The 124,102-nt window shown below is 39.0% G+C and overlaps 2 protein-coding genes, 1 long non-coding RNA gene and 2 pseudogenes across 6 annotated transcripts in view; 3 read left to right on the top strand and 2 right to left on the bottom strand.

The window, feature by feature from the left end:
* The window catches only part of LOC114263913 (protein DETOXIFICATION 40), an 18,070-nt gene extending 16,377 nt beyond the window's left edge, over nt 1-1,693 (top strand). For 2 of the 3 annotated variants that reach the window (XM_028204494.2, XM_028204495.2), the window contains 4 exons: nt 1-140; nt 639-757; nt 1,005-1,091; nt 1,320-1,693. The exon at nt 1-140 is cut by the window's left edge and continues 99 nt beyond it. In XM_028204494.2, the coding sequence (XP_028060295.2) occupies nt 1-140; nt 639-757; nt 1,005-1,091; nt 1,320-1,364 (391 nt within the window). In that variant the 3' untranslated portion in view covers nt 1,365-1,693. The remainder of the gene's footprint in view (nt 141-638; nt 758-1,004; nt 1,092-1,319) is intronic. The other variant, XM_082883901.1, reaches the window with a different exon arrangement.
* A 24,623-nt stretch (nt 1,694-26,316) lies between these two features.
* On the top strand, nt 26,317-76,564 carry LOC114263924 (protein DETOXIFICATION 40-like; annotated as a pseudogene).
* LOC145796728 (uncharacterized) lies at nt 34,301-35,801 on the bottom strand. 2 transcript variants are annotated; one of them, XR_014337224.1, is made up of 3 exons: nt 35,598-35,801; nt 35,430-35,485; nt 34,301-34,443 (listed from the first exon to the last, which is right to left on the bottom strand). It is a non-coding gene; the product is annotated as an uncharacterized LOC145796728 (long non-coding RNA). The 2 variants fall into 2 exon arrangements; XR_014337223.1 differs by having other exon boundaries at nt 34,302-34,443; nt 35,423-35,485.
* A 3,386-nt stretch (nt 76,565-79,950) lies between the features above and the next one.
* Nucleotides 79,951-81,189, bottom strand: LOC114263925 (uncharacterized; annotated as a pseudogene).
* Nucleotides 81,190-109,050: 27,861 nt separating this feature from the next.
* Nucleotides 109,051-110,764, top strand: LOC145798218 (putative disease resistance protein At5g05400). The gene is made up of 2 exons (XM_082885714.1): nt 109,051-109,792; nt 110,694-110,764. Exons 1-2 carry the CDS (start codon nt 109,051-109,053, stop codon nt 110,762-110,764), a joined length of 813 nt encoding a protein of 270 aa, XP_082741840.1.
* The last annotated feature ends 13,338 nt before the right edge of the window (nt 110,765-124,102 follow it).

Here is a 124,102-nt window from a genome sequence, read left to right as displayed (position 1 = left end):
AGCAATTGTTGTCCTTGCATTGCGCAATGTCATTAGCTATGCCTTCACGGATGGTGAAACCGTGGCCAGAGCTGTATCAGAACTTTGTCCACTTCTTGCCTTCTCCCTCATCCTCAATGGAATCCAACCCGTCTTGTCCGGTAAGCTTTGCTTCAAAACTTAAATCAAAGCATTTTCCATTTCTGCAGTTGAATTTGAGAGAATTTTATGTCTTTATAAAAGCATCATGAAAGGGTTATGTTTTGGTTTATGGTGTTTGTTTTGCAAATTGGTTCATTGGCATCTTTTTTTCCCTATTTCTCAGCTTTTTCTCTGTTTCCTCCCCCATCCTCTGTAATATTTTATCCCGAAGAGAGTATTTTAGTCATTTTGTAACAAAAGTCTTATATCGGGATAAGTTATCCCACCTGTTTCGGGACAAAATAATTCTACATAAGCAGGATAAAAGAGCTCTCAGAATAAGTTATAAAGGGTCATAAAATCTGAATCCAACACTTCATAATTTATTTCTAGATAAAAGAGTCTTCTCTTGCTTTCTATTTGTGAATCAAACATGACCATAATCATTCAGATTCACATATAAACGGCTTCACTTTTATTTCATCTTATAACTTGAATGTGACATGAGAGGAATGTAGGAGTTGCTGTGGGGTGTGGATGGCAAGCTTTCGTTGCATACGTGAATGTCAGCTGTTATTATGTAGTTGGGATCCCGCTGGGTTTGCTACTCGGTTTTCACTTCAAATTGGGTGCTAAGGTTGGCTACTCATAACTCATCTGTTTTCTTCTATTCTTGTAGTTGCATATATGCTCGATTTTTTGTCAGTACAATAAGTCTCGGGACACAGAACTAAACACAAAAAATAAATATAATCTTACATATTTGATGGAAAGGTTCATGAGCAGAAAGCAATTTTTTTTTATTACACTTCTATGTCCCTAGACTTATTGTTTACATAAAGAGTGACAGTACATTTTCAAATAACTACGTGTGGTGTTTGTAGGGAATATGGTCAGGGATGATAGGGGGCACACTGATGCAAACCATGATTTTGGTATGGGTGACTTGTCGAACAGATTGGAAGAAAGAGGTACTCTTCATATTTCTCTTGACCTTTTTACAAATTTCTTACACCATGCACATAATATATAAAGCCAATTATTCGACACATGTACTTTGATCATCTCCATTACATGTTTGTGAATATTTTCATTATAAATCTGATGGCTATAAAATAGGAAAGCAAAATTATAATTATTTTAAATTAAAAAAATTATTACACCCACTTTTGTTAAAAATTAGTTTGAATGTATTGCAGGTGGAAAAAGCTAGGAAGAGGTTGGAAAAGTGGAATGACAAGTAAAATTCATTTTCAAAGGTTCTTCAAATTTTTGCTTTTAAGGTTGTTTGGATGATCAATTTGAGTAAGAATTTGTAAAGAGGAAGGAAATGAAAAGAAAAGGTGATAAAAATATAAACTAGATTTTTTTTTTAATCACTTTTGGTTCCCCACCCTCACCATTTCAAGTGAGTGTACACGTGTGTGGATTTGTCCTTCAAAGAATAAAGAGTGATTGGATAAAAGTCCTTGTTGCCAATAGATGTGAAATAGCTATTTTGTATGTTTGAATGTATGTAGTAACTATGACATTGGACAATGAATTGGTATAAGAGTTGAGGTACATTTATCAACTATTATTATTCTTAGACTTTTTCTCACGAATCCCTGACTCAACCAAACCGCGTACACCACTAAAACGCATAACCTCAAGATAGAAGCATCAAAGTATCAAGGCATGTGCCAAATCACTAACCTCGATAGGAACCAAGATAGAAGCATAAAAAAAGAAAAAAAAAAGAAAAAAGAAAAAAGAGAGGTATGTTCCAACTAATTAGGTTAGAGCACGTGAGTTGTGTTGTTATTTTGTTCTGTTGGTCACTCTGTTTTTTTGGTCACACGGTTGGTTCCTCCCCAATAAGCTGTTGATTTAGTCAAGATTAGAGTCGCTTTTTGGGTTAAATTAAATTTCGGGGAAACCAAACAATGTTGAGTCTCATATTTTTGATGTTGATCATGATCTTGTCTTTTTTTCATTAATCGACAAATTTTGTGCCATTTCTATAATGTTGATGATCTTGGTCTTTTATTAATTGCTAATTGTTGCTTATTTACTTTACTGAAGTGCCTTTGATAAAGTGCTATATGTAGATTCCCCTGGGTGGCATGGCTTTTGGCTATGCTTGTATTGTTTTTTCTGTTCAGGGAAGTATGGAGATATTATTTCTTTGTTTTTTTTTTGGTTGTCACGTCAGATTTCCTCTTTTGCTTTCTATTTTTGGTTGGTTTTGGCGTTCCATATGCCAATGTGGTTGAGATTTGTTTTCCAACTCATGATGCATTTTCACCTCGGCCACTTTTTTTTTTTTTTTTTTTCATTAATGTAATCTAATTGTAATCATTGTAAGTTTGATTTGCATTGCATCAATGTTATTGCTGATTTAAAAAAAAAAAATGCCAATCTGCAAAAAACCAAAAAAGAAAAAGAAGTGGAGTCTTTGAATCACACCCTTCTTTTCTGTCCTGCTGTGTGGAAAATCTGGTCAAATATACTGCAGTGGTGGGGGTTGCCATGGGTAGTTCCAGGGTCATTGGAAGGGCTACTACAATGGTGGATGAGTTGGAAATTTAAGAAAAAGGAAAGTCAAGTTTGGAGAGTTATCCCAGCAGCTATGATCTGGTCAATTTGGAAATGTAGGAATGATTGCTTATTCTCTGGTATACAACCTAACCTAGTCGAATTATGTGAACACATTAAAGTCAGGGTAGCTCTTTGGTGGAAATCTTTTGATCCAAACTGCTCATTTTCTATTACGGATGTTGCCTTTAATATGCAGTAGGTGAGAAGTTGCCTCTAAGAACAAGGTGAAAATGAGTACCTGTGAGGAGTATCTGTTTGCTGTTTAAGCTGTTTGGGCAGTGATCCAGTTGAGACTGCTGCTTCTGCTTTTGTTGATGGTCTTTTTGATGCTGTTTGCTGGTCTTGTTGACTGTTGCTGCAGAGATGCATTTTACCAACCATTGTTGCTACTGATTTTGATTTTGTATTTGTTGATTTTGGTTTGTATAGCTTTTATTGGGTGTGGTTGGGTTTGGTGTTTGTGCTTGGTTACTTACTAATTTTGGATGGTGTGCTAGCATATGATTGGGCGGTCTTATCAGTGGCAACCTAATTGGGACTGATTTGTTTCGTTATAATATTTTTTGCACTCATTCTCCCTTTTCCCTATAATTCTATCTTCGTTCATCAATAAAGTATCTCTTTTTTTACTGATCAAAAATAATGTCTAAGCCCCTGCCTCCTTATGTCCAAATCACTAATGTGTTGAAGGGTGGTTTTAGTTAATTTAACTTTTTGCCAACCATTCCCATCGTCTAGGAGCAACGAAATGCTTTTTTATTTTTATTTTTGATAGAAAGACAAAATAAAATATAAGAACTCTCTCAAAAGTCATAAAAACACAAAAATAAAAATAAAAAATAAAAAATAATTTTGGTAATTCAAATCAAACATAAGTGATTACTTTGGCTCTCTCACCATTGGTTCAGTGCATGATTACCGAGAAGCATATATAGTTTCTCAACTTCAATTTTGAAAAATAATCACCTGTAGGAATATGACAACACGGTTGGGATGCATTTTTTTTTTTCGAATAAAGACTGGTAGCTCGAAAATCGTGAGTCGAAATCGGCTCGAATTGCAAAACGACGTCGTTTTGCAATTCGATTTTTTTTTTTCTTTTTCTTTCTTCCTTTTCTTCTTCTTCATTGAAACCAGAAGAAGAACAGAGAGGAAAAGGAGAGAGGGAGCCTCCGCCGCCTCCGCCTGCCGTCCTCGTCGCAAGGAGCTCGTCGTCTCCGCCGCCTTCGCCCGTCGCAGAAGCTCCGATCGTCGCAGCCCCGCCGCAGCTCATCGCAGCCCTGCGCAGCCCCGACTCCGGCCCCGACTCCTCCTCCAGCCATTTTTATGGCCCCCTCCCCTCCCTCCTCCTTCTTCCTCCTACTGAAAACAAAAATCGAGCCACTCTCGAACCACAAGATTCGGGCTACGAATCACTGCCGTTTTTTTTCAGCGTGATAAAACATTTGCTTGAACATGTACTTTCTTTTTCTTTAATTTTTAATTTTTTTAATTTTTTATTTGTTAACGTACTATTATTTAGATCTATGAAAAAAGAGAAATGGAATTACCACCTAGGGTTTGGTTATGGTGTGCAACTTACACCTTACACCTTATACCTTACACTTACACCTTACACTTACACCTTTTATAAAAAATTAAACCTTACACTTACACCTTTTTTGAGGTTGCACACCATGTGCAACCCACTTACACCTTACACCTTACACTTACACCTTATACTTATACTTACACCTTATACTTACACTTTTTGTGTAAGTGGCACATGGTGTGCACTTGCACACTTAAGAAAACTCCTACCACCTATGGCAAATAGAGGAACCTATAACTTGTACTATAGGGGTTGAAGATAGATTAATTGGGTATCCACCTTTCAGAATTGATCACTATTTGTTCTCAGAATGTTACTTATGCCTTGTTTGGAACAGACTAATTTAGTAATTTTTTGATTATTTAATTAAAATATGAACTAAAAAAATTAATATGTTTGGAATAAATTTTTAAATTTTTTACGAAAAAATATGTAAAGAAATAATATAAAAAAAAGAAAAGTCAGGAACTTTACAATTTTGCCCTTCACGAAACTCGAAATGTGTGAAAGTCAATGTTGCAGAGCAGACGTGCAGAGTAACGTGGGAGGGGCGTTCAGAATTTTGGAATTTTGTTTTTTGTGTTTTTTTTTTTTTAAAGGAATTTAGAACTACTGTGGAGTTGTTGACTAATGTCAAATGGCATGTATACTACAACACATGGCAATATTCAACAATCACTATTCCGGATCGCTTTTGTGTTTTTTTTTTTTTTTTTTTTTTTTTTTTTTTTTTTTTTTTTTTTACTTTCTGGATTTTCACTCCAAAACATATGCAACAATATGCCGGCCTTGTTTGGTTTCATTTGGAAAAATAAATTTTAGAGAAAATTTTTACAAATTTTATTTCGATTAGTGATTTTGAAAAAAAAAAATTCAAAATCATTTTTCATCTTCTACACATCAAGGAGGGGCACTTTTTCTTTCTCCTCTCTCTTTTTGAATCACTTTTGTCTCTCACACACATCTACTTAATTATAATAAAATATCAAATCTGTTTAAATTCTCACACTTCAAAACTATTTTCAAAATATACAACCAAACAAACCAAAAAAATTTCTAAACGGTTTCCCGAAAAAAAAATTAAAATTTATCTCTCAAAACCAAACCAAACACACCCATACTCTTTCGTCCCCAAAAAAATCTTGAGTTATGGCATGGATTTCAAATAAATTATCAATTTGTTTGTGAAAACTTTCACATAGGTGTAAGATCCACACACATGGTAATTTATTTGGTGTCCATAATATTTTTTAAAAAAAAGTATGTAATGAATAAAATTCACCTTTTTGTGTAATATTTGTGGTATTATGAATGAAACTTGTATAAGAAAATTGAAATTATATTCAATTGGGCAATATTGCAAGTTGTTTTGTTTACATTTTCAAATACATCTAGCTTATTTATTTTATTTGTGCAATACTGATTTGTTTGTTTTAATTGGTTCAAAAAAATGTTGGTCCATGTTCTTTACGTGATCCAGTTGGACACTACTACGAACTATACATAAATGGCCAAAAAAACAAAAAAAAAGTACACGAGTATTATCTAATTGTAGTTGGAGAGTATTACCCAATTGATAACAAAAACAAACAAAACGAAAAAACAAAACAAAAAGAAAAGAAAAGCCTCCCTGAACTGAGCCAAGTTGGTGAAAAAATTAGGTGCATTTGAATTCCTGTTTTATATTTGAGTCACCTACCTGGACAATAGTAAAATTGTTAGCCAAGCTGTAATTGTTAATTACATCTGAATACAGTTAATGCATGTAATATGTATGAAGAAATCCTTTACGACAATCCGTAAAATATAAAATTTGAATTAACCATACATGAATGCAAAATACGACAATTGCATAGCACGTTTGTGAATGTCGTAAGTCAGCTTAAAATATGTAAACAGTTTAGTAGGGTATGCATAAATCCTTACAAACCAAGAACTTACAACTACATTTCCCAAAACACATATTACGAAAAACATTTATAAGCAGTCATACTAAACAACCTTGTCCGACTGCCTACCATTTCGTCGAATTTGGTATAACTCTGCCCTTATCCGATGACGCACTTGCGCCATTTTAACGTCCTCATCCGTAGGCATGACGTCATCGTCTAGGGCAGGCAAATCTGCGTGATCGGGAATATCGTCATATGTGTACTTCGCCGCATTTCTGGCAGCAACAACTAACGCATCATCCTCGCAGTTTCGGCATATGAAATTGTGTAATGCCATAGATGCAGCCACCAACAGCACCTGCACTCTACGAAAATCAAACCGCGACATGTTGTGCAAGAATCTCCACTGCGACTTCCAAGTGCCAAATTTTCGCTCAATCACACTCCGCAAGGAATAATGGGCATGGTTGAACAACTCATCACGATTCCTCGGCTTGTGACATTGAAAGTGTGGTTGGTGGTAGTGGCTGCCCTTATATGATGCAAGAAATCCCTTCTTATTACTGTATCCACTATCCACTAGATAATAGCGACCTATCAATGTGTACATGTTAATACATATTGCTTTCACGTGTGGGCAAAGAAATTGAACATATTATGGCATTGAAAAAATTAACAACTATGTATAAAAGTCATAAGCAAGGTCTTTATATTGTTGCAATTGTTACATGTTTTTTTTTCTTTTTTGCTAGTTTACTGAGGTACACAGGACATTCGTTATGCATATGGAAATGCGCATATGTTATGCCACGATATTAATTTTTGGACAATTCAAATGTACATTACAGAGGCAGAAGGGTGTACCAATGTGTGCACATAAAATGTTCTGTGCGTACGTACCATCCACTGCAGTTGGAAAATTATATTGTGGATCCTCGGTGACAATGTTTAAAATCTGACTGTCATGCATGCTACCTTCCCAACCGCATGACACAAAGACGAAACACATATTGAAATCACACACTGTTAGAATATTTTGAGTGTGGCAACCGTTTCGGCTAAAATACGGGGCTGCTTCCGACTCCCTTATGCACGCTAGCACGTGTGTCCCATCCAAGGCACCTAAACAATCCTACACAATTCGAACAAGTAGGCAACCGAATAGTAGCATCAACTTATTGCATTTTTTAACTCACATCTTTGTAGAATTTGACCATGCAAATTGATTTGAAAAAAAAAACTGCGCACCTTAAACGGAAAATACTGTGGTTGGGTCTGCAGGCGGGGATCTCTCCTATTTTGGAAATCTGCAGGCGGTTGACAATGCGCGACGGTGAACTTTTTCATTGCTTTCAAAACATTATGAAAATGCCGTGATATTGTTTCACCGAAGTGTTGGAATCTTTCTTGGAGCTCTCGGTTAGGCAAGTTTTTGAGAACATGAATGAAGATTGCAACACTCTCCTCAACGTGCAAGCCGTGGTCCTGCTCAGGTACATGCAACAAGAAGTCGTTCACTAGTGTGGCACATAAACATGTAAAAACATGTTTCGGCATGCACAATTCATAGCGAAATTTGCCACTGTGCCCATTATACATTTCTGCTATCCATGCCCTCCCCGTCAAGATGGACGTGCGACATGGGATTTTAAGCACGTGTGCCTTGTAGTAGTCGGAGGCTATTCTATACACTTCAACATAATTATTATTCACTTTAGTCTGCACTCGATTGCGAGCGCAGCGACATCATGACACATTTCCTCTATCCGTGCATCGCTGTCATCGTCGCTTTCCCTGCCTAAATCACATAACTTCAAATTAAATGGGAAAATCACTAAATAACATGGTAGACTACTACTCTGCAAAATTAAACATGGCAACATTAAACATCAGTCACAACTAAAGGTTGTCAATAAATGAAATATTATGTATAAAGAATCAATTACAGTTCGTTTGACACCAAATGAGAGCTTCTATTGTATAACTTATGTTCTATTAGCAGTGGTGAAATCGTAAATATTTAAATTGCACTTTCCTTGATACGTTAACACATCATATATATATATATATATATATATATTTTCTACCTTACAAAGGGTCGAACTTGTAGTATCTTTTTTTTTCTGAATAATAAAATATACAAATACCAATGAAATATACAAACAACAATGTTCAAATAAAATATACAGAAATAAGAACTTCAAATCTTTTTTTTGTTTTTCTTACCTTACAAAGGGTCTAACTTACACTTTTCACCTGAAGCCTTCAGTGAACTTCAATGTTCTCTCTACAAATAGAAACTCTTTTGTTCAAATCGTCGGGTATAGCAGATTTAGAACCACTATTTACATAATTATGAAGCTGCTAATTGGAAGAGTTTGATCAGATTCATGGTTTATTCAAATTTAAAATTTTCAAATCCAAGCATAGCCAAACTCAAGCAATGCACATCCATAAATTTAAAACCAGGCAAACCTTGCACATGCATAACCATCTCCCTAGCGATTCTCCTTACAACATGGTCCAAACAAAGCATAGTTAAAAAAGCAGGTCCTTACCAAATAGAAAACCAACATATTCACAAACAACAAGTCCAACCAAAAGCATAGTTAAAAAAGCAGGTCTTCAAGAAATACAAAAACAACATATTTAGAAACGAAGTCCTTCATTGCGCAATATGCTTGCAAGAGTTAGAACACTTGTCGTCCTCTCTTTGTCATGTTGCTTCACCTGGAGCCAGCCAATAATGCCTTCATCCGAAGGAATACTCATCACCATCTCCCTATTATTGGGCACCTCCATAAGCGAAATTCTAAAATGGAGCAGTGGATTAGTTTGCTCAAGTCCCTGAATTTCATAAAGACGTCCAACTACTTCGGCCATAGTTACACTATGGCCACTGACAACATGGTTTACAGTGAGTTCCTTGCTTTGGGTCTTCACCGAATTGACCAAATCATCCATGCTTGTTGCCAATGCTTCTGCCCCGGTGATTTGTTTTTTTTGCACGGTTGTGACAGATGAGTGCCTCTTTTTGCTGCCACTACCTGATGCGTTAATGGTTGCGGATTTAATCAAGTTAGCCATTTTAGCTGCTCCCAATTCGTTGCTGTCCGTAGAAAAGTCAACACCGTCGGACTCCCCTTCCACCTCCAACTGGTTCCACGTCTCGCCAGGCGTCCAAGCATTTTTACCCGTTGCCGCAACCCCAGTGAATACGCGACGCATCAACTTCTCATGATCCAACCGCTTTGTTCTGAACTTGCAACTTTCTTTATCAACCTGTAATACGATAGAATGCGAGTACACAATTAGCGAAATGAATAACTTATGTACATGGAGTATGCACAAGAGTAATGAACAGTATAAGCATGAACAGTCTATGTGCTGATAGAAAAAAAAAAAAGTAAACCAAAATATGTTAGAATTATCATGGCATGTTTCCTGTTTATTTCAATGTTGTAGGCATGAAAAGTATACATAAATGCTGTGACATGTTTATGGAGCTTAACATCTGTTTATGGCATAGTTGGCTCGTTCGACGCCTGAGAGGGTAATTTTTGGGAAAGAATTGGGCCGAGCTGTGAGTTGGGCCCTGCGGCCCAAAGTGTGAAGGAATCGATAAAAAGCCGTAGTGTAACTTCGGCCCATAGAGGTGAGATTACTCCGGCTCAGAGAAGAAATAGTTACTTCGGCCTAAGGAAGAATAAAGCTACTCCGGTCGGAGGCAACTTGGAGTTAGGCCGGTCTCAGAATTAGTCCGGTCGCGATATGTACAGGGAAGGCTGGTTTCGGGATTAGTCCGGTCGTCACATACTATGGTTAGGTCGGTCAGAACTTGTTACTGGGAAGGTTGACCTAAGCACACCAAGGTTGAACAAGGGCAGCCGAAGTAATGAGTTAGAGGAGAAGACCGAGCTAAGGATAGTTCGGCCTTGTATGTGGCTCAGCAGAGCCAGTGTTATTTCGGTCGTGTTATAGTTCGGCCATGAAGAAAACCATCCCACTTGGTTTAAGCAGTGGGGAGGGTGTAAAAGGATAAGCATTATCCTTAGGAGAATGAATCCTAGGAGGACTCTGCATGGAGAAGTGCAAGTCCTACTAGGATTGTGCCACGGGAAACTTATAAAAGCTCACAAGCATCACCTTGGAGGAGGTAATTGAACACAATCTTTCTGAGAACTTAGAGCTTTGTCTATTTGTCAAGTTTTCTGACTTAGGCATCGGAGAGGTTTCCGGCACACACCCGCCGGCTAGCTCACGTTTGTGTTTTCAGGTGACAAAGCGACGTCGTACGGAGGAGCGTGGACTTGGTCAACAGGATTATACGAGGAGAATTATTTCCTCCCCGTACAATTGGCGCCGTCTGTGGGAACAACAGACAAGAACAAAAACCTCTTGACTAAGCTTCTCATTTTCTCATTCAATGGCACACATTGAAGACTTGCCGCAGTCCGCCGTCGACGGACAAACTCCAGAAGGGGGCGCAAGGCGTGAAGGATTACCTATCGTCCCTCCCATGGCGGACTTGGAGCCCCAACAACATAATTCCAGGAGGAGTGCCAGGGGAAGGCGGAATGGCAGCCCTCGTCACTCTCAAAGTCCCGACAGGCAAAGGAGGAAGATTGATCCTCAAGCCCTGGAAGATCGCGTAAAGGAACAGGATGAACTAATTCGAAGGATGGCGGCGGACATGGAGACTTTAAAACGCCAGATGAAGACTAAAGATGTGGCGACAGGAGAGGGGCGCAAGCATAAGACGCCCCCTCGCCACTCAGAGAATCGTAGTAGGAATTCTACGCCCTCCCAAGGAGAGAGCAGAAGCCTCAGGACAGGCGACACTCACTCCTTATCTTCAAGAACTCGTCACTCCAGGTCTGAAAGGACGAGATCCGAAAGATCATACACTGAAGGAAGCACGTATTGGCCTTCACATTCACACCATACCAGATCCAGACAAACCGAGCTACCCAGGTCATCCGACTTACGAACCGTGCTAGAAGAAAAAGCACGATGCAAGGAGGATGCCAGGGCAAGGGATCCACACCGAGTTTCGGCCTTACAACGGTTGGCTCCTCGGACGCACGGAAGCGTCGAGGTTGGAATGCCAATACCACGACCGGCCTACGAACCAACGGACAAGGCATTGGCAAGACTACAGACTTCGCCGTTTGTCCCAACGATCGAAAACGCTCCCCTACCATCAGGCTTCCTTCAGCCGAAGTTCAATACATATGAAGGGAAGACGGATCCGTATTCTCACCTGAGCCACTTTCGCCAAGTCATGGCTGTGTACAGGCGAAACGAGGCCCTAATGTGCATACTCTTCCCATCAAGCCTGGGCGACTTAGGCCTGACTTGGTTCGAAAAGCTCCCAGAGGGTAGCATAGCCTCCTGGGCCCAATTGGCAGAAGCGTTCGTAACAAGGTTTCGGACAAATACTAAGACACCGGTGGAGATAGACCAGTTACTCTCCATCGACATGGGTGAAAAAGAGACCCTCAGATCTTACAACAGTCGCTACTGGGAGACATTCAACCAGATTGGAGACTGCCCCACCAATCTAGCCATTGCACAATATAAAAGAGGCCTACCAGTAGGAAACCGATTAAGGGACTCGATCACCATGACGCCACCCCTCACCATGGAGGCCCTGATGGAAAGAGTGCATCAGCACATCAGGGTAGAAGAGGATGGCGCGCGTGCTAAAGCAAGATCAAGCACAACCGCAGCACCGGAAAAGAAAACCCCTGCCAAAGTCAACACGGTTGACCGAAGTAACAAGAACGGACGTGGCAGACGAGATAACGGAGAAGACCCAGACAAAAGATGGTTGAGAATCCGCACTGCCATAACAACGGTGTTCAAAAAACCAATATATCGGATTCTGAGCGAAATCAAAGACAAGCCTTTTGTCAAGTGGCCAGCCAAGCTTGGGGAAGCTCAGAAGAATTACGACGACAGATCACGGTGCACCTTCCACAAAGAAAAGGGGCACCGAACTGAGAATTGCACGCCACTAAGACAGCATTTAGAAGAATTGGTGGCAGCAGGCCACTTGGACGAATACATTGAAGGAGGAGCACAACCGGCCCCCCAAGATCATAATGACCAACCCAACAGAATGCCAAACGATGCACCACCACAAGGCATTATCAATGTAATTCATGGAGTTTTTGAACCTGAGCGCGTATGCGAGCTTAGAGGTTCGATCAAGAAGGCTGAGCACTTTAGGGAAGTATTAAGTGCCCAACCCGCCATCAAGAAGGGGAGGACAGAGGCAACAAACGTCATGTCCTTTTCGGATAAGGACTTGGAACGAATTTACTGCCCCCATAATGATGCCCTGGTTGTCACTCTCCGAGTCAAGGATTTTGACGTCAAGCGGATTCTGATTGACCAGGGTAGTTCATGTGAGATCATGTATTACGACACATTCAAACAACTAAAGCTGCAAGACAAAGACTTGGCACCTGCAGTTTCTCCCCTGATCGGATTCAACTCCATGCCAGAGTGGCCTGTCGGCAAAATAATCCTTCCAGTCAGAGCGGGAAGTGTATCAAAACAGGTGGAGTTCTGGGTATTGAAGGTCCCCTCCACCTACAACATCATCCTGGGCAGAACATGGCTGCATGCCATGCGTTCGGTAGCGTCATCATACCATCAGGTAATGCGGTTCCCTAATGACGCCGGTATAATTGAAGAAGTCTATGGCGATCAGATCATGTCAAAACAGTGCTTCGCCACAGCAAATGGAAGCCAAGCTGCCAAAGGATACGTTCATTCGGTGGAAGAACCAGAGAGCAATGAACTATTCGCGGACGTCGGCAAAGAGGCTGATCAGAAAGCGGTGGAAGACTTGGTGGAGGTAAAAATAGATGAGAAGAACCTGGATAAGTTCTTCTTGCTTGGCTCATCTTTGTCCAGCGCTGAGAGATTAGAGGTCTTGGAATTCTTGACCTCTAATATCGAAGTGTTTGCCTGGACACCTTACGACATGCCAGGCATTGATCCAAACTTCATTAGTCACCAACTCAATGTCCACCCATCCGCCAGACCAGTCATTCAACGCACACGCAGATCGACACTCCACCACGCCGAAATAGTGGCAGAAGAGGTAGGCAACCTACTGGAGGCAGGAGCAATAAGGGAAGTGCACTACCCAAGATGGATCTCCAACACCGTCGTAGTGCCAAAAAAGAATGGTAAATGGCGTGTCTGCGTCGACTAAAAAACAGTCAACAAGGCGTGCCCAAAAGATAGCTTCCCTCTACCAAGGATAGATCAACTGGTGGACCTAACGGCAGGACATAACCGACTTAGCTTTTTGGATGCATACAGAGGCTACCACCAGATCGCCATGCATGAACCAGACCAGGAGGTCACTTCCTTCACAACACCAAGGGGGTTATATTGCTACAAGGTCATGCCCTTTGGCCTAAAGAACGCAGGGGCGACATTCCAAAGGATGGTCACCAAGATGTTTGAACCATTGTTAGGCAGAACAATGGAGGCGTACATCGACGACATGGTGGTCAAAAGCAAGGATGAGAATGACCATCTGAAAGACTTAGGCGAGATGTTCCAGATCCTGAAGAAACACAAGCTACGCCTCAATGCGTCCAAATGCGCATTCGGAGTTGGATCTGGCAAATTCTTGGGCTTCCTGGTGACCAACCGAGGTATAGAAGCCGACCCCTCTCAGATCAAAGCGATCCAGGAGTTGGAGAGACCAAACTCAGTCAAAGAAGTGCAGCATCTTATTGGTATGGCGGCTGCACTCAATCGGTTCATAAGCAGATCGTCGGACAGACTACGACCGTTCTTCCAAGCTTTAAAGGCCAAGTTTGAGTGGGATGAAGAATGCGACCGAGCTCTGGAAAGCTTGAAGGGATACATGTCTTCCCCACCACTACTTGTTACTCCAGTACCTGGTGAAGAACTCTTTTTGTACCTAGCAGTCTCTCAACACGCAGTCAGCGTAGTGTTGGTTCGTGCAGAAGGAATACAACACTTGCCCATCTTTTATGTCAGCAAGACATTGTTGGGAGCCGAAACAAGGTACTTACCATTAGAGAAACTAGCATTAGCATTAATGATGGCATCCAGGAAATTGGCGCACTACTTTCATGCCCACACCATAGTCGTCCTCACGGCCTTTCCATTAAAAGCTCTGTTTGAAAGGGCGAACTTCAGTGGGCGAATTTTGAAATGGGCAGTAGAGTTGGGACAATTCGATATCAAGTTCCAACCAAAGACCGCAATAAAAGCTCAATCTTTGGCAGACTTCGTCGCAGAGTTTACTCCTGGAAGTCATCATATCTGCCCAGTCGACCTGACTGACTCAACCGAACTAGGGACGGAAGTTGACGCCGGAATAGCGCAACCCCTAGTGAAAGGTAGTCCGTCGACCGAACTAGGGACGGAAGTTGACGCTGGAATAGCGCAACCCCTAGTGGAAAGTAGTCCATCAAGCACAAAGGCAGACCACATTAAGGACGACAAGGAGGAGCCAAACAAAGGCTCACCAGCAGTTCAAACAGAGGACGAAGGGCAGACAGCCAATATGGACTTTGAAGAAAACACCATCCTTGACCCCACGGCATCATCTGACCCTTCCACCTGCTGGAAACTATTCGTTGGAGAGATGTGGAAGCTCTTTGTGGATGGAGCATCCAACCGACATGGTGCAGGGCTTGGCATAGTCCTCATCTCTCCAGACGGCCTGGTAATAGAGCAAGCAATCAACCTTGGCTTCCCAGCATCCAACAATGAAGCGGAGTATGAGGCGCTTCTCGCAGGACTCAAGTCAGCACACTTCATGAAAGCAACCGAACTATTGGTGTACAGTGACTCACTACTGGTGGTAAACCAAATTTCTGGCGAATACGAAGCAAAGGATGACAGAATGGCCAAGTACCAAGAGCTAGTCAGAACGGAGATGAAGAAGTTTGATGTGGTAAGGATAGAACAAATTGGCAGGGAGGAAAACAGCCGAGCGGACGAGCTAGCAGGCCTTGCCTCAATGGCAGATACATCAATCCCTCATCCATTACTCGTCGACTTCTTACCAAGACCAAGCATAGAAGACCCCGAAGCAGAAGAAGTATGTTGCGCAGAATTAGGCCCTTCTTGGATGGATCCCATCATCCTGTTCTTGAAAGACGGCATCCTACCAGAAGAGAAAAAAGAAGCCAACAGAATAAGGGCAAAGTCACAACGATTTTGGCTATCTCCATCTTTGGCATTATATAAGAAGTCGTTCTCTGGGCCTTACCTCAAGTGCGTTCATCCCAGCAAAGTAGAAGCATTCCTGTTCGAAATACATGAAGGGGTATGTGGAAGTTATCAAGGGGGAAGGTCGCTCGCCTACAAGGCTATTTCACAAGGATATTGGTGGCCATATATGCAAGCAGACTCAGAGAAATACGTGAAGAAGTGTGAAAAATGCCAGAAATTCGCACACCAAATACATCAACCAGCAAGAGAACTCCTACCTTTAACTAGCCCATGGCCTTTCGCAATGTGGGGCTTAGACATAGTAGGACCACTTCCAACAGCACCCGGAGGCAGAAAATTCTTTCTCGCAGCAACAGACTACTTCACAAAGTGGGTAGAAGCAGAAGCATTGGCGTCAATCAAAGAAAAAGATGTGAAGAAGTTTGTTTGGCAAAATATTATCACTCGGTTTGGCATACCAAAAGCACTGATCTCAGACAATGGAACTCAGTTCGACGGCAGAATCTTCAGAAGCTTTTGTGAAGAATACAAGATAGAGTTCTACAATTCCACACCGGCGTATCCTCAAGCAAATGGGCAGGCTGAAGCATCAAATAAAGTCGTCTTGGATGGACTAAAGAAAAGGCTAGAGAAAGCAAAAGGCAAGTGGGCGGATGAACTTCCTCATGTTTTATGGGCTTACCGCACCACACCTCGGCGATCAACTGGAGAAACACCATTTTCCTTAGCCTATGGCATGGAAGCAGTGATCCCACTAGAAGTTGGCCTTCCCACAATTTGAAGCGAAAATTTTGATCCAGACTTAAATGGAGAAGCCATAGCCTTAGAACTCAACCTTGTAGAAGAAAGAAGAGAAAGAGCGTTGGTCCACATCGCCGCATACCAACGAGAATTAATCAAAAAATACAGCAAAAAGGTTCATCCAAGACAATTCAAAATTGGCGATTGGGTATTGCGCAAAGTAATGGGAAACACCTTGGTCCCAGGAGACGGCAAGTTAGGCCCAAATTGGGAAGGTCCTTATAAGGTGGTTGGGTTAGCCGGCAAAGGAGCATACCACCTAGAAGACAAGGATGGCAAGGCAATCCCTAGGCCATGGAATACGGCCAATCTCAAGATATTTTACTTTTAGCTTTTCTCTTTCGAACATTATGTAATTTTCTCTTCCTTCAATAAAATGAGATTCTTTTTAGCACAGATTACTCTTTGTAAAAGTTAGCTTTCAAGACTAAGTATATTACAAGCATTCCATCCTAAGTTAGCCGGAAAAACAAACTTAGAGGTTGGCTGGATTAAACCAACACCCTTCCTAAGCCCAGAATAAGGATCCAGGCTGCAGGACATTTGGTCGGAATAACCAAATACTAGAAGTTAGCTGGAAAAACTAACTTCAATAGTTGGCTGGAATAAACCAACTCTTGTTACTCTTCAGCTGAAGTAAGTGTAAAGCTGAAGAGTGGTTGGCTGGAATAAACCAACACTTTGTACTCCTTAGCCAAAGTAAGTGCATGACTAAGGAGTGGTTGGCTGGAATAAACCAACTCTTGTTACTCTTCAGCCGAAGTAAGTGTGAGGCTGAAGAGTGGTTGGCTGGAATAAACCAACTCTTGTTACTCTTCAGCCGAAGTAAGTGTGAGGCTGAAGAATGGTTGGCTGGAATAAACCAACTCTTGTTACTCTTCAGCCGAAGTAAGTGTGAGGCTGAAGAGTGGTTGGCTGGAATAAACCAACTCTTGTTACTCTTCAGCTGAAGTAAGTGTGAGGCTGAAGAGTGGTTGGCTGGAATAAACCAACTCTTGTTACTCTTCAGCCGAAGTAAGTGTGAGGCTGAAGAGTGGTTGGCTGGAATAAACCAACTCTTGTTACTCTTCAGCCGAAGTAAGTGCAAGGCTGAAGAGTGGTTGGCTGGATTAAACCAACACTTAGTACTCCTCAGCCGAAGTAATTATATCGGCTAAAGAGTGGTTGGCTGGTAAGTATAGTTTAACCAACCAAAAACCGAAATAACACTTGGAGTAATAGAAGACATTACAAATGCAAGCATACACACAATAACTGGAATAAGAGAAGTAAAATTTTCATTGCAAGAGAAGTCATTACAAGGGGGCTTAGTTCGGTTACAAAGAAAAGAGTACAAATTTAAGAGAAAAGTTCATCTATCTCGGCATCAAAGGCAGCATCAGTGTCAGCTGGAAGACCGGTTTCTGGCGGCAGGACTCCTTCAGTCACAACAGTGGTATCGACCGGAGCCACAGTTTCATTTGGCCGTTCAATAGTCACATCTTCCACTCTGGACTCGGGCCGATCTATCTGATCCACATTCACAACCGAAGTATCCCCAGGGGCAGAGTCTTCATCAGAATCTTCATCGTCTGAGCCCTCAAGGAACTGCTGTTGCATGGCCGTGGCATATTCCATCAAGGAGCTAGGTATGAAGTAGGCTGGAGGGTTGAAAACCTCGGTCTGAGGATCATGACCGAGCTTCTCAACGGCTCCCCTCCAGCCGCACTTAAAGAAAAGATCCTTGGCAGCATTACATTGTTGGGCGTAAGCGTCCTCTGCTCTCTTGAAGCCCTGCTGGTCAGCCTGTTTTACCTTCTCCTTTATTTCGGCATCCTTCTTTCTTTCAAGTTTTAGCAACTCGCGCAAGTACTTGTCCTTCAGCACAATGGCAGTCTTTTGCTTTTCGGCCTCGGCCGAACTAACCATTCCGGTCAAGCGACCGACCTCACCTCGGAGTTCGGCCATTTCCTTTCTGGCCGACTCTAGTTCGGCCGATTTCGCCTCTGCCTCGGCCGCCGCTTGCCTTGTCACTTTCCTCAGCTCCAGTACTCTCCTGTGGGTGATTTGGTTCTTTTGAATGGCCTGACAAAGCAAACAACTTCCCTTTAACCGAAGAAAGAGTTAAAAAGAAAAAGAAACATAAACAGAAAAGCAACCGAAGTCACTAACCAGAATCATGGATTTAGTAGCAGACCGGATGGACTTCAGCTCGGTGGTTAACTGTTTTTGGTGATGTTCCATGTCTTTGGGCAGACACACGCTCTTGGCCAGGTTGATGGCCAACAGGTGGTCTTTCTCAGCAACGACCGAGTCTGTGTCTAGAATGACTCGGTCGTTGAAGGTTAGTTTCGGTGCCCAGCAGCCGATAGTTCGGTCGGAAGACTCCGGTTGGGGGCTCGGTGGTAAGCTCGGCTGAATAGGAGTTTCTTCATCAATCAGAACTCGTTCGGGTTCGGAAGTTCGGGCACGTTTGGTTCGGCGGGAAGAGGATGGCTGTTGGGAAGGAAGGGCGACAACAGCAGGTTGCGGTTGGCTGGGAGGCGCCACTTCGGGCCTAGCTGTTTCGGTAAGAAGGGCCCTGACCCTGCTCCTTTTCGCCATCTCTTCTTCTGCGGTTAGAGGGACAAGTCTTATCTCGGGCAAAGTTGGGTCCGGTTCCGGTGCCTCTTCAAGAAGGAAGTCAGTCACCTTTGCTTTCCGTCGACCGCTGTAACGGTAGGTCGGTTCGAAATTTAGAAGCTTGGCCCAATCCCTTTCTTTAACCCGAAAAGCGGCTCGCAAGACTCCAAGGTTAGGATAGCTATACAGGGAATGGAGATGGGCAAAATCTGCAAAAAAGAGAGAAGTGTTAGTTCGGCTGACAGACTAAACAACCGAGATAACTTACAAAGCAGAAGACCGAAGTAAAATTACCAGGCTCTCCCATTTTCCAATTTATAGGTCGGCCAGGAATTTGAGCTTGAAAATCCTCAAAGTTCCCAGAGACCCAAAAGAAATCGTCATCGTTAAGATCTTTGTCCGGAGTGTGCTTGATTATCTTCTCTCGGCGGCGGCGAATTCTAAGGTAGTAGACCCACCCAGCATTCTTTGAGCCGATAGAGTATTGATGAAAGATCCCGGCTAGACCAAGATTCAGTCCGGTTTGGTGGTTTAATGCGGCTATCCCCATGATAATACGGTATGTATTGGTGGATAGTTGGGTGGGACATAACCTAGTCTGTCTAAGAAATTCGCAGATTAGCGGTTGGACAGGAAACCGTAGTCCGGTCTCTATTATGGATTGAAGGGTAAAAGGCACAAAGCCTTCATTGTTCCAGGGGGTAGCATCTTTTTTGGCCAACGCCAGATGGACATCATCAGGAATCTGGTAATCTTGCCTAAATTCGGCCAGGCCACCAGGGGTTTCGACTAAATATCTATACTTACCCATTTATTGTATAATTTATGAATAAATTATTTCGGTACCAAAACTAGGCTCAGTAGCTCGGTTGAGCACACGCGGGAGTGCCTGGGCAACCTAAGTCTGCAAAGTAGAAAACAAAGGGGTTAAGCACAGATCGTTGGACCGCGCTACAAATTATAAGCAAGATATACAAATCCTACTTCGGTTTAGCGGGCTGATTCTACCTCGGCTCATCAGAAGGTTTCTTAGCTCGGTGTCGAGCAGTTTAGACCGGTTTAACGTCTAGGGGCAGCTTTCTGAGTTCGGTCTAAAAATCTAAGAAAGCTGGTTTAGTCCCAAGGCCTAAATCGGTTGCGATGTGAGGAAAGTTACTCCGGCTGAGCCCCTAGGGGCGGCTTTCTGAGTTCGGTTTAAGAACTAAGAAAGCCGGCTTGGCCCCAAAATCTTAGCTCGGTTATAGACCGAAGTACCTAGTTCGGTATGAGCAAGCTTGTTCGGTGATCCTATCTTGGCTAGAGTGGGTCAGAAGAAACTACTGATATTCCTACAAGTTCTAGTCCGGTTATGTTCTGAATCTATTCACATACATGACACAAACAGTATCCAAGTTCGGTCGGGACGTGATTCTGGATCAAAATCGAAATTTTTTCTCTAGGGTATATGACATATACATAGAGTTCTAATAGTTTCTCCGTAAAAGTACAAAAGCGAATCAGAAATGGACAAACTGTTTTCAAAAAACATACAGAGCATGGAAAGCAAAGTACGAAGACAAAGAAAGCAAGAAGGATAGGCTTGCTTACCTGTATAAGAGAGAAGCTAGAGATGGAGGCGGTGGCAGCAATGGAGGCACGTACACAGCAAACTCAAAGACTCAGGAAGCAAGGGAGAAGAGAAAGTGAAGAATAGAAGGTGAAGTGATTCAAGAAAGAGAAAGGCTGTTTTGTGAAAAGGGAGAGAGAAAAAAGGCGGCAAAAAGAGGCGGGAATTGTACGAAATTTCTGCAGGACGGCGTAACAGTTGGCCACGGCTTATCAGAACCTGCCACGTGTCACTGGAATGGGAAGCGTTACAGACGCTATGATTGAAGAGACGTTTTTGACCGGACAAGACGGGGCCCGGAGTAAAATTAGCTCGGCTTGAAAGTTCAAGAGTTTTTAGTCCGGCCGGAAAAGCTTCGAAACGACGCCAGCTCGGCTGTTGGACAGGTAATCCCAATCATGCTATGCAGATGGAATTAAGGGGCAATTGAGAGGGTAATTTTTGGGAAAGAATTGGGCCGAGCTGTGAGTTGGGCCCTGCGGCCCAAAGTGTGAAGGAATCGATAAAAAGCCGTAGTGTAACTTCGGCCCATAGAGGTGAGATTACTCCGGCTCAGAGAAGAAATAGTTACTTCGGCCTAAGGAAGAATAAAGCTACTCCGGTCGGAGGCAACTTGGAGTTAGGCCGGTCTCAGAATTAGTCCGGTCGCGGTATGTACAGGGAAGGCTGGTTTCGGGATTAGTCCGGTCGTCACATACTATGGTTAGGTCGGTCAGAACTTGTTACTGGGAAGGTTGACCTAAGCACACCAAGGTTGAACAAGGGCAGCCGAAGTAATGAGTTAGAGGAGAAGACCGAGCTAAGGATAGTTCGGCCTTGTATGTGGCTCAGCAGAGCCAGTGTTATTTCGGTCGTGTTATAGTTCGGCCATGAAGAAAACCATCCCACTTGGTTTAAGCAGTGGGGAGGGTGTAAAAGGATAAGCATTATCCTTAGGAGAATGAATCCTAGGAGGACTCTGCATGGAGAAGTGCAAGTCCTACTAGGATTGTGCCACGGGAAACTTATAAAAGCTCACAAGCATCACCTTGGAGGAGGTAATTGAACACAATCTTTCTGAGAACTTAGAGCTTTGTCTATTTGTCAAGTTTTCTGACTTAGGCATCGGAGAGGTTTCCGGCACACACCCGCCGGCTAGCTCACGTTTGTGTTTTCAGGTGACAAAGCGACGTCGTACGGAGGAGCGTGGACTTGGTCAACAGGATTATACGAGGAGAATTATTTCCTCCCCGTACAACGCCTAACAAAATTACGTAAACATAAGTTAAAATCGTTACCTTCTCCATTCTAGCCCACCATTCATCTGACGCATTGATCAACCCTGTCTCTTGGTCGAACCCAATTCCAGTGGGGCCTTTGCAGCTATCCATTAGCTTCGACCATGCACGCCACTCCACCTTAAGTTAATTGTACCTATTTTTAAGTTGTCTCATGGTATGCGTCAATCCAGTTGCTGCCTCATAAGTCTTAGACAAAGACCAGTACCCATTCTGAGTGATTGACATGTGCGGCCTGTTACCTGCGTCTATTTCCTTAACAACAAGTTCCAAAAAGATACGTGTGTTCTCCTAGTCGCAATTTGCTTTGTGATGAGGTTTTGGGCCCTTCCCTTTGGCGGAAAGGGTAAGAGAACCGGATCGAGTTGAGGCCATGCGACTATAAGTACATTATAATTTGCGTAAATTGCAGTGCATTAGTTGTTGCAAAGATGTGAACCATATATTATTATGTTTGTATATTACGTATCGCATTATTAAAATCACAAAAGAAACGCAACATGTTGATGCTCGCAAGTTGTACAAATGTTTTGTTTTGGAACGGGATTGTCGTGCACACATTTATGAACATAGAATTCAGAAACTACAACTTCGCAAACAACACTGAACACAGGGAACACAGATGATAAGTAATATATTACATATGGAAAGCATAGTACGGTAACCATATAAACACGGATACATATATTACATACGGACAGCATAGTACGGTAACCATCTAAACACGGATACATATATTACATACGGACAACATAGTACGGTAACCATCTAAACACGGATACATATATTACATACTGACAGCATAGTGCGGTAACCATCTAAACACGGATACATATATTACATACGAACAGCATAGTACTGTAACCATCTAAACACGGATACATATATTACATACAGAACAATAAAATAATGACGATGATGGACAGAAAACATGTCACAACTTTAAGTACACGCAGAGTCTGTTCTATGTCAATCAAACGCGCCTCAAAACAACGAACATTGTCTCTGTCATTCTCAAAAGGCATTTGTCGGCCATATTCGTCACACCACCCAATCCAATTGACACATGGCTGAGGTTAAAAAAATTATTAATTATTAGTGACGATTTGACAAGGTAATAATCCCAAACAAGGTAGGTGCTTGTACTCACTACTCCACGAAGGCATTGGTAGCACACACGTCCTGGATTTTCGGCAGACCGAGAAATCTTGACCGCACAATGCCCGTACCCACAAGCACACATAGGGCCTGGTTGTGTTGATGTCGCAGTCAACATAAATGAGGCCATATAGTCTGTGATGACTTGTTTGATGACATGACAAGCACAACAAAACAAGTAAACGAGTGTGACACTTATGGTGTGGGATAAGTTTATTATGTAAACAAGTTTCTTTTGTTAACAACTTTGTCAGTGCACGTCATTTGTTATGTCTATTAGAAATTATGAAATGATTAATTGAAAAAAGAAGTGTATTGAAAAAATGAACCAAAATTAATTAACGAAAAAAAAAGGAAAACAAATTTAATTGGGAACAAAACTATTTCAAAAAAAGATTAATTAAAAAACAATTATTTGAAAAATAATTAATTGAAACAAAAATTAATTGAAAAACATTTATTTGGGAAAAAGGTAATTGGAAAAAAATTATTGAAAAAAAATTATTTGGAAGAAAAGTAATTGCAAAAAAAAGTAATTGAGAAAAAATTATTTGAAAAAATAATAATTGGAAAAAAAAATAATTGAAACAAATTTATTTGGAAAAATAATAATTGAAAAAAAAATTATCTCCCAAAACAAATAATTGAAAAAACATTAATTGAAACAAAATTATTTGAAAAAAATGAAAAAATTTAATTGGGAAAAAAAATTATTTGAAAAAAAATTAATTGAAAAAAGACCAAATACACACCAAATGTGCAAATACACAGCAATTGTCCATGTGGATATACACACCAAATGGTCCTTCTTCTTTTTTTTGTTTCTGTTTTCTTTTTTTTTTTTTTTTTTTGATTTACTTGGTGCACAATTTCATAATCCCTATTCGTACAATTATATTTCTAACTGGGAAAGAGTAAAAACCAATTGTTATATCTACAAGAATTAACACAAACACACCAACATACAACAAAATGTTTTATCAGACTCTAATAAATTATGTTTTTCCTAGCTATTCATGTCAGGTTTACTTGTTTTCTGTTAACTTTCTAACTTGAGTAAATTTGTACAAGAATTAACACAACTAACCAACATAGAAGAAAAGATTTCACCAATCTGTAAATTATGTTTTTCCTGGATATTCATGTCAGGTATACTTCTCTCAATGACAAGCTTTTTATATATGCAACTGTTTAACTTGTAAGAAGCTAAAACCCATTAGTAAATTTCTAGATTGTACACTATCCCTCCATTGGTAACCCATGGGACTAATTTTTTTTGTTATCAAAAATTCCATTTCCAGCACAACTTTTAATTCAAACAGACAAATTTTAGACAAACTCAACCCATGCGGTAAAGGATCCCATACCAATCTATAAAATGATAGCAAATAAATAACTACTTTCAAAAAAACTAGAAACAAGATTCTTCAAAGAACATGAGCATAGAAATTTTTTATCCTTGCCTATTAACAAAGAGAATAGAGAGTGGTTTGGTGACTGAAAATGATTCAGGTCTTGGTGACTGCTCGTATACTTTTTGCTGATCGCACCAACTTAGTTGGTTCTCTCTACGGATGCAGCTAGGGCTTCTTCTATTTGAGTCTCGGATTTACGATTTTATAGGTGAAAAATATAGATTGTCGCATTTTAGGATTTTAATATTGAAAAATATTGAAGGTAAAAATAAACAAAAGTAAAAAAAAAAATCTGTATCCAGAAGCCTTGATGAATGATAAATACACATGTTTAAGGAAAAATGATATCCATTACTTGCACTACATATACATCACTTGAAAATGCAGACACTATTGGAAAATAAATAAATTAAAAAAATAATTCAGGAATTGTTAACAAGGAGCAACATATATAGTTTTTGATCTGCTACAAGGAGCAACATATTAGCACATAAGTGTTCAAAAATAAGAAAACATCAAGCAAAAAAATCAAGACCTTTAAGTAGCTAATTTCACCAAATTTACAAGATTAGTATAACTGATAATTTCATGTCAACGTATTCAAAAATTATAACCACAGAGAGAGAGAGAGAGAGAGAGAGAGAGAGAGAGAGTAATTGGAAAGATTATACTGACAAATAGCCAAAGTTCTCTCCCTTTGTCTTCTTAGATTTTCAATTATCTTACACCGGAGAAAAGCTATCATCAGAATACTTCCAACTTGTTGAATTCAACAACTATAAGAACTGAGGACCATAAGGGGATGCTATTTTAAACATATCCACATAGTTTCTCATGGGTGACAACCTTACCAATAGCATAAACAATGAGGCTTATATGAAAATGAGGAATTCTATTTTGGCTGAAACAGATAAGAACGAGGAGCTAAAGATAATGCACATCCATAATGTCTTTGGTCTGTCTGTGTTGTATGTGAAGGATTTGTATTGAAACATATGTGAGGATCAACCATTCATGAATGGTATAACTGAATAACTTCACTTCTGGTGCAAAATGTGGGATCCTATTTAGGGGACTTTCTTGTTAATTACCCAAATGCGTTGTAATTTTTTTTTTTACAACACATAATGTGTTCAAATTGGCAAGTGGTGATACACACACACACACACAGAGACAAAGACAAAGAGAGAGCAAAAGCGAGAGACAGAAGAGTTCATACATATACAAAAAACAGAGCATACAAGTCATGGTTATGAGATCCACACTCCCCCACCAACAAACAACTCGCATATTGCTAAACTGCTCTCGGTAGGTGAAAGGAAGCCCTAAAACCCCCAATATGGCAGTATATAGGCGACTTTCTGCAAAAATTCACCCAACTTTGAATTTTGAAGACAAATTCAAATACGAAAATGGTCAGACAGAGCGACAGGCACACACACACAAAGACAGAGAGATCACGAGAGAGAGAGAGAGAGAGAGAGAGAGAGAGAGAGAGAGAGAGAGAGAGAAAGAGTTCATACATACATACAAACCAAACAGAGCATACAGCTCATGGTTACATAGCGAAATAGAAAGAAGAGAGGCTGAAAAGAGAGAGAGAGCGAGAGCATACCTGCAGTTTGGGGAATCGTCGGAGGAGGGACTGCTTTTTCGTTCGCCTTGGTGGACTATCGTCGTCGCTTGGTTCGTCTTTCTCTTCAGATTTGAGCTTCTACAATGATCTGGCCTTGAACGAAGGGCCCTCTTCATCTTCACTCTTTGATGTAGCTGAATAGCTCTAGCTACTACACCCTGTGTGATAATAGCTCTGCAGATATTCCCATCAATGTTTGACATAAAGCGAGGGATGAAAACGATATAAACAAAATCAAGGAGGGGCAAAATGGTCATTTTACACTACAGCTGGCAGACTTCACGTGCAGCTACTGTACATAGATTTTTAGGGTGGCTTTTTGGCTTTTTTAATAACTTTTTGGCTTTTTGGCTAAACTGGAGGGTTCCCAAACGAGGCCTTAATTGGGTGTCCTCCAAATTTTTAAGTACCCTTAACTTCATATTCACCACCACCATTACTCAACTCATTACACTTCCAAAATCTGCTACCGCAACCACACCATACCTACGACTGGACAATGACATCCAAGATGGGATTACACAGAATGATCATCTGGACCCACATTCGCTGCACTCTCAATCACCACCACCACCTTTATCAGTTCAATCATCATTAGAGAAACACATGGAGTTGAGCAGCCAACTCGAGACTATATTGTTCGACAAAGAGGTACCGCTGTTTCACCGCCTTCAAAGTACTACTTGGATAGAATTGAAGCTACTATTTAAACTCGCTGCTCCGGCAATTTTTGTAAGTATGGTGAGCTTTGGCATGTCAACACTACAAGAATTTACACAATTTGCGACCACTTTTGCCGACCAAAAAAATTTTGGTCGCAAAAAAATTCCATTTGCCGACCAAAACTAAATTTGGTAGCTAAAAATTCAGATTATTACCGACTAAAATTTTTGGTCGCAAATAGGTAATTTTTGGCGACCAAATTACACTAGTTGTCGCCAAAAATATGGGCGGAGAATGACATTTAAAAGGGAGCTGTGTATGCTACTTTAGCGACTAAACAATTTTGGTCGCTGATACCAAAACGACGTCGTTTTGGTATCGAAATTCATTACCCGACCATCAGTTTGGTAGGGGATAAATTTACTAATTCAAACACACAATGAAAAAATGGTATTTACGCGCCTCTTTCACACCTCAGGCGAATTCGATCAAACCTCATTCGCGCCAATCACCTCACTTTACCCTCAACCTTGCCGTCCTCAGTCAGCGCCTCCCCACCATCTGCGCCTCCGTCCCTCTTCGCCATTTCTGTTTCGTCTTGGGGATTTCTGATTCATCTAGGTATTTTTTTCAACTTATAATAGTTTCTGTCTGTTTATATATCTGTGTCTCATTTTTTCTCTTTGATTCCTCATACGCGTCTTGTTCTACAATCACTCACCCACCAGGGCCCTCACCATCGCGATTTGTCGGAGGATCTTCTACTCGCCCTAAAAATCAATTTCAGGTATAAATCCTCTGTATCACTCTCATGAACTCAGTCTCTGCCTGTGTCTCCCTCTCACTGTCAATGTTTGTGTTGATGTTTGGTACTGGGATATGTCGATTATAAGATTTCATGTTGTTGTTTGTGAACTCCCCCAATCTGTGATGTTGTAGTGTTTTTTTGCTGCTATTTCTTTAAGTATCCCTGTTTAAAATATACCTAATGAGAATATAATTTTTTGGGTGCTTTTGTAAGTTATTTGTAATTTGATTTCAGAACAAATTAGTTGGTTAATAGGATTTATTCCTGAGATTTTTTAAGTACCCTTAAATGAGGCACAGGCTGTACAAGGACTTACCGTATATACCATCCTTTAGAAGTTGGAGTTGAATTTTTAAGAAGAGACAGGGTAGCACATCTTATTTTAGCTTATTAATTTCCATCTGATACAACCCCAATTCAACCCTTTCGCAGTAGTTGTGGTGGTGGCAGAAGAAGCAGAAGCAGTGCAAAATGATCCATTAATTGGTAGAGATATATTCCTGTAAATACAATGTAAAAGATAATAATTAATAGTTCATTTTTCATGTTAATCAAATCACACCAAAGAAAAAGCATTTTACGTATAAAACTCGAATATATAGAAAACACAAACCTTGCAACATTTGGAGGTTGAGTGACACTCAAGCTCTTGCTACAGTAAGGATTACCACTAGCAAACCAATTCCCATTTTTGTGGTTTGATTTAGATTGAGCCAATGATATGACAATGTCTTGCTTATTCAACTGGTGTTCCCTTTATTTGATCAGTAATTCCTTGAAATATGCTTTCACGAACCGCGGCACTGTTAAGACTATGATAGTTACTCTCCTTGAAATTTACTTGGCTTTTCCTTTACTTTTCAGTCATATAGAAAAGGAAAACTGACTAAAAGTTTGAAACAAGGCTTTGAATAAAGGCATGATTGGTAGACGAATCAATATTGAGAGTCGCAATGAAAATATGAGGAGTATCAAGTATTATGTATCTTAATCGGGTGATGCAATGATGAATTTTAAAAAATTCATCAGCCATGAAGAAAGTGTTTTATAGCAGCCAAATTAGCTATGATTGAGTTGCTAATAAGTTATGAACATGAATTGGCTGATATGAAAATAATTTAAATCCCATATCAGTATCAAGAGACCAAAAAAAATAAACTAATAATATCAACCTACATGTCTATCGCTACTCTAAATTTGATCTTATAAAACAATAATTAATGTAGGGGTTGATTCTTGTTTTTCTTAAAGATCAGTGAATGGTTTAGGGTTTAATAGATTGTTAAAACAAGACTTCTTTACTAGCTAAAATTGTTGCCTCATGAGCAACCACTTCCCTAAATTATCAAACTTCTAGTGATCGAAAAATTGTGATGACATTTAAGGGGGGAAAAGGACTAGGACACAAAAGGTGTTAAGTAAATAGTGAAAATCAATAGCTATTAAGTTGTTGATAACATGTAAACCTGTAAGGACTAATCCAAGGATCAAGTTGCATTAAAAGCTGCCTAGAAGGAGGGCTTTTTGGAACCCAACTCAGATCCCTTCCATCAATGTAGCATGAAAGTGGCATACCGCCTTGGTTCTCCATCTCCACCTAATCAAGATTGATGTTAGATGTAGTATAATAAATTATAGTACAACAAAATTTACGCACCCAAGTAGAAACCATAATTAAAAGATGATGGTGCAGTGCTCAAATTTATAATTTGCACCTGAGTGTTGGGTTGGCTTTGTAAGGAAGAATAGCTACCACTCAATGCATTCTGGCGAAAAAAGTAGACAAAGAATCAATTGCAACATTCTGAACAAAATTTGACTAAGTGGTATCATATGAACAAATATTAGATGTAATGCTGACACCATCCTACTTGGTATCATAGGAGATTAATGTGCACGAGCAATGGAAACTCACTTTTCTTGCTACCACTTTTTCCAAAGACTGTTTCAAGTTTCTCTCGCACCACATGAGTTGATGTAGATAGGGTTCTTGCTCTGGGAGCAGTTCATAATCCCTACAGAACATCGAAAAAAAGAAGGGATCAATATCACAATATTAAAAGAAATGGAAAAAACAATTGTTAGAATATCTACACAGAGAGGAACCTAGTTCTGATGAACCTCACCTGATATTAGCCTCCAAAATCTGTAATTCTAATGTCCTTTTTTTATTTGTAGCTCAAGGTTCTAAAGTAGAAACACAATCAGAGTTAGTATTGAACAAGTTTATCCTAAATTAAAGATATTGTGTGTATATGTGTGTGTTGTAATGTTGTATGTATATATGTTCTGGTGAAGATTTACTTACTTCAACTCTACATTCAGTAGATTGGAGAATCCATTTGGTACAAGAAAGCAACAATGCAACATAAGCCCATAAAATTTAATTAGAAAATATTCATTTAACAAAAACAAAACAACACAAAAGTGATTTACAAATATGAATCATAAGCAACATATTAAACATCAACAAGATTTGAACTGACCCTTGGACATCATAACTACCGAATATTATAAAACAAAATCCAATTTCCAACCCTAACATAAAAATTGGAACACAAAACAAAACTAACATAAAAATCCTAGCTACCTTTGCCAATTTTTTTCAAAAGTATTATTATTATGTAGCTCTCTTTTGGATCCCAGAAAATGGTTGGGTTATGTGTCTCATTAAGAGCTTTGGGAAGACAATTGTAGCAAGATTTAATATATATATTATGAGCCATTACTTTACATCTCATTTGGGACATCTAGACAAGATATATAGTTATTATTTATTTTGCCTCATAAGTAAGAGTTCAACTTAGACCATTTTGTCGTGCTTTGAACCGGATTTGACATATTTATATATTTGTATTTTTCATAGCCATTCATAATCTCGTGCTCTTGATTGGTTGTTTTTTATTTTTATTTAATGTGTCGCTCTTCATTTCTAAGTTCAAATAAAATGATACGAAACATGATACCAGCAAATTAAGTGTTATGAAGATAATTTTTTATATGCATATTACCTATTTACCTCTTGTAAACTCTCTCTATTGTGAGTGGGAGTTTTGTACACTTATAAAGTAATTAGCATCTATGTTTTTTTTTGCCTATTATGCAAATCGGCACAACAAACACCATGTACACACCATATTTACAAAAATTTATGCTAATGATCACCCAATGATTAGTATTAGTCTTGATATACGTGCTAAATATGTATCAAAATATGTAAAAAGTGCTTAGTATTCTAACTATTTTGGTATTACCTCCCCCTAAAGACAGACCATAAGTTGTCGTTAGCATGATCCGTTGAAAAATAAGAGTGGATCTTATTATTTTATATATATGATAGGTCCTATATTTATACATATGGTTCGTACGTAGGAGGTAAAAAGAAAGGGGGGTAAATATTCATGTATCATTGTCTTAGTCATCAAACCAAGACATACTCTATGAGGATGAACTGTCTAGTACAAAATCTGACTCCATTTTCATTTGGCAGACTTAGCTCTAACAGCATTACACTCTGGTATGTTGATCTTCCACTATTCTGTTCTGCTGATCTGTTGTGGCAGTCCAATCTTCCACTATTGTGGCAGTCTAAATATTCTGTTCCACTATTCTGCTCTAACAGCATTAACTCTTCCACTATTGTGGCAGTCCAATCTTCCACTATTCTGTTCTGCTGATCTGTTTCCCCTGCTGTTGGGTTCCTCTGCTATGTTGATCCATAAAAGAAAATAAAAAAAAAAACTCAGATTATTGCTGCTACCTTTGCTAGTCTGTTAAAAAGAGGGTCTGAGGGTTGAAGCTGTTAGTCCTGGTAATTGTCTGCTAGTCTGCTAATAGTGTTGTTGATCTGTTAGTTTGCCAATATTCTTGGAATTACTCTTCCATTGAGTGTAGCTGGCTGCTTTTGTTGGGCTACTTGAACTAAATTCTCGACATACATTAAATGTGTTTAGTCTAATTATATGAAATTGCTGAGATATGTTGTATGTTTTCCAAATTAATAGTGTAATTTATTTATTTACAACTCAAATGTTGTTCATGTATGTAGAATAAGCTCTTTTACTCTGCTGATTTTCAACTATTCGCTGTCCCTTGTTGGTCCGAATCTGTCCTTCCTGTTACTGTTAGCATATTTCATTTTGTAGTTTCTAACACTTTCTGTAATATTATGTACTTATTGTAATGGTTGTCTTTAACCTTTCAGATGGCCCAAATAGACAAGGGTTGGATGACAATAAAAAATAGATTAAGTAGTAAGGAGTATCAAGAAGGGGTGAATTCATTTATTGAATTTGCGATGAGAAATGTAGGCTTGGAGGATAAGTTTCGGTGTCCATGTATTGATTGCTTGAATGACAAAGAACATACGATCCACGTTATTAGGATTCATTTGATTCGAAGAGGGATATCTCTTTCTTACAAGACCTGGGTGCACCATGGGGAACTTGTTCCCGTGGTTGAACCTCTCATACCGAATGAAGGTCTCCATGACATATATAGTGAAATTGTAGGCGAAGATCAGGATGATGGGGATGATTTGGCTACTATGTTGGAAGAGGTTTGTAGGGGTTTTGCATTGGATGATGAACGGGATGAATTACCTGCTACTTTTGAGAGTGTGGATGGGCGAAACTTTGATAAGTTATTTGAAGATGCTCAACGTAAACTATACCCGGAATGCACAAGGTTCACTGTGTTGTCATTTATTATTAAGATGCTTCACATTAAGATGTACAACAAGTGGAGCAATAAGTCATTTGATATGGTTATGAAAGTTTTCAAGGACACACTACCTGAGTGTGATGAGATTGTTCCATGGACCATATATGCTGCGAAAAGATTCTTACGTGACTTGGGTTTGGGCTACGTTCCCATTCATGCTTGTAGGTATGATTGTGCACTATTTTGGAAGGAGCATGCAAATCTTGAAAATTGCCCCAAGTGTGAAGAGCCTAGATACAAGTTGGACAACGGAAAGGGTAAGAAGATCCCTCACAAGATATTGAGGTACTTTCCATTGACACCAAGATTGAAGAGATTGTATATGTCCAAGAAGACCGCTACAGATATGAGATGGCACAAGGAGAAACGTGTGGATGATGGAATCTTGAGGCATCCAGCTGATGCTGAGGCATGGAAAGACTTTGATCGACAACATCCTATGTTCGCCATGGATCCACGAAATGTAAGGCTAGGGCTCGCCACCGATGGTTTCAATCCATTCGGAAATATGAGCACATCATACAGTATGTGGCCCGTTATCCTAATGCCTTACAACCTCCCACCATGGAAGTGTATGAAAGAGCCTTTCTCCATGATGTCATTGCTTATTCCTGGACGATCGGCTCCTGGAAGAGATATCGATGTTTACTTACGGCCATTGATTGAGGAGTTGAAGGAGTTATGGGGGGATGGGGTGCGAACTTATGATGCGAAAAACGAAGAGTCATTTAGAATGCATGCTGCACTGATGTGGACCATCAACGACTTCCCTGCCTATGGGAACATGTCCGGGTGGACTACTAAAGGTTATTTGGCTTGTCCCACTTGTAATGAGGACGCATCATCACAAAGGTTAACAAGTAAGATAGGGTACATAGGTGCTCGTCGTTACTTGCCCGAGAACCATAGATGGCGAAGGAGCAAGTTGTTTAACGGACAAAGTGAGGTTAGGTGCAGACCGTTGGAGTTATCAGGGGAGCAAATATTAGAGCAAATTCAGACTGGGACATACAAGCCGTTTGGAAAACATCCAAATAACAGGAAAAGACAAAGGGACGAAAATCCAGTGCTGAATTGGGCAAAGAGAAGCATTCTGTTTGAATTGCCTTACTGGAAGACGCTTAAGCTTCGACACAACCTTGATGTCATGCACATAGAGAAGAACATTTGTGACAATTTGATAGGGACACTATTAAATGTGGATGGGAAGAACAAGGACACAGAAAAAGCACGGATTGATTTAGCAAATTTAAAAATTCGGAAGGAGTTACACCTACAGAGTCGTGGTGATGGGTCATTTGTGAAGCCTCCAGCTGTGTACACATTATCCACGAAAGAAAGACAAGGCTTTGGTGCTTTTTTGAAATCAATCAAGTATCCTGATGGTTATGCAGCAAACATCTCCAATTGCGTGAATATTGACAGTGGCAAAATCTCAGGCCTCAAAAGTCATGATTGTCATGTGCTTGTACACCGACTACTTCCGGTTGGGATGCGCGGGTATCTTAACAATGAAATTGGTACGACTTTGTTTGAGTTAGGAAATTTCTTCCAACAATTGTGTTCAAAGACGTTGAAGGTGACCGATTTACAGAAGCTAGAGGATCAAATCATACTTGTACTTTGCAAGCTTGAGAAGATTTTCCCTCCAGCTTTCTTTGATGTCATGGTTCACTTGGTTGTTCATTTGCCGCGCGAGGCAATACTGGGAGGGCCAGTGCAATATCGATGGATGTACCCAATTGAACGGTAATTATTTATGCTCTTACCATATCACTGTCTTCAACCTTTAATGGTAGTCTATATTTTGGCAATGTAGTATGGACATAGTAAGAATGAATCACCATATACTAACAATGAATCGTGTTACACATTAGTTGACAGGTTCATATGAATATGTCTATCAGTGTAGCTGGGCCTAACTTATGAATATGAATATCTCCTGATTTAGACATAATTGGTCTAATGATTATATTAAAGAAAATAAATCCAAAAAAGGAGAAAATGGCATATGAATATAATGTCCAAACAATTTAGCGCTTGTACACGTATACAAAACTCAACTTCTTGTGACTGATTAGAAGGTCTGTGTTATCTGTGCTCTTTAATCGATTTAGCGTTCAAGCAAATAACTTTTCTGGACTGCTCTACCCTTAGTATATAAAGTATGAGATTTAGACTAGGATACACTGTGGTTGAATACACTGTGGTTGACATAATTTTGCATCCATTCTTCCGTGTTTGATTGATTTTGGTAAATACCCTCTTTAGAGCTTTCGAAATTCCATGTTCCAGAAGCTAAAGCATACAGTTCAGGATTCACACGTCCAATGCTGTAAATAAATTAATTATTTTAGAAAGATAAATTTCATAATGTCAAAGAAAAGTGCAGTAATGCAGTGGCATGGTAGCAAGATATAGTTTATACGACATTCTCAAATGTAACTACAAATTTAAATATCAAATAGCAAAGCAAGCTCTTAAGAAAATGAAATCAAAGACATAACTTTTAGATGTTCAAATACAATACCAGTGAAAGCAAAATGAAAAAGTTAAATCATACCGGAAAAGGATTTTATTTCCAGAGTGACGGTGTTTGCTATACCAACAATGCAAAACAGTTCTACAAAAACTGGCAATAGAATGGAAACAAAATTCTCATGGTCGACAACTTCAATTTCTGAAAAGTCTGATTTTTCATTTATTTTTTGGCATGACAAAAACATAACCATCCAGATGTTTAAAACAAATCCAACGAAATTGCAACACTGGTCATGTAGTGATATCAATAAACTTCATGCCACTGTGCTTCATTTCATTTGATTGCCAGTAACTACTTAAATTATATTATGTCCACTGAATATTAGCACCCAAAAAAAAAAAAAAACCCTTCATGTGTAGAAAATAATGATACACTAGAAAAGGAAAAGAGGCATATGGATAAAGATGTGGAGTGCACATGAAGAAACTAGCTCCGTATCTTCTAAATTCACCAAGGAAAATCATATGAAGCTATAAAATTTCAACTTTACCATCCTCAACTCTAATAAATGATTGAGCACATGGAGACCCTTTTAGAAATTTCACATCTCTGGATAGAAATGTTTCTACTAATTCAATGGTCCACCATCACTAGTGAAGCATATTATCTAAAAAAAAAATTTAATATAGCTAATATAGGAATGCTTTATATGCCAGAAACAAACACTACTGACTTGTCTACAACATATCAAGAAATTCATCTAACAATTAATTTGAAAAATCATGCAATGAAAATGATGATTCAAAAGTTAAAATTCACAGAATGCGTACACTGCACCTTCCAAAAGGAAAGGGAACACCAAGCAATGCTGACACTGTCACCGCAAAGTCAATCTGCAAAGATTGGCTTGAGTAAGTGCAAATCATAAAAGAAGCATATAATTCATTTGTTTTGAGCATAAAAACTCAACAAATCTACTATCCAAAAAGGAATGACAGTCCTAACCTGTTGAATGGAACTAATGCACACTAGTCTTCCATCCTGAAATTCAGAACACGAAAGAAAATACAACAATAGTGATAACTGTTAAAATAAAACCAACTCATACTAGGCTGATAAAAAATCAATTATCATTTAGTCTGCCAATTCATCAAGGTGTTTCTTCTATTGACAATCATCAAGGGATATTAGGAAGCACAAAGTCCACAACTACAATCAAAATATTTGTATAAGAGTTGAGACATGTCTTATTAGGTTCAATGTCATTGAGAAACAAATCAGGCATATGACTGGAAACGTTCTATGGTCATTGGAGGTGAGTCAAATGGCTGCAGAAGCCTTCTAGGAAGTAGGGTACATATGTAAGGGGTGACAAACCATTATAGGTAGGCAAGGTGCCAACTGAGGCAGCCTTAAGAATATAGAGAACAACAATATTGGAGAACTAAAGTCTAAAATTGGATGACCAAAGCCTCCAACTAGTTTTAGAGAGATGGATAAGATTTACTTGGAGATGGAGGTGGCCTTCACATAGAGGCACTTGCTGAGGCACTTGCTTAGGCACTTCACATAAATTAGGATTTCTTAGTCTTGATCTTAATTAGTTAAGTTAAAGCAAGGAAATTAACCAACTAATGAACTTTCCAACTCTTGCCCTATTTTACCAAATAAAAACTTAGGACCAAAGCCAAACAAATAGAAGAAAATCTGCAGCAAACGTTAGAAGAAGCTAGAAAAGAGGAGAAGAAAGGAGAAGAAAAGAGAAAGAAGAGAGAAAAGAGGGAGGACTCAAGAACTTCAACAAATCTAACCTAAAAAGTGTTCTAAGGTATGATTTCTATCCTAAATCCTATAGCAGACCTTCCTAACATCTAAGATTGAAAAGAAACTAGGATCAATTTGGTTTAAGAATGAAGAAATTAAAATGAAGGACTAGGCATGAAGCTTAGGAATTTCAATCTTGATATACGTAATTTTTGATGATCTTGATACATTTGGATCCTTACTTCCATATCTTCTTTTGATTTCAAGATATTTACATGTTTGAAATCATGTTTTAAAGACAGAGCAGATTTTTGAAGATGAGTTTAAAGGAAACTATATTCAAGAATTTCATAACTTGAACCATGGATTTGATCTTTGAATCTTAGAATTTTATTGTGTTTTGATGTTTTGATTTGGAAAACAATCATATTTTCATATTCATCATTGATTTTACATGTTTTAGGTCAAGTTCCATAAGTCCCAACTCAAGAAAAATGGAAGAAAACAGCCTAGGAACTTGCTGAATTTTGAACAGATAATTTGTGCCCAGAACCGCACGTGCGGCGATTTCCCTAGTTCACAGTTTTGATTCTGAAAAAAAGGCAGGTGCAGGTTGCACCTGCCGTAACCATCCCACACGTGCGGATTGGCTCCTGCACATGCAAAAAACCCCGATTTTGTCTATGCTTTTGTTTTGTAACCTTCTTTCACATAGGACTCTTCTTGTATGCATTTGACATTTAGTTAAGGTTTGAATTAGACCTAGAACAATGCTAGAACACTTGAGAGAATTTAAGGAAAACATTTAACGAAGCTTAGACAACTGATTTGTTATGTGTATACATGTAAGTTAGGGATTTCAATGCTTTGCTCTTGTTTGTTATGTGTAACCATCCCATAATGGGAACAAGCTCCACATTCCAATCAAACTCAGGGCTGCTGCTATGAATTAGCTCACTCAAACAGTGGTTCTTCATGAGGATCCCAGTTCTGATGTTGTGGCCTGCTGCTGTATAGAGTTAGAAATGTTGCCTATTGCTGTTCTGTTGCCTACTGCTGTGTGTCACAGGGGAGTTTTGAAATGCCTGCTGCTGGATTGTTTTGGGGGACTGCAGCAGAGGGGTTTCTTGCTGAATTGTGTTGGTTCAGTATTGTTTTCCTGTTGTGGATATTTTAATAGTGCAAGGGGTGATTGTTGCCATTGCTTGATCCTTAGGAATGTGTTTTGTTGTGGATTTGGGTTTTTGCAGTCCTTGGGAGGACTTGTTTAGAGATTGGTTTTTTTCTTTAAATATCATAGATAAATTTTGCACCTAAGGTTTATGAAGTGATGTTCTTTCTTTTTCATTAAATTTTGCACCTAAGGTTTATGAAGCGATTTTCATTATTTAAATGTGTTCTTTCGTTTATGAAGTGATGTTCTGTTTCATTAAATTTTGCACCTCGCTGTAATTAAATATCACTGTAACTACATATTTTTAGCCTTCACATTACATAATTGCAAGTTTCTTATTTGGTTTGCATTGATTATAGGATACATTTGAAATAGGGGATAATTATGAGGACAATGCACTATCCCAGCAAGTTGTGGAAAAGAAGTGTAACGTGTTACATAAAGATTGGAAGTGCAGAATGAAGAAGAAATGGGAGAAGCTTGTGGATGCGGGAACTAATCCCTATGCTCATCCATACAAAGGAATCAAATTAGATGATTGGAAGTATTTGATTGACGAAGTATGGTTAGATCCTGCAAACAAGGTATGTTATGATTTAGTTATATAATAATAATGTATTAATAACAAGCTCTGTGAAATCATATAGAATGAAGGATCAAATTATCTACCTATAAAAAATAAGTATTTGACCACCTTCACAAGGCTTCTTAGTACTGTTATCATTGTTTAACTATATATGTCACAAACACCAACAATGTGGATTTTTGTATGTAACCATGACCCAAAAAAAATGACTTAGTAATTTAACTATATATGTAATAACCCGTACAATGTGGATTTTTGTAGCGTCGCTACGACGCCGGCAAACAAAATAGGAGCAAGCTACCCTACAATCACACAAGTGGGTCGCGATCTTTTCCGGCAGCAATGAGTATTGCGGTGAGATGTATTTCATTGATTTTATTACCTTTATCCACACTTGTTTCACGAATTAACCATATTACTGAAGGAGTGTTCTATGTGGTGTTTGGCAAATAACAGGTGAAGGAAAATGGTGGAGTGTTGCCAGATCTTTGTAATTTCTACAAGCACACTCATCAACACAAGAGGACAAAACAGTGGATTGATCCTATATGCGGTGATTTACATGCAAGTATTCCAATCATTTGGACACTTATACATGCAACTTTTGTGTTTGTCTTATACTAACAATATTTATATTTTACAATTATAGGAGCAAATGACAAGGGTGCGGGATGAGTCTATCGAGGCTGGAACGCCGATGAGGCAAGAGGATATATCAAGAGTGGTTCTTGGTAAGAAGAAGGGATACTTAAGAGGATTTGGGGTTGGACCAAAGCCTTCTTCTTGTGATTCTGGGTTCTCGGCTGCATCACAAGCACGTGACGAGCAATTGAAAAGGCTTACATCCGAGTTGGAGATACTGCGTGCGGAGCAGTAGAGCAACCGTGAGGAGCAACAAAAAAAAGAAGAGGAGCAACAAATGAAAGAGGCAGAGAATACAAGACAACGTGAGGACATGCAGCAGCAGCTTTTTAGACTTCAGAGCATGTTGGCACAAGTTTTGGAAAATCGCAATCCACCAAATTCTCGACAATAGATGGCTCAGTGGTAATTGGTAAGTGTGTTAAACCATATTTGATTATATTTATGTTCAAATTAAAGGCAAATAAACGTTTGATGAGAATATCATATAGAAATAGTTGTCTTTAAACTAATTTTAGTTCTAAATTTGAAAGATGGAATTTACAGAATAGTTTATGTTGACTAGAAAAGAAACTTTAATGCATTGTAATGTTCCACTGATCGAAGGATGAATAGTTAAACCAAAATTTGTGAATGTTCCACGGAAACCAAAATGTGAGAAAAAAGGAAAAAACGAGCCGGTTGGGGCAATATTGTTGGAAACAGCCTGGAAACAACCAGAGATCGTAGCGGTCACCTCGGCCTAGATCAAACAAACTTGTGAAAGCAAGCAACTATTCGATAGGACGCATGATTGGTTATGTAGGACATAAACGTGTGACAAAGTAGGCAAAATTGGGGCGTTTGGGGTCCAAAACTGCTCTGAATTGGCTCTTCTCTATTTATTCTTTTTCCTTCTTTTCTCTTCCTTTGATGGTCATCATGGTGAAGTATTGCATCAATAAAATCTGTCAGTTGGCTGCTGTCTTCATCAGCAGCAGATTGGTGCATTGTGCTGTGTTGCTGTGTAACACTGTGGCAGCAGTGTGGGTCTGCTCCTCTCTATTTCTTCTTTTTTATTCTTTCTTTTCCTCAAGTGGTTTGCATGATCTGTCTGGCTTCATAAAGATCATCCTGATCTGTCTGGATGGGCAGCAGATGGATCTGTCTGGCTTCAGTGTGTGCTCCAGCTCTGTCTGGCTTTTTCCTGAGCTGTCAATCATCCTGATCTGTCTGGATGCTTGTTTTTGGAGCAAACTGGTGGTCTATATTCTGAAATTATATATTTTTACAATTTTTGTTCGAAGAAATGTCGAATTGCACATGCTTTGAAATTACAATGTTTAAGAAACTGCAAAAGTGCACACTTCCTGTAGTGAAATTGAGAAACTTCTTGATTTTTAAATATTGCCTAATTTCTAAATTTCTAATGCTACACATTAGCAACTCTCCCAAAAATACATTACAAATCATATATCATGGATTGTGGGCCTTTTTCAAGATAATATATGACTGAGAACACCATGCATTATGTTGTATGCAAATTGTAGTGTTTGTATTTATTTTGATGGAATATGATCTTCAGGTAGTGATGTTAAATGGCATCGTTACAGAAGAAAGAATACAAATTAAACGTGAACTATATATGGTGGTGACTATCAACACCAATTAATAGTTTGTATATAGATTAATCATCGATGCATCAAATTTATTAGAGAGCTGCTATAAATTATTTTTTGTTTGCTTGCAAGTTTTTCTATCACTGATCAATACATGCATGATAAATATAATATAATATATTAGTGGTTGGTTTAGGATTGAAATCCAATTGTCACATGAAAGGTTCATTGAGGATTTCTCGGAGTTATTGATAATATGGATCAATTCCAGTTGCCATGTTGGTTTCTGTTGTGTGGCATTATTTTGGATCTGGAATGGTGGCTGATCCAATTTATTCTATACACATAAGAATGGTATTGTTTTATTTACAATTTGATAATGATAGTCATTGAATTTGCTAATGTGACCTTTGCTTTCATGGACATAATTTGTTATTTGTCCAATTTTACCTGACATTATTTCTCTTATTTTATGGTACAGATGGATGAACTCGTGCACAAAGCTGAATTGTACAGGACAAATTGGCACTTTTTGGATTTTTAGAAGGATTATATATTTTTGTATAGATGTATATAGAAAATATATTTTTGGATACACTACTACTTATATTTTTGGATGGGTGTCTATAGAAAATATTTGGTAGACAACTAGTTATATTTTTGGGTTGATGTACATGGATAAAAATTTAAAACGTGTTTAATTTTTATGCTAGATGAAATATGTAGTTTCGAATTATTTGCGGATGTAAACTTATAATAGTTGCTGACTTTAATTAAACAGGTTCAGAAATGGTTGATGTATGTATTTTGTTGAATGTTGATGATTCAATTTATTTGTTGGTTTGAATGATTTCTTTTTTTTACAGATTATATTGAATAAATTGGATGAATTATTATAAATTACAGGTTTATTTTGTTGGGTATTGGCGACCAACATTTGGTTTTGTTTTTATAGTTTTGGCGACCAATTTTTTGGTCGCAGAATGTCACAATTGGCAACCAAAAAAATATTGGTCGCAGAATGTCACAATTGGCGACCATAATTTTTGGTCGTGAAATGTCCCAATTGGCGACCAAACAAATTTTGGTCGCAGAATGTCACAATTGGCGACCAATTGATTAGTCGCGAAATGTCTCAATTGGCGACCAAAAAAATATTGGTCGCAGAATGTCACGGAGGGCGACCAAATTTTTTGGTCGCGGAATGTCACAATTGGCGACCAAAAAAATATTGGTCGTAGAATGTCACAATTGGCGACCAAAATTTTTGGTCGCGAAATGTCACAATTGGCGACCAAACAAATTTTGGTCGCGGAATGTGACAATGGGCGACCAAATTTTTTTGTCGCGGAATGTGACGATTGGCGACCAAAAATTTTTTGTCGCGGAATGTCATGATTGGCGACAAAAATTTGTGGTCGTGGAATGTCACAATTGGCGACCAAACTTTTTGGTCAGGAAAATTTCACTTTTGGCGACCAAAGTGTTTTGGTGACAAAATAAATTAGTCGCGGTAATTAAACATTTAGCGACTAAAAATTTAGTCGCGAAATCCAACTTTTGCCGACCAACCACAATTTTGGTCGCGAATTACTTTTGCCGACCCTCAATTGGCGACCAAAGTAGCGACCAAAAAAATTGGTCGCGGATAACTTTTAGCGACCAAAAATTGACTTTTAGCGACCAATTTTTTTGTTGCCAAAAGTGTTAATTCTTGTAGTGCAACCTCCACCCAGATCTTCTTCGGCCACCTCGGCGACCTTGAGCTCGCTGCTACATCCCTCCGCAACAATGGCATCCAAATGTTTGCTTACAGTCTCTTGGTACACTACCAAAAAAAAAAAGCACTTTTAGATACCTTTTTTTTAAGTCACCAAAAGTGTAATTTTGGTTGCTGAAAGCATCTGCGACACCAACAAAATTGGTCGCTAAAACCCTGTCACTAAATGATTTGGTGACCAAATAAATTATTGTCGCCTTTATAAATAAATTGGCGACCAAATATTTTAGTCACCAAAAGACTAAAATTTTGTCGCCATAAATTAACATTTAGTCACTAAAAGTAACCTTAAGCGAATGACATGTTAGGTTTTAGTGACATATAAATGCGTCGCTAAAAATATCTTTCAGCGACTAAATGATTTGGTTGTTAAATGTTGAAACTTTGGCGACCAATCAAGTTTTTGGTCGCTAAAAAAATTATTCACAAAGACTTTCAACAACAGAAACAAAGTGTCACCAAAAGTAAATTTACAACTGAAAAACCTGTCACCAAAAATTTATTATTTTTATATATATATATATATATATTTTTACAATTTCCCTCTTCAATACATAATTCATGAACTTATAAACATAAGCAAAATATAATTCAAATTAACACATTTGTGCAAAGCATCCAAAATATAAACTTAATTCAAAAGTAGTAGCATATTAAACATAAGCAAAATATCAAATCCAAAACATCCAACATAAGTTCAAATCCCTTACAATCCCAAACTTCAAACATGTAATTTCAAAAAAACTTCAAAGCTTGCAAATTCATAACAAAAACATATTACAAAATATATTCAAAAATTCAAAATGTAATCATTTGATACTCCCCGAACTATGTTCCATCCATTGCCAATCTGTCAAACATATGAAAAATATTTCAATATTAAAATGTTAATAATAAAATTCTTGGTCTCAAAACATTGGTTTCACATTATAGATGAACAAATTAGGAGCAAATTTTCCTTCGATGAATTACAAGTTTTCATTATACCAAAACCAAAAAGTAACACGTGATTCACCAGTTAAAGCTTGGCATTTATGAACTAATTACAAGCAATATTTCTACAAGTTTGTAAATCAGTCTCATATTGTCCAACCAAAATCTAGCTCAAATTTTGTCATAATGGAATATTGATAAAATCCAATTTCAAGGTTCCAAAACAAGAGCAAATATCAACAAAGTAGGAGCTACCAATGGAATGAGATTTCATCCAAAGTGCTACCCTTACTTTCATGACTAAATTGAAATCACAAGGACCTAAATCTTAAACTTGAGATTTCTTTCACTTACATTAAAGTCAAAAAATTGCTCAAATAAAAACTAGAATGAATATGAATAGTTTGATAGCATTGTGCCCACAAATGATGATATGACAGCAGGATGCTATGACAGCACCCACCCCAATCCCTACTAATATATACCTTTAACTCAATTACACATATGTAATTTATTGACAAGTTGTATTAATAATAATAACTGATAAATAAGAATTACTATTCAAGTAAAGCATGCAATGTAGAGTAAAGGGTGAAAAAGAATCCTACAGTAAGTGATGACATTGATATATAAATTAGAATTGCTATATAAATTATGGTCTTCAAATTGTTACATATTAGTTTAGTTATTTTTGTAAAAGCATATTCGTCTATTTTGGCAATTTGACTTGTTTATTTGTTGAGTTAGACATGGAATTGGGATTTTTGAAGCAAAACACAACAGCCACCCCCTGATTAGCATATTTGGTCTTATTTTATTTACATATCAAATAGTTCCTTGGGTCATCTAATTGTTTGTCATATCATGAATGCTCAAAACATTAGGATTCCATATTTTTATGTATGTATGTGTTGTGCTACATTCGCAGTAGTAAAAACAAATTAAGAATGCAATAAGTGAATCCTCTAATAGTCACAAATTTAATAAAAAAAAGTGCCAAAATTCTCTAAATAAATTAAAAATGCCTTAACAAATAGTCAAAGATTACCTGATGTAGTAATTGCCCCCAACGAACGAGTGCAACTTTTTTATCTTTCTGCATTAACTAATAACCTATAACCGTGGCAATTGTAAACCAAAGTTTAAATTAAAATCGCACTATACATGAAATTAATAGAGTTATGGTAATGAAATGAATGTCAAATAACATATAAGGATACTCATGTCATGTCTTCAATTTTTTTAATTGTCTACCGTATTTGTCATACTTACTCGCCATGGATATGTGCAAAATAAACAATTTGATTATGTTACTATATATCGAACCAAAATGTGATCTATACATCTAAATAAATTATTGTACTTCTAATCTAGACAACAATTGAATCAAGTATTCCCAACCAAAGCGCCAAAAGCATGTTTCTAATTTCGTCAGTTTAGTGTCATGTACATAGATTGGAAACTTGGATTGAAGCAAAAATAAATATTAATTAAAGCAATGTCATGGCATGGCATCATACAAGTCAAAACGTACACACGAAAATTATAAGTAAAAATCACAAGCAAAAAAAACAAAACTCTGTTTGTATATAAAAAGCACAACTTCTATGAATTTAAATATTAATTTTAAACTCTCATATGACCAATTTCAAATTGTTTACGAATTCCTCATAGGGAATAATAGTACACATCATTATTTTTTAAAAACCAATTAAATAATAGTACACATCATTATTCGTCATTAATCCTAATATTAAAATAATTGCATATGCTGATATTCCAAGAATAACCAATACAAAACCTACATATCAGAAGATACTATATGAAAATGTTCTAGCTATAGTGAAAATTTTAATTTGAAATCCTAATTGTCAACTATAGTAACAAAGTGGGAAAAAATAGTGCTTAGACATTTCCAAGGAGGTCACAAAAAATTTAAAATAAATTCAATAAAACAGTCACTTTGTTGACCATCTGTCAATAAAACATTCACTTTATCACGATTCACTCACAAGAAGAAGAACAAAAAGGAGAATATCAACAAATATACTTTTAACATCCAAATGGCAAGAATGAGTCATGACAACCAATACAATGATGTCCCAATAGTTCCTACAAAACTACCAATACAAATGCATATCAAACATAAAAACAAGATGTTGCCAAACAGAGAGTAAGCTACATATATAACACTTAGAAAATCCTGTTATCGACATAAAACTAAGAGCATAGATACTATCATATGGGATTGGATTAATTATCTCAAGTCCAAAACCCCCTCCCCTTACCTAAAAAAACAAATAGAAAATGAAAAAATATATATATTTATAAATCACAGTCATTCTAGATAAGATTCACATCATACTAATTTTAAATGTATATCATATAATTCATTTTCAGATAAAATTTCAGATACCTTTTTTTGTGTATATCATATATCATATATCGGCAATACTAATTTTACAGCAATACTAATTTTATTCACAGATTCTTTCACAAAATAATTCTTTCGCACAATTTTATTCACATATTCATAAATCACCAACCATATAATTCTTTCACAAAATTTTTAGATAATGTCTCCAACAATTCTACTCAAAAGTTAAACAGGAAAAACAAACAAAGAATCAGATCCTAGTTTCTGTTAGGTATGGAAAATGTAATTGGTGCATTTATGTCAATCTGTTAATAAGCAAAGCAATCTTTTCTCCAAAAGAATAGAGAGGGAAAAAAAAAAATCAGATTTGAAGGGAAAAAAAATGCAGTAAGAGAAGAAATGAAGAAATTTGCATTACAAGATTGAAAACTCATATTTGAATATATCTCTTAAAAACCCATTACAAAACTCAGATATGAACAAGATTGAAAACCCATTACAAAACATCTGTCCAATACAAGGGAATATATATATCTTCTCTTTCCAGCCCTAGAAAACACAGAAACACCAAATCAAGAAGCAAAAGGTCCCAATCTAGAGACCCATTTCGTAAAAAAACACTGCAAAAAAACCCAAAACAGAAAATAAGAGAAAGAGAAAGCAGAAAAAGAGCAAAGAAAAATCAAGTACCAAATCGGCGAGCGGAGAAGATGCGGCGGTGACCGACAACGCTACTAGTGGAGGCAGCGACCGGCAAGGCTAATAGAGGTGACGGCGATGGTGATCGGCGTGATGGAGGAGCAAGAGGTGAGACAAATGTCGTTTACTAATCTGTGAATACGATGAGATGTTAGAGGAGTCAGGGTTTAATTTGAGAATTGATTATGTGTGTGTGAGAGTGAATGGAAGCTGTGATGTGTAATGTGTTACTGTCACACACACAATCAATTCACAAAGAAGATATCAGAGACAGAAAAGAGAAGAGGGTAGCGACCCAAAGAGAGGGTCGCGATTAGCGCCGCCCAATGCTGCTGCCACCCAGCGCTGCTGTGCCTTTCACATTCGGCGACGCGAGAGAGCAAGAGAAAGAGGGAGAGGGAGAGAGAAAAAGAAGAAGAGAAGAAAAGCATGCCTATGCTGTGTCGTTTCTGGTGGAGTGAGAAAATGGCATCCGAATCCTCTAGAGTTATCCTCTGAAGTGATCTCCTAGAGTGGTCCCTTAGGGTGCAACACGTGTCTCATTAATGCATCTAACGGCTGAGATGATCCCTCACCAAAACGGCGTCGTTTTGGTGAGCCAGACCCAAAAAAAATAAAAAATAAAAAATTGCAGAGCTGCAGATCTAGTCAAGAGGGAGGAGGAAGAAGAAGAAAATGGATTTGAAAGGAGGAGGAAGAAGAAAATGTAAGAAAACTGGAAGAAGAAAATGGATTTGAGGAAGAAAGAACAGTTTTTTTGCTGTGTTGGGTTAATGGGTTTGGTTTGGTCGCTCAAGAAGTTCATCACCATGGATGAACTTCCATTTTCTTCTGTGAGCCAGACCAAAAAAAAAAAAAAAATGCAGAGCTGCAGATCGAGTCGAGAGGGAGGAGGAAGAAGAAGAAAATCTATTTTTATTTCTTCCTCAAATCTATTTTCTTCCAATTTCTCTCAATTCCATTTTCTTCCAATTTCTCTTAAATAAACAAAACCCAAAAAATAAAAATAAAAATAAAAATGAAACCCTAATTGGCAAAATAAGTGTTGCAAATTTGTAATTTGTATACATTCTTTGCAACAGCACTGAAGGCGTCTCTGTGGCTAATATCTGGATTTCTTGCTTTAATGCGTTGAATTTCATCCCTGTAGATTGATACAACTTTGATTCAGCAGATAGAGAGAGAGAGAGAGAGAGAGATTGTGTGTGTGTGTTATTGAAAGTAGTGCTTGATGATTACTCACTTGATGAAGCGATTGTACGCAGAGGGAACTCTCTGCCTCTTCTCCGAAATAGATTTAGACTATTTGCGTCTTCCTCAAATCTATTTTCTTCCAATTTCTCTCAAATCCATTTTCTTCTTCCAGTTTTCTTACATTTTATTCTTCCTCCCCCTTTCAAATCCATTTTCTTCTTCTTCCTCCTCCCTCTCGACTCGATCTGCAGCTCTGCAAATTTTTTTTTTTTTTTTTTTTTTTCGGTCTGGCTCACCAAAACGACGCTGTTTTGGTGAGGGATCATCTCATCCGTTGGATACATTAATGGGACACGTGTTGCACCCTAAGGGACCACTCTAGAGGATCACTTCAGAGGATCACTCTAGAGGATCCGGACGCGAGAAAATGTGACTGAAGTGATGATCAATTGTTTCTTTATTCACCCAAAATGTTCAGTCAATTATTTTTTGTAATAAAAAATTAGGACAAAGATAAATAATTTATTTTGGTAAGGAGGTTTGGGGCTATTTTAGTCGCAAAAGATAAAATAAGTTATTTTAGCCACAACAAACAAAACATCACATCCAACCCATAATCATTACACTCTTCTCTCACGAAAAAAGTCAAAAAAGTCAAAAAGTTCTTCCCAAACCAAGCTTTTTAGTCCAGGTTAAAATAGCCAAAAAATTAAAAAGTCAACCCACTTTCCAAACGGAGGCTTAATTTGATTGTCATAAATATCATTTAGATTTTCGGCAACTAAATAATGTTTGTCGCCAAACAAATATAATTGGCGACTAAAATTTTCGTCGCCATAAATTAGTTTGGTCGCCGAAAATTTTTTAGTGCTCCCTCGTAGAATTTTCACTTAGCACCAAACTCAACAGCGACCAAAATTTTAAATTCGCCACCAAAAGTTTAGTTTTTAGAGACCATAAATATTTTGTCGCCAATTATGTATCTTTGGCAACTAAATTTTTGTTTGGTTGTTAAAAAATATTGCCAAAAATACTTTTTGTTATAGTGGTATCAAATCACTCTCTCTATATCAAATCAACATGTGTTTGTGGTTATATATATATATATATATATCAAGGAATAGAATCTTGGAGGTCTATTAAGGCTCCAAATTTAACTTGTAACTGTCATTTCGGAGCAGGAAGTAATGTGTTCCAAATCCTTGTTATAAATTCGGATGTCCACTCTTCAAAGTCGGCCTTGAGATTTGTGAGGTCTAAGGTGAACTATGAAAATGGGACCCCTTTAATATATATATATTTTAATAAAAAATTTATGCATAAAATTATAAATATATATCAATAAATTTTTTATTTAAGTTTACTTGCACATATAATCATTAAAATTATAAACTAAAATTTACTTTCATATATTTCGATAGGAAGAAATTAGTACAATGATTCTAAAACATTAAAAACTGGTTTTGTTGCTCTATAGTTTAGCAATATCCAGTTTACAATTGACCCAACGATCATTTAAATACTACTCTTCTTGCATTTTTAGCTATAAAATCGCTAATTAAGTTTGTATAACCTAATTTATCTACCAAATCCCTTTTCAATAGACAATATAGCTAATCCATTCAATCTTTCTTGTAACATTGTTGATCAAAGGTAGGATTTGATTAATTTTAACTTTGAAAAACTTCTTTCTCTAGAGGTAACGGTAACTAGAATAGTCAACAATATTTTATACACAATCTAGGCATTCAGAAAACAACCATCCCTCAATTTCAAATAATTCATCACTTCAATTGGCCTATTGATTTCTTTATTATTCCACTAACTGATAAAGAAAGAATGTAGAAAAAATTAGGATAACTTTATTTGATAAAATCTAATAGTGAGAGAGAGGAGTTACTATGAGAGAGAGAGAGTGTGTGTGTGTGTGTGTGTGTGAGAGAGAGAAAGAGAAAGAGAGACTCGTCGGAGGAATGCGTGAGAGAGAGAGAGAGTGTGTGCGTGTGTGTGAGTCATCGTCGTCGATTCGCTCAGTGCTCTCTGCGTGTGTCTGCCCTGCTTTATGCTTGCTTGGTATATGCTTCCTTCTTCATCACTTCGTGAGAGCAAGAGAGAGAGAAAGAGAGAGAGAGAGAGAGCACTAAGCAATGTATTGTATCATTGTATATATTGTTCTTCTTGGGTCCAAATATATATATATATATTTTTTTTTGTATATATTTTCATTTTAATAAATATGGATCAAACCACACTTATAAATAAATATGGGCTAAACCATACTTATAAATAAATATAGGCTCAATAAAATATTTTGAGGCCCTTTAAATTGGTCCTATAACACTTTATTAAATTTGGGGTCCAATTTTAAGCAAAATTTTGGGGCCTAAGGCACAAGCCTTACTGGCCTTAGGCTAGGGCCGATCCTGACACTCTTTCTTGCAACTATTCTAGGACTTTGGCCAAGTATTTATCTTAAATATGTAAGATAGCAAATTATATGAACTGAAAGAATTAGTGGGGCGAAGTTTGGACACCCTCATAATAAAATGAAATAAAAATCAAATTATGAAAAGAATTCACATGTAGGTAACATCAAGAACATTATGAAAGTATAAAAGAAATGATGCGACGGTGTACCAAATTAAATGTTGAAACAATTTTGAGAAAAACACATACATTATACCTCCTTAATTACATTTAGCAGCAATACTACGAGTTATGAAAAAAGTTTCATGAATTTCATCTATAAGTCTTGATGGTCAGCCGACTGCATATTTTAAGATGATTTTTGTAAAATATTTTTTGTGATCCTCAACATTTTGGTTACATTTAGTGGTACAATACGAATTTTCGTAGTGAAAAGTATAACTTAAATTTTAAGTGTCCCACTTCATCTAAAAATCAAACAAAATAATATATAAAGGTTTTAAATTCTAAAATTGAAAATCTTATTGAAAAAAATATTAAGAAACCAGTTCTAATCATTGTGTGAGTTGTCACTAAAACATCGTTTCGAAAAGTTAAAAAATGCACCTTTAGTGACAAAATTTTAAAATGACACCAATAAATGTATTTTTAGAGACAATAATAAAATTATAGTTCCAAAAGGAGTAATTTGTTACTAAATGTCTAATTTTATCTCTAAAAATATAATAACAATATTTTTAACAATTAAGATATTTAGTGTCTAAAAAGTAATTGGGTGAATTACACTAATAGTCCTTATAGTTTGATACTTGTGTCACTTTGTTCCTAACTTTTCAATTATGATACATTTGACCCTGAATTTTGAGTCTTGTTCCAAATAAGGACTGTTAGACTTATTTATTTTGATAATTTATTTAATTATATTTTAATTTATTTGAAAAAGAAAAATAGAATCCAAAATTTATTTTGATGATTTATTAAATTATGTTTTAATAGAATCCAAAATTTATTTTAATGATTTATTTAATTATGTTTTAATAGAATCCAAAATTTATTTTGATGATTTATTTAATTATGTTTTATTTTATTTGAAAAAGAAAAATAGAATCAAAATTTATTTTGTCCCATTATTTCTCACCTAAACTTTTATCCTTAATATTGTTTACTTAAATTAGGAATTTATTTCAACCCAAAAATAATACCCAAACCAGAGGTTCAAATAGCCCAGCACAGTAGCAGGCGAAAAGGTTCAAACAGCCCAGCACAGTAGCAGACCAAAAGGTTTAAACAGCCCAACACAGCAGCAGGCCAAAAGGTTCAAGTGGAAGATATTCAAATTAATAATAATGGAGTGGAAGATATTCAAATGAATACAACGGCTATAAACGACTATAAGTTTCATTATATATACCAAAGCTTCTAATGTAAACAAGTTGCAAAAAAAAAAAAAACATAAAATATTCTTTGATCTATAATCACTCACATCTATTCTCTGAAAAATTCTCTGAGAAGTGTTCTTCAATTTTTGTTTACATCTTCTTTTAGAAATTATACACTGAGACGTATAGCTTTAAGCCCATCTTTTCTGTGTGAGGTTTACATAAAAACCAGAGCTTCATTTTTATATTTATCTTTGAGAGATAATTCTTGCAGTTTTCTGTAAAAGCAAAAACACATTCTTTTCAACCTTGTAAGAGTGCAGTACACTTAGTGTTCTTGACTTAGAAAGTCTGTGTAAAATCCGTGGAGGATTGCTCCATTTGTAAAGATGTTGCTATGGCACCCCTGTGAAGCTAGAGCATAACAGAAAATCTCAAGTGAAGCTTGAGGAGTGGATGTAGGCCGAGTTGAAGCCGAACCATTATAAATTTGTTTGCCTCTCTCTCCCTTATCTCTTTATTTTATTTAAATTGCTGTAGTTATATTTCACATTTTCACTGTGCTAAAATCATTAACTAACATAGTTGTTAGAACACTTGTTTTAATTATTTTTATTTCATTAACTATATTTATTTATTGTGCTAGTCATAATTTTTATTAGGGTATTATTAATTTTTAATTGTAAAAACATAATTCACTCTCCCTCTTAGGTTGTCTTTTGGGTAACAATTGGTATCAGAGTCTAAACTCTTGTTTGAGATTTAACCATCTGAGAGTTTTAATCTATGGCAACCTTAGCTAGCACTGCTGAAGGACAAGCCACCCATAGGCCACTACTATTTGATGGAAACAACTATAGTCATTGGAAAGATAAAATGACTCTATACCTTCAAGCCACTGATTATGCCATGTGGATTATTGTCACCAAAGGTCCAAAAATTCCTACTAAATTAGTAGACAATATTAGTGTACCTAAAACAGAAGATGAATGTGATAAGAGGGATCACAAATTATTGCAAGCCAATGCTAAAGCCAAACTCACTCTTGTTTGTGGATTAGACTCTAAGGAGTATAGTAGAATTTCAAGTTGTGATTCGACAAAAGAAATTTGGGACAAACTAGAGGTAACGTATGAAGGTACAAACCAAGTGAAGGAATCTCGCATTGATATACTTGTTCATAGTTATGAATTGTTTAAAATGAACTCTGATGAATATATTTCAAGTATGTTTACTAGATTTATTGAAATTGTAAGTTCTTTGAAATCTCTTGGCAAAATTTATACTAACAGTAAGTTGGTGAAAAAAATTCTTAGGTGTTTACTAAAGAATTGGGAAGCAAAGGTCACTACCATTATAGAAGCCAAAGATCTCTCCACACTTGGATTGGATGAGCTTATGGGTTCCCTTATGACTCATGAGATCACCATGAAAGGACATGAAGATGTTGAAAACAAAAAGAAAAGTGGAATTGCATTCAAAGCCTCGTCAAATGAGGAAGAACATGAAAACTCCAGTGAGGATGAAAGCTATGCCATGTTTAGTAGAAATCTCAAAAAGCACTTCAAGAAAAACAATTATGGAGGAAGAAGAACTTTCAAGCAAGAGTACAACAAAGATAACAAGAAAGAACCTATTATTTGCTATGGGTGCAAAAATCCTGGACATATGAAGATGGATTGTCCAAAATTGAAAAACCATGGAAAAGACTACAAAAGAAATAAGAAGGCCATGGTGACAGCTTGGGGAGAAAGTGAAGATGAAAGCTCAAGTGATGAAATTGAAAATGAAGTAGCCAACTTGTGTCTCATGGCTCTTGAACATGAAAGCTCTACTCAAGATGAGGTAACTACTCTTTATGAAGAACTTGAAAGTGCATTTCATGAACTACAAGATGAATTTTGGAAAAGTTTGTGCCAAAAATAATGTGCTAAAAAAATCTGTTGCATCTTTATCTAGTAATGTAGAATAATTAAAGAAAGAAAAAATTGTTTTGAAAAATGATTTTGACACCATCTCTAATAAGAAAACTGCTTTAAAAAACAATGTTGATGATTTAACAAAAACACTTGAAAATTTTGTAAAAGGTAGAAATAATCTCAACATGCTTCTTGGAAATCAAAAATGTGTTTTCGATAAAGCGGACATTGGATATGACCCTATTAAGAAACAAAAGAATCTCAATACAATTTTTGAAAAGGCACCTCTCATGACACATCCTCATATTACTTGTCATTATTGTAGAAGAAAGGCCATTATATATCTTATTGTCCATTCAAAAAGAATATGAACATGGGAATTAAAAAGATTTGGATTCTTAAGGGATCTAACAAAACTAACCAAGAATGACCCAATAAATTATGGGTACCAAAAACCAACATTTGATTGTCATCTTATAGGTTTGTTTTAAGTCCAAAGCTAAAGAAGGGAAGTGATACCTTGATAGTGGATGTTCCAGACACATGACCGGAGATAAACCCTTTTTTACTAAACTATCATTGAAAGATGGAGGATTTGTTACTTTTGGAGACAACAAAAAAAGAAAAATCATCGGTATTGGTAGCATCGGTATTTCTCCTAACCCTTCTATTGAAAATGTTTTACTTGTTGATGGACTTAAGCATAACCTACTTAATATTTGTCAATTATGTGATAAAGATAATCGAGTTATTTTTGATAAATCACATTGCACAATTGAAAGCACAAATGATCATAAAGCTTTATTCATTGGTAATCGTCATGATAATGTTTATATTTTTCATCTTAACGATCTCTATGCTAGTGATATTAAATGTTTATATGTTAATAATGAAAATAGTTAGTTATGGCATAGAAGACTTGGTCATGCTCATATGGATTTAATTACTAAACTTTTGAGAAATGATTTGGTCATTAGACTTCCAAAAATTAAATTTGAAAAAGATCATCTTTGTAGTGCTTGTCAACAAGGAAAACAAACTAAAACATCATTTAAATCAAAATCTCATATTTCTACAACTAGACCTTTACAACTATTGCATATGGATTCATTTAGTCCCTCAAGGACATCTAGTCTAGGCGGTAAACATTATTGTCTTGTTATAGTTGATAATTATTCAAGATTTACATGGGTTATGTTTTTAGCACACAAAGATGAAACATTTTCTTCTTTCACAAAACTCTATCGTGGAATTCAAAATGAAAAAAAGCTTTCTTATTACTAATATTCGAACCGACAATGGTAGAGAACTTGAAAATGAGAAATTTGAATTGTTTTGTGATGAGCATGGTATTGGACATAATTTTTCAGCACCTAGAACCCCTCAACAAAATGGTATAGTAGAAAGAAAGAATAGAACTTTAGAAGAGATGAGTAGAACAATGCTTTGCGAAAATAATCTTCCTAAATATTTTTGGGCCGAAGCCGTTCACACCGCATGCTATATTTTAAATTGTGCATTGATTAGACCAATTCTTAAAAAGACTCCTTATGAACTTTGGCATGATAGAAAGCCCAACATTAGTCACTTGCATGTTTTTTGTTGTAAATGTTTTGTGCATAATAATTGTAAGGATAACTTAGGTAAATTTGATTCAAAATATGATGAAGCAATTTTTCTTGGCTATTCCTTAACTAGCAAAGCTTATCATGTTTTTAATAAAAGAACTCTTGTTGTGGAAGAATCTATACATGTGGCATTTGATAAAACTAACATCTCTGCTCAAAAGCAAATTGTTAGTGATAATATAGATTTGGAACCAAATGTGGAAGATTCAAGTATCTAACAAAGAAGAGAACCAACCATGTAAGTTGAACAAAGAGATTGAACAACCTATTCTCCCACCTCAAGAAGAAGGAGGAAACAATGATGATTTGTCAAGAAAATGGAAGTTTATTCATAATCACCTTAAGGACTTAATCGTAGGTGACCCTACCAAAGGTATCGAAACTCGCTCTTCACTTAGAAACATTTGCAATAACCTAGCTTTTCTCTCACAGATTGAGCCTAAAAACTTTCAAGAAGTCAAATTCGATGAAGATTGGATGATAGCTATGCATGAAGAGCTTAACCAATTTGAGAGAAACAAAGTGTGAGAACTTGTGCCAAAACCTAAAGATCATACCATTATCGGTACCAAATGGATCTTTCGAAACAAGCTTGATGAATCCGGCACAATTTTAAGAAACGAGGCTAGACTTGTTGCACAAGAATACAATCAAGAAGAAAGTGTTTATTTTGATGAAACCTTTGCTCTGGTTGCTAGATTAGAAGTGATTCGCATGTTACTTGCATTTACATGTTTTAGAGATTTCAAACTTTATCAAATGGATGTAAAAAGTGCCTTTCTAAATGATTTTATAAATGAGGAAGTTTATGTTAAACAACCCCCAGGTTTTGAAGATCATGCTTTTCCAAATCATGTTTTTAAACTATCAAAAGCTTTATATGGTTTGAAACAAGCACCTCGTGCATGGTATGAACGATTGAGTAAATTTTTGATTGAAAATAATTTTTTAGAGGAACGATTGACACAACACTTTTTGTTAAAACTAAAAATGATGATTTACTTATTGTGCAAATATATGTGGATGAGATTATATTTGGTGCTACTAATGAAACCTTGTGTAAGGAATTTGCTAAGTGTATGCAAGGTGAGTTTGAGATGAGCATGATGGGGGAGCTAAATTATTTCCTTGGACTTCAAATCAAACAATGTAAGGAAGAAATTTTTATCAACCAAGCTAAGTACACAAAAGAACGACTCAAAAAGTTTGGTATCTATGACTCAAAAATAGCTGGAACACCTATGAGCACATCCATTAAGCTAGACAAGGATGAAAAAGGTAAGTCCATTGATCAAACAAAATATCGAGGTATGATCGGCTCACTTCTTTATTTAACCGCAAGTAGACCCGATATTATGTTTAGTGTTTGTATGTGTGCTGGATATCAATCAAATCCTAAGGAATCACATCTTAGTTCTGTTAAAAGAATTTTTAGATATCTTATTAGCACTTAAAACTTGGGACTATTTTATCCTAAAGGTGTTGCATTTGATTTAATTAGTTACTCGGATGCCGACTTTGCCAGATGCAAACTTGATAGAAAAAGCACTAGTGGCACTTGTTACTTCCTTGGTAACTCATTAGTATTTTGGTTTAGCAAAAAGCAAAATTATGTTGCTTTATCAACGGCCGAAGCTGAATCTATAGCTTCCGAAAGTTGTTGTGCTCAAATACTTTGGATGAAACAACAATTGAAGGACTTTGATTTGCATTATGATCATATCCCTATTAAATGTGATAATACTAGCGCTATCAATTTAAGCAAAAATCCGGTTCAACACTCACGAACAAAACATATTGAAATTCGACATCATTTTTTAAGAGATTATGTTCAAAAAGGGGATATTGTACTTAAATTTGTAAACACCGACAAGCAATTGGCAGATATTTTCATAAAACCCCTAAGCGAGGATCACTTTAATTTTATTCGTAGCGAGCTTGGAATGTCGATTTCTACTTAAAAAGTTTTGTTATGACTGTGAAACTTGAATTTTTTGTTAAAATGATATATGTGTATTGCTATATTGATATGGAAACATTTATATCAGTTGAATGCTCTCAAGTCCTTCATACATTTATTCTCCTTAACAGTTTGCTATTCACAACTGTGTAATTTTTTTTGGATTTTGCATCTTGAGGTAAAATTAACTTTGCATACATTGATTGTCTTTAAAACCCTCATGGTATTTTTTTTGCATTACCCTTCCAGCAACACCAACGTCCCATTAAGTATAATTTTATTTTAATTTATTTTTTATTGCTATTAGGCTTAATATCTTTTACTTTTTTATTTTTTTGTTGTTTTACTAATAGGCTTCATTTCCTTTATTATTTTCTTCTTCTTTTTTTTCATTATTTTTTATTTTATTTGTTTTTGTTGTTTTGCCGTGAGGCTTAATTTTGATTTTTTTTTTCTGCACTTTACTTTCATCTTCAAGTGATTATATTAAACATAAAAACAAACACAAATCAAAATACAAATATTTACATAAAAAATTAAAAAAAAAAAAAGACCCTTCATTTTTTTACGATCATACACCGATCAAAATAAACATATTTACATTAAAAAAAAAAAAACACTCTTCATTTTTTTATGGCCATATGCCTTTCAAAATAAACATATTTACATATAAAAAAATAAAAAACCTTCATTTTTTTACGGCTATACGCCGATCTTACTTACTCGCATGTTCCATCGATTTCTTCCTCTTTTTATCACCTTGGGAGGCCCTTGAAGGTCCTACCCCCATGCTTTCGTCCAGAGCGACGACTCCCTGCTGACTATCAAAGGCCAAGAACGACGTTGCTCTAAATCGGGCCATGGAGGTGGTCTAACGTTTAAGCTCTTTATTTTTGGCCTTCAGTGCGCAAATCTTTGCTCACGCATCCTTGTACATGCGCTGGAGCAGCGAGAGTTGGGCGTTGACCTGGTGGAGCTCACTCGTCTTGTTCTCTAGTCGGTGAGTCAATTTTATGACTGCAGTCACCGTTTTCATACAGGACGTCAGTGTGAAATGATTGGCTTCAATGTCTGATTGAGCTGCCATTATTTGCACAACTGACATCATAGGAAGGTTGGAAAGAGTAGGAGCCAGGGCACTCGGCCCAACAGCGTTTATGGGATCATTCAGGTCTGGAAAGAGAGTAAGGGGACGAAACGAGGCCATGACGTAGAAGAGAGAGATGTAATCGACATGAGGGTCATTTTGACAGCCCTTCTGCTCTACTCTGCTCAGTCTCTCTGTTCTATCTCTCTCATGTAGAAGAAGAAAGAGATGGAAGCGAATGAGAAGAAGAAGAAGAAGAAGAAGAAGAAGAAGAAGAGAGTGATTAAGAAGAAGACGGAGGAGAAGAAGACAAGAGGGAGAGAGAGCCGAGGTCATTAATTGACCCATCTCACTTTTGTCGGTCAGCTGATGCAAAAAGCAAAAATGAGGACGCGTGTCCGACGCGCTTTTCGACGGAAAAGAAAGAGGCACGCGATTCATATATATATGTGTATATATGTTTTGATAATCTATTTTTTATGCCATTTATCACTATCATTTTCCTCCTCTTCCTCCAGATTCTGAGCCATGATTTCCTTTTGATAATGTCATAGGGGGAGAAATTATATGATGTTATGTATTATGGTATTATTTTGTTATGATGTTATGTATTATGGTATTATTTTCAAATTATGGTATTATTTGAAAACTAATCTGATGATTATGTATTTATAGTTTGATATCTTAGTCTCATATCATGTCTCTAATTAAAATTTATTTATTACACATGTGTTAACCTATGCATTTAGAAATGAATTCAGGGAGCATGACTTGAGAGGGAGTTTTTCTTACTCCCAAATCAAATCAAAACATCATTGTGTGCCATCATCAAAAAAGGAGAGATTGTTAGACTTATTTATTTTGATGATTTATTTAATTATATTTTAATTTATTTGAAAAAAAATAGAATTCAAAATTTATTTTGATAATTTATTTAATTATGTTTTAATAGAATCCAAAATTTATTTTGATGATTTATTTACTTATGTTTTAATTTATTTGAAAGAGAAAAATAAAATCAAAATTTATTTTGTCCCATTATTTCTCGCATAAACTTTTATCCTAAATATTGTTTGAATGTATTTAACATTTGCTTAAATTAAGAATTCATTTCAACCCAAAAATAATGCTCAAGCCAGAGGTTCAAATAGCCCAAAACAAAGCTTCAAATAGCCCAGCACAACAGCAGGCCAAAAGGTTCAAACAGCCCAGCACAGCAGCAGACCAAAAGGTTCAAACAGCCCAGCACAGTACCGGGCCAAAAAGTTCAAGTGGCAGCTATTCAAATTAGTAATGATGGAGTGGAAGATATTCAAATTAGTAATGATGAAATGGAAGATATTTAAATAAATACAACAGTTATAAACGGCCATAAATTCTGATGAATACAACGACTATAAGTTTCATTATATATACCAAAGTCTCTAATGTAAACAAGTTACAAAAATATATATATATATATATATATTATTTGATCTATAATCACTCACATCTATTCTCTGAAAAATTCTCTGAGAAGTGTTCTTCAATTTTTGTTTACATCCTCTTTCAGAAATTATACATTGAGACGTATAACTTTAAGCCCATCTTTCCTGTGTGATGTTTACATAAAAACCAGAGCTTCATTTTTATATCTATTTTTGAGAGATAATTCTTGTAACTTTCTGTGAAAGCAAAAACACATTCTTTTCAACCTTGTAAGAGTGTAATACACTCAGTGTTCTTGACTTAGAAAATCTGTGTAAAATCTGTGGAGGATTGCTCCATTTGTAAAGAGGTTACTAGCACCCCCGTGAAGCTAGACCATAGTGAAAAATCTCAAGTGAAGCTTAAGGAGTGGACGCAGGCTGAGTTGAAGCCGAACCACTATAAATTTGTTTGCCTTTCTCTCCCTTATCTCTTTATTTTATTTAAATTGCTGTAACTATATTCACATTTTCACTGTGCTAAAATCATTAACTAACATAGTTGTTAGAACACTTGTTTTAATTATTTTTATTTCATTAACTATATTTATCTATTGTGCTAGTCATAATTTTTATTAGGGTATTATAAATTTGTAATTGTAAAAACCTAATTCTTTTGGGTAATAAGGACAATTGAAGATACCATTAGATTTTTCAAGGGTAAAATCATCAATTTTATAAAATATAAACTAATTTGACAAAAATAAATGTCAAAAAAATACTTTTGAATTTTTTAAAATTAAAACTATCCACTAAAAATAAAATTATGTAAAATTGATGAATCTTTTAGACATTTATTTTTTTTTATCAAATTAATTTTATTATGTGTTTGGATGATGATTATGTAATCTGTGATTATTTTTATTTTCATTAAATTAGTTTCTATTTTTTCAATAGTCAAATATGGTAACAACCTTGATATCATTATTAAACTAATCTATTAAATCAAAAAATCCAAAACTAAAAACTTTTCATATATTAAATATATCGATTACACATTAAAAACCTAACAACCATCTATTACATGATCATCATCCATACACATAATAAAAATTAATTTTGTAAAATAAATAAATAAATGTCAAAAAAATTTATCAATTTTACATAATTTTATCTTTGGTGGGTAGAAATAATTTTTCAAAATTCAAAAAAAAAAAATTTACATTATTTTTGTCAAATTAGTTTATATTTTATTAAATTGACAATTTTGCCTTTGAAATTAAACAATATTATGTTCAATTGTCCTTATTTGGAACAAGATTGAAAATTCAGGGTCAAATGTGTCACAATTGAAAAGTGAGGAACCACAGTGACATGACCCCCAAACTATAGAGACTGTTAGTGTAATTTGCCCAAAGTAATTTTATCTATAAATTTTTGTCTTTAAAATTGTAATTTATTATACTGTTAGAGAAATAATATCTTTTAAATTTTTGTAATAATTTCTTTATATCTTGATTTATATAGTCATTATATTTGAGTAAATTTATTTTTATTTTTGTGATTATGTATAAAGAGTGCTATTTCAAGAATCCGTCCAATCCCTAGTAGCTCTGGGCCTTTACAATAAACAAGTCAAAAAAATTTCAAGTGTTGATTGTTCTTGGAAAATTTTTTTCAATCGATTGGTAAATAATTATAAATATGGAAGGTATTTTATGAGATTGGCTACTAATCTAATAATAATTAAAAAGTCAATAATTATAAAGCCGAACTTAATAATTGAGGAAACATAAACATTGCAAGTATCAAAGTTCTATAAATAAAAGTTGAACTTGCATTTCACATTATAAAATAATGCAACACAATTAAATACTTTGATTTGAATAAGTGATGTTAAATCCATACATATTCATTTGGTGAAACACTTAAAATTTAAATGTAACAATTATTATGTTGAATATCCTGATTTCGATAAGTGAATAAGCTTATTTAAATGTGATTAACTTTTTTATTTAATTTATATACCATATTACAATGAAATTGATAAAATACAATCATAATAATGAAAATTAAACAAAACATATAATTAATATAAAAAAAACTCACAAAATAGAAGAAAGCCTAACATAACCCAATAAATATATGGGAGAGGATCCACAAGTAGATGAGTGATTTAAAAGCAAAACTCCGTGAGATGGATGAGTTTTAAGCAACCAATTGGAGAATTTTTTAAAAAATATAATTAATTTAGATGAGAAAATTCGATACTTTTTCATATTAATATTTTATTTAACAAATTAAAAATAATAATAGTTATTTAGAATATCTCCAAACGATTATTTAAACGAGGGTTGTTAGTTATTTTAGTTACCATCAATATATTTTAATCATTTCAATGGCTTAGTTATTATAATAGTTACATTGGAAGAGTCTTGGGAGTTGCTTTAAACAATTTATGTATATAAATAGATAAAATAAAAGAATAGTATTGAAATACATAGATAAAAAAAGAATTAGACAAAATAAAAAAAAATACTATTTTTATATTTTAATTAATAAAAAATAAAAAGTTGTATAGTTATCGTAACCTAAAAGATTGTTTTTATTGACACATTCCCGATTTTTATTAGTGGTGTTATTACATCTCCTAATCTATGATTTTTATTTCCACTTCCAATGATATATGAGAAAGAGAATAGATTTTTATTAGTGGTGTTATTACATCTCCGAATATATTATTTTTATTTCCACTTCCAATGATATATGAGAAAGAGAATAGAGAGAAAGGATGAGAAGTTAATAGTGAAATCCATTCTACATTATTAAAAATGAATTAGGATGAATTAAGAGTGCTCAATTAAAATTCTCAAATATTTTTTTGATTATTATTTTTAAAAAATATTAACACCGATCAAGAGGATCAGATCCTTAATTGCAAGACAGATCTTACTTGCATGATTTAATACACCACCACACCACCAGCAACAGTTGTATCTGCTCTGTCTCTCGATTGTATTCTTCCTATTCACCAACCAAAGCAAGCACCATCAACCCAACCCAACCCAACCCAACCCAACCTAACCCAACGCCACGATCACAGCTCTTCTCTCGATCTCCACCGTCATGACCAGCGATCAACACCAATAGCCGATTAGCGATCACCGCATGACCTCAGCCCTTCACTGTCACGACCAACGATCAACAACGATCTGTGATCAAATATTAGCACTTGGGTTTGGCACTGTCTTTCATGTACTAGGGTTTGGCTTCCATAACCACTGGTGGATGGCTCCCACTAGTAAGTTGATGATTTGGACTTTTATACTAGGCCTTTTCTCAAATTAAGGCAAAATAGCAACTTATTTCCCAAATTAGGCCTAGTTTGAACGGAATTTCCAAACTAGGCTAAAACGGAGTTGTTATTTGACCCTCTTGTCAAAAATTTCTAAAATCATAAAAGCGTGGTTACAAATCACGCTTTTAAGTTTTTTTTTTTTATAAAACGTGGTTTCAAACCATACTTTTAAGTAAAAAAATTTTTTTGAGAAAATGTGCACGCTTTTGAGTGTTTTTTTTTTTTTCATAAAACGTGGTTGAAACCACGCTTTTAAGTAATTTTTTTTTTGAAAAAACGTGGTTTCGAACCACGCTTTTACTGTTGAGGGAAGAAAGCGTTGATCATAACCACGCTTTTAACCAAAATTTTTTTTTTGAGAAAGCGTTGATCAGAAAACACGTTTTCAATAATACATTACCAACACTCACTCTTCTTTCTCACACACACTCACTCTCTCTCTCTCTCTCTCTCTCTCTCTCTCACACACACTCACATATATAATTTTTAATATATATGAATTTTATTTTATAAAATTGAGACCAATATTAAATATATATAATAATAATTTATAATAGCAAATAATAATTTTTATATAATTTTTATAATTTTTATCTTTCGAGTGGTTAGAAATATTTTTTTATAAATTAAATTGAAACAACCATACGTATCTATATAACCTGCCCAAAAGTTAGAATAATAATTATTTTTTACCCTTAAATGATAATTATTTTTTATTTTTTATTTCTTAAATAAATTAATTTTTAATTTTTTTAAAAAAAAATTTAAAAATCAAACCATACATAGCCTTAAAATCTTTTGATAAGTCATTTCTTACGTTGGTAACTTATTTAATTATTTGTTAATTTTACCACATTTTTACCATCTGAGGCATGTTTGGTAACTATTTCATTTTCAATTTTTAATTTATATTTACAAAAATTTAAAAACTATTATAAAAACTTGTTTGATAATTTTTTTGGTTTATAAATGGTTGTCTCAATTTGTAAATTTGAGAAAAAAAACGTAAATTCAAAAAATGAGTTTACGTTGGTTTTTAAACAAAAATTTAAAAATTTTACAAACAAATTTTTTTTTCAATTAATTTTTTTTTGGAATAACTTTTTTTTTCAATTAATTTTTTTTTAAAGGTAAGGGAGGAACTGTCATAAATATAAATCTCAGGGGATGTCAGAATAATTTACCTAAATAAAAAATAAATAAATTTTAAGAGTTAAAGTAAAAAAGTAATCATTTTATATAGTTGATTATTATTTGCTATTATAAATTATTATTATATATATTTAATATTGATCTCAATTTTATAAAATAAAATTTATATATATTAAAAATTAGGGGTTTTTTTTTAAGATCTCTGGTATTATGATTTTATAGCATAAAGGACACTCAATATTTTTATAATGTCTAAGGTCTCTCAACATCAATCCAGAGAAAATTCAATCCAGTGAAATTCTTTGGTCCAAACCCAGAGAAAATTCAATTTAATCCAGAGCAATTCTCTAGTCCAAACCAGAGAAAATTCAATTCAGTGAAATTCTTTGGTCCAAAACTAGAGAAAATTCAATTTAATCCAGAGAAATTCTCTGGTCCAAACCAGAGAAAATTCAATTCAGAGAAATTCATGCAATTCACTTGGCATTCAAATTTGTGGTGTTTATACAGGCTGACTGTCTCTCGGCTATTGCGCTACAGCTACTTCTGAAACTAAAGAGGCATCTAAAAATTGTGTATGGTCTAAATGATACATGATGTCAGGTAAATCTTCTTTGGAGTGGTTTTTGTTGTCTTGTATCTTAGATTTGTTGCTTTACAGTGGCATATATGATCCTAATTTTTGTGTAATATCTTACTGTCTTTAACCAAGAATTCGCTCCAAATGAACCCCTAAAACTGGGGGTGGCTCTCTCAAAGCAGAACATTCCCTTCAACACCAATGAAACACTCATTGATCTGCCTATCAATCATCAAGAAGTGTTGCAAAGATATCAGATATAGTGTTTAGCTCTCTCACAGTTATAAAACTGAAGTTGATGACCACCGGTTAACCAAACCAGAGACCGGAACTAAAAGCCTTCCCGAGAACTCCATCTCCGACGTCTCCGATCATCTCCGACGATCTCTTCCGCGACAATGGTCACCAGAAGTTTGATTCCGTCGCTGGAGATAGACTAGGGTTCTGAGCTCCTTCGTTCTCGTCGGAGAATGCACCGGCACCTTCGTGATCGACGGCAGATTTTACGGAGAGGAGAGAGAGGCCGTCGGAGGAGAGAGAGTGTGTGAAGTTGAGATTTTGGATGTAAATGAAAAAACATAATAGGAGCAGAGAGAGTTGAGACATTTTGAGAAAACAGAGCTGAGCTGAGCTGATATATGTTTAGAGAGACAAAGAGTCAAATTTATTTGATATATGTTTAGGGATCTTAGATATCAAAAAATAATTTTGTGGATCTCTTCCATTACAAAAAGTGGGAGAGGGACCCTAGACTAATTTTTCCTAAAAATTATATATGTGAGTGTGTGAGTGTGTATGTCACACGGAGAGAGAGAGAGAGAGAGAGAGAGAGAGAGAGTGAGTGAGTGTGTGTGTGTGTGAGAAAGGAGAGTGAGTGTTGGTAATGTTGTTAGGTTTTTATTCTTGGCAATCCCGTTTGACAAAACTCCTTTTAGTTGTACTTATTTTCGCATTTTTTATTTCAGTGAGGTTATGAGTTTTTAGATGCGAATCCAACCTGAATTATGCCTTGCAGAGAAGTTTGTGATTTTAATACTTTCAAGATTGCCACTTCGCTGATTATGACGAGGATCGAGCTGCCCAGTCAGCTCGCGGGGGTCCAGGAGGCAGCGCCTCTTGGTGGGTCCGGGGCAACGGCCAGGCGGGGTCGAGGGGCAGCTCCCCCAAAGCAAAATGCAAAATTGCATTCAAAGTTGCCTGTCCGCCGTTGCTCGCTTGAGCGAAGGAGTTCTCGCTCTAGCGAAGGCTGCGTCTAGCAAAAAATCTGAGAAGGATGAATGTACACTCGAGCAAAGGTTGTGTGGCTCGAGCGAAGCCACTTATGGAAAACACGCGTTTTTGGTTCCTCGCTTGAGCGAAAGAGTCTTCCCTCGAGCGAGCCTTGCAGTTCCAGATTTCTATAAGCACGGGTTTCTGTCAGATTTTAGGATTATTGCTCCAGATCTTCTTCTTGGGTTATAGGGTTTATATTTGGGGATATTTTGCTAGTTTTCTTTGATGTTTTGATTGAGTATTCAACTCATGGTTTAAAGAGTATACATCAAAGGATTATTTGTTTGTTCTACACAAAAAAGAGAGTTGTTCTTCGGTGGATTCTGAAGAATTTGAGTCTGAAGCTTTGGTGGATTTTGGAGTGGCTCATCGTCAAGACAATTCCGAGATGAAGACGGGGTTGGAAGAGACACATAGGGGTTGGTTCAATTCGGGCGTAGATTCGCTAGGTAATTGAGAGTATACCTATGTAATTCCTTTTATATCTTCTTAGTGGATTGTATTGTAGCTGTTGCCCGTGGTTTTTTATCACAATTGGAGGTGCTGCAATTATGATTTTTCCACGTTAAAATCGTTGTGTCAATTTGTCTTGATTGTTTGATTCAGATTGTTTTATTGCTTTAAATTGATACATAATCACAAATCAATATCTAGTGGGTTTCTAGATTTTTCAAATGTATTATTGAAAACATGTTTATGATCAATGCTTTCTAAAAAAAAAAATTGGTTAAAAACGTGGTTATGATCAACGCTTCTTGTAAAAGCGTGGTTCGAAACCACATTTTTTCAAAAAAAAAAAATTTACTTAAAAGCATGGTTTCAAACCACGTCTTATGAAAGAAAAAAAAAAAAAAAAAAAAACCTTAAAAGTGTGCACGTTTTCTCAAAAAAAAAATTTTTTACTTAAAAGCGTGGTTTGAATCCACATTTTATGAAAAAAATAACTTAAAAGCGTGGTTTGTAACCATACTTTCTTAATTAAAAGCGAGGTTTGTAACCACGCTTTTACGATTTTAGAAATTTTTGGTGAGAGGGTCAGATAAACGGTGAAGGCGTGGTTCACAACCACGTTTTAGCCTAGTCTGGGAATTTCATCCAAACTAGGCCTAGTTTGGAAAATAAATTGCTATTTTGCCTTAATTTGGGAAAGGGCTCATTATATTATGGGTTTTTATTTGCGTGCTTTGATTTATGTGTTTTTTTTTTATTAGTTTAAATTGGTCTTTGATTTGTGTATATTTTGTGTGGCAATTGAGCAATGCTGATGGGTCGTGGTGATTTTTGTGAAAAGAGGGGACACTGTGTAAGGGATTGCATTGAGGAGTGAAGTAAAATAGTCTTTTAGGCTCCGTTTGGGAAGTAAGTTTGGGTTAAATAGTCATATAGGACAAAATTGGCTATTTTATCTAAATAGAACAAAATATCACATCCAACTCATAATCATTTCATTATTTCTCTCACAAAAAAAAAAAAAAAAAAACACTATCCCAAACAAGGGTTTTTAGCCCCAAGCTAAAATAGTCAAAAATTAAAAAAATCAATCCATATCCCAAACGAACTCAAGGTGTCGAACAATAATTTTGGGGTGCATTTAGCAGCTCCCATTTGAAATTAATTTTTATCCAATGTTTAATAGACGTTATCACGATTAAATTGATATAATGTTTAAAATTAAATGACACAATTAAAATTACATCGACCAAATTGACTCAAGATAGTACAACGATCACAAGTATAATTTTCCCCATTTTTCATAAAATTTTCTTACTAATGACATATTGACATGTATTATATTATTGCAATTGGTTCTATTTCAGATATCAAAATTTCATTACTGCATACAACATCAATGAATAAAAAATATCATAAAAGTTGCTACTTTATATACCCTTTTTCCTATCAAAAATTTTATTCCACGAACAGATGGGCATGGCAAGTGCAGTTGAAACCCTATGTGGACAAACATATGGAGCCCAGAAATATGAAATGATAGGCATATATCTCCAGAGATCAACCATCCTACTTGTTGCCACTGGCATCTTCATTAGACTCATCTACATTTTTACCAAGCCAATTCTTAAGTTGATCGGCCAATCAAATGAGATTGCGTCGGTAGCAGCATTGTTCATCTACGTCTCATTCCTCAAATCTTTGCATACGTTGTGAACTTCCCAATACAAAAGTTCATTCAAGCTCAGAGCATAGTGTTACCAAGTGCACTTTTCAGGAGCCACATTTGTGCTACACATCTTATTAACCTGGGTTTTCGTGTACAAGGCTGGGCTTGGTTTATTGGGTGTTGGTTGGTATTGAGCTTGTCTTGGTGGATTATTGTGGTGGGCCAGTTTGTTTGCATAGTGACAAGCTCAAGGTGTAAGAACACTTGGTCTAGGTTTAGTTTGTTGGACAATCTTCACTGTATTTAAAAAGATTAATTTTGTTTGTGTACTTAACAACAAACAGAATACAAAAGAAATAAAGGAAAGAAGAGAAAAATGTTTGATTACAAAAATCAAACTAGAAATAGAATTAAATAAATAAAAACAGATTTTATTTTGTTACCAAAACAAAATTAAAATCGGATTTAAATAAATAATAATAAGGCCTCGTTTGGTAAGAGGCTATTTTAGCCAATTAGCCAAAAAGCCAACAACCCATACCAAAAAGTCAAAGATTCTCTTTTCTCTCTACTTTTTGCACATCTTTTCGTAATTAGCCAAAAAGTCATCCCAAACATACAAGTTTTTTTTATTTATCTTTTTAGCCAAATAACCAAAAAGTTACTAAATTAGCCTGTTCCCAAACGAGGCCTAAAACAAAAAATAAATAAATAACTTACTTGATTAATATCTTGAATATTATTCTGATCAAGTCCAGTGTTTGACACTGTGTCCTTAAGACAGATTCGTCCTCTCCACGGTGCTTTCAGAATATGGACGTCTATCTCCCAAGATGAAATGATCAACTACAAATAAATGCAGCACTACAATATACTTATTCAACGAACACACTAAGTGTTTACACTCTTTCTCATAAAAATTAAATGCAGCAAAATGAAGAATAAATTTGCAGAGGGGAAGTACGAAATTTCTGAATAAAACATCAAATGAGGGCTATCCTATTTATAGATGTATTGGTCTCTGTAGGTTTTGAATTAAACAGGTGCAAACCTGTTTGAACAGGTATAGTACTTGTTGGGTTTTGAATTAGAACTGATTAGGTTCAAATTTGAGCAGATAAAAAACTGAATAACCCAGATTTGAATCTGTCCGGATTATTTGAATTTTAAACAGTCAATTCTGTTAGGGTGGGAGAAAATCGGACCAGATTTTGAATTTAAATTCCGAAAATCAAATTGGAAAAATTAGAATTTAATTTTAGAAAATAAAATTCAAATGTTTTTGGCCCAAAAAGATAGGTATTGGGCCGAACAAACCCAACCGACCGGACGGACGGATGGTGGCAGCGCGCGCGCGTGTGGTGATTTTTGGATCCAATGGGTCAAGCCCATTTTGCCCATAACCTCCCTCTCTACAAAACTTGGGTATCCCTTAGGGCACACCCCAAGTTCCAATCCCATGCCTTATAAACCCGAGCAATGCTAGGTATCATGAAAAAATTTTCATGAAAATGATCATAAAAGATTTATAACCTTTGGATTACACTTAAAATAAAACACCACACACTAATCAAGGTAACCCAAGGATCATAAATTTTTCATGATCAGTTTCATGAAAATTTTTTCATGATTCCTATCTTTTCTCTATAAACCCATTCAAAACTTCCCATCAAATCAATGTGAGACAAGCCATTTTCAAACCTTAAGGAATTTCCACCAAAACTCCATTTCCATGGAGCTCACTTTGGCTTCAATTTCTCATTCACTCAATAATGGTTTTGAGCAACCAAATATACCACGTGAATCACAACACGGCATAGAACGTGTTACCACTTTGACCCGCCAAATTTGACACTTGGGTCCCACCAAAATAATAGACCAAAGTTAGGAAAAAATTCTGGTTTTACCCAGAATTTTCCAACCATTTCCAACATAGTTTACAGGCCATTTCTGGGCTTATGCAGTTCTTCAAATTGTCGGCTGCGTAGGCAGTGATGATATGCTTAGAGTCATGGTATTATCAGATTGTTCTTCTACTGGCTGGGTTGCTTCCTAACCCTAAGTTGGCTTTGGATTCTTTTTCTATCTGGTGAGAAAAGTTTTCATCATTGTTTATATATATCAACAATGTCATGATGATAGCTAGCACAATAACAATACCTCTCAAGTACACAATAACTGTTTGAAATGAATGCTCCTCCATGATTGTTTACTTGGTTTTAACTGCAACTTGCTAATTGCGGGATCCATAATGATGATCTCAATTGGATTCAATGCAGCAGTAAGGTCAGTCGTGTTCAATTCATTCATTAATCTATTGTTAAAATATTATTTCTCTATATTAATTCTCTTTTATTCGTCATATTTCTAGATATATACTAGAAAATCAAATCCACCAAATATTTGGGAGTTATTTTTTCCACAATTATTTCATTCTCTTTCACATGTAGTTTCTCACATGATAGGGCTCTTGTTTTATAAAGAGGAGGGTTGTGAAATATTTGAAATGGGCCATGGAAATGATAATTTCTTATATTTTTAACATTGATCCAATCATTGTATCTAATCTAAACAATTATCTTAGTAAGGGTGTTTAATTTGAATGAGAGAGAGGATAGTGAACAACAATGCAATTAGAAGTTACATGTAGCACAAATATTAATGTTGTTGATATATATATATATACGCTGAGCAGTGTGAGGGTAAGCAACGAGCTTGGAGCCGGACATGACAAGTTAGCAGCATTTTTAGTAGCAGTGGTGAACTTAGTCTCTTTCATACTCTGTTTGATTGCAGCAATTGTTGTCCTTGCACTACGCAATGTCATTAGCTATGCCTTCACGGATGGTGAAACTGTGGCCAGAGCTGTATCAGAACTTTGTCCAGTTCTTGCCTTCTCCCTCATCCTCAATGGAATCCAACCCGTCTTGTCTGGTAAGGTTTGCTTCAAAAAATAATGAAAGCATTTTCCATTTCTTCTATTGCAATTGAGAGAATTTTAAATGTCATTACGAAAGCATCATGAAAGGGCTTTTGTTTTGCTTTATGGTGTTTGTTTTGCAAGTTGATTCATTGACATTTAGTTATTTCATTTCGTTTTTTCCTATTCTCAGTTTTTTCACTATTTCAGCCCCCGTCTTTTGCAATGTTTTATTTCCATTAACAAAATATTACTTCTTTTTTCCCCCTTATCCCTCGGTGATATAATGTTTAAAAAAAAAAAAAAATTCTAATTCTATGACTAAGCCCTTATCCCTCATATGGGCAATTAAATAGAGCGATAAGTACTCTCACCTCCATGGATTAGTTATCCCCTATGTCTTAATTATCTTTCTTCTTCGATTCAACAGTTAGAAATAATTCTCTGTATTGACTGTGGGTGTGTCTACCTAGTTGGAATGTGTCTCTGAGTCTTGAAGCTCTTTCCTCATGCCTAATTTTCTTGATGTAATGTTTAGTTTTGAGATAATAAAATTTTCTCATTTGTAGATCAAAAAGAAAAAAACAAAGCTATATATTGGAAAACTAATCTCATGACTTAATTGCATCCACTGGCCCATGAAATCATTCATCCCATGGCAGTACTTATCCTCTTAATTAATCTATTCATTTTTTATTTGCTGATATGATTTTGTGGGATAACTTGTACTAGGATAAGTTATCCAGATAGGAGTATTTTAGTCATTTTGTGACAAAAGTTCTATCTTGGGATTAGTTATCTCTTGTATTCCTGGACAAAATAATGTTGGATCATCCCATGTGAGCTCCCATTGGAGAACCCACTTTCTCCACCCAATGGAAGTGGCTCTCCCACTCTACCAACCCCACTAGAGAGTGGAAGAGGGTAGGTGGTGACCAATGAGGCTCTCCCTCTTTGGTGTATAAATAGAGGTTGAGGGGAGAGTTGAAATCATCAGAAATTGAGTGTGAGAGCTGTGAGTTGAGTGAGTTTTATCTCCTCCTCTGTATTTGTATTTTTGCTCCATTTTAGTGATAATTCTCATTTCTGTCCGTGGATGTAGGCATTGGGCCGAACCACGTAAATATTGTGTTCTCTGTGTGTGTGAGATAATTCTCTGGGTGTGTTTGATCCTAACAAAGTGGTATCAGAGCCAGGTTGTACGTTTTTCGGAAAAACAGAGCGTTGTTTCGAAACTGCCCAGAAATCGTATTGCTCGAAATCAGATTTTGAGCATACTAGGAGCAAGGGCTCGACGAGAGGAGTCCAGAAACATAAAGCACACACCCAACGGAGGCCGGACGCGCCCTCACGCGCCCCTGGAAGTTGGCGCGTGAGTCCCAGTCTCGCCACGCGCCACCACGCGCCGATCAGGCAGACGGCGCGTGATCCCACTCTCACCCACGCGCTCCACGCGCGGACGAGGGAAGAAGACGCGTGAGTTCACGCGCGACACGCGCCGCACGCGCGCGCACCGAGCCGCTCGAGCCGGAGCTGCGTTGACCGAGTTTGAGCCGCTAACCGAGCCGCTGACTGAGCCGATGACGTCAGCCTGACGTCAGCATAACCGGAGGAGTAATCTGGTGCTTCGCAGGCGCACCAGATTCTGCCGATCTGAACCGTTAAAATTGTTTTGGCTACATCTAAGCCATTTGAGGTCCGATTTGGGTGATCCAATAGTACTTTCCAACTATTTGGAATATTTCGGACACATCCGTACGGTCAGATTTTGCAAATAAACTTTCAAAAATTTGCAGTTTTTATTTTGGCAATCCGAAGTGCTTTTCCGGCTAATTTGAGTAGTCCGGACTTCACAGCAAAGCCTGTTTTTCAAACAGAGATTATTTTCTGGATGATGGGGGAATCCACATCAGTTTCAGGGCCGATGATTCGGTTGAACGCTTCTAATTATGCGATATGGAAGCCGCGGATGGAGGACATCCTGTATTGTAGAGATTTGTTTGATCCTATAGCGCTAAAGGGGGTCAAACCAAATGGAGACAAGGATGTGGACTGGATAAAAAATAACCGGAAGACTGTCGGTCAAATCAGATAGTGGATTGACCACAGTGTGTTCCACCATGTTGCCCAAGAGACAGACGCCTATGCCCTATGGATGAAATTGGAGGGCATGTACCAGTCCAAGACCGCACGGAACAAATCCTTGATAATGAGAAGGCTTATAAACCTGAAGCTGAAGAATGGTGTGTCTGTTGCTGAACACACCAGTGAATTCCACAGCCTTGTGAACCAGCTTGCATCTATCAAAATGGAGTTGGAGGATGAGATGCAAGCATTATTATTACTCAGTTCCTTACCAGACAGCTGGGAGACGTTGGTGGTTTCTCTCAGTAATTCTGCACCCGAAGGGAAGCTGACCATGGGGATGGTCACAGACGCCTTATTCAACGAGGAGGCAAGGAAGAAAGAGATGGACGGAGAGCAGTCTCATGCCCTTGTCACAGAAAGTAGAGGCAGAGATAGAGAAAGGGGCAGAGGTAGAGGAAGAAGTAAAAGCAGAGGGCGTTCACAGTCCAGACAGGACAACACGAGGAGGTGTTTTTACTGTGATCAAGAGGATCACGTAATAAGAGATTGCCCGGAGAAGAAGGCGGACATACAAGCCAAAGAGAAGGCTAAGGGACACGGAGGTCCCTCAACTACAGCAGTTGCAGTGCATTCCTCTGACGATGAAGAGGTGATGCTTACAGTCTCGTCAGAGTTGAAAACACCCGGCTGGATTTTGGATTCAGGGTGTACGTTCCACATATGTGCGGATAGGAAGCTTTTCTCCACTTACCGAAGAGTCAGCGGTAGCATTATCCGGATGGCCAACAACACAGTGAACAGAGTTGTCGGCATAGGGACAGTGCGATTCCTTACTAAGGATGGAAGAAAAGTAATTTTATCTGAGGTCCGACATGTGCCAGGAGTACGGAGGAATCTAATCTCCCTGAGTATGCTAGATCTAAAAGGAAATTGTTTCTCATCTAGTGGCGGGGTTCTTCATGTACGCAGAGGTGATAGAGAAATGTTGCAAGGCAAATTGTGCAACAAACTGTACAGACTGGAAGGAGAAGTTTTGACAAAGATGAGTGTTGTCAAATGCCAGTCGAAGGGTACAAAGAGAGAACATACGCAACCAAAGCGTATGATTGAGCAAGGCTTTCATCAGGAATGGCGAAAACGGTGCACGGGAACGCAAAGAGGCAGTTCAAAGGTGCACAGATCTGAGCCAGTGAAGCCAATCTTGAAGAAAGTTCAGAGCAAAGAAACCAAGTCTGTAGAGACTATGCCAGTGAAGAAGAGAGTTTCTTTTGCTTCCGTGTTAGAGACATTTTGCAACCTCTCAAAAGATGCATGGAAAGGAGGGATGCAATCTCGAGTCGCAAAGTGAGCGTTGCAATGCACTCCAATAAGGGGGTGCGAGCACTATGCACGGAGTTGCATAGTGATACCTTGTACAGACCGATGGAAGTTGTCTTGGCAGAAGGGCTAACTGTCAAACATCAGTACGGACGTACAAGTGAGACTAAACCGAACATCAGGGATTGCAGCACAGACAACGGGCATATGAGATCGCTGGGAAGTTGTTCTAAAGTGCAGAAAGCAAAGGCTGGTTGTTCAGAAATAAGCTCCGAGCAAGGAAAATTGAGGATATTGATGTGTCACACTCTGAAGTTTTCTAGTTGCTCCCGTGTTCATCATGCAAGGAGTTGCACGGTAATGCAAGGGTATCCCGAGCAGGGGGTGCAGGACATCCAATCAGGGGGTGTCAAGATATTTTGGTTGCGCAAGTTCAAGCATAGCAAGTGAAGATATCCGAGACAGGAAGCGTGGAAGAGATTTGTGGGAGATAGGAGCAGAGGCTCTCTCCAAATCAGAGAGTGGTGTGAGTTGAGTTGAGGATGTAGGATTCCCTCCTCCTCTTGTATCTCTGGTGTATTATCTCTAGCTTTCAGGGGATGCAATGTCTCAGTGAGGAGATGAAGATTCTGTTGGTCTTTTGGGCGTGACAAGATTAGCAGCAGTGTGTGGACTGGATCACCTCACATGAGTTGAGGGGGTGATTTGTTGGATCATCCCATGTGAGCTCCCATTGGAGAACCCACTTTCTCCACCCAATGGAAGTGGCTCTCCCACTCTACCAACCCCACTAGAGAGTGGAAGAGGGTAGGTGGTGACCAATGAGGCTCTCCCTCTTTGGTGTATAAATAGAGGTTGAGGGGAGAGTTGAAATCATCAGAAATTGAGTGTGAGAGCTGTGAGTTGAGTGAGTTTTATCTCCTCCTCTGTATTTGTATTTTTGCTCCATTTTAGTGATAATTCTCATTTCTGTCCGTGGATGTAGGCATTGGGCCGAACCACGTAAATATTGTGTTCTCTGTGTGTGTGAGATAATTCTCTGGGTGTGTTTGATCCTAACAAATAATTCCACATATGCGGGATAAAAGAGCTCTCGGGATAAGTTATTACGGGTCATAAAATCTGATTCAAATGTTGAATAATTTTACATAAAATAATCATCTCCTGCTTCTTATCTGTGAATGAAGCATGACCATATTGATTCAGATTCACTCTTAGATGGCTTCACTTTTCTTTCATCTTCTAACTTAAATGTGAGATGAGAGGAATGAAGGAGTTGCTGTGGGGTGTGGATGGCAAGCTCTCGTTGCATATGTGAATGTTGGCTGTTATTATATGGTTGGGATCCCATTGGGCTCACTACTCGGTTTTCACTTCAAATTCGGTGCTAAGGTTGGCTACTTGATAACTCATGTGCTTTCTTCTATTCTTCTAGTTGCATATACACTCGATTATCTTTTGATACAATAAAACTAAACACAAAAAATAATTATAGTATTAGATATCTGATGGAAGGGTCCATGAGCGAAGAACAATTCTTTCCGATTAAACTTTTATGTCCCTAGATTTATTGTTTGTATAAAGAGTGACAATTCATTTACATACATATCAGATGGCATGGGTCCATCATTAAAGGGACTGTTTCTTTCATATCATTCTCCTATTGTTTGCATAAAAAGTGATAATACATTTTCAAAAAACTGTTTGTGGTGTTATTTATCAAAAAAAATCGTTTGTGGGGTTTGTCGGGAATATGGTCAGGGTTGATAGCGGGCACACTGATGCAAACCATTATTTACCAAAAAAACTGTTTGTGGTGTTTCTCTTGACCTTTATACCAATTTCTTACACCATGTCTATAATATATAATGCCAAATATTCAATACACCCACGTACCATAACCCAAACATAATTATTTTATTTTATTTTATTTTTTATAAGTAGAATTAAAGTTTTTGAATTGAGTAGGACGAGCTCATATATGTTGTCATTAAATATCACCAAGGTTGTGTTTGTGAGGGATTTGTGAAAAAGAAAATTGAGAATTTTTTTTTTAGTTGTACTTTACAAATTCAAAATCCAAACATGACTGCCAAACTTTAGCTTCAGCTTCTTTAAATTGGTATAATTATATAACAGCAGCTTTGGTCCCCATTAAGTAGCCACCATTGATAAATTGTGGATAAAAGACATTTTTACTACTAATAATAATTTGTTAATTATGTAGAAAGAGAGTCAGCATGCTGTAAATATTGCAACTAATGCTCTGTTTATTTTAACGTAAAATATCTTTTCTGAAAATATTTTACGTAATTACATTAATTGGTTGAATAAAAACTATGAAAAATATTTTTGTAAAAAAGTCATTTTTACAAAAAGTTCGTAAAATGACTTGTTTTCATGGTCGGTAAGCTAATTTTGGGTCAGTGAAGACTCTTTACTGAAGAAGAGCTTCAGCTGCTGAAATGCCACTGGGCACACCAGATTTGATTTTGGGATGTTATTTTTTGAATACCAATCAAATATCAGAAAATATAATTGTTGAAAATTAATTTGAATGTATTGCAGGTGGAAAAAGCTACAAAGAGGTTGGAAAAGTGGGATGACAAGTAAAATTTATTTTTAAAGGGGGTCTTCAAAAGTTCTTTAAGTTGAGTTTAGATCATGAATTTTAAGAATTTGTGAAGAGAAAAGAAAATATAACAAAAATATAATTTAAATTTTTATGTCTTTCTTTCCTATTTTCTTTTTCTTCTACAAATCTTTGTTCAAATTAAAAACCCAGTTGTGAAAGCATTGGCTTTCCCCAGAAGAGTCAGGTTCGACTCTTGCGGGTGCAAAAATGTTGGATAAAATTTCAGTAGTTCTCTGCGGAGATCTCGTGCTATATTTCGATTGAAACTTGACCCTACTAAGGGTGGTTAATGAACTCCACTGGTACCTTAGTAGTGGGTCATTTCCTATGGGTTGAGTTAAATCACACGGACAACCGGTTATCCGGAGCTTAGGCTCCCAGATGCCATAATGACACTTCATAACATTCTTTTTTTTCACAATTCAAAAAAAAAAAAAAAAAATGAAATTAAAAATTAAAAATCCAAATACAGCCTTAGTGAGTTTAGACATTTATAATCTTATTATTTTATCTTCTGTGATTTTTCTTGAAAGAGCTATTCTGTATTTCTAAGTGTATTGGACTATGAATTGGTATAAGAGATGAGGTAAATTTATCTACTGTTATTATTATTATTATTATTATTATTATTATTATTATTATTATTATTATTATTATTATTATTATTATTATTATTATTATTGTGGGGACATAATTTTTGAATGACAACACGTGGCCGAGGTGTCACCGAAGTGCCAGCCGAGGTGCCACGTGTCCTGATCATGATGTCGATGTGATCTCGGCTAGGCCGAGGTTATCTGCGAGAATACCGGAATTCAGGATAAGCGGATAAGGGACAAGAGTCCTAGAATGGAAGAAGACTTCAGTTTGAGTAAAGATAAGACTCTTAGAGAGTTTATCCAAATCCTACTGGGAGTCCAAGATTAGCAGTAATCCTAAGTCCATTGGAGTTAGGCTTCTATTGAGACTAGGATTGTGTTGGCTATAAAAGTGAGGCACCCCCATGGGTCTAAGGTATGCTTTTTATGCTCTGTCTAGTGAGTTAAGCACTATTGGTTATCTTTGAGAGATATTTTACTGACTTGATCGTCGTAGTGTCCCCAAGTGGACGAACTACCGCCGGAATCTCTTCTTTCTATTGCAGGTCGTTCGTACTTAATCTATTCTGCCGGCGTTCTGCAACTGAGTACTTAGTTGGCAGTGTGGTCGGAAATTCACTCACACAATTATTATTATTATTATTTCTCTCACGAGATTCCAAGAAAGATACTCGTCTAAATTAATTTATTTCTGGATGTGAATGTTTTTTTTTTAATTTTATTATATAAATCTTTTTAGGCACTCTGATTATAAATTTAAATTTGAATTTTGTTTGGTTAAAGATTTAGGCGTTGAAATACTTTGTTCAGGACAAGTTTAGATAAAATAATCAAAATACTCATGTATATATATATATATATATACACTAGTTTAAGAAGGCCCGTGTAAGGCACGGATTATTATTACAGTATATTTAAATTTTGTATTTTGATAATTTTTTAAAAATTAAAACATTGTTCTGTAAAATTGAATGGAAAAAAAATTATTAGATATGTAATAGAATTATGTGGTATGGTATGTATCATTTTTTGATTTGTTATACAACTAATGATGTAGACTCAAATTTTATTACCATATCATTTTGAGCGAATTTATGAGTTTCTAACATTTTTTTCAAATTTATAAAAATAAATAAATTATGGTGTGTAACTTTTCTCAACAATAAATATAAAAAAAATACTAAAATAATTCTTCTATCCAGAAAAAATTACTAAGATAATTCACTGAACTAATAAAGAAGCAAAAGAAAATACATATATATACATATAACTAATTTTATTAATACATAAATCATATTCGCATAATGAATGACTAATTTTGTTAATAAGTAAACCATTAAGTAAATTAACAATTTGTAATGATATGAAAAATATTTTTCAGTTAACCATTTGTTAAAAATAAATCATTATGTCAATTAATAGTTTTTAAGGATATGAGAAATAATTTTGATAATTTATTATTACATAGGAGAATTGGGCTCTTTTTTTTTTTTTTTTTTTATCTGAGTACTGTGTTAAATAAAAATTTAAAACAAATGGTAATTGTAATTTTTATTTTAGGGTATTTTTTTAAGGTCCCTGGTATTAAGATTTTATAGTATAAAGGACACTCAATATTTTCATAATGTGTAAGGTCTCTCAACATCAATCCAGAGAAAATTTGATCCAGAGAAAATTCGATCCAGAGAATTTCTCTGGACACATCACAAAGAAAAATCCAAATTTCTCTGGACACTACTCTGCTTCTTAATATTAGTCCTCCGAAGGTGGTGATATAATCCAAAGATCTAGTACTTATTAATTCAGTACCTATTAATTCAATCTACACTCTGTAATTCATGGACTAAAACATGGATTCCAAATTTCAATCCAGAGAAAATTGAATGAACACCCAGAGAAAATTTCAATCCAGAAAAAATTGAACATTTCAATCTAGAGATCAGTACCTATTAATTTCAATCTACACTCTGTAATTCATGAGGGTAGTGATATAATCCAGAGATCCAGTACCTATTAATTTAATCTACACTTTGTAATTCATGGACTAAAATATGGACTAAAACATGGATTCCAAATTTCAATCTAGAAAAAATTGAATGATTACCTAGAGAAAATTTCAATCCAGAGAAATTTGAACACCTAGAGAAAATTTCAATCCAAAAAAAATTGAACATTTCAATCTAGAGATCAATACCTATTAATTTCAATCTACACTCTGTAATTCATGGACTAAAATATGGATTCTAATGACACAACCTTGAGATCCACAGCTTGATGACTGCCCAGGTTGCAACTTCCTACAAATCACAAAGAAAGATTCTATGTATCCGAGGAGCAAAATAATTTTCCCATTAAAGAGAGAGAGACACACACAAAGATAGTGCACTATTTATATACAGAGAAATAGAGGAGCAAAATGGTTCAAATAATTTCACCAGAATCTCACATTTCAACTTCTGAATTGGTTTAATCATCTATTCATTGTTAATTGTTAAACCAGTAAAAATTGTGAACAAAGCACCAAAGAGCCACACACACAAAAAAAAAAAAAAAAGAAGAAGAAGAAGAAGAAGAAGAAGAAGAAGGTGGTTGTTAACAAAGACTACAAAATTCCAAGAAAAGAAAAGAAAAGAAAAAAAAACTTGCAGAAATTAGTAAAATTTGCCTCCAAAAAACAAAAAATTACAACAAAGTGGAAAAACAAAAACCCATTATCAATCATATATACCTGTCTATCTTAAATTCATTTTTGTTGAAAGCATTAATTAGTTTTTGAGAAGAGCTCGATAATTAGGCATGAGCTGACTAACTTTACCTTCTTCAACAATCATATTCTGCTCAGAAACTCTCAACCATATACACACAGCACTAAAACTGAGCACCAAGCTTAACAACCCACTTCCCAATCCAATCCCCTCAAATCGTTGTAATCGAAAGGCCTTTACTCTTCAATGGCGGCAATGGGTATCCATAGAGATCCTTATTCCCCATATACGAGTTGGTATTGAACCTCACCAAATTCCCAGTCCAGTTCCCCAGTGCCACCGGAATCGGACTCGCCAACCGGTTATTCGACACATCGAAAACCGATAACAGCACCAGAAGCCCCAGTTGCTGCGAAATTAGACCCGTGAGAAGATTATTGCTGAGATCGATGACGTTGAGGTAGGCGCAGAAGGCGATTTGGGGTGGGATTTGGGTGGAGAGGAGGTTGGAGGAGAGGTTTAGGACAGTGAGGTTGACCAGGAATTGGAGAATAAGAGGTTACAGGAGAATCAGATTGTGTGAGATTGGAGAATTTGCTTGGGGGTAAAGAAATGGAGGAAGAAGACAACAGACAGGTTGAATGATGTGTGTGTGTGTGAGAGAGAGAGAGAGAGAGAGAGGGAGATATGAAATAGAGAAGGTAGAGAGAGAAATGAGGTTTGATAAAATGAAGATCAGAAATAAAGAGAGTTAAATTTCTCTGATATGATATATGGGTGTGGGTTTAGGGACCTTAGACATTAAAAAATAATATTATGGATGTTTTTCCATTACTAAAAATGGAAGAGGAACCTTAGACTAATTTTCCCTTTATTTTAAACAAACTTTATAAGTGTATTTGTAATTTGTTAAAAAATAAAATATTTATGTTCCATAGTCGATCAAGAATATTTATGTAATTACGAAAAAACTTGTTTCATGATTAATTAAGAATGTTCGCATAATTATGAAAAATCTTGTTATATAATTGACTATGAATATTTGCGTAAGTACGAAAAAAAATCTTTACTCAATATATACATCACCATTAATAAATTATTCAAAATAAAAAAAAAATCGAAAAAAAAGCACAAGTAACTAGGCGGTTCTTTCACAGACCAAAGCCCCCCTTCCTGCTCCTCTTCCCCTTCATCTTCTTCAGAGTCCCTCTCCTCTGTCTGCCGCCTCTCCTCTACCGACATCATTCCTCTGTCCACTGCCTCCTCCTCACCTACTTCATGATCCACCACCAGAACCATTGCCCCCCCCTCTCTCTCTCTCACAGATCATGAAACCCTAGGCAGTGATCCATCCATTGCACCATTAGCTCCTCCTCCGTAACCGCCGCAGACGACGGAGACTGCGCCGCCTCTTCTGTTAGAAACCTCAAACCCGTCTTCTTCGTAAAATATTGCCGACTTTACCTCATCAGTGTAGCTTGATCGACGTCCACTGCGATCGCTACAGAAAAGGAAACGACCGGTTTCACTTCCATTGCCTCTCTCCACCTGTGGCTATCAGAGAAAATTTTGCACGCGCGCATGCGCACACAGTTGCCAAAGTTATGTCACATATATATATGTTTGTTCATATGAGTTTGTTATTATACTTAATTTAACTACTCCAATAGATAAACTCAGATTCAAACATAAATTTGAGTAAGACTGTTGGCTTTTTGGCTTTCGAAGGTTATTTTTGTAATTATGAGCATGCCATCAAGGATCAATCAGTCCTTATAGAAAATTAATTGCCAACCAATTATCAGACGATTATGTTTTAGTTCTTTCAGCCTCAATGAAGAGGACTTTTACTGGTGGCTTGATTTAGGAGAATTAAACAAATAACAATTAAATGAAGAATAATTGAAGCATTTCATTAAAATGAAAAAACTTACAATAATCCAAACTTAGCCTCGTAGAGGTTTACAGCAACAATCTACTTGAGACTACTCCTATGAACGAAGTGCAGTGCAGGAATTTCAAAGTACAGAATTGTAAAGAACAGGAAATGTAAAACTGGAAAGGAAATAAAGTAGAATAAGACTGGTTTTTTGGATTTGAGTCTGGGGGCTTTTTCTGGGGCCTTCTCTGTTATTTATACTTCTCAAGGATGACCATCGAACTGCATTTCTAACTGTCGAACTGCTCCTCCATGATCGCTGATCATGTTGCCTTATAATTAGCTCCGCTATTCCATTACTTGCAGTTAGGCTTCCCTCCTAATTTTGAATCTGAATGTGAGTAACCGTTGAAACCACGTCACTTTGCATCTTCTTTGCTGATCCAATGCTACTCAGATCTCGTAATAACCAATACTAACTGTCACGTGTACGATTATGATTGAAGACTTGAATAGTCTTCCTGTATTACCCCTATTCTGCCACACGTCGAATTATAATTGGCTTATACAAAACATGTAGCCAACATTACCCCCCGCACTAATATACCCAATACTTTGTGATATTAGTGGATCAAGGTCTTTTATCCACGTCTTAGAACGTGCACGGGCTTTGCATTCTTCCAGAAATGCAACTGTCATTTATCACTTGCATTAAACTCTCCTTCAATCTTTTGAACACCCCCACCACCTTAGTATTCGGACAGACTGATATATTGTTATGGCCGAATCGATTTTCTCCTCCATTGATCGAGCATACGAAGAGTCATCTGATGATGTTGTTCCTCCTCGAAAGAACCTCCATGCATTAATTAGTCACCTTTACCCACCTTTCTATATTCAAGTCATAGAAGCCTTTGCAAACTATCAACCCTTGGACTACGAACACATTGCCCTTAATCCTTTGATTCAGAAAATTACAAACATGGACATGGGAAGTTCTTCTTCTGATTCATCCTCGGACTACGAACAAACTACCCTAAATCCTTTGATTCAGAAAGTTACAAATATGGACATGAGAAGTTCTTCTTCACAATCCTCTGTATGGGATAAGGCTGTGGCTTCTTCTTCCTCTGGGGCTTCTGATTGGGCAAGCTGGTCGAAACCTAAGGCCTGTGATTTAAGGGAGCAAATTAACCATCATTTTGTCAAGTTCACTGACCCTTTAGAGTTCCCTTCCTATGCGCAAAGCTCGGTGGCTTACCCTTACGTGCCCATCGACCGACGACGTAGTTTGGAGGACAATTTGCTTGTAGCATGGTACACATCCTCCATGCCTACGAAGATAGTGCATGCTACTCGACGCCCAGAAGAGACACAAGGATACAATCCATCATTCTTAGCCCAGAAGGTGAAGCTTTGCTCTTCTGATTGGCTCGATTATATTAATGCCCTTGTTCCTTCTACCCTTGCTCCTTATCCTTAAGTGGAAGCTTCCATATCTCCTCCTCCACCAAATCCTTGCTGGACAGAGAGACTGAGGCTTGCCCTCTTTGCGGATAAGGTCTTTCCTTCTTACAAGCCTCCACCTTCTCCTACTCCAGCTGAGCGGAGGCAAGCCCAACTTCTGCTTGCAGCCTTTTCTCACTTGCCTTTCAATATTCTTCAGGATGACATCCCTCTCAAGAACCTTCGATGGGCTTGTGGCATTTTGACTCGGGATCATGTCCTCAACCCCCTCGCCTAAGCAGAGCTTCACATGTTTTTGGACCAACTCCCATTGCTTCATCACTGGCATCGAACTTCTGTGGTCACCATTCAATCTTTGGACCAACTCTCATCCCTTCGAGTTCATGCCCAATACGAAGCGGAGAACCTTGTTGAAGAATTTGATAGCTTCAAGAATAAAGACTCTTTGTATTGGGATGACTTGGATATGGACGAGTTGGAACAAGGATTGAGAGAAACAGCGTTCGAAATAAAGGTTGAAGAGCTCTTCTACGAAGTGAGAGCACATCAACTTCAGCAGCCAATCCTAGAAGAAATAGAAGATAGAATAAAGAAAGAACAGAAATTCATTGATTATAGTTGGACCAAATTTCATGATCTTGTTATTTATTCTATTCCTTATTTTTATAAACTTGAATTTGTGCCCAAAGAGGGCCATTCGATGTAATTGCTATTGCATTAATACAACTAAGACTTTTCTCTTTATTTGGCATTGTTTGATCTTGTCCCTGTTTGTCTTTAAAAGCAAATTTAGGACTTCGAACTGAATAATCTTATCCTTCGAATCCAAATTCAATCGTTTTAAATGAAACGCTAAAAAAAACCAACATGAACTTTTTCAATTTATGGATTACAGTTGACAGTTTTTGCTGATTTTCATTTAGAATCAGTGCTTCGAATTTAACAATCTTGTCTCTTAAAGCTTGTTTTAATCATAACCAAAATATGGTCATGGTTAGTACAATCAGTCAGTTTTAAATTGACCATTTTTGCTTCGAACAACAGTCCATACTTTCAAAAATATGGAAACCCCATTTGAGGGCAACACTGTTTTAGTCCGAAAAGACAGTCCTTTCTGTATATATAAACCAACTATTGGTTTTGATGTTTTGAACATCAATTCCCACCCTTAAAGGGTATCAAATTTTGCTTCGAAGGACATTACTCTCATTGAGAAACCTAAAACAGGTCTTTAATTCCTTTGAAGTAAACAAATATTTGTGCATTCATACATCCTTAGCAATGGAATGTGCTTCGAAGCCGGCTTCTCCATTTCAAAGCCACTGTTATTTGACTTTTGGTGCCAAAATCTGGTTTCGAAGCCAAATATTTTATTTCGAAGCTGGCATCAACATCTGGGATGTGTTTTTTGCCTCCAAAAGTATCAATATTGAAGGAAACTCTTCGTATCTGTACCTTTAGTACTTTACGAATTACATGATATATTTCTTAGACACAAAGGTTTTTTAAAACCCTTTTATTTCGTGTTCTGAAATCACTCGCTCATTTAACACACAAACCCTTTATCTCTATTGACCTTCCACTTCTCTTTACTCTCTTTTCCAACTTTGTCCTCTGAGAAAGCTTTCTATCAATGGCTTCTTCTTCATTGAAAGTACCAGTTATAGACTGCGTGAGCTCGTTTGTAACCCTGAAAAGGATCATTGAGGCAGAATGTGAAAAGTACAAGGCCGGTGAGAAAAGCGCCATCGACAGACGCATCTTCATCTCTCGACGTCATAAGCAACAGGACTATGTGCTTGGGCCCATCTTCAAGGAGATTCTTACTGAGCTTCCAGCGTTATACCCACGTCTAGAAGACCATTGTCTCCTTTACGAAGGTGGTCTTGACTGGGGAACCTGGAGGATGAACCGTCCCCACCAATGCTGGCCCACTGTGAGACCGGAGTGGCAAGAATGGTATGATCGGGTTGTTCCTGATAAGACTTTTGACCTTTAAGAGCTCTGTCTTCTCGATGCCCTCCAACTATCCAGGTTTACTATCTCAGAGGACCCTTTCTTAATTCCAGAACCTGCTGCCATTTGCTTCTGGAATTCTACCTTTAATTTCTTCCAATTCAGATGTGGGATGATGGCCCCTACTGTTCTTGATATTTGCCATCTGTTAGGATTGTCCCCTATTGGTACCCCCATTGGACCAGATTATCCTGACTTACCAATCCCCTTTTCCCTCCCCTCCCTTAACTCATCCTACAATGACTTTGTCAAGGCTGAGAATAGAAGGGATGGCCCTGCAACTGATAGAGAATTCTTTTCTTTCATACTATATTGGCTTTGCAAATTCCTTTTCTGTACTTCTTCTCAAAGAATCATATCTGAATTTGCCCCCCTTGCCAAAGCCCTTGTCCTATAGAAAAAGGTGGCCTTAGCTCCATACGTTCTAGGCCATGTATACAGAGCTTGTTCTCTTTTTTGTGAGAAACCCTTGGATGCCAATCAAGGGGGTCCATTTTGGATACTTCAGCTCTAGCTTTTTGCTTATTTTGCTGAGCTACAATCTAAGTGCCTTAAATTTTTTGAGCCAAACCCTCTTACTCATGGCATGAGGCTAGTCAATGCTTCAGTTTATCCTTCTACCTTTGCTTTTTACTTCTCTTTCTTCCACCAGCTTCCAACTTCCCTTCATTCTTACAACTTTCGTCCCTTCAAACCCATTACTATTGGCCCATCTTGGTTGAAGAATTTTCTAAGTGATAGGTTCTGTGCTTCACCTCCTCACAGGGATATATGGGCTTCTATTCTGATCCCTAGAGAGTTATTTATTGGGACTATGAACCCCAGAGCCTACAAATGCATTGCTGAGCCTTATTGTCCTGCTCAATTTGCTGGACAATTTGGCTTCTCACAAGGGGTCCCAATACCTCTCTGCAGTAACACCAACCTAAGTCTGACTAGCAGGGATTTAAAGGTTCGAAGGTCCAGACTAGAAGAGGCACCTTCTAAGTTTATACAGGACTTGATCGATTGTGAATATATCCCTTTCATTCCTCAAGGTAACCTATTGAAGAGGTACCAAAACTAGTGGGTGAACAATATGGAAGTATACTTGGTCATTGCTCCTCGAGACTTATTAATGGTGTTGGATGTGCCCCAATCCAAGCCTCAAAGAGCTGGAGGTATCACTTTTTTCACTACTCTTACCACTTCAGCTTCTGTGCCTGCCACCACGCAATTTACTCCTGCTGCTTCCACTCCTCCTAGAGTTACTCGGGCTGCCTCGAAGAAAGGTATATACCCTTGTTTCTTCTCCTTTTGCCTTTTTTTTTATAATGCTTTTTAGCCTTATCTTTAGTTTTTCTTTTGTGAAGGTGGTGTGGGTGCTTCTCAGGAAGATTCTCCTCAGAAGACCCAAGTTTTAAATCTTCTTAGGAGCAAACAGCAAAAGAAGAAAAGGAAACTTTTGCTTGATCTTGACAAGGAAGCACCTAAAGTTCAGGCAACAGAAGAAGAAGAAGTAAAGCAAGAGCAAGAGATACCCTTAGAAAGAAGAAAGAGAGTGACTATCTCTTCTTCTGATTTGGTTCAAGATCCCACTCATGAGACAACTGCCAGAGTAGTAGAAGAAGAACTTACTTCTGAAGAATCTGAATCCCAGATTGAAGAGAGAGAAATTGAGAAGGAACAGAAAATACCAATATAGAGAAAAAAGAGAAGGAAGATGACTGTCTCCCCTTCTAATTTGGTCGAAGACCCTATTCATGAGGCAGCTGCGAAAGCAATAGAGCAGGAACATTTTAAAGCCATAATTGTTTTTCAAAGAGCTGAAAAAAGACGGCAACAACAACTGTTAAGGGATGAAGCTTCTCCTGCTGCTGCAATCCAAAGAGAAACTGCAAGGATGCAGCATCTTGCTGAGCACTATTCTCTTCGCAGTCCTCCCAATGTTGCTACCACCTCTGAAACAAGTAACTTCTTTCAAGTCTCTATTCTTTTCCCTTGTCAATTCCTTGATATTGAGACTTGATATTACTTTGTACTTCTTCTTTTGCAGCAACAACTACTGAGTCTATTCTTCCAATAAGGACTTCCTCAGTTTCAGTTGAAGTGGAACAAACTCGAGATGTGGAGACCATTCAAATAATTCTGCCACTTCCAGGCCCTATGTTTTCTATACCCTTCCTAAGACCAAGTATTCCTGCTCCTTTTCCTTTTAGCTTAACCCCATATCTCCCTTATTTGTCTTTTGATTTTTCTCAATTTAGTTCTCTTTTTAGCCTTGTTTTTCCTTCCCCTCCTAAGGAAACTCCAGCTACTACTTCCTCTTTGATGGTAGCCGATTCTTCTATAGAGGGTACTAGTAGCTCTCCAACTCATGGTTTATCACCTTTACCTAGTTCCAGCCCCTCTTCCCTCGACTTGCTGGTAGCTAGAACTATAGAGACTGCTGAAGATGCCCCACCCATTTCTCTTATTCCTATGTAGTCCATCGTGCCCTCCACCAAAGCTCTTTCTGCACCTTTCATGTCCATGGACGAGGTAGACATCTTCGAAGCAAGACTAGCCAGTCTCTTTGACATGCCTTCCACCTCTCCAATGGCTAGTGATGAGACTGAGCCATTAGTTTTGGCTGATTCCCTACTAGAAATTTTTAAGAGCTCTTCCTTCAGTAGTAAGCCTTCTTCACCTCTCTAAGGCCTCGAAAGGAATCCTCGAAATGGCTTTTTCGAGGATTCCTTTCGAGGCCTTAGAGAGACCTATAATGAGAAATGGCTTTCTTCAATGCTGCAAAATTGTTGAGCAATCCGGCATGAATGTCTCAACTCATTTATCTCAGACAACAGTCACTATTAACTTTTATATCAACATTTGCCATGCTACCAAGGCTGCAGAGGAAAAATTGGTTGGAGACCAGAGCTTTGTTTCCAAAGCACATACTGAAGTATCAGAGCTAAAGGAACAACATTCCTCTGTCTCCCAGTTTCGAACTCAACTACTGGAGAAGAAAGCTCAACTTGAGGAGGAACTATCTGTAGTCAATTAGGCCTTAGTTCGGACTGACACCAAGTTACTGATTACCAATCAAGGACTGGCCGATCGAAAGCAAGAAATGACCACAGCCATCCAGTTGTTTTCATCATTTAAGAATAGAACATCTGTTGTAAAAGAACAACTGAGGCATTGTACTAATTTCTGGACCAATTTATGGCAAAATGTATTCAACTCTCTATGAAAACAAATTCTTATTTATCATTTGACTATTCTTATATTCTTTTATTTAGCATTTATTTTATTCCTTGTATTTCCTAAATGGTTAGAAAATAAGGCTTCAAATATCTGTCATTAATCTTTTTGGGATGTACATACCCATTTAAATTTCTCAAATGGTATGCTCCAAAAGGCAGGACTCTATAAACTTGATATGGTCCTTCCCAGTTAGGTGACCATTTACCAAATTTATGGCTATTGATCCCTATTGGGAGTATTGTCTTCCATACCAAATCACCTTCATCAAAGCCAATGTGTTTGACTTTATTATTATAGTTTTTGGCTGCTTTCTTCTTTTGAAAAAGAATGCTATTTAATGCCAGAATTCTAGCTTCATCTATATTTTCTAACTCCAAGCACATACTCTGATGATATTGCCCAAGATCTAACTGGTCTTGGCATCTTACCCTCAAGGACTTAACATTAATTTCCACAAGTAACACTGCATCATGCCCATATACTAAGGCATAAGGAGTGACTCCTGTGCTTGACCTTGAGGAAGTTCTATAAGCCCACAATACATCCAACAATAAGTTATGCCAATCCCTAGGATTGTCTTCCACAACCTTTTGTATTCCCTTTTTCAAGGATTTATTGGATGATTCAGCTTGACCATTGGCTTGTGCATAATAGGGGGTGGAATTAACAAGGCTAATTCTAAACTCTGCCACAAAAGACTTTACCATTTTCCCATCGAATACAGTCCCATTATCAACGGTTATAGTCTGTGGGATATCAAATCTATGGATTAAATCCTTAATGAATCCAATGACCTTAGTTTGGTCTACAGCTTTGTATGGCTTAGCTTCAACCCACTTAGTGAAGTAATCAGTGGCCACCAAAATGAAACAATGATGCTTCGAAGAAGGTGGGTGTATTTTCCCCATCATATCCATGGCCCATCCTCTAAATGGTCAAGGCTTCACTACTGCATGTACGTCAGTTATGGACACATGCCTTATTGTGCCATGCTTTTGACATGCCTGGCAACCTCTTGCATATTCTATGCAATCTTTAAGGATAGTTGGCAAATAGTAGGAATGCCTTCGAAGCAACCATCTCATCTTCACACCAGGCTAATAAGCACCGCAGATACCTTCATGAACCTCAGCCATAGCTATCAATGCTTCTTTTGGGCCTAAACATTTCAGCAATAGACCATCTCCCCCCCCCCCCTTTTGTAGAGAGCATTACCATATATCATGTATTGCATAGATTACAATTTAATTTTTCTACTGGCCTTTGAAGATGGGCCAGCCAAATACTACATTATTGGATGCCTCCAATCTTATTCTTGTAAGTCATTATGATTGACTTGCAGGACTACATTCCTTTTATTTAAGGGTGGTATTAATTTCTGAAATGTTGTTTGGCTTATGTCCCTTTGAACATTATCCCTTCTCTTGAAATTCGAAACTTTCTGAGCCACATCATTAGCTCTATTATTCAAGAATCTTAGGATATGAGTTACATTTGGTATTTGAAATTGAGAAAGCAGATGTAATGCAACAACATAATATGGCAACATGCTTATACTTTGACATTTGAAAATCTCTTTCATTTGATTAACCACCAATTGAGAATCTCTAACTATGTCAACTGCATGAACTTGTAACCCAATAAGAATTTCCAGTCCCACTATTAAGGCTTCATATTCAGCTTGATTATTAGAACAGGTAATTTCATCCACTCTGAAACTATGTGTGGTTTCTACTCCTTGTGGTGACTTAATCACTATACCAATTCCAATTAGGCCATTGGCTTTTAATCCATCGAACCACATTTGCCATGGCTCAACACTAGCCATACCAAGTTCCATTATTTCTTGGCTTTCTGTTTGAGATGGATGGTCTGCCAAGAAATTAGCTAAAACTTGTCCTTTTACTGCCTTTTGGGGAACATATTCTAAATGAAATTCTGATAAGGCTAGTATCCATTTGCCAATTCTTCTCATCAACATGGGTCTAGATATCATATACTTAACCAAATCTGTGGTTGCAATTACCAAGACAGTTGTAGGCAAAAGATAGTATCTTAATTTCATTGCAACAAAATACAATGCAAGGCACAGCTTTTCTACAGCTGAGTATTTACATTCACAAGAATTTAAAAACCTACTAAGGTAATAAACAGCTTGCTCCTTGCCTTCTTCATTGTCTTGGGTGAAGAAAGCTCCCAATGAATCCTCTGCTGCAGCTATGTATAACTTCAAGGGCTTCTCACCCTTTGGTGGTATCAGCACTGGAGGGTTGGCCAAGTAGGCTTTGATTCCTTCGAAAGCAATTTGATGCTCTGTTGTCCACACAAATTCCTCTTCATCTTTTAGCCTTAACAAGGAAGAAAATACTTTAGTTTTCCCTACAGTGTTAGAAATGAATCTTCGAAGAAAATTAACCTATTCAAGGAACTTTTGTAATTCTTTCTTACTTGATGGAGGTCTGGCTTCAATGATGGCTTAGGCTTTATTCTGGTCAATCTGTATTCCTTTCTTGTGTACTACATAGCCCAAGAAGTTTCTAGATGATACGCCAAAAGCACACTTAAGAGGATTGAGTTTCAACTTGAACTTTCTCATTCTTTCAAAAGCTGCTTCTAAGTGAAACAGATGCTCCTCCATGGATTGAGATTTAACTACAATGTCATCGATATAACACTCTAAATACCCTCCAATGAGGTCATCAAAGATAGTGTTCATAGCCCTCTGATATGTAGCCACAGCATTCTTCAGACCAAATGGCATTTTAACCCATTCGAAGGTGCCAATATTTCTAGGACATCTGAATGCCCTCTTGTGGACATCCTCCTCTGCAATGCAGATTTGGTTATAACCAGAGTGCCCATCTATCATTGATAAAATTTGATGCCCTGCTAAACTGTCTACCAACAAATCTACTATAGGCATAGGATACTCATCTTTTGGAGTTGCTAGATTTAAGTTTATGAAATCAATGCAAACCCTCATTTTATCATTCTTCTTAACTACAGGTACAATATTGGATAGCCACTCAACATACCTGGCTGTCCTAATAAAGCCTGCCTTGAGTAGTCTAAGAATTTCCTCCTTACCTTTCTGAATCACTTCTGGACTCATTCTTCTTGGTTTTTGCTTGTATGGCTTGAAATTAGGTCTCATAGGGAGCCTATGTTCTACTAATGACCTATCCAATCCTGGTAGTTCATTATAAGACCATGCAAAACAATCTTTATATTTCTTAAGAACAACCAACAACTGGTTCCTGTCAAGAGCATTCAACCAGGCACTTATATAGATGGGTTGTTGTATAGAACCTTCCCCTAAATTTATTTCTTCTAAGGGGTCTTGTATCTGAGAACTTACTGAAGCTCCTTCTTTGATTCCTTCTAACTTCGAAGCAATCTCCTTGCTTTGTTCTGCTCCCAGGTTCTTTGATTTAACATCTTTACCCTTCTCCTTATAGACAAAGTCTGTCCATAAGGCTTCTTCTTCCTGTATCTCCTAGACTTTTGTTTCAATGTCCAATGCACAGAATTTATCAAGGGCCAAAACTCTGGCCTGTTGCTGCTCCTGCTCGCAGCCAATTATCATGGCTTCTTTCTCTTGCTCTTGCACTTTCTGGACTATTGATTTTACATCCAATACTGAGAACTTAATTAGAGCCAAAGACTTGGCTTCTTGGGCTTCATTTCTTTGCCTACAACCAAGCATCATTGTCATCCTTAACGACAACCTCTTCATCAGCACTCTCCTGAACCGAGTGCTTCAGGTGTGTCACTTCCTCATCAGATGTCACTTCGGCTGAGCCATTAGGTTTTCTCAGTATACCGAATGGTGTCACTCCCTCAATATACAATTTAGCCTCCGCAAAGTCTGCACAGGCTATGAAAGGTTGAGGATCTGCATCAATTTCCTCTGTCTCTCCATTGCCCAAGGCCATCATTATTTTCTGATGCAAAGAGGAAGGCACACACTTGTTAGTGTGAATCCAATCTCTACCAAGTAAAGCATTGCTGTCGATAACGAAGAATGCCGTCATGCAGTCCCTGGTTCCCACACTCAGGTTGATGGGCAGAATTCCCTGAGCCATTTGTTTGTCTCCAGCGAAGCCAGCAATGGTTGCGCTGGTTGGGATTAACCTGAGGTTCCTTTTCCCTAGTTTCTTCAAGAAAGATTTCGGTAGTAAGTTCACTGCTGCCCCTTTATCCACCAAGACTCGGTTCAATTATATCCCATCGAAGAAGGCCTTGATATACAAAGGCTTGACATGCTGTGTCATAGAGTTTGAGGGATACTCAAATGGATGTGAGAGGTTGATACTCACCTCTTCTTCACTCTCGTATTCAGTTTCCATTGGGGTAGCCATTCCGGATTCATCTTGCACCATACTCACTTGTGAGTCTTCATTAGAGACTGGAATTGGGTCCATTTCTTGACCCTCTTGGTTCTCATCTCCAGCTTGGAATTCATGCGGTAGTATATGTACCATATTTACTGATACTGGGGGAAACGAACCAAATTGGATGGCTGGCTGTGCCTGTTTCTCCTCTTGGCCACCTTATTCAGTTACTTTAGAAGCATCTTCCATGCTGCATTCTGGCACTTCATCCTTCGATGGTATTTTTTTACTGGTTTTTCAACCAAAAACGTCTGTTTAGTCATGAAGGCTTCGAACATTTCTTCCTCAACCACTTCTTTCTTTTGGCCTAGGCTATTCTCCATCAAAGCCTTCTCCAATCTTGCTAGACTGGACTTCTCTTTGGCTTTTAGTTCAGAGTGAACTTTGGCCAATTGTTCTCTGCTACAACCCATTTTGTCTTGTAGAGTTATTTTTGGAGTATGGTCTGACTTTGGATTCTTCTTTCCTTCTGTCTGGATCAATGATGAGCTTTCTCCACTTTCTTTCAGGTCTTTCTAGCACTGAGTGTACCTACGCTCAATCTTCCTCATTTGTGATCTAGAAATTACGGGGACCATATCTGGTTCCTTCGTTTTTGGGTGTTTAAGTAATACCCAATTGTTTGGAGCCACCAAAGGAGGCTTGACCATCCTACCTTGGTTTCCAACAACATCTCTTTGGGTAGACACTTCTCTAGGTTTGTTCTGCATCACAAACCAATCTGGAACTCCAGGTACCCACGAACTTACTGACTCAGCTGTTGAACTGTTTCTTTCCTCCTTCGAAGCCATCTTTGAAGTTGGCTGTGAAGGCCACTGCTTAGCCCTGACTTCATGTTTTGGGCCTAACTCAGGCCTTTGATGAAGGTAGCCACTTTCTGTCCTGCGTGAGGCTGGTCTAGGGAGCCAATTTCTGGCTTTGATCCCATAACCTGAGCTTATTTCAGTCCTTCTTTTAGGATGATTGCCTTCCACTTTGTAATAGTTGGTAGGTCTGGACTCATGTATAGGCCTCTTACCCTTGAATTGCACTCTAGTAGCTGCTGATTCAGCCATGAATGGCTGCTGCCTGGGAGCAGTCGGATATGGCCTTTTGTTATAAGCACTGATTGGTTTAGGACATCTCTACACATCCCTGTAGTATTGCTTCCCATCAATCGGAAGCCCCTTCAGCCACTTATAGCTCAACCTACACCTGGGACACATTCTTTGGATAACTACTGCCTTTAAGGAATCATCATCTAGTGCTTCTTCATCAGAGTCTTTTCCCTAGCTTGTAGAGCCTTGTCTAACAATTGGCAAACTTCTAGTGTCTTTCTTAACAGTAGCCTGGCTAGCAACATGCATTTGCACATTGACCTCTTCCAATTCCTGCGGAGACAAATTCTGGAAGTCTGGTGCAACAACATTAAATGCACTTTCTCCAACTTTTGGGAATGGATTACTGTCGATCCCCATGGCCTTTTCTACTTTAGCTGGGAATTTTAGACTTCCTTTTCGAATTTGTTCTTGGATCCGGTCTCGAAAAACAATACAGTTTTTAGTCGAGTGAGACCAACAATTATGCCATTTACAATACACTTTTTCTTTAAGTTCATTTGGAGATGGAATTTTGACTCTTTTTGGTAACTTAAGGAAGCTGGCTGCAAGCAAATGATCAAAAATGTCATCTGCCTTAGTTAAATCGAAAGAGTATTTCCTATGAAGGTCTTTCTTTTTAAACTGCTGGTCAATTGTTGTATCCTTATGAATTAATGCCTCACAGATCACAGGTTCTTTCCCCACAATCTCTGCTACATCAATCTCATAATTAGGATCTCTATAATATGTCTTGTACGATGCATTATTTCAATCTTGTTCTTTCTCTAATAATGCTTCATACCTAGACACCTTATACGTTAGTTCCACTAAGTCTCTGAACTCAGTCGAGTCAAACTTCTTTCGAAGCCTAAACTCTAAGCCATTTTGACCCAATCTTACGAATTCTGGCTCTGGCAGGATAACCCTACATTTTTTTCGTGCTCTTTTAAATCTGGCAATAAACTGAGTAGCCTTTTCATCAGGCCTTTGACTCAATCTTGCCAAGTCTGCCATGGAAACCTCTGGCTTCGATTGGAAGAATTGGGCATGAAATGCCTCTTCTATTTGTTGCCACGTTTGGATAGAGCCAGGTGTAAGGTTAATATACCATACAAATGCTCCCCCAGTTAGAGAATTTGGGAATAATCTTAATTTCATATAGTCATTATTAGTAAATTCACCGCATTGAGCAGCAAACTTAGCAATATGCTCCACTGTTGACTGGTTTCCATTCCCATAAAAAAGGGCAAAATCTGGTATCCTGAAACTTCTTGGGTATTCATGTACCCTGTCTACCCATTCTGGGTACGGTTTCCTGTACACAGGAGTCTGGACCCCCCGAGCCATCAGTCCACACATCTCTCTAACAATATCAGCAATTTGGTCCCTAGGGACCATATTTTGTGCCTGCTGAACCATTACTGGAGGAACAAACACAAGGTTTGGTGGACAACCTTGTGTCTGGGGTCCTCTTGGTCCATAGGGTGGTATATTTGGGACTGGTTGTCCCTGTGGTGCCGGTTGCTGTTGGGGGTGTGGGTAACCCCTTTGAGCCTGTCTTGCGAAAGGACCTGCGAAAGGTGCTGGAACAGGTGTTGTGTCTCTTCCATTTGTAGGAAAACCTTCCAACCCCCCGGGCATAAATTCGAATAAAGGATTAGTAAATCCCCTTGTGCCAGGTATGGCTTCGAACATGGGGTTTGGGATCATTCTTATACCATTTTCTTGTACTAAGCCCGATCCACCAACTTGTATGGCTTCACTGTTAAGTACTGATGCATTTTGACCTGCCATAGGCCTCGAAATGGGTTCATACCAAGACTGGGGTGATGGTCTTTCATAGTTTTGATTACTAGTTTGACCATTAAAATGTCCAGTAATTTGCATAGGCTGTTTATCTTTAGCCAATCTTTGCTGAGGGACATTTGAAATTTCCTCCATGTCTCGTGTTTGTTGGTTGGTGGGTATTCATTTGATCCAAAAAGGATGTTGTCCATCTTTCCATTGTGTTTATTAACTGCTGTCCCATAGCATCTACTAGGCCACTCCATGGATTCATTGGCTGAGTAGATGGAATAATGGATGGTCCAATTCCTTGGCCTCGTCCAATATTCTGAACATGTGGTAGTTGTTCCAAAGTGCTGGTCTATTCGACCATAGGTTCTGATGAACTGGATGCTTCCACAGGATGTGTTATCACATTATCCTCTGGATTAGGCATTTCTACCTCTCATTCCACGCCTTCTTCCAAGCGTTCATTTGCTCCTTATCTCCTACGTCTAGCCATTTCAATTAGTCCCACTGGGCATGCCAAAAATATATGTTGACTTTTGGCTTTCGAAGGTTATTTTTGTAATTATGAGCGTGCCAGTAAGGATCAATCAGTCCTTATAGAAAATTAATTGCCAACCAATTATCAGACGATTATGTTTTAGTTCTTTCAGCCTCAATGAAGAGGACTTTTACTGGTGGCTTGATTCAGGAGAATTAAGCAAATAATAATTAAATGAAGAACAATTGAAACATTTCATTAAAATGAAAAAACTTACAATAATCCAAACTCAGCCTCGTAGAGGTTTACAGCAACAATCTACTTGAAATTACTCCTATGAACGAAGTGCAATGCAAGAATTTCAAAGTACAGAAATGTAAAGAACAGGAAATGTAAAACTGAAATTACTCCCATCGCTTGGGACCAATGGCATAACCCGGTTGGCAAAGCCCAGGACGGCTGGAGGCCATCTAGACATGAAGGGCCAATGGCATTTGGGCACATGGCAGGTGGGACACGAGCCACATCAGCAGACAAAGATCTGCAGAGTTATTATCACAACACATCACCATTAATGCATCCCATCACAGCATTTATTACGACAGCACACCCCGCCGGAACAGAGCCTCCATCACCCTGAACAAGGTAAGCTACGGCACAGGCTTTCGGCAAAGAAAGCACGTCACAAAAGACAGGAAAAATGATAACAAAAGAATATAAGCAAGGATAGGAGGACAAGAATAAGGTTAAGCTATCTCTCTCTCTCGATCCCTCTCTACACAGTTTTTCTCACACTCTACTCTACTAATTCTCACACCGGAGGGTTCACTGGGGGACTACCCCGTTCCCCTCTGGGCTTGCATGCAGGTCACCTGACAGAGTCATCACCCTGAGCCGGAGTCTGAAGAGCCTGGACCAGTCCGACCCATCCACCCGGGGAGCAGAACTTATCAGTTGGCGCCGTCTGTGGGAACTCACTGGTTTATTCGCGCGCTAGTTGTGTTCACTACCGCCGGAGCCCTCCCTTCTCACCATCACATTTTCCTTTTTGCCTGTCTAGGTGTATGGTCACGACTAGGTCCATGGCTTCTCACCACAACGCCGCCGATCACCAAACAAATCCCTCCCACCCAACCAACCCACCACAGTACATCATCGAGCTCACCAACAGCATTAACCGCATGGCCGAGCAAAACCAGGCCCTGATCAATGCGTTACTCCAAAGAAGCCCCCCCGTTCCACCTCCAAACATTCCACCCAACCAAGGGACAACCCCAGGCCATACTGCTCCACAGCCCCCTCCGCCTAACCCAGAAGGTTCGCAGCTCCTTCCTCCCCAACATGAAAACCTACCACCTCCACCTCCACGCCCGCCAGTCGCAGCACTGACCCCTGAGGGGGATGCTAGCAGTGTCCAGCCTCCATTGGCCGACCATGGTGACAACACTCCCCTCTGGGACACTGAAATCCGAGCTATGAAACTCCAACTACAAGGGGTCATGCAGAACATTCAGCACAAGCCCTCAACCACCACCAACTCACCTTTTGTTGCCTCCATCCGCGACAAACCATTGCCTGCCAAGTTCAAGATGCCTACCATTGACTCCTTCGATGGCACGACGGACCCAGTCGACCATCTGGAAACCTACCGCACCCTCATGGTCCTCCATGCCTTCCCTGACGAGATCATGTGCCGAGCTTTTCCAGTAACACTAAAGGGATCAGCTCGGCTGTGGTTTAGCCAGCTACCGGCGGACTCCGTCTCCACCTTTCAACACCTCAGTGACTCCTTCCTGAGCCATTTTATTGGAGCCCAGCGTCAGAGGCGCCCAGCCACCCAGCTCCTTAACATTCGTCAGACCGAGGGGGAGTCGCTCCGCAGCTTTGTCACCCGCTTCAACACCGAAGCCCTTCAAGTAGCGGAGAATGACGACAAGGTCATCCTCACCGCCTTTATGGCCGGCCTGCGGTCGTCTGATTTCCTTTTCTCCCTCTCCAAAAACCCTCCAACCACCATGGCAGCTCTACTGTCCAAAGCCCAGAAATACATGAATGCTGAAGATTCCCTGGCCGCTCGGCGAGAGCCGACTCCTAAAAATCCGACTCCCAGAGAAAAGAGGAAAGACTCCGAGCCCAGAACCGCCCAGTATAATAGCCAAACACCCCACTATAATGACCGCCCCCCCCCCGAACTGACCGGTCGACTCCGACCCGACCGCCCGGTCGGTTCGAGCGATACACCCCTCTCAACTCCCCCATGGAGCACGTCCTCAATCAGATCCAGCGGGACTATCCCCTCAAATGGCCCCTACCGTCCCGAAACCCTTCCACCCGGAAAGATCAGTCCAAATACTGCCGCTTCCACCAAGACCATGGCCATACCACCGACGAGTGCGTTAACCTCAAAGACCAGATCGAGACCTTCATCCGCCAGGGCCGCCTCAGCCGATTCACAGACCCCCGTCCCCCACAGAGACAAAGAACTGACCATCCCAGGAACAATCGCCGACGCACACCGCCCCGCAATCAAGCCCCACCAAACGAAGGCCACGATCGCCCCCCACCACAGCCTCGGCCTCCGGGCAATCCCCCTCCACCAGTCGGAGAAATCAGAGTCATTTCGGGGGGCCTTGCTTGCGGGGGGCCATCCCGCTCGGCTCAGAAGGCAGAACTCAGAAAAATCAGGCAAGGCTCAGACAAAGCAGTGGCGACGGTGGACCGACCTCCCAAACAGTCAAAACAATGGATCGAACCCATCACCTTCACCGATACCGACTGTGCAGGAGTCCGTTACCCACATGATGACCCCCTTGTCATTTCCGCCATCCTCTCCAACTACAAAGTCAGACGAGTCCTCATAGACAACGGCAGCTCCTCAGACATCATCTTCCCCAATTGCTTCCGCCAACTCAAGATTGGGGAAGAGAGCTTGTCCCCTCTCCAAACCCCTCTGGTCGGCTTCACCGGCGACCGAGTGACCTCCATCGGCTCCATCGATCTGCCTATCACCATCGGCGAACACCCGCGGCAGACCACTAAGCTGTTCACCTTCCTTGTGGTCGATTGCCCCTCCGCTTACAACATTATCCTTGGCCGCACAGCCCTAAATGCCTTCCAAGCCATCACTTCCACATACCATCTGGCCATGAAATTTTCCACCGATCTCGGCGTCGGAACTGTCAAAGGCGAACAAACCGTAGCCAGGGAGTGTTATGTCGCCTCGCTCAAAGAAGTCAAGCTAAAAGAGGCCATGATCATCGAAGGACTTGACGTCCGAGACGAGGACGAGCTGGTCAGAGGTGAACCTGTAGAGGAACTTGTTGAAGTCAACATCGATCCCACCAACCCAATCAGAACCGCCAAGATCGGCAGTCAATTACCCGCTTAAGCCAAGGCCGACCTTACTGCTCTCTTAACCGAATACAGAGATGTATTCGCCTGGACTCATTCTGACATGCCAGGCATCGACCCCTCCTTCATAACCCATTGCCTCAGCATCGAACCCCATTTTCGACCCCACCGCCAGAAGGAACGCATTTTCCATCCGGAGCGCAACACCCTTATAGCCGCCGAAGTTAACAAACTCCTCGAAGCCCAATTCATCAAAAATGTGGACTATCCTAGGTGGTTGTCCAATGTGGTCCTCGTCCGAAAACACAATGGCAAATGGCGGCTCTGTGTCGACTACTCTGACTTGAACCGTGCTTGTCCCAAAGACAGCTACCCCCTTCCTCGCATAGATCTGCTGGTCGACGCCACCGCCGGTCACCAAATGCTCAGCTTCATGGATGCCTTCTCTGGGTACAACCAAATCCTAATGCACACATCTGACCAGGAGGACACATAATTTATTATTGACCGAGGTACCTACCACTACCGTGTAATGCCGTTCGGATTGAAGAATGCTGGGGCCACTTATCAGCGGCTGGTTAACACCGTTTTCCATCACCAAAAAGGCCGGAATATGGAAGTCTACGTCGACGACATGCTAGTCAAAAGCAAATACTCCTCCGATCACCTTACTGATTTACGAGAAACCTTCGCCACCTTGCGCAAGTACCAGATGAAGCTCAACCCAGAGAAGTGCGCCTTCGGCGTAGGATCTGGCAAATTTTCGGGCTTTATGGTCAGCCAACGCGGCATCGAAGCTAACCCTGAGAAGATCAAAGCCTTGGTTGAGATGCAGTCACCTCGGACGGTCAAAGAAGTTCAGAGGCTCACCGGCCGAGTGGCGGCCCTTAACCGCTTCATCTCCCGCGCGACAGATAAGTGCTTGCCCTTCTTCAAAGTTCTTTGGCAGACGTTTGAATGGACAGCTGAATCCGAAGAGGCTTTCCAACAGTTAAAACAATGCATGGCCAACCCCCCCTTCTCTCCCAAGCAATCACGGGCGAGCCCCTCTTTCTCTACCTAGCAGTATCAGGAACCGCAGTCAGTGCAGCTCTCCTCCGAGAAGACGGCTCAGTCCAACGACCGGTCTATTACATTAGCCGAGCTCTCAGGGGCGCGGAGCAGAACTACCCCTTGCTGGAAAAACTATCCCTGGCCTTGGTCATTGCCTCTAGATGACTCCGCCCATACTTCCAAGCCCACTCCATAGTGGTCCTCACCGACCAGCCCCTGAAGAAGGTCATGCAGCAACCAGAACTCTCAGGTAGACTGATGCAGTGGTCAGTAGAACTCAGCCAGTTTGACATCTCTTACCGCCCTCGGACAGCAATCAAAGGGCAAGCTATAGCCGATTTCATCATGGAGTTCACTAAGCCGACCCCGACCACCAAACCCCCGCCCTTACCAACACCAACAGAGCCAGAAGATCCTCATTCTTGGACTCTCAATGTTGATGGGTCGTCCCGAAGAGAAGGAAGCGGTGCCGGCCTCATCCTCACCTCTCCTGAGGGCGGCCACTTCAAATGTGCCCTCCGTTTCCTGTTCGAAGCAAGCAACAATGAAGCCGAGTACGAGGCATTAATAGCAGGACTCCACCTCGCCAAGGACATAGGGGTTAGCCACCTCCGAGTTTTCAACGACTCCCAACTCGTCGTCGGTCAAATGACGGGGGACTTTGACGCCAAGGACGATACGATGCGAGCTTACAGAGACCTGGCACTCCCCCTTGCTCGCCTCTTCAATACCTTCCACATCAGGCATATTCCTCGTGCAGACAACTCCAAAGCAGACGAGATGGCTCAGTTGGCTTCCGCTGACCATCCTACTCTCAGTCATGATGTCCGCGTAGAATATCTACACCACCCGGCCGTTTCACCTAATCTACAAGCTATACAATACATTCACAATGAACCTATCCCATGGGCATCCGACATCCTCCTATTCTTGACCACAGGAGCACTCCCAGATGATTAGCAGCAGACTGCCAAAGTCCGATCCCGAGCGTCCAATTACGTCATTGTCGACAATATATTGTACAAACGCGGTTTCTCCCGGCTATATCTACGGTGCCTCAATCCAGTGCAAGCAACTTACGTAATGCAGGAGATCCATGAGGGGATTTGTGGCAACCACTCAGGAGGCAGGTCCCTTGCCCAGAAGGTACTCCGTACTGGGTATTTTTGGCCAACACTCAATCAGGATGCGACTGACTTCGTGCTCAAATGCGACAAATGTCAACGCTTCGCCAATATCCCTCATGCTCCTCCTACAGAGTTAATCACACTCTGCAGTCCTTATCCGTTTGCCAAATGGGGGATTGACCTGGTCGGTCTGCTTCCCACCGGTCGAGGTCAGACCAAATTCGCGATCGTTGCCATTGATTACTTCACCAAGTGGGTCGAGGCTGAACCCCTTGCCACAATCACCGAGCGGAACACTACCAGGTTTATCTGGCAATCGATCATTTGCCGATTTGGCATCCCTCAAGCCATCATCTCTGACAATGGCAAACAATTCGATAACGCGAAGTACAGAAAATTTTGTGCAGATCTCCAGATCCAACCGTGCTTCTCCTCCCCCGGTCACCCCCAAGCAAACGGCCAAGTTGAGGTCACCAACCGTTCCCTTCTAAAAATCATCAAAACCAAGCTCCAAGCCGCTAAAGGCCTTTGGGCTGAGGAACTGCCAAATGTACTCTGGGCTTACCGAACCACTGCTCGCACTCCCACCGGCGAAACCCCTTTTCGCTTAACATATGGCGCTGAGGCAGTTATCCCGGTAGAGGTCGGCCTGCCCACTCCTAGGGTTTTACATCCGGATCTGGCCTCAGCCGAAGAGCTCCATCGAACAGACCTCGATCTAGTCGAAGAGCTCAGAGAAACCGCTGCTGTCAGATTGGCTTCTTACCAGCAGAAAATGAGAACACACTACAACCGCCGAGTCCGACCTCGAGAGTTCTCTGTGGGGGATCTTGTCTTACGAGAAGTGACTCTCGCCACAAAGAATCCAGCCGAGGGCAAACTGGCAGCCAAATGGGAGGGTCCCTACGTTGTCAAAGCCCGACCACGACCAGGCACTTACCGACACCAAGACATGGAAGGCCGAGACCTGCCCCATCCCTGGAATGCAGAACATTTGAAGCGTTACTATCAATAAGTTCATACTTTTGTATTACCAATATTGTTGTATTCCCCTTTTTTAATATATATAACGCAAATTCCGATTGCAGATCTACGCTTTCATAATTCAAATGTTTGTATGATGACCCCATAACATTGTCACCGACAGCAATTCAAAACTTCAAAGCCTCAGCCAGACTGAGCACTTCAAGGCCTCGGCCAGACCAAGCACTTCAAAGCCTCAGCCAGACTGAGCACTTCAAAGCCTCGGCCAAACCGAGCACCTCAAAGCCTCAGCCAGACCGAGCACTTCAAAGCCTCGGCCAGACCGAGCACTTCAAAGCCTCAGCCAGACTGAGCACTTCAAGGCCTCGGCCAGACTGAGCACTTCAAAGCCTCAGCCAGACTGAGCACTTCAAAGCCTCGGCCAGACCGAGCACTTCAAAGCCTCAGCCAGACTGAGCACTTCAAAGCCTCGGCCAGACCGAGCACTTCAAAGCCTCAGTCAGACTGAGCACTTCAAAGCCTCGGCCAGACCGAGCACTTCAAAGCCTCAGTCAGACCAAGCACTTCAAAGCCTATTGCCACATCATCCTCGCCTATTGCCACACTACTCAGGTCCAAGTTTGGGAACAGCTCCTCAGCTCTACACCTGAACATTTTCCAACCGCTGTCCCAGAACTCGGCCATTTCGTGCTTATAGAAGTCGGACTGCTGGAAGCTTTCAATCACCTCTGATTCCGTCCTACCTCCAGCAGTCTTCCTCGATGGGCCCACCCCCCCAGGCTCTTGACCAGCCAGACTCCTGACGACGGCAGCATCCACCACCATCTGGAATTCGGGGGACCCTTTATACTGCTCCACTGCTGCGACGCATAGATCAGGGTAGGCCGCCTTTTCAGACGCCGCCTTCGCCCTCTCCTCGTCCAGCTCCCTTTGCAGGGCCACCCTTTCAGCAGCTGCCGTCGCCCTCTCCTCTTCCATCCCCTTCCTCAGACTCTCCAGCTCCGCCGCCACCTTCGCCTTCTCCATCTCCCATTCCCTCAGAAGCCTCCCCTTGTCCTCCTCTGCTCTGGCGCGCTCCTCCCCCAGCTCCTTCAACAGGTCTCCATTTCTGGAGTCCGCTTCATCCTTCTGCCTGACCAGCTCTTCATTGCTGGTCATAGCCTCTTCGTGCCGGTCGACTGCCACGGCGCAGGCCCTCTCAGACTCTTCCAACTTTTTCTGTTCACCAGCCAGTTGGAACTCCATCGACACAACCTTACGGCGTGTGTCCTCCAGTTCCAACTTGACTGCTGGCAGATCGGTATAGGCAGTCTCCCAGTCGGCACTGTCCTTCCTTAATTTGGCCAACTGGGCCCTGGCCTTCTCAGCCTTCAACTTCGCGGCCCCAGCTTTCCTGAGAAGAGCCCCCGCCAGGGTGGTTACCTCCATTTGGGCGGAGCATAACCCCCTCAGCAGGTCGGCCTCACTATACCCAGATGCCGCGCGCAAAGCTCCCTCATCCACAATCTTCACCAGGCGGTCGGCTCCCGCCCTGGCTATGGCCACACGAACCCCTCCTTCTTGGGGGTCGGGCCTCCTCTGGACCTGTTCCCTCCCGCTCGGCGCCGCCTCACCCACCCCAGCCTCCACTTGTACTGGTGGAGCCATCTCCACAACCTCCATCGTTGGGATGATCTCCACCACCTCTGGGACGTCCTTTGCCGCAGGGACCTCCGCATCCGTTGGGGCCACCTTCGCCCTTTTGGCCCCAGACTCCTCTGCAGCCTCCTCTGGGGCTCCCCTCTTCTTCTTCTCCTTCTTTTTCTTCATAGCCGCCACCGCCTCTCTGGCCTTTTCTTTTACAAGGTCTACAGGCGGCGGCCGCGGCTCAAAGCTGCCTAAGTCTTTTTCCCCCAACGGCCTGGGGCGCGGTCGGATCCTCTCCCGCGAGATCGGTTCAAGCGGTCGGTCCCTCTGCGCCTCTATCAACTTCGCAGCCTTGGCTATAATGGCTCGATCCTCTACCTCCTGTGCTCTTCTCCTCTCCTCCAACTCCGCCCAGCCGAGGTCTCCACCTTTCGGCTGCGGTCCCAGCCCCGCCTCAAACAGTGCAGACGGCTGGACAAGATCGTCCCATCTGGCTTTCTCTCTCTCTTTCCACTCCCTCACTCTCTTCACCCTCTCTTCCGCCACCGCCCCCAGCCTAGACTCCATCGACCGAGTTGGCACCTTCCAGATGGTGCGCACACCCATCCCCTTATTAACTGACACGAAGAACCACCGTGGCCGCCACCCCTTGATCGACGTAGGTAGCCCTGCCACCAACCCCCTGCCCATCACCGCCTGTAGGGTGACCCAAGTTTCTTGCTGCCCCGACGCTTTGTAACATGAGAAGAACTCGTCGATCGTCATGGCCTCCCCTCCATTCGCCTTAGGCCACGCACTCGCACAGGCCATCAGAATCTTCCACGCATTGGGCATCAACTGCCCCGGCGCTACCTCCAGGCGGTTTAGCACATCAACCACCACCTGAGGCAATGGCAGCCTCAGCCCCCCTTTCAGCGCCTCCTCGTACAGGGAAAACTCCCCTGGCTTCACCATAGACGGCCTTTCCTCTGGTGTTGGCAACCGTAAATCTACCTCCGCCGGAATCTGGTACCGCTCCCTAATCGCCTCCAAATCCGCCACCGTGAGTGTGGATTTGTCCGCCTTAGTGTGCCACTGCTCCGACTCCACCTGGTTTAATGGCTTTGGGGCCAATATCAAGGCCGACGCCTCCGTCCTGTACTGCGCTGCTAACTCCTCCCCATCATCATCGCCTAACGGGTACACCCTCACATTAACTACTTCTTCTTGTGCCATTTCTAGGGCTTGCTCACAAAATACTTCTGACGCAGACGCAAGGAAGTTGAGAGAATGCTACACAGATATGTCGCACGCCGTGAAGGAGTTGACACTTGGATATTTTGAGTTTTTGTACCAAGGTAGGTGAAACGCATTATACCCAAAACCTACGGTTTTACCCGTATTCCATGGATCCACATTAATTTTTGCCCGTTTCAAAACCTTTCAAATCAACCGCCAAAACCGCCTTTTCAAAACCCCCCGTGACCTATCGTTTCATTTTCTGCTCCAACGCTTCATTTCCCCCCACAATACTGCCACGTGTGTGGCCACGATGCACTGACCCCTCCCCTTACCCTGTCCTTTCCATTTTCACATCAGCACATTTTTGAGCCCCACATCGTCCTGGTCGGCACGCCTCACGGTCGACCCCTCCCGCTCGGCCACCCTCGCGGTCGGCACGCCTCACGGACGACCCCTCCCGCTCGGCCACCCTCGCGGTCGGTGCGCCTCACGGACGACCCCTCCCGCACAGCCACCCAAGCGGTCAGTTCCTCCCGCCCAGTCACCATTGCGGTCGGCACACCTTCCAGTCGGCCTCTCCACTCGTTTCATACTTCTCTTCCTTCTTACTATTCCCTTCGTTGGTCTAAAGCTGCACTCGAAAATGGGGGACTACTGACATGGATAGGCCCACAAGGCATACGGCCCACAGTAAACCACCCCAAACCCATCGCTTGGGACCAATGGCATAACCCGGTTGGCAAAGCCCAGGACAGCTGGAGGCCATCTAGACATGAAGGGCCAATGGCATTTGGGCACATGGCAGGTGGGACACGAGCCACATCAGCAGACAAAGATCTACAGAGTTATTATCACAACACATCACCATTAATGCATCCCATCACAACATTTATTACGACAGCACACCCCGCCGGAACAGAGCCTCCATCACCCTGAACAAGGTAAGCTACGGCACAGGCTTTCGGCGAAGAAAAGCACGTCACAAGAGACAGGAAAAATGATAACAAAAGAATATAAGCAAGGATAGGAGGACAAGAATAAGGTTAAGCTATCTCTCTCTCTCGATCCCTCTCTACACAGTTTTTCTCATACTCTACTCTACTAATTCTCACACCGGAGGGTTCACTGGGGGACTACCCCGTTCCCCTCTGGGCTTGCATGCAGGTCACCTGACAGAGTCATCACCCTGAGCCGGAGTCTGAAGAGCCTGGACCGGTCCGACCCATCCACCCGGGGAGCAAAACTTATCACTTTTTACTATGGATGTTTCTGTTATCATTTTTGCTTTTCTTTTTAGATTTGGAGTTTAGATGTAAACTTTAGCTACTAATTTTTAAAATTCACAATCAATTTACTCATTCGTTAATGATCTGTTTCTTCTTCCTCTGTTATTGTTCTTGTTTTGTGTGTGTGTATTTTTTTTTTTTTTTTGTATATTGGGAGAATTAAATAAAGAGCTGCTTGCCTCCGGTTTGAGATCGGACTGGATAGTACTGTTCGGCCTGTGGGGCCACCACATGTCCTGTTTTGATAATCGAAATCGTTGATGTGTAAAACTCGTCGAGTACTATACGCTTGTAAAAAATCACATTAGTCGGATATCGATAACTATGTGATCAAACAAGTTTTGTATAAAAAAAATGGACGGTGAACAAATTAATGGTTGACAAAAAACTAATCCGATGAGATAACTATCAATATCCGATCAACGTGATTTTTTACAAGCATATAGTACTCGACGAGTTATACACATTGAATGATTCGAATTATTAAAACTGAACCAGTGGTGGGCCCTCACGGGCCGAACAGTACTGTCCAATCCGATCTCAGACCAGAGGCAAGCTACTTCCAATTAAATAAAAGTAACTGGGAGCACGAGAAAGTGGCTTTGAAATGAAGAGGTGTGTTTGGTTTGTGTTTGTAGAGTAATTTTTGAGATAAAAAGTACGAAAACTTGTTTTGGTTTACTTTTTTTCAAAAATGGTTTTGGAAAATTGTTTTGGGGAGAGAGTTTTAAAAAAAGTGATTGATTTGATGTGTATGAGAGAGAGTGTGATTTTGGAAAGTATCACCAAACAAAATTTTGAGATTTTTTTTTGAAAAAATTTGCTTGGTTTGGTTACTCTTGAAAATTTATTTGTAAAGAATTTTTCCCAAAATTTTTTCGGAAAAACAAACCAAACAGGTATGTTTTCCGAAATTGGTATGTATGTGCAGTGTATTTTAGGGAAAGTGGGATTACATTAATAAAACCTTATTGAAAATTGAGATTTAGGCTCCCTTTGGATGAGTGAATTTCAAATTAATGGATTTGGGATTGAATTTTATAAAATTATAAGAAGATATCTTATTGAAGATAGATTGATGACTTTAAAGTAGAGGATTTAATAAAAGTATGAGACTTGTAATTGTTGTACGAGTAGAATTTTTGTGGTAGGATTTCACATCACTATTTTACAAGTTATTTGAAATCCATCATTATAAAGTTCAAATTCTTGACATCTAAATCTAAAAAAATTTAGAGCATTTCTAACCCTTTACTATTTTTTCTCATATAATTTGATTTCAAATTTGAGTAAAAAAACTTGATTTGATATGAAGCACTCTAACCCTTTCATTAAATTTGATGAAAAATTATCTCTAATGTTTTATTTTTTTAAATTTTCATCAAATTCAAATTTGATAAAAAAATGTTTCTCTCATGAAAGAATTGGAGATGCTTTTACATTGGATTAAATGCTATACTCCTCAAATTCTTAATGTCAAATCTATTCATTTAACTGTGATTGATTCATTTTCTAGAGTACGAGTAAATCTTAATTCTATTTTCGAGGCTTTTTCCTTTTAAAACTTCAATTCTTGATTTAATATTCTATTTAAAAATATTTGGGCTAATTACACGGTTCCTTGAAGTATTTAACAATTACAAGAATTTCTCACGTTGTTTCTATTTAAAAATATTTAGCCTATTCTCATTTTTCAACAAAAGGAAAATATAATTTTCCAGATATTTTTTCACAGAATCATACTGTATACATTTTGTATTTCTATATTATTATTATTATCCAATAATATCAAACTAAGGCAGTCCCTTCTGTTTCATCAACCAAATGTGAACTAATACATGTACTTCTTCCTATATAATTTACATTTTAATCTTTGTTAAATTAATTAGCTTGTACTAGTTTTTTCATTTGTTTCACACAACGGAGTCAAGGCTATTGCCTTGTAATTGAAAAGAAAATATAAATAAAATCTGAAACTTTTGAAGCCAAAGTTTTGTATTTTTATTTATTTATTTACAACAGTTAGTTGTGGTTATTAATGTTGTACCCTTTTGTTTTCCTCAGCAATTGAAGAGGGAGAGATAGACATAGAGAAAAGGAAAAAGGGGAAGAGAAGGAAAAACAAAAATGATTTGTTTGCCCCAAATCCTTAATAAATGCTCGGACGCAATCGAAAAATGTTGCATAACAGCTTGGCATCACATGGGCTATGTGATTCACCACAAGAAGAAAGGGTTAAGAGAGCCAAAAACAACGGTGAAATCCCTAAGGCTGATGTTCTGGAATGGATAGAGTCAGCAAATGAGATGAAAATAGATGTGGACGCATTTCTAGAAGAGGGAGAAAACAAATTGTGCTTCAATTGGTGTCCGAATATTTATTGGCGTTACCGGCTAGGCAAGGATTCCAAAGAGAAGACAGATCGTGTTATTAGTCTCAAAGACGAGGGTGACAAGTTTATGGCATTAGAAGCGTCACACCACGTACCTCATATGAAATTTGGGTATGATTTCTCTCAAGGTTACGAGGATTTTGATTCGAGAGCAGAGATCTTTAAAGAGATCATGAAAGCTTTGGAAGATCTGCGCATTAAAATGATTGGTGTATATGGAGCAGGCGGTGTTGGCAAGACCACTATGGTGGTAGAGGTAGGCAATCTAGCAAAGCGAAATGGGCTTTTCGATGATGTTGCCATGGCAACTGTTTCACAAACTCTCGATGAGAAAATTGTTAAAGAAAAGCTTGCATCACTAACACTGAATGGAATTGCAGGTCAACTATATCGTAGATTGAACAATGGGAAAAAGAACCTTGTAATATTGGACGATGTTTGGGAGAAATTTAATTTTGCAGACATTGAAATTCCAATTACAAATGGCAACAACAGCTGCAAAGTTGTCATAACGTCACGGAAAAAAGGTTTGTGCCAAATGATACTGTTGGCTTTTTGGCTTTTCGAAGGGTATTTTTGTAAATGTGAGCGTGCCAGCAAGGATCAATCAGTCCTTACAGAAATTGTGATTGCCAACCAATTATCAGACGATTGTGTTTTAGTTCTTTTCAGCCTCAATGAAGAGGACTTTTACTGGTGGCTTAACTTAGAAGAAATTAAGAGAAATAACAGTAATATGAAGAACAATTGAAGTATTTCATAAAAATGAACACTTACAATGGTCCAAACTCAGCCTCGGAGAGGTTTACAACAGCAATCTACTTGAATCTACTTGAAGCTACTCCTATGAATCGAAGTGCAGTGCGGGTATTTAAAGTGCAGGTATTTAAAGAACAGGTATTTAAAGACTGGAAATGTAAAAGACTGGAAAAGAAAATATATGAAGTAAATGACTGATTTGTATGATCTGAGTCCTCTCTTTCCTGGGGGTCTCTCTGCTATTTATACTTGTCAAAGATGACCTTCGAACTGCTCTTCGAACCGTCGAACTGCTCCTCCATGATCGCTGATCATGTTGCCTTAGAAGTAGCTCCATTATGCCACTATTTGCAGTTAGGCTTCTCTCCTGTATTTGAATTTGAATATGAGTAACCGTTGAAGCCACGTCACCTTGCATTTCTTTACTGATCCAATGTTGCTCAGACCATGTGAGAACCAATTTATCATCTCTACGTGTACGATCAGGATTGAAGACTTGAATTATTTTCCGATAATACCCTTATTCTGCTACGTGTCGGATTGTAACTGGCTTTTACAAAATATATAGCTAACATTACCCCCCGCACTAATATACCCAATACTTGGTGATATTAGTGAACCAAAAAGCTTTTCCTGCGCTTTTGGATCGTGTATGGAATTCATCTCCAGGAAACATAACCGTCACCTATTTGATGATTATTTGCATTAACTCCATTCTGTTGGATATCCCAACACCTTAGTATTCGAACAGACCATGGCTAAACCAACTCCCCTTTCTACTGATCAAGCATACGAAGAGTCATTGAGTAATGCTGATCTCCCTCGAAAGAACCTCCACGCATTCATTAGCCACCTCTATCCACCTTTCTATATTCAGGTTATGGATGCCTTTGCGAATTATCATCTTTTGGACCACGAATATATTGCCCTTAAGACTTCGATTCGACAAACTACAGCCATAGATACAGGAAGTTCTTCCTCTGATTCTTCCTTGTACTTCGAACAAACTGCTTTCGATTCCTCGATTCAGCAATTTGCAGCCATGGATTTAGGAAAAAATTCTGCATGGGATGAGGCTACGACTTCTTCATCTCCTGGGGCCTCTGGCTGGACCAACTGGTTAACACCTGAGACTTATGATTTGAGGGAGCGAATCAATCATCATTTCGTTGAATTCACTGACCCTTTGGAATTTCCTTCCTACGCTCGAAGTTCAGTAGTCTATCCATATGTGCCCATTGACCAACGACGTAGCTTGGAGGAGAACTTGCTTGTGGCTTGGTATACATCTTCTATGCCTACGAAGATAGTGCCTGCTATCCGGCGCTCAGAAGAAGCACAAGGGTACAGCCCGTCATTCTTAGCCAAGAAGGCGAAGATCTGCTCTCCTGACTGGCTTGCTTATATTAATGCCTTTGTTCCTTCCGCTTCCGCGCCATCTCCTATAATGGAAGCATCCACACCTTCTTCTCCATCTTTTGAAGCTGAAGCATCTACATCTTCTTCTTCACTGTTTGAAGCAGAACCGTCCACTCCGTCTCCTCCTCCTACTTTGTCCTGGACGGAGAAACTAAGGCTTGCCCTTCCAATGGACAAAGTTTTTCCACCTTACCAACCTCCGTCACCCCCTTCTCCAGCCGAGCGAAAGCAAGCTCAACTTTTGCTCGCGGCTTTCTCCCACCTGCCCTTCAATGTTCTTGAGGATGACATTCCTCTTAAGAACTTTCGATGGGCTTGTGATATCCTGACTAGGGGTTATGTCCTCAACCCTCTTGCCCAAGCAGAGCTTCATTTGTTTTTGGACCAACTTCCAGTGCTCCTTTATTGGCATCGGAATTCCATGGTCACTATGCAATCTTTAGACCAACTTTCGTCTTTGCGAATTCAGGCCCAGTATGAAGCAGAAAACTTCACTGAAGAATTCGATGACTTCAAGAATAAAGATTCTGCATATTGGGATGATTTGATTGTAGATGAATTGGAACAAAGATTGAGGGACGAGGCTTTTGAAATAAAGGCTGAAGAGCTCTATTATGAAGTGAGAGCACATCAGCTTATGCAGCCAACTCTTGAAAAAATAGAAGATATAATAAAGAAAGAACAGAAATTTATTGACCATTGCTGGACAAAATTTCATGACCTTGTTATTTATTCTATTCCTTATTTTTATGAACTTGAATTTATACCCAGATAGGGTTACTTAATGTAATCGTCTTGGCTTTAATATAAACAAAGTCTTTCGGTATTTAACACTGTTTGACTCTGTTTCCTTTTATCTTTAAAAGCTAACTCATAACTTCGAATTGAACAATCTCATCCTTCGAGTCAATTGTTTAATGAAGTACTAAAAGAACCAACATGTCTTATTCCAATTTATGGAGTAAAATTGACAATTCTGGCCGATATCGTCTGGAATTAATGCTTTAAATTTTAACAACATTACCCCTCAAAATCAATTACAACCAACATATGGTCATGGTTAATATAATCAATCAATTTCAAATTTACCATTTTTTCTTTCGAAGAGTAATATGTATAAAAAACCAACAATTGGTTTTGATGCTTCGAACAGTGTTTCTCATACTCAGAGAATACTAGGGTTTGCTCCGAAGGTCGTTACTTTGATTCATAATCCCTAAACAGGTCTTTAAACCCTTTGAAATAGACCAATAATCAAGCAATTTAGCACCTTTAAGCATATAATAGGCTTTGAAGCCGGCTTATGTATTTCGAAGCCGTTGTTATTTGATTTTTTGGCGCCAACATCTTGTCTTCGAAGCCAAATATTTCATTTCGAAGCTGGCCCCAATTCCGGAATAAGCTCTTCCCTCCAAAACTATCAATATTGGAAGAGATTCCTCGCATTCGTACTTTTAGTACTTGACGACTTACGGGGTATAATTTCGGACACCAAGATTTTAAAACCCTCTCGTTTCGTGTTCCGAAATCTCTTGCCTTTTACAAACCCTTCTCTCTACTGGTTCCTCTTTGCTTCGGTCTTCATCTTCTGAAGAGTGTATCATCAATGGCTTCTTCTTCACCAAAAGTGCCAGCCCCAGAGCGCGTAGGCTCATCTTTAGCTTTGAAGAGGCTTATTGATGCAGAATGTGAGAAGTACAAGGCTGGAGAGAAAAGCGCTATCGATGGGCGTATCTTCGTCCCTCATCATCATGAGCAGCAGAACTACGTGCTCGGACCAATTTTCAAGGAAGTCCTTACTGGGCTCCCAACCTTTTATCCGCGTCTGGTGGACCAACGTCTCCTTTATGAAGGTGGCCTTGACTGGAAGAACTGGAGAAGCAATCGTCCTCATCGATGCTGGCCCACGATAAGACCGGAATGGCAAGAATGGTATGATCGGATCATTCCTGCTAAGACACTGGACCTCCAAGAGCTCTGCCTCCTCGATGCCCTTCGACTATCTAGGGTAACTATCTCGGAGGACCCTTTCCTAGTTCCTACTGCTTTGTGCTTTTGGAACCCCGTCTTCAATTTCTTTCAATTTAGATGTGGGATGATGGCCCCCACTGTTCTTGATATTTGCCATCTATTAGGAGTATCCCCCATTGGTACCCCCATCACACCAGATTTTCCTGACTTAGCAGTCCCTTTCTCCCTCCCCTCTCTTAATTCATCTTACAGTGATTTTGTTAGAGCCGAGAACAAAAGAATGGGTCCAGTAACTGATAGGGAATTCTTCTCCTTTTTATTATATTGGCTTTGCAAATTTCTTTTCTGCACCTCCTCCCAAAGAATCATGCCTGAATTTGCTCCTCTTGCCAAAGCCTTGGTTTTGCAGAAAAGAGTAGCCTTAGCCCCATACATTCTGGGTCATGTATATAGAGTTTGTTCCCTCTTTTGTGAGAAACCCTTAGATGCTAATCAAGGGGGACCATTTTGGATCCTTCAACTTTGGCTCTTTGCCTATTTTACTGAACTACAATCCAAATGCCTTAAATTTTCTGGGCTACACTCTCTCACTCATGGCATAAAACTAGCCAATGCTTCACTTTATCCAGCTACTTTTGCCTTTTATTTCTCCTTCTTTCATCAACTACCAGCTGCTCTTCCTGATCACCGTTTCCGTCCCTTCGAAGCTAGCATAGGTCCAGCCTGGTTGAATCACTTCCTCAGTGACAGGCTCTGTGCCTTGCCTATTCATAAAGATATGTGGGCTTCCTTACTGATCCCTAGAGAATTGTTTATTGGGACCACCAACCCCAGAGCCTATAAATGCATAGCTGAGCCTTATTGTTCTGCTCAATTTGCTAGACAATTTGGCCTCACACAAGGAGTTCCGATACCTCTCTGCAGCAACACCAACCTAACTCTGACCAAGAGAGATTTGAAGGTTCGAAAGTCAAGGCTAGAAGAGGCAACCTTCAAGTTTATGGATGATCTGGCCACTTTTGAGTACATCCCTTTCATTCCTCAAGGCACCTTTTTGAAGAGATATCAGAGTTGGTGGGTGAGTAATATGGAAGTTTATTTAGTTGAAGGTGATCAGAAACAAAAGAAGCAGAGACTGCTTGAGCCTGAGAAGAAAACAATTGAGGTGCAAGAAGAAGAAAAAGAAGATGCAAAAGATCAAGAGCATGAGTCACCCTTGATGAGGAGGAAAAGGGCGATTGATTTGTCCCAAAAAGAGACAACCACTAGGGAAGTAGAGGAGGAGGTTATTTTTAAGGAATCCGAACCTCAAGCTGAAGGAGCTGAGAAAACAATTGAGGAGCAGACAATGCCAATTCAAAGAAAAAAGAAAAGAAAGATTACTGTCTCTTCTTCTGAGTTTGATATCTCCCCTTCCAACTTTGATGAGGATTCTGATTCTGAGACAATTGCCCAAGCAATAGGAAAGAGAAGGAAAATGACTGCTTCAACTACTGCCTTGATTGAAGATCCCCTTCATGAGGCAGCCGCCAAGGCCGTGGAATAAGAACATTCCAAAGCCATAGTCGTCTTTGAAAGGGCTGAGAAAAGACGGTAGCAACAAATTTTAAGAGAGAGAGCTGCTGCTGCTGATGCATTGCAAAGGGAACTAGCCAGAAAACAACGGACTGCTGGACACTATTTTCTCCGCAGTTCTCCCATCAGTACCAGTGCCTCTGGAACAAGTAATTTCTTTCATACCTCTGCTGTTTTTTTTTTTTTTTTTTTTACTTTGTCAGCTTGTGGTGTTGAAGTTTAACATTGTTCTGCATTTCTTCCTTTTGCAGCGATAACTACTGCACTCACCTTTCCAATGAGGCCTTCCTCAATTTCGGTTGAGGTTGATCAAATGCAGAATGTCAAGGTTGTTCGAATCGTACTTCCACTTCCAAAGCCTATATTTGACATACCTTCCTTAAGTCCCAGTATTCCTGCATCTCTTTTTCTTGGATTAAAGCCATACCTCCCGTTTTTGGCTCGTGACCTACCTCAGTCTACTTTTCCTTCGAGCCTTGCTCTTTTTCCGTCCTTTACAGAAACTCCAACTGCTGCTCCATTCCCAGTGGCAGTTGATTCTTCCACAGAGGACACTGGTAGCTCTTCAATTCATGGCTCATCACCAATGCCCACTTCCAGCCCCTCTTCACTTGATTTGCTGGTGGTCAAGACCATAGAGGCTGCCAAAGATGCTCCATCCGTTTCTCCCATCCCCATGCAGCCCTTTGTGTCTTCCACCACAACACTTTCTATGCCCTTCATGTCAAGGGACGAGGTAGACATCTTTGAAGGAAGACTAGCTAATCTCTTTGACATACCTTCTATCTCTCCCACCTCTACTGCTGAAGCTGAGCCATTAGCCTTGGCTGACTCCCTACTGAAAATCTTCAAGAGTTCTCCTTCCTCCAGCAACAAGCCTTTTGCACCTTCAGTAGATTTGGACACATGCTTGCAACTGTTGACTTCTTTTTCAAGGATCCCCTTCGAGGCTCTACAAAGGCCTATCATCAGGAATGGGTTCCTTCAATGCTGTAACATTGCTGAGCAGTCTGCCATGAGTGTCTCAAGTCATCTATCTCAGGCTGCAGCTACTATTGATTTTTATCTCAACATTTTCCATGCTGCTAAGACTGCGGATGAGAAGCTGGCTAAGGACCAGAGTTTTGTTTCTCAAGTGCATACTGAAGTCTCAACTCTGAAAGAACAACACTCTTTTGCCTCCCACTTTCGAGTCCAACTTCTGAAGAAGAAATCTCAGCTTGAAGAGGAGTTAGCCGCAGTAAACCAAGCCTTGGTTCGAACTGATAAGAAACTGCACATCACCAATCAAGGGCTGGCTGATCGAAAAGAAGACATGGCTGCAGCTATTCAATTATTTCCTTCCCTTAGCAATAGGAAAGCTATTGTACAAAAACAATTAAAGCATTGTAATGATTTTTGGGCCAAGTTGTGGCACAATGTACTTGATTCTTTATGAAAGCACAATATTTGGTATATCATTTGAGCAAGCTTGTGTTTTTGCATATGGTGTTCACTCTATCCCTTGTGTTTCCCAAATGGTTGGAAAATAAGGTTTTAAATATCTGCCATTAATCTTTTTGGGATGTACATAACCATTCAAATTTCTTAAATGGTATGCTCCAAAAGGCAGAACCCTATGAATTTGATATGGTCCTTCCCAGTTAGGTGACCATTTGCCAAACTTATGGCTTTTAATCCCAATTGGGAGTATTGTCTTCCATACCAAATCACCTTCATCAAAGCCAATGTGTTTGACTTTCTTATTATAATTCTTGGCTGCTTTCTTCTTTTGGAAAAGAATGCTATTTAATGCCAAAATTCTGGCTTCATCTATGCCTTCTAATTCTAAGCACATACTTTGATGGTATTGTTCAGGATTCAATTGATCTTGACATCTTACTCTCAAAGATTTAACATTAATCTCTACTGGTAAGACTGCATCATGTCCATACACCAAGGCATAGGGAGTGACTCCTGTGCTTGACCTCGGTGAGGTTCTATATGCCCACAGAACATCCAATAATAGGTTATGCCAATCCCTGGGATTGTCATCCGCAACCTTTTGTATTCCTTTTTTCAAGGACTTATTGGATGACTCAGCTTGACCATTAGCTTGTGCATAATAGGGTGTGGAATTAACAAGACTAATTCTAAATTCTGCCACAAAAGACTTCACCATCTTCCCATCAAACACAGTTCCATTATCAACTGTTATGGTTTGCGGGATGCCAAATCTATGGATCAAATCTTTAATAAAACCAATAACCTCTGTTTGGTCTACAGCCTTGTATGGCTTAGCTTCGACCCATTTAGTGAAGTAGTCAGTGGCCACTAGAATGAAACAATGATGTTTCGAAGAAGGTGGGTGTATTTTTCCCATCATATCCATGGCCCACCCTCTGAATGGCCAAGGCTTCAATACTGCATGTAGGTCAGTTATGGGCACGTGCCTTATTGTGCCATGCTTTTGACATGCCTGACACCCCTTTGCATATTCTATGCAGTCTTTAAGGATGGTTGGCCAATAATAGGAATGCCTTCGAAGCAACCACCTCATTTTTACACCAGGTTGATGAGCACCACAGATGCCTTCATGAACCTCAGCCATGGCTGTTAATGCTTCTTTCGGGCCTAGACATTCTAACAATAAGCCATCTCCCCCCCTTTTGTAGAGAGCATTACCATATATCATATATTGCATAGACTGCAATTTGACTTTTCTACTGGCCTTCGAAGATGGACCAGCCAAGTACTGCATTATTGGATACCTCCAATCTTGTTCTTGTAAGTCATTATGATTGTCTTCCAAGATCACATTCCTTTTATTCAAAGGTTGTATTAATCTCTGATATGTTGTTTGGCTTATGTCCCTTTGGGTATTATCCCTTCTCTTGAAGTTCGAAGCTTTCTGAGCCACATCATTGGCTCTATTGTTCAAGAATCTTGGAACATGGGTTACATTTGCTATTTGAAACTGAGAAAGCAAATGTAATGCAACAACATAATATGGCAAGATACTTATGCTTTGACACTTGAAAATTCCTTTCACTTGGTTAACCACCAATTGAGAATCTCCGAATATGTCAACTGCATGTACTTGTAATCCAATAAGAATCTCTAGTCCCACAATTAAGGCTTCATATTCAGCCTGGTTATTGGAACAGGTAGCTTCATCCACTCTAAAACCATGGGTAGTTTCTGTCCCCTGTGGAGACTTGATTACAATACCAATTCCAATTAACCCATTTGCTTTCGACCCATCGAACCACATTTGCCATAGCTCAACACTGGTCATACCAAGTTCCATTACTTCTTGGCTCTCTGTTTGAGATGGATGGTCTGCCAGAAAATTGGCTAAAACTTGCCCTTTTACTGCCCTCTGAGGGACATATTCTAAATGAAATTCTGATAAGGCTAGTATCCACTTGCCAATTCTTCCCCTCAACATAGGTCTAGATAACATGTATTTAACCAAATTTGTGGTTGCAATTACCAAGACAGTTGTAGGTAAAAGATAGTATCTCAATTTCATTGCAGCAAAATACAAAGTAAGGCACAGCTTTTCAACAGCTGAGTATTTACATTCACAAGAATTTAAAAACCTGCTAAGGTAATAAACAGCTTGCTCCTTGCCTTCTTCATTGTCTTGGGCCAAGAAAGCTCCCAATGAATCTTCTGCTGCAGCTATGTACAACTTCAAGGGGTTGTTCCCCTTTGGTGGCATCAGCACTGGAGGGTTGGCCAAGTAGGCCTTGATACCTTCGAAAGCAATTTGATGCTCTGCTGTCCACACAAATTCCTCTTCATCTTTCAGCCTTAACAAGGAAGAAAATACTTTAGTTTTCCCTGCAGTGTTAGAAATGAACCTTCGAAGAAAGTTAACCTGCCCAAGGAACCTTTGTAATTCTTTCTTACTTGATGGGGGTTTGGCTTCAATGATTGCTTTGGCTTTATTCTGATCAATCTGTATTCCTTTCTTGTGAACAACATAGCCCAAGAAATTTCCAGATGATACACCAAAAGCACATTTAAGAGGATTGAGCTTCAACTTGAACTTCCTCATCCTTTCAAAAGCTGCTTCTAAGTGAAGCAGGTGTTCCTCCATGGACTGGGATTTCACTACAATGTCATCAATATAACATTCTAAATACCCTCCAATGAGGTCATGAAAGATGGTGTTCATAGCCCTCTGGTATGTAGCTCCAGCATTCTTCAGGCCAAATGGCATCTTAACCCATTCGAAGGTGCCAATATTTCCAGGACATCTGAATGCTGTCTTATGGACATCCTCCTCTGCAATGCAGATTTGATTATAACCAGAGTGTCCATCCATCATTGATAAAACTTGATGCCCTGCTGAACTGTCTACTAGCAAATCTACTATGGGCATAGGGTACTCATCTTTTGGAGTTGCTAGATTCAAATTTCTGAAATCGATGCATACCCTCATTTTACCGTTCTTCTTGACTACAGGCACAATATTAGATAGCCATTCAACATACCTGGCTGTCCTAATAAAACCTGCCTTGAGTAGTCTGAGGATCTCTTCCTTGACTTTCTAAATTACTTCTGGACTTATCCTTCTTGGTTTCTGCTTGTAAGGCTTGAAATTAGGCTTCATGGGGAGCCTATGTTCCACTAATGACCTATCCAATCCTGGTAGTTCATTATAAGACCATGCAAAGCAATCTTTGTGTTTCTTCAGAACAACCAATAGCTGGTTTCTGTCCAGAGCATTCAAACAAGCACTTACATAAGTGGGCTGTTGTACAGAACCTTCCCCTAGATTTACTTCTTCTAAAGGGTCTTGTGCATGAGAACTCCCTCTGGTTTCTTCTACCTTTGAAGTGATCTTCAAGCTTGGTTCTGCCCCCAGGTTCTTCAATTCAATATCTCTGCCCTCCTCCTCATAGACAGAATCTGTCCACAAGGCTTCCTCTTCCTGTATCTCCTGGACTTTTGTTTCAATGTCCAAGGCACAGTACTTACCAAGAGTCAAGACTCTAGCCTGTTGTTGCTGCTGTTTGCAGCCAATTATCATGGCCTCTCTCTCTTGCTCCTGAACTTTCTGGACTATTGCTTTTATATCCAATGCTGAAAATTTAATCAAAGCCAAGGACTTGGCTTCTTGTGGTTCCTCTCTTTGCCTATAACCAGGCATCATTGTCATCTCTAAGGACAACCTCTTCATCAGCACTTTCTTGGACTAAGTGCTTCAGGTGTGTCACCTCCTCATCAGCCGTCACTTCGGCTGAACCGTCATCTTTCATCAGTATACTGAGCGGTGTCACTCCCTCAATATATAATTTAGCCTCCGCAAAGCCTGCACAGGCTATGAAGGGTTGAGGATCTGCATCGATTTCCTCTGTCTCTCCATTGCCTAAAGCCATCATGATTCTCTGATGCAAAGAGGAAGGCACACATTTGTTGGTGTGGATCCAATCTCTACCAAGTAACGCATTATACTTAGCATGGCTGTCAATTACGAAGAACGCAGTCATGCAATCCCTGGTTCCCACACTTAAGTTAATGGGCAGAATCCCCTGGGCCATCTGTTTATCTCCAGCGAAACCAGCAATGGTTGTGCTGGTTGGTATCAACCTGGGATTCTTTTTTCCTAGTTTCTTCAAAGAAGATTTCGGGAGTAGGTTTACTGCTGCCCCATTGTCTATCAGGACTCGGTTCAGCTGTATCCCATCAAAGAAAGCCTTGATGTACAAAGGCTTGACGTGCTGCGTCATCGAATTCGAGGGGTACTCAAATGGATACGATAGATTGATGCTTACCACTTCCTCGCTCTCATATTCATCTTCCATCGGGGTAACCATTCTGAAATTATCTTGCACCATACTTGCTTGTGAGTCTTCACTAGAGATCTGAACTGGATCAGCTTCCTGCCCCTCTTGATTCTCATCTCCCGCTTGGAATTCCTGTGGTAGTATGTGTACCATGTTCACTGATACTGGGGGAAACGAGCCAAACTGGATGGCTGGCTGTACTTGTTTCCCCTCTTGGTCACTTTGGTCGACTTCCTCAGAAACATCCTGCATGATGCATTCTGGTATCTTATTGCTAACTGATCCCTTCGAAGGATCTTTCTCAACTGGCTCTTCAGTCAGAAACGTTTGTTCAGCCATGAAGGCTTCGAACATCTCTTCTTCCATCATTTCTTTCTTTTGGCTTGTGCCAATCTCTTCTTTTGTCTCACTATCACTCTCCATCAGAGCCTTCTCTAATCCAGCTAAACTAGACTTCTCTCTGGCTGTTAGTTCGGCATGAACCTTAGCCAATTGTTCTCGGCTGCAGACCACTTTGCTCTGTGGAACCGGCTTTGGAGCATGGTCTGACTTTGGGTTCTTCCTTCCTTCCGTTTTGACTGGCGAAGAATTTTCTTCACTTTCCTTCAGATCTTTCTGGTACTGGGTGTACCTGCGCTGAATTTTTCTCCTCTGTGATCTTGACATGACTGGGACCATGTCTGGTTCCCTCGTCTTTGGATGTTTAAGCAGCACCCAGTTATTCGGAGCCACCATAGGAGGCTTGATCATCCTGCCTTGGTTTACAACATCTCCTCGAACAGGCAATTCTCTAGGTTTGTTTTGCATTACAAACCAGTCTGGGACTCCAGGTACCCATGAACTTGCTGACTCAGACGCTGAACTGCCCTTTTCCACCTTCGAAGCCATCTTCGAAACTGGCCGTGAAGGTAAGTGCTTGGTTTTGTCCTCATGTTTTGAGTCTGATTCAGACCTTCGATAAGGGTGACCATTTTCTGTCCTGCGTGAAACTGGTCTAGGGGGCCAATCTCTGGCTTTGATTCCATGAACTGAGCCTCTCTCCAGTTTTCTTTCAGAATGGCCACTCTCCATTCTATAATAGTTATGTGGCCTGGATTCATGCAAGAGCTTCTTGCCTTTGTCATGCATTCTGTTCACCACAGGCTCAACCACTGGTGGTCTCTGCCTATCACTAGCCGGATACGGCCTTTTGTTGTAAGCATTGGTTGACTTAGGACGTCTCTGAACATCCCTGTAGTATTGCTTCCCATCAGTTGGAAGCCCCTTCAACCACTTGTAACTGAGTCTGCACCTGGGGCACATTCTCTGCATCACCGCTGCTTCTAAAGAATTATCATCCAGTGATTCTTCATCAGAGTGTTCCCTCTGGTGCGAGAAACCCTGTTCAATAACTGGTGGGCTTCTAGTATTCTTCTTGATGTTGGTTTGATTAGCAACATGCATCTGCACATTGACTTCCTCCAATTCTGTCAAGGACAAGTTCTGGAAGTCTGATGTAATGACATTGGCTGCTGCCTCTCCAACTTCTGGAAAGGGATCACTGTCAATTCCCATGGCTTTTTCTGTTTTAGCTGGGAACTTCAAACTTCCTTTTCGAATCTGTTCTTGGATCCTGTCTCGAAAAACAATGCAGTTTTTAGTCGAGTGAGACCAAGAATTATGCCATTTACAGTATACTTTTCCTTTCAGTTCATCTGGAGATGGTAGTTTTACTCCTTTTGGTAACTTAAGGAAATTAGCCGCGAGCAAATGATCAAAGATGTCATCTGCTTTTGTTAAATCGAAAGAGTATTTTCTGTGAAAGTCTTTCTTTTTAAACTGCTGGTCTATAGTTGTATCCTTATGAATTAATGCTTCACAGATTACAGGTTCTTTGCCTACAATCTCTGCTGCATCTATTTCATAATTAGGATCTCTATAATATGTCTTATATGATGCATTATTTCGATCTTGTTCCTCTTCTAATAATGCTTCATATCGAGACACCTTATAGGTCAGTTCGACCAAATCTCTGAATTCGGTTGAATCAAACTTCTTTCGAAGCCTGAATTCTAAACCATTTTGAGCCAATCTGACGAATTCTGGCTCTGGCAGGATGACTCTACATCTATTTCGAGCCCTTTTAAATCTGGCAACAAACTGAGTAGCCTTTTCTTCAGGCCTTTGACTCAATTTAGTCAAATCTGCCATAGATACTTCTGGCTCTGATTGGAAGAATTGGGCATGAAATGCCTCTTCCATATGTTGCCAATTTTGAATGGAGCCAGGTGTAAAGTTGATGTACCATACAAATGCTCCCCCCGTTAGGGAATTTGGAAATAATCTCAGTTTCATATAGTCATGGTTAGTAAATTCACCGCATTGAGCAGCAAACCTAGCAATATGTTCTATCGTTGATTGATTTCCAGTCCCATAAAAAAGGGTAAAATCTGGTATCCTGAATCCCCTTGCGTATTCATGTACCCTATCCACCCATTCTGGGTATGGTTTTCTGTATACAGGAGTCTGGACCCCCCGAGCTATTGGTCCACACATCTCCCTAACAATATCAGCGATTTGATCCCTAAGGACCATATTTTGTGCCCGCTGAACCACTACTGGAGGGGCAAACACAGGATTTGGTGGACAAACTTGTGCTTGTGGTCCTCTTGGTCCATAAGGTGGTAAATTTGGGGCTGGTTGTCCTTGCGGTGCAGGTTGCTGTTGAGGGTATGGGTAACCCCTTTGAGCATGACCTGCGAAAGGACCTGCAAAAGGTGCTGGAACAGGTGTTGTGTCTCCGCCATTTGTAGGAAAACCCTCAAACCCCCCGGGTGTAAATTCGAATAAGGGATTAGTGTACCCCCTTGTGCCAGGTATGGCTTCGAACATGGGATTTGTAACCATTCTTATGCCAGTTTCTTGTACTTGGCCAGGTCCACCAACTTGTGTGGCTTCATTATTAAGTACTGAGGCATTTTGGCCTACTATAGGCCTTGAAATGGGTTCATACCAAGACTGAGGTGATGGTCTTTCATAGTTCTGATTACTAGTTTGACCATTATACTGTCCATTAACTTGCATAGGCTGTTTTTCTCTAGCCAATCTTTGTTGGGGGACATTTACAACTTCCTCCGTGTGTCTTGTGTTTGTTGGTTGGTGGTTATTCATTCGATCCAAAAAGGATGTTGCCCACCTTTCCATTGTGTTCATTAATTGTTGTCCCATGGCATCTACTAAACCATCCCATGGATTTGTTGGTTGAGTAAATGGCACAGTGGATGGTCCAATTCCTTGGTTTCGTCCAATAATATGAACATATGGTTCTTGTCCAGAAGTACTGGTCTGTTCGAC

The sequence above is a fragment of the Camellia sinensis genome, chromosome 8 (genome assembly GCF_055761805.1).
Source record: "Camellia sinensis isolate YWXY chromosome 8, ASM5576180v1, whole genome shotgun sequence".
NCBI classification, from domain to species: Eukaryota; Viridiplantae; Streptophyta; class Magnoliopsida; order Ericales; family Theaceae; genus Camellia; species Camellia sinensis.
The sequence above is the reverse complement of the archived record's forward strand: the minus strand, read 5'-3'. Positions and strand labels throughout refer to the sequence as shown.

Bases quoted from the DNA above. Each gene is read 5' to 3' on its own strand.
- LOC145798218 (XM_082885714.1), top strand. From the start codon at position 109,051: ATGTTGCATAACAGCTTGGCATCACATGGGCTATGTGATTCACCACAA. The intron at 109,793-110,693 runs GTTTGTGCCAAA...ATTCATCTCCAG, and splicing joins CATAACGTCACGGAAAAAAG to GAAACATAACCGTCACCTAT.